The sequence below is a fragment of the Equus asinus genome, chromosome 2 (genome assembly GCF_041296235.1).
Source record: "Equus asinus isolate D_3611 breed Donkey chromosome 2, EquAss-T2T_v2, whole genome shotgun sequence".
NCBI classification, from domain to species: Eukaryota; Metazoa; Chordata; class Mammalia; order Perissodactyla; family Equidae; genus Equus; species Equus asinus.
The window spans coordinates 127,964,311-128,108,456 of record NC_091791.1 but is presented as its reverse complement, the minus strand read 5'-3'; the positions used below and the strand labels follow the sequence as shown (position 1 = coordinate 128,108,456).

Sequence of the window (144,146 nt, the reverse complement as noted above, 5' to 3'; positions counted from 1 at the left end):
CTCTATCTCCATCGTTTACCTCTTGAGTTTCAGTTGACTTTTAGACAACTCTACTTGTATGCCTCACAGGCAAACTCATCTTCTTCACAGTCAGTGTTCCTTCATGTTCCTAGCTTAGTAAGTAGCACCTGTGACTTATTCAGCCTGAATCCTGAGAGAGAAGCATCTTAGACTTCTCCCAGCCTCATTTAAACTGAACTAGTTTTACCTCATAAACATCTTAAAGTTTACCTCTTAATACATTTTAAATCACTCCCTGTTTTAAATTCCTAATCCTCATCACCAGAACCATTGTACTAGCTTCCTAACTAGACCACCTATCCCAGTATATTGTCCCCTGATCAATTCTCCACTTAGCTGCCCAAAGGAATCTTTCTAAAATCCAAATCTGATCATGTCACTCCTCTGTTAAAATCCTTCAATGGCTCCCTACTGCCCCCAGGATAAAACTTATACTTTCTCTTTGGATCTGGCTTCTACGTGACTTTCACCGCTCGCTCCCCTGCATCCTATACTCCATCCAGGCTAAATGACATGTTCTTCCAGACCATGCAGGACATGTCTTTATACTCCATAAGTACTTGGTGGAGCTGAGAGTCACAATGCCACCTCTGCCCCGCCCCCTTGTACCCCCTAGAGATAAATAAATGACCCATCAGGCCAGGCAGGGGACTCCATCACCCTGACCAAAGTGATTAATTCAGGTATGGGTTTGTGACCTAAATAGAGCCGATCATAATCTTCCCCTCAAAGGTCTCTCGCTTTTGAGGCCATGATGCTGAGAGCATATGAGATGGAAGCTGCTGCTACCCAGCCCTCCCTGCCACATGGAGAAAATCTATTTATGGCAGGAAAGAGAATGGAACCAAGGCACAAAGAGAAGCAGAGCCCTGAGAGATGGAGTGAGAGAGCCCTGATGACGTTTGTTTGAGCTCTTGAATTCAGTCCCGCCTGAAGTCAGTAATACCACAACGCTTCTCAGTTCCCTTCTTGCTTCAAGTGGTCTGTGTTGGTTCCTATCACTTGTAATTAAACCAGTCCGAATAAAGAAATGGACTGGAGTGTGCAAACAACAGTCTCTAGAATGTGGAATTGGCAGAAGTGAAATGAAATGGAGGCAGTGGGAATCTGATGATCCTTGGCTGGGAAGTTGGAAATCCCTGTGGTGTGGTATCAAATCAGCTGGTTACCTTCTATTTTATCTTGAGATTTGTCTCATGCATCAATTATAGATGGAGATTTCAGGGACACACTGGAAAAGTGTCTGGATGTTGGAGTATTCTGGCCTCTGCTCAAGATTTTCCATAAGGTCCTGTGGTTTAGCTTTCTTCCATGCTGGCAGAACTGGAACCGTATATAGCTTTGTTTAGAGTTGCCTGTGACCAGCAAGCTAGACTGCCGAGGCTCAGATAATCATGTGTCTTACATATTATAAAAGCCAGATCCTCCTCCCCAAGCTACAGTGAGCGAGAACAAAGGCATAGAGGTAGAAAATCCAATAGGAGATACTGGAGTTTAGGGCCTGGAAAATTCCAGAGAAAAAGCCTGATCCTCCAAACCACACCTGAATGCTTTTTTCACCCAAATTAAATAATGTTTATTTCGCTTAGAGTTCAGACAGTGCTGGGGGGTTCTTGTGCCTGGAGACCTTGGCTGTGAATCTTGTGGGAGAGAGTAGGATGTATTGGTCACAAACCTCATGCACCTTCTTGGACTCCCTAGAGTCACCTCCTTTCTCTCTCTTGGTTTGCACCTCACCTATGCCAAGTAGCCCCTCCAATTCCACATGATGGTAGAAATGCCACATGGCAAGCCACTGGATCTGATTTCCCAAGCAGCTACTCAGGAGGCAAATGATACAACTCAGAAGTGCAGTGGAGTTAGCTCTCTGTGGGGTGCACCTTGGCCAAAGGAAAACATGAGATGAGAAGGGGACAGATATATAAATTCCCTCTCAATTCTCCTCTTGGTGAACTGCTCCAAGGTGCGGTTTCTTCCGGCAAACACCATATGCTTAGCAAACCACCTTGTCAGGTGAGCTGCTGTCTCCTCATGGCTCATGTGAAGCAGGGGCCAACACAGTAATCCATTGTCTTACATTCCTTCACATCTTTCCTTGCCTCACGTCTCCTCTCCCCTCTCACCATCCTGAGTTCTATCTCCCACAACAGTGTGAGCACTTTAATCCTTGCCTTACAGTCTGCTTTCTAGAGTACTTGGGTTAAGATATGGAGCCACAATCAAAGCCCCCATCTGAACACTGAGTGCCAACAGTGGGGCAGCAAGAAAGTCCTGAGGACACAACGGATTTTTCCTGCTGAAATACAGCGAATCTAGCCCAGAATGCTGGCTTCCTGTAGGGGGTGCAGTGCCAAGGTCACTATGTCAGGCTGTTTCTGTCCAATTGTCAAAGAGAAGCTGAGGCTCATTCACAGGCTCTCTTCGTGGGTCCGTGCATTTTCTCCTGGGCACCTAAGATTGCCCTTGGGAAAAGGCAGCCCCAGGCTTGCCGCCTACTCTGCCTTCTGGGTCTCTGTACTCTTAGGCAACTGGAGGGCAGGAGGCCAGAGCCTAGAAGTTCAAAGTCCCCTCTACAGATGGCCAATCAAAGGCTCTTGATAGAGGGTAGAGAACACTTTGATAGCAATGTCTGAAATCAGGGCTGGGGAAAAAAAGAGTGGCTTTCTGCCCTCTCTGAGTCTGCGCTTGGCACAGACTTGGTCGCCTCTTTGTGGACCCCATGTTGCTCAGGCTGGAAGGGCAGCTGCTTGGCCTGCATTGGTTCTGAGCTCCCTGAGCCCAGGAGGTTTCTTCCTTCATTGGCTCTCCCAAAGAAGACAGGGCTGTGTAACACAATCGTGCAGATATACTGGCCATCAGGGGAGGCCTAGAGGCCAAAAATAGCCTCTGAGGCCCTGCTGGGTTTGGCTGTGTCACGATGTAGGGAAGTGCAGTCAGGACAGTGGATGCCCAAAGATTACAACCAAAGCTGGAAAAAGTTCAAGAGAGGTTCTGTGATCTCCATGTCCTTAGCACCCTCTTTTGGAGGGTATTGCATGCCTGTTCTGTTCCACTGAGGCAGAAGCGAGACTCCAGATCTGGTCAGAGCACATAGTGGATCCAGAGCTGCTTCCAGGGTTAGAGGTCATTAGTCTTATATCAGATCAAAGGTCTCTTCTCCCTGCATCCAAAACACCCAGGTTGCATCCAGAGAAAGAAAGAGATTCTGGGGGCCCTGCTGAAGGCTGAAGACTCTGCCCACAGTCCCCAAGTTATACAAATTCTCAGAGGGCCCACAAATTCAGTGTCCACTGACAGACTCCCCTCAGGAGTACTTTGGTGATGTGGTCTCAGTGTAATCATGGACCATGGCCAGAGGGTGAGGAGTAGAGCAAGCTGCAGGCTGGCCAGAATGAGTGGCTGGGTGATTGCCTCCCTCCTCTCCTAAGCATCTCCTTGGGGCTGAAGCCTAGGAGTCAGTCCTACTCAGGGATTTTGACTATCTGGTCAGGGCCACTGGAGCATGCGCCAGCCGAGTGTTGAAGAAGTAATCTCTCTCTGCGGGCATGGGACAGATTAAGCTTGACTTATCACCACAGACGGGCCATTATGGAAGCCATGAAGCTGATGGGGAGGGGAATGGACAAAGTGTGACCTGTAGCTAAGAGACGAAAACCACAAGGACCAGGTCCAGACTCAAGGACAAGGACTCAGCAAGATTCTTGATGATGGTTACTAGCTCACAGAGATCCCGGGAATCAAACCAATCAGTTTGAAAGGAATCATATCGAGAGAAAATCTTCACACCTGGCAAACAGGGATCTGGGAATGCGTAATCTCTAAGGCAAACTTTAGGCCCAAAACCATGTCCAAAGGGAAGAGGGGTGCTTCAATTCCAGAAGGGGCATCCTCTCAGGGATGTCCATAAAGGACAATGGATAAAGGAGATATTTTCCAGTGGAAAGGACCAAGGGCAACCAGTTTTGTTGACAAGGAAACTTACTCCACTGTGTGGAAGGATGTGCTTTATGCCATAGATTAGTGACCACTGTTTTCTCTTCTCCTCTATTCCAAATGGAAGGCGTTTTTTTCCTTTTAAAAAATGGTTATTCTATTACTCTCCACTATTTCATATTGGTTATGTAAGGGCAGCTAAATTTACCTTTTTAGCTGTAGATTGCAAAATCTTAAGAAGTTATATCCAGACCTGATCAAGAATTGCACATCACAAAGAGACCCTGGACTGAGGGCTCGATAAAGCAACTGGACACGATTCTGGTTTGTCTTCCATTGGGAAGTGGGTGTTTTTTTGTTGGCCCTAAGATCATTGCATTGTTAGGCAGGCACATTTTTGAAATTGTGTTTGTCAAGAAAAGTATAGGTGGATGCTGAGCAATAAAGGGGTGGAATGTAGTGGATGCCTATTGCTTATCTGCCCACCATCCTTTCCTTTGGGGACCCATTTCTCCCCTCTGCACAGTCCTGGTTATGTTGTCAACTATGGTGGCCTACTCTTCCACCCTAGAGGTGGCACATGTCCATTCTGGCCAAGGTCCTCCCTAGGACTTTAGAGATAGAACTAGTGAGGCCAATATACAGCGGGAAGCAGAGCCAAGAGATGGAGATATTATCATTTGGACCCTTAGATCCAGCCGTGCCTGAAGGCAGATACATCTTTTGATTTATCAATTATGTAAGCCAATTAATTTCTTATTGACTTAAACATGTTTGAGTTGGGTTTTTGACACCTGCAACTGAAAGGGTTCAGACTAATACATGCACACACAACAGAGACACAAACACCATGTTGTTCAAACTCATTGACATTATACAAGTCTTCCAGGATCTTATAGGGGTCGGTAAACTTTTTGTTTAAAGGACCAGATAAATATTTTAGGCTTCGTGGGACACATATGGTCTCTGTCTCATATTCTTTTTTGTTTTGTTTTATTTTTACAACCCTTTAAAAATGTAAAAACCATTCTTAATTTGTAGGCCATACAAAAAAAAGGCTGCAGGTAAGATTTGCCCACAGGCCGTAGTTTGCCAACCCCTAATCTAGACCCTGCCAACTCCTTACACATTGGCACACAGTCTGCCAGTGCCTAATCATGAAACAAACTACTTTAAATGCCATTTTGGTTCAAGGGTCTTGACGTGACTTGACAATGAGTTAAAGTTTCAGGTAGAGTTAGGGATCGGAAAAGGGTCTTGTCTTGTGCCCACTGTCTACCACATAACAGGCACTGAATAATTGGTATCATTATTATTTCTTGGTAATAAAGATAATTTATCAAAATGATGCAGCTATCCAAACGGCTTTGTCCAAAGGTCCCAGTTCATCCTCGATGACCCTTCCCCTCCTTAATTTCCTTCAGGAAATCTTTCTCTGACCTCCCCTACCAATCAAGTCTGAATTAGGTAGTCTTCTTGCTATCACAGACCCTGTGTGGCCCTCCATTATAACTGCATTCCCCCCTAACTGTCTTCCCCCCTAACTCTGACTACTTAGAACATGCCTGAGCCCCAGCTCCTAGCAAGGGCTTAGCAACTAGTACCTAGCACCTCCATGTGAATATATGTTTGAATGTGCAGGTGCTACATATCTTCATCTGTGTCCAGGGTAATCAGTCTATGTGTCAGCATTGTGCTCGTGTACAGATGCCCTTAGTGCTGGTTCCTCTCTCAGTTGGAAATTATTTGTTGGTATATACCACACCTTGCCTGGTAATGTCATTATTGTATCTATTTTTCATTCCCATTCCCTCCAAAAATGAGTCAAAGACAGAGGAATAAGTGGGAACAAGTTTTCTTAGAAACTGTTATGAAGGAGGAACCCTCCACCCCCACCCCCACATCCTTTACCGTCTGATGTGATACCAGATGAGAGGCTTCCAGCCTCAGCAATATCTGGGGATCAGAGTGCCCATCACACAGCTGGGGCCCCAGACTAGTCTGATCCATGTCTATGGCGTGGAGGGGAAATTATCCTCCTGGGAAAAACATGTGCAAGCCCTGCAGGCCCAGGAAAGGCTGACCAAGGCAAAGAGAGTCGTGGTGTTCTAAGCTGAATCTTTTGCCCATCTCACAGAAGCAGGCAGGAAGCACCACCATTGATCAGCTTTATATGGCACCCACTGTATACAACAGACAGACAAAGACAGACAGACAGAGCACACACCACTTCTAAGCTGAACACTGCTCACCATCTAGAAGCACCTTGGATAAGCACATGTGAGACACTCTTGCATAGGAAAGATGTACTTTTTAAAGGAATGAAGAAGTATTTTGGCAAAACATCTACTTCCCTCCCAGGTCCTGGGTAAAGAGGGACCTCTAAATTCTGAAGCTTCTACATATTGAACATTACCCCCTTCTCAATGGCAGTATATACAGTAGCAAACCTTCCTAGTCTGTTGTCACAGCCCTCTACATATATCCTGAATCTACTTTACAGGTGGGCAAACTTAGACTTAGAGACAGAAGGTGGCCTGGAGCAAGGGGACACAGGGTCTGGCTCAAGGAGAGGGGAAACAGGAGGTGTCTCGGCTCAGCCAAGGGCAGGGCCTCTGTCTATCTGGATGGGGAAGGGAAAGGCTGGGGTGGCCAAATCTCCCTTTCTTCCTGCCTGGGGAAGCAGTGGTTCCACAGGAAAGGCTGTCAAGAAGGAAAGGCAGGTTCCCACTCCTGCTGGCTAGGAGGACTCTCAGGGTGGTAGAGGCCAGAGCAGGCCAGAGCGCCTCCTGGGTCCTCTTCAGGGATGCTGTCTGAGTTTGAGGATTGTGGGTTCACTGCTTCATAACTCTCTTATTACCTGTATATGAGTCTAGACCTCAAGTCCTTAATTATTTTAAAAAGGTGAGGGTTGGGGGAAGTTTAAGAGGGAATGAAACACAGAACAATCTTTCCACAGCCTCGCTCTGCCCAGGCTGGGGCTTTCAAGGGTCTCCCTCACCCTGGCTCCTAGGGATATTTAAAGGCAGCTTTTATGAGACTCTATACTGTCTTTTTTGTTTCTCTTGTGGTTTTTTTTGTTTGTTTCTTTGTTTTAATTTATATAGATATATATATTCTTAAAAAAGCAATAGTCCTTTGGTCCCTAAACTCTAAGGAATGATATGATTTTCAAAGAAGCAAATCTGGGCCTCCCTTGTGGAGAAGCCCTTGGCACCCCCAAGGCCCTCTGCTGGTTCCCTAGACAGTCAATCCTCAGCCAGCCCCAGTTGTCTTGCCAGCCTGAGCTCTATGCCACAGGCACAAAACAACCCACTCAGATGAAAACAATCCTTCAAGTGGCCTGAGCCCCAGGTGCCGGCCTTGGATCTGATCCACCTCCGTCTGTGGCTGCTCCTTCATGAAGGGCTGCTCAAGCGTTTCTGTGCTTTTCCTTTCCTTTCTTCTCACTCCCCAGTTTCTGTTGTTGGGTATTAATTGGTAAAGAGAGAGGGGAGGAAAAAAGGCAAAATCATTCTGGAGGGCAAGACAAGAATTGCAGCTTGTCCCATCAGTGACATCTTAGGTGAGTGGCTGGACCTCTCCTCCTGAGGAGCAGAGCTCAGCAGGGTTGAGACCACTGATGCCACACCCTGGATCCTGGGCAGATGGCCCCAGCCTGGCACCCCCTCCAGAAGGCTCCCTAGGGTAGCTCAAGTGAGGCAGGGCCATGTGGATCTTCTGAGACAGTAAATCTCTAAAAGTCGTAGGCAGCTGGCCCTGCCAGAAACCTAAAAGAGCTTGTCATCTCCCTCCCCATGGCCCAGCAGGCCCTGCAGATTCTGTTTCTTCCATGTATTTGCTTCTCTCCCCATCCCTATGTTCACTGCCATTGTCCCAGCCCTCACATCTTGTCCTTTCTTTGTTTAAATTCCTCACTGGTTCTCTACCATCTGTAGGATAACGTCCAAACTCATGGCCTTTAAGACCCTTCACAAGCTGGTCCAAACCTACTTTTCTAGTCTCCTTGTCCAAGTCCCTGCCCTTCCCACACATGAGTTCTCTACTCCCATGGCCCCCTACAGCTACCTCTGGAGTAGAACTGGTTGGATCTTGCTGTAATTGTCTCCCCCAGACTGTGAGGGCAGGAGGGTCGTCTAATTTGTCTCAGTCCTTGGATTGAAGGAAAAACACAAGGTCTCCAGCTGAGGATCCCTCTAACTCCTGGCTCTTCCCTCCCAGACTTTTTCAGAGGTGGGTGCCCCCAACATCCCAAAAGGACCATCAAAGCTGAGAGGGCTCCATCACTCAGGCCCCATCTGCCTGGGGTCCACCAAGGACTCACCTTTCTGTGGCTGGTCAGTGAGAGTAGATCAGTAAGGCCGGTTGGCATCTTTGGGCCTCTTTAGCTGGACCTTGAGCCTCTTCATGCCAATTTGAAAGCCATTCATGGCCTGAATAGCTGTCTGGGCACTGGTTGGATTGTCAAAGCTAACAAACCCTAGGGGGTGTGGGCAGAGAGGTTAGCTGGGAACTCTGCCTGGCACAGCCTCCTTTCTGTCTGATCAGCCCCCTCTTCTCTCTGCCCCCTCGGGCCAGTTCCATCAAACATATACCCCTCCACCCTCCACTGTTTGCACACACACATGCACACACGGGCAAGTGGCCTGAGTTTCCTACAGGGATGATTCTTAGAAGGAAAGGAAGGGGGCTGGCCCAGTGGCATAGTGATTAAGTTCACGTGCTCTGCTTTGGCAGCCCAGGGTTCATGGGTTTGGACCCCAGGCGCAGATCATCAAGCACTACACATCAAGCCACACTGTGGCGGCATCCCATATAAAATAGGGGAAGACTGGCACAGATGTTAGCTCAGCAACAATCTTCCTCTCACACACACACAAATTAAAAAAAGAAGGAAAGGAGGCGATTCTGAGTGTGTGTGTGGTGGGGGGGGGGAGGGCAGGCAGTGTGTTGGCTGAAGTGTTTCCCTGTCCTTCCCAGGCATGGGTTGACTCTGGCTGCCTCTACTGCTCCCATTCTGGTCCTCTGAACTGCAGTTGGAGTTGGAGGGGATCCCTGGTCCCAGACCCAGACTCCTCCTGTCCAGGCTAGACTCTAAAGCTTGACCTGGTGGAACATCTTCTAGACACCTGACTTTCCCAGGTGAACCTGAAATAGACTTGTTCCTGGTCTAGGCGTCGCGCCGTCACTGGTCTGCCATGCTGCTTAATGCCATACGGTCAGTTTCTAGGAATCACTGACTTATGGAGGGATAATCTTAGGGTCTGTAGGGGATCTCAAAGTTAGGAGTGGGAGAGGCCCACAGATGGGGCTCAGCTCACCAAAACACTTGCTCTGGTTGGTGGCTCGATCCACAAAGACTTTGGCAGAGACAACAGCTCCAAAGGGTAGGAATGTCTGTATGAGTTCTGCATCACCGAACTCCTGAGGCAGGTGATAGATGAAGAGGTTACAGCCTTCGGGGCCTGCAGGAACAGCAGCAGGCTGGTTCAGGGGAGGGACTCTGAGTCCAGCCCCACCAGGCCCTGATCTCCAGGCCCCTGTCCCTCACCTTCTCTTTGCTGCTGGGGCAGGGCTGAAGGCTGCTGGGGGAAAGCTGTGCTCACGGGGGCATAGGCCGACGGATAGGCTGCTGGAGACAGAGGTGGGAGTGGGCAGCGATCCCCAGGAGCCATCTCCCATCTGCCTAACCACCTTTGACCAATTCAGACTAGTCCACGGTAACCCCCACCCCTAGAGAAGTCGTTCTGGGCCCAGGGGTCGGGGGATGGGAGAGTCGACTCCTCAGAACAGAGCCTAAACCCCCCACGAATCTCCCTATTCCTTTCTGGGGCCCTTCAACCTCCCCCCAGGCCGCGGAGCGCCAAGTGAAACCTGCGTAGTGGTGCATCCCAGCGTAGGCCTGCTGCAGGGGGTCAGCCACGCCGGGACTCTGGGCTGGGGAGAGAGGGGCGTGAGGCCCACGGTGAAGGTGGTCAGGTGGGCAGGGTCGGTGAGAGGCTCAGGGAGTGTGGGAGGTGGAGGGAGCCTGTGAGAAGCAGCAGGCAACGAGGAGTCCCTTCCCAGGGAGGCCGGTTCCCCCTCCCCCACGCTCCCCACTCCATTTCAGGGAGATTTCGGCGGAGCTGGGGGCCCACCTGGGTAAGGGGAGAGCCCATTACTGTAGAGAGTGTCGGAGCCCGGCTGTCCGTTGGTCTGGGGGGTCAGGGGGCCGAATCCATTGACCCCGATGGGCGCCGGAAGACCAGGAAGCGTGCCCGGGCCGCCGCCGGGCGGGGAGCTAGCTGCTGGCGGCGGAGGAGGTCGGAGAGTCAGGCCGCAGCCCCGCGCCGCCCCCTCCCACCGCGGCCCCCTCCCCTGCCCGCAGTACCTGCCGCGGGCAACAGCGGCGCGGCCACCAGGCTGAAGGCCGCCACGTGCTGCATCTGTGCCGCCACTGCGGCCACCGGGCCTAGGCCCGGGCCCTGCGCCGCCGCCAGCAGGGCCGCCTGGTGCTGCAGGATCTTTAAGAGGGAAGAAGGACGGATGTGGAGGGCCCAGCGGCGGGCAGCTGCCCTAGCTCCGACCCTGGCCCGGCACCCCGCCCGCCTACCCGCCCGCGCCCGCCGGGGCCCGGGCACCTACCGCCGTGGTGTAGGCTCCGCAGGCCCCGAGCGGCAGCGGCGCCGGGTGGAAGGCGCCCAGCTGGCCCGCCATCTGCTGCATCCGCCGCAGCGCGCGCTCCCGGTCTGTGTCCGCCAGCTTGACCACGAGGCTGGACGACGCACCCTGGATTGGGCAGGGGACGCCGCGGTGAGTGGTCCAGGCCCCAGCCCTGGCCCTGGGCAGAGCGCCTTGCCCATCAAGCCTTTTCCTGGAGCACCGATTGCATTTGGGGAGGAGGAGCCCGTCCCCACCCCCACTGGCTTCACCCTCGGCCCCCGGCGCCCGCCCTCACCGCCATGGTCCGGCTGCCGTGCAGACTCTGGATGGCCGCCTGAGCTTCCCCCTGACTCCCAAACTTCACAAAGGCACAGCCTGGGGCAGGATAGAGGGATTGGGTGGCTCAGGCCACAGGGGCCAAAGGGTCATGAGGCCCAGAATGAGACAGGGTCACCAGGAAACCCAGGGTCAGCTCATGTCACCTTTACTGGTGCCATCAGGGCTCCGCAAGACGGTGCACTCCTCGATATGGCCGAAGGGCTGGAACAGGCGTCTGACGTCCTCCTCACCCTGCTGCTTCCCCAGCATCCCCACAAACAGCTTTCGGTCCTCTGGGGATAAATCCAGGAGTGACCTGGGGACCCTAAGTCCTCTTGGTCTCCAGAGTACGAGGAGGAGCTCAGGAAGGTAACTCGCCATCATCTAGCTCTGGGAAGAGTGTAGGGAGTGAGAGGGTCCTGGGGCTACAAAGCTGGGTTTCTCTGAGGGGCAGGATGAGTATAGAAAGATCCAGAGGAAAGGAACTCAACCCAGATTTCCATCAGGAAAACCTGGGTCCTGGAAAAACCCAGAGAGACTCATTGCTGCTCTTGTGAAAAGTGATTGAGTCCATATCTCTGGTTGTCTAGAGCCCTATATGCATCTTTTATATGTTTGACCTTTCTGTTCTAAGAATCTGGGAAAGGCTATTTTGGACTGTTTCAGCCCTATTAAGGGGGGGAGGGGGCAGTTTCCTTAGAGAAGGCCTTTGTATTCAGACTGGGTTTGGAGAAGAGAAGTACACCATTGCCAGTCAGCCTGATGGCAGTGGCTAGAATCAATGCCCCTTCTTGCTCAAATCAGGGATGGTTCTGGATCAAAAAACAGTGAAGAAAACAGTTGTCTCATCGTACTGCCTCATCCCCAGACAGCAAGCACTAGAATGATGAATCCCCACACCTAGCACAAACTGAACCTGGGTGTCTCTCCCAAAGGCCTAAAGAGGGCAGAAAGCTTGGGTTCCTGAGCCTTCAACATTAGCGTTTTCCCCACTACACTTGCTGAACCCCTGACCCCTTTTCTTAACTCCTACCTCCACTACCTCATTCACTCACTGAGCTTCCAGGACCCTCCCTGAGCCTTGCTGCCTCCTTTCTGACTTTCCCTGTTCTCCTGCCTTGATCCCTCTCCACCTGTTCATGCTGTGGGAGAACAAGTTCTGCCTGTAGACCAGAACAAGTCTGGCCCCTACTTGTGTCCACTCTTCCTCAGGCAGCAGCAAAGATGCCAGGAAAGGGGCTGAGAGCTAGGCCTGTGTCCCTTGGAGAAAGCTGGAGAGCTGTGGTGGAAACCAGGGCTTAGCTGCACATCTGGCAAGTCAGACCTCAGGAGCACTATTCAGAGCCTGGGAAATAAAGAAGGGCCCAACCTACAGGGCCTGCTGTCAGAGCCCTGCTCCTTTCTGCACCAAGATAAGTCTCTGAATTCAGGATGGGGCTTCATCTTGGTGATACAAGTTGGGAAAGAAGGAGTGGGTGAAAATCTGGCTTTAGGCTTCATCTTCAAGATCCCCGAGCCCAAGAATACCCATCTCAAACTCCTTTACTCCTTGACAAGCTTGGCTAGGCCATTGGGTGTCCTTGGATCCTGAGTGCAAGGGAGACAAGGCTGGTGAGAGTCATAGACTGAAGCCTGGGTGACAGTGAAAAGGAAGAACAGACTGACCAAAGTTAGCAGTGGAGGAAATCTCCAGCAAGGCTAGGCGCATGTCCGTATTTCACCTGCATAGTGTGGGGTTCAGACTAGGCTGCCCTGGGTACCCTGACGTATCTATCTGTCAAGGCTGTGTCTGTGTGGAGGCTGGAGGCTGTGGTTTATATGGGACAGGCAGAGTGTGTTTCAGCAGAATCATGCCCTCTGTCCATAGGATTCCTGCCCAACAATCCTGAGGGGGAAAGGATGGATAATGTACTTGTGGCTGGAATTCTAGAGGAGGTACTGATCGTCTGTGGTGAGAGTGCAATCTGGTGAATGTGCTTCATTTCTAGGAGTGTTAGCAACAGAACAGTGCCCTTGGAACGGGTCATTGGTTTCCTAACCTTTTTTAAAAGCTTTGGAATTCATTGTTCTAATAAAAATATTAGGATGAAGCTAAAAATATAACAGAAAAGCAGGGCTGCTCTGACTGAAGGCAGGAAAGTGGGGAGGCAGGGTGCTGGAGTTCCTCCTGCTTCATCTTCTTCTAGTACCCCCTAGAGGGGCTCCAAGGAAAGTCCTTTGAAAACCACTGACCTAAAAGACAGAGAATAGAGTTCCTGATGGTATATGAAGAAGGATCTGAGATCATCCTGTTCAGGACCCCGAGATCATGAATCTCTTGACCAGCTTGATGTTAGTAGCTTTGCCTTGACATTGGAGGACAGGCCCCATTTGGTCAAGGAATGAAACCCCAGAAGACTGTGTCATTGTTCTGAGCTATGACACTAAAATATGTTCATGTGGCTGCAGAAGGCCCAAGAAGGGCTGGACAAGATCCCGGGGCCTCCAGAGTCCTGAAGGTTAAAGGAGGCTTCATGATTCCCTAATTTATAGTGCAGCTGTGTCATTGAGTAGGGTCTGAAAGATGGTGATGGCACCTAGGTAAGATGTCATGCCCCAAGGACCAGAATCCAGGTAGCCCTACGTAGGAAGAGAGACATCAAGGCTGAGATGGAGCCCCAGGCCAGGAGAGACGTTTGTACGGACAGTGGTGTGATCCTTTGTCTGCTCTTTCTCTCGTTGCTCTTTTCTGCTGATGGTTGTCAGTTCAAGCTCATGTCACAGACCACGAAATTCTATGATTCTTCTTTTCCAGTGAGAGTCTCCTGAGTTAAGAATTTCCATTTCCATAACAGGGCACTAACCCTGTGGTTCTGGACCGTATGAAATTTGAAATTGAAATGAGGCAGAGCTATAGGCTGGGCTCTATGCCACCCATTTCACAGGTATCACCCTGAATCCTGGTATCCTCTTTGCCTTATGGTGTTTGACAGGAGGATGGTCTGGGTTACAGTGACCATAAGCCTCAGGTGATCTCAAAATGGTGGGATAAGTTTCTTGAGAGACCTAGTCAAAGACAAGTACAGGCTAGACCCCTGAAAGTAGCCCCTAAATCCATGGCCCTGAAGATTCTGAGGGCTGATCAATGCCCCCAGAGAGAGATGATGATGGTAATTCGATTTCCTCTAGATCAAACTCTGCCATTTGGTAGAAAGAGGACTCTGTAAGAGGTAGCTCAGAAATACCTGAATAAAAGCATCCCATGGGTTGTTGGTGGGTCCCTAGAAAGATGGAATATCAATTAGAGAGGCTTAACCTTCCCAAAGTGGAAGGAATTGGAAGGTAGTATCAGTGTGGAGTTGAGACGTAGTTGGAAAGATACACAGTTGAATGGTATAACTGCATTTTCCTGATGGCAACGAATGTGTACTCCTTGTTCTTCTACCAAATGCTTTTTGAACCCAAACCAAGTTGTTTGGGCCCAAGAGGCCCATGTCCATGAAGCTGCAGTGCACAGCTGGTCATATAGGTCAGAGATTCCTTTTTTGAAGAAGAAGAAGATTAGCCCTGAGCTAACTTCTGTGTTCAATCCTCCTCTTTTTGCTGAGGAAGACTGGCCCTGAGCTAACATCTGTGCCCATCTTCCTCTACTTTCTATGTGGGACGCCTGCCACAGCATGGCTTGCCAAGTGGTGGCATGTCCGCACCAGGGATCCGAACTGGCAAAACCCAGGCTGCTGAAGCAGAATGTGCGCACTTAACCGCTGTGCCACCGGGCCAGGCCCCGGTCAGGGATTCTAATGCAGCAAATGATGGGGTTGAGAGACCAGAGCCAGAGTCAGTCCACTCCATCTTCTTCAGGAATAGCACCAAGAAGCTATTCAAGAAGGGAGGTTCTGCTACAAGTTGGCCCAAAGGAATTCCTGAGGTGTCCAAGTTTCTGGCGTCTAGGCCCCTCACACCTACTCACCTCCATTTTGGTGGGATGTCATGATTGTAGGGACAGTGTAGGGGCTTTGGGGTTTCAGGATTGGGGTGCCAACAACCAAACACATCTAAAAATGCCAATCCACCTTTCAGTCCAAATACCAACCCAGAAGGTCCTGCTGGTGGCAGCATTTTGAGCAAAGCATCTCTCCCCTGATGTTCTTGGTGGTGACTGCAGCATAAGGAGCCAAGGAAGATTAGGAACGAAAGTGAAGGAAATATCCTGGCAGAGTCTCCTGGCCAGATCTGATGAGCATCAAGAAGGGCTTTAATTCCACAAAAAACTGTTAGAACTAATAAACAAATTCAGCAAAGTTGCAGAATACAAAATCAATAACAAAAAATCAGTTGTGTTTCTATCCACTAGCAATGAACAATCTGAAAAGGAAATTGAGAAAATAATTCCACTTATAATAGCATCAAAAAGAATAAAATACTTAGGAATGAACTTAACGAAGGAGGCAAAAGATTTGTACCCTGAAAACTGCAAAACATTGCTGAAATCAAAGAAATTAAATTGTGTCTACAAATAAGTGGAAGACATCTGTGTTCATGCATTGAAAGACTTAATATTGTTAGATGTTAATACTATTCAAAGTGACCTACAGATTTAATGCAAGTCCTATAAAGGTCCTAATGACATTTTTTCCAGAAAAAGAAAAGTCCATTCTAAAATGGAATCTCAAGAGACCCTGAATAGCCAAAACAATCTCGAAAAAGAAGAAAGTTGGGAGTCTCACACTTCCTGATTTCAAAACTTATTACAAAACTACAGTAATCAAACAGTGTGGTACTGGCATCAGACATACAGACCAGTAGAGTAGAATAGAGAGCCCAGAAATAAGTCCTCATATATATGGCCAAATGATTTTCAACAAGAGTACCAATCTTTTCAACAACTGGTGCTGAGAAAACTGGATATCTATATGCAAAAGGATGAAGTTGGACCCTTACCTTACACCATATACAAAAATTAACTGAAAATGGATCAAAGACCTAACCATAAGTGCTAAAACTATAAAACTCTTAGAAGAAAACACAGGGAAACCTTCATGACTTTGCATTTGGCAATAATTTCTTGGCTATGACACCAAAAGTACAGGCAACAAAAGAAAAATAGATAAATTGGACTACATCAAAATTAAAAACTTCTGTGCATCAAAGGACACAATCAGAGTGAAAAGGGAATCTACAGAATGGGAGAAAATATTTGCAAATCCTATATCTGAAAAGGGATTAATATCCAGAATATATAAAGAGCTCCTACAACTCAACAACAACAAAAACCAAATAATCCAATTAAAAAATAAGCAAAGGACCTGAATAGACATTTCTCCAAAGAAAATATACAAATGGCCAATAAGCATACGAAAAGATGCTCAACAGCACTAATCATTAAGAAAGTGCAAATCAAAACAACAATGAGATATCACCTCACACTCATTAGGATGACTGCTATATATATTTTTAAAAAATAAAATAAAAACTGTTGGCAAGGATGTGGAGATATTGGAACCCTTGTGCACTCTTGGTGGGAATGTAAAATGGTACAGCTACTATGGAAAAAAGTTTGGAGGTTCCTCAAAAAATTAAAAATAGAACTACCATATTACCCAGCAATACCAGTTCTGGGTATATATCCAAAAGAATTGAAAGCAGAGTCTTGAAGAGATATTTGTACACTCATGTTCACAATAGCATTATCCACGATAGTCAAAAGGTAGAAGTCGATCAACCAATGAATGGGGAAACATACAATGGAATATTATTTAGCCTTTAAAAGGAAGGACATTTTGACACATGCTACAACATGGATGAACTTTGAGGACATTATGCTAAGTGAAATAAGCCAGTCACAAAAAGACAAATACTGTACGATTTTACTTATATGAGGTATCTAGAATAGTGAAACTCATAGAAACAGAAAGTAGAACGGTGGTTACCAGGGGCTAGAGGGGGAGGGAAATGAGAGTTGTTATTTACTGAGCGCAGGGTTTGGGCTTTGTTAGATGAAAAAGTTCTGGAGGTTGGTTGCACAACAATTTGAATATACTTACTACTGAACTGTGCACTTAAAAATGGTAAAGATGGTAAAGTTTATATTATGTCTATTTTACCACAATTAAAAAAAGAAAGTAAAGAAGGGCTTTAAGGAGGGCTAAAAAGTAGGGATTTAGACCAAGGAAATAACAGAGACTCTACCGTCCTTTCATCCTGATCCAGGAGATCCAGGAGGCGAGTAAGAAAGGAAGGCCACGCCTGGGCTTCCAGGTCCCCTTGAGAAGAACTCAGCCTTCAGAGATGCATCTTCCTTCTGTGCAGTCTGTACACCTGTATCTGAAGGGCTTGTCAGAAGTTCAGCCATGGCCATGGCCTAAAAGTGTTACAACAATCAGATTTGGGTGATCCGTTCTGAGTCAAGCTGAAGGAAAGCCTCTCTCTTCACCTTCGGAGGTAGAATGCATTTAAGGAAGTAAAACATTAACTTGAGTAAAGTCTTAAGCAGTACTGTGAAACTTATCTAGTCAGGTCTTAGTTGGAAAAATACTTTTTAGAATTAAATAAGTATAAGGATCAAAGACAGACATGAGTGTCAATTGACTGGTAGAACAGTTGTTGCTAAAATCTATATCTGATTTAGGTCAGAGAATACATCTCAGTACTATCCAATTCTAAAAATTATAGCTCAAAATTTAACTTTAAGTCAAAGATTAGTTGTTAAACACTGAATAAAATAGAATCAAATAAAAAAATTGGAGAAGATGGCTCACCTAGTTAGATAGTAATATCTGTTTATTACTCAAAATTCAGGCTGATGTTTAACCAAACCCTTGCAAATTCAGGTGGAAATCACTTAAATAATTATAAGATGGTGACAGAAGGGTTGATGTGATAACAGATAATTGGCTTTTGAGTTAAACCAAATCTCAAGATTAAAAAAGAGATGCTTCACTCAGAGAATGTTTAAAATTTTAAAGTTAAAAAAAACTAAAGTGAAAAGAGTGTATGGATTGATAGTTAACCTATTTCTGTACCTTAGCCATCTTGGGTACATAAATATTTGCTAAGCAAAAAAATACAGCCAAGTTGGGGAATGGAACAAGCAGAGTAATCACCATTGTCATTTATGAATGTATTGATTTTATGTTATGAAATTTGAAAGAGAGGAAAGAATATACAGGAGTTCAACGATTTTGAAGATTTTTGCCTTAGGAGTAAAAAACACTTTTCCTATAAAGTTGGTACTTACAGTTTAACTTATATTTAATGCTTCCATAATAGAGACAATGTAAGTTAAGAAAAATCAACCACAGTCTCCATGCTGAGCAGCAAATAAAATAGACTGATTTAATTACCATTGTCTGAGGGATTTGGAGATCTCTAGCTCTGGCTTCATATAATTTGAGGTTAACATTTTGAAATACATGAACCTTAAATTTTTATCCAGGCAAAGATTTTAATGTTTACGTTCAAATAAATCCAAATGCTGAGGGAAAGGTTTTTGGCACTAGGTATGTTTAATGTAGAAATGGGTGCCGTTAGTATATTAGGAGATAATTTCATTTTGGAAAATTAGATTCATTTTCCTTTAAGAGTATACTGCTCAATGCCACAGGATATAAAATATAGGCATGGAGCATGGAGTATATGAATAGTGTGGAACTTACCTGCAGAATTTATGGGAACTGGCTGGGATATATCAAAAGGCTGCTATAATATAGTCAATGAAGACCTGAAGACTTGAATGCCTGTCTGGCACTCTGTGAAAAGTGCCACCAAGGCTGCAGGGGATGGCTGTGGAAGAAGAGGAGCCCAGCAGCTTCTATCAGGCAGATCCTGTTGTGCTGCTACTATTATTGCATTGTAGGCATTAAATGTGCAAATGTTATCAGTAACTCCTAAAGGTAATACAACATATAGTATGTTTAACATATTGGTTATTCCAACCAAAAACCTCATGTCTGTTGATTAAAAATAAGAATACTACTACTCTGTTTCATTGGCATCAAAATTCAAAGGACAGAATGTAAAGTAACTGCTTTTGTCAAAAAGTTCCTGTGTGCACAACAGAATACTCCTTTATGGCAGATGGTCTTTGGGCAAAAGAAGCACACCTGATAGGCGTGGTTAGGCTCTCAGAGTGTTGGTCCACTTAAAAAAATGGAATTCGTTGCCAACGTTTAATACAATTAAAATGTAAATGTTCCTTTAAATCATGACAGTCTCACCCATTTAGGGTTGCTGACCTGGCTCCTGTAGCATTGAAGTGGTGATCCCTGTTTTATGGGAATAAAAATCTAACAATTCCTTTTAGAAGAAAATGGCAGAATTTTGGACAGTTATATTTGCCTGGATACCCCTCAGATTATGTCTGCATTGATACCAGTACCCTTATCAGATGTAGAAATCATTATTAATCAATTGTAAACTAAGGGATTTAATTTCAAGAATAATAAAAAAAAATATGCAGGCTCATAGGCTTAAATATATCAGGACAGGTGTGACCATTAACTCTGAAAGTTCATAGAATGTTTGGGGTCACACAGATAAGACTTGAGTGGGATAAGCTATCCCACCTTGGTGTTAAATGCTACATTTCAAAAGCAAAATCCAATACCATTTTTAAAAGTTAAGTTTCTAGAGCATTAGCTTGTGTTAAAATTCAGGAGAGAGCTGAACTCACTTTAGAAGAGATATATGACAACATTGAAGGAAAGGGACACATTTTGATTAGTAACAACATTATCTAACAGAGATCAGTTGGTAGTAAAATACTTATAAATTGTAGACCCAACTGTTCTGCAGGATTCAGTACATAGGCCTCCGCTCTCCGGAATATGTGGCAGGGAACATTTGGTGACTCTGAGTGGGAGAAGGGAAGAATTGAGAGATCTGGTCAACCAAACCTGTGACAAGGATTATCCATGGATGCATTTGGAGACTATGCTTACTAAGAGCCATCGCTTATCAAGAAAATCTATGTAACACCTAACTACTAAAATTATGATTTCTACTGCCACGTAGACCTCTTTTCAGCTAGAATTGCTTTTCCTGCTCTCTTGAGCCTTCCCTGAATCTGAACAGGTGTAAAGGTGGGATGCCACATGCACAGAATTTGTCAATGACATGACACCTGAAAAACTTGTACAAAATGCGGAAGTGAAATGCAAAAACTCAGGCTGATGCTACTGCTTAGGGCCCAGAGAGGCAGGACACAGGGACCAGGCCAAGCAGAAGCATTATCGGCATGGAGGCCTCTTTTGTGCAGCTGCCCTCAGCCTGACAAGATGTGTTGGACTCCAAGCAGCAGAAGTAGTGCCCTCAGCAATGTGGACTTAGTCCCTGAACCAGACTCCAAGTTGCGTCATGTTCTTCTGAGCTCTGTACATGCTGTTCCCACTGCTTGAAACACTTGCTCCTTCACTCCTCCTTTATTTGACAACTGCTTGTTTATCCTTGAGATCTCAGCTTAAATATCACTACCTCTGGGAGCCCACCTTAATCTCTCTTAGGTGCCCCTTATTTTGTCCCCACACTCCCCCCCCCCCCCCCCAGGACTTGGAAAGCACTGATTACACTGAATTATAACCTTGTTTACTTGTCTATATTCCCTCATGGCTCCAGAGCTGGATGAGGCCAGGTGCCAGGTCTGCCTTGCTCACATCTGTATTCCTAATGTGGAGTAATTTAATCAGAAGATGTTGGTTGGATGGTCGAATAAACTACAGCCCAACCTGTTTGCTTCTTAGCTCACTCAAGTATTCTCAGCTGGCCTCTCAGCTGTGGGACTATTTAGTGTTTGTGGGCAGGGCTTACAAGATGGCCAACAATGGCCTTGATGCCTAACAGAGTTTTCCAAGAAGCAGAAATTCTTGGGAGAAGTGAACCAGAGGTTTGGTATGCAGCCTGGAACTTCTCAAAAACCTGCCTGGAAAGAATGAGATGGGAAAGGAGGATGTGCGTGTGGAGGGGAGGGAGGAAGCTTAGAAATATCTCTTCAAGACAAAGTAGGGATGATCACATCTTGACCAGAAATCAAGAATTAGAGACCAGAGGTTGGAGAATTTGAAAGGATGAAGGAAGGATTTCTTGTAGGAAAGAACTCCACAGTGGATCATGAAGCTACCAGAGCCCCTTGTAGGTATGAACACTGAGTATAAAGTCTGAGAGGGTGTGCAGAATTAGTAGGAGTTAATAAATGTCTGTCAATTGGCTTCCATTCTCTCCTTGATCTTGGGCAGCCTCTTTTGCCTAACAAAGCCACGGCTGATCTTGGGTAAGGCAGGGAGAGAGTCTTATCCAAGGGAGAGAGTCAGCAGACACCAGGGAGGGCTATAGGCAGATATCCTGGAATTATATAAGAACCAAGGGTGAGAAAGACACCAAGAACTGACATCAAAAGCTAACATTGCTTTTCCAGCATGGAAGCTAGCCAGATTGCATATGGTTGTTAAAAAGCACAAGCTCTTTAGCCCTCCTGTTCTTAAGGAGCATTGATCTTTCTGCAATAGGAAACAGTGCAGCTAAAAACTTTGAAGATTTTCCATGGTCCTCAGCATAGAGTCAAATTCCTTAATATGGCCTACAAAGTCTGTCTTACCAGCCTCATCTTTTACCATGAGTAACCAGGCAATTGCAATGAAGGAATGAGTGGCCCCAATCCAGAGTGGACTGGGTTATCTGTAAGCAGAAGAATCTGGAAAAGGAGAATAAAACTCCAGCCTGGCTCTTCAAAGAAACCTGGAAGTTCCACCTGGAAAAACAAGAATGACCTCTCTCCAGGGACAAGGTGGCAAGAGCTCCCTTCCTCTATCTCCAGCATCTTCTTAGGCCCTGTCTGCCTCTTCTGAAACTAGGGAACCCAGGACCCCGTCCCTCCTCAGTCTGAGCTGGGAAGGCCCAGCGTTTCTGGTGCCAAGCACTTGTCCCCCTGACCCAGGGAGACTCTAGTAATAAACCACAGCTACGACTGACTCCAGGACTGAGTCCACCATGCCCTACGTGGATAGTACCCTGAGGTTTGTCAAAACAGGGAAGTTACCTCCTCGGCCCTCACTGGCAGCCGGCTTCACTTGGATCGGACGATTCATCTGAAAGACATTGGACCAACACACCTAGTCAGCATGTCTGCCTGGCCCTAGGGCCCTGGCTTCTCCACCTCTGGACTTCTCAGGATCTAAGCCCTGGCCCCTTTGAACTCTGTACTCCATCACTCTCACACTGGGACTATAGATTTTCTGCAAGCTTCTTTCCTTAAACCCAGGTATTTAGAGGGTGCTGAAACCTGAAGGGTTGGGTGATAGGAAGCTCAGTGGCAAGCAGAGAATGAAGTATGGTGGCTAAAGAGATTCTCCTGCTTTGGGCTCTGGGCATGGACCATGTGAGGTCTGTCCCTCTGGCTCCTGGACTTCCTTAAAGGCTTTGGGTGAGAGGAATTGGGTGGTAGGGTGGAATTGATACTGAAGATTTGTGTTTTGTGTCTAAAACTGAGAATATGATTCTATGTGTCATTTAGATTAAACAATCTGGGAATCAGATTTAGTGCTGTCTGCCTCCAACTCTGCCATTTAATGGTTGTATGACTTCAAGTAAGCCACCCTTTCTCAGATTCAACTCGTCAAATGGAGAAAACCTTCCCCAAGCTTCCATGATATCATAGTTTCTACACTCACCCCCTCAGTCCTCTCCCTGGGTCCCCCTTCTCCTGAGGATGCTGGAGTTCTCCAGGGCACCATCCTCGGCTCTGTTCATCTCACTCTTTCCATCCTTCCTGGATAGTCTTATCCACACCCACAGCCTCAGCTTCTGTCCCCACAGTGATGACTCAGAACTCTGTGTCACCAGCTGACACCTCCCTCCTGAGCTGCAGACCCGTGTGCCCAGCTGCTTGCTGGACATCTCAACTAGAAAGTCCCACTGGCACCTTCCACTCGATACACCCCAACCAGAGCTCATCTTTTTGCTCAAACTTTATCCTTCCAGTCATCCAAGCTATAAACCTGGAAAGTAGCTTGACTTCCCCCTCAATCCCCCCCCCCACCACCAACAAATTTCACCTTCTAATTCAGGGGTTCCCTGATCAGACATAGATAAGAATCACCGGGAACCATATCAGACTCTCAAGTTGGGGGATTGTATAATTTGTAAAAGCTCCTAGGTGATTTTGATATACACCCCACACATCCCCATCCCCCACCAACCTGAGAGGATTCATGATTGAATCCCCATCTCACCTTCCTCTCATGGGTGTTGTGGGGATCACATGAGATAATGGGGATGCAAAAGGTCTTTGTAAACTGCCAAAAGCTGGGTGCGTAGGATGTAAGGAATTATTGTTGGGGGGCAGACAGCTGAGCGCCGGGAGGAAAGAACAGCAGCCTTCCTCTTCGTGGAGGAAGGGGTACTGATGCTCATCTGGCCTGAGAAGGTGATGATCTGACCCCCTCCCCTCAGGAAATACACTGCTTCTGCACCAATCAGGGGCCACTCCATCCCCTACCAATATGCTCGTTGCCGAGACAACAGGCAGCTTCCTGTTACCATAGCCACAAGTGCTACCCGGTAACCATGGTAACGCCCTGGCAGTCACAGTTGAGCAATTTCCTTTGGATCAAATTTGGGGGTGGGGGAGTGGAGAAGGTTTATTTAAAATAAAAAAAAAAAAGGAAAGGAAAACAGGCCAAGCCTGAACCAGCGCAATCCCCCTCCCGCCCAGGACTCAGATTCTTCTATGCTCTGACACACCCACTCGCTGGTGGTGGAGCACCTGCAGTGTACCAGGCTGTGGGTGGGGGCCAAGACACCAACAGGACTCAGGCTGCAGTCTAGAGGGGATGACAGATCAATCCAAGCAGATTAGGGCAAGCTGGACAGGTCTGGACTGGCCTGGACCAGGGACCATGAGGCAGGACCCATCCCTGGGCATGGCCACCTGTGATTGTGGAGGAGAGACCAAGAGATAGAGCCATGGAGAGCAGAGACACAGGGAGAGATGAAGAAACACAGGAAGACAGAAATGATGAGAGAGTAAGAGAGAGACCTAGAAAGGAGCAAGGAAAGAGAAATACTGGTGGAGATGGGAAGGAAACGAGGGGATATGGGATTAGGAAGGGGATTCAAGAAAGGTAGGGAGGAGTGTGGCAGGGAAGAAAGAGAGAGGGGTAGAAGTCTGGGGTGGGGGGCAGTGAGGGTGAGCAAGACCATCATTATTTTATTAGTTTTTAAATAGATCCTGAGAATTTTTCTCTGGAGCCTAGACTCACGAGCACATGTGACAGCAGTGGTTTCCATGGCAGCTGCCTCCCTGGCTGGGTTCCTGGGGAGATAGAGCTCATCAGTGCTCTGAGGGATGCCCCTTTGCCCCCTCCCACACACTCTTCGATGGACAGTGGGCATTAGGTGGTAGGTATACATCCCGCATGGACCAGGCAGAGTCTAGGTCTCGGAAGCTAGGCTCCTAGGCTTTCTACCACTTGGGCATGTTGCTAGCATTTCATGAACTCTGTGAAGACCCTGGGCTGGGCCCTTCAGGGGAGACAGCGATGACCCTGGGGACCCTGTCCTCAAAGGCTCACAGAGGGAAGATAATGCCACCATTTCCTGAGAGCCCACTATTCACCAGACCCTTCCTGGGGCACTTTACATACATTGTCTCTAAATTCCTTCCAACATCTCTGCAAGGTAATTGTCCCCATAGTATGGATGAGAAAGCTGAGGCTGAAGGAAGTAAACCACTTGTCCAAGATCACATGGTGAGTAAGTGATTGAGCTGGAATATGCCCCCAGGTCTGTCTGAAGCTGAAGTCCATGATTTGTGCATTGTGCTGCTCAACTCTGTTCTTAAGACATGAACACAAATAATGAGGCACAGAGGGACCAGGGACTTAGGAGAAATGCAAGGTGAAATGCTTGGAGAGAGGCTGACTCAGGAAAAGTTTCATGGAGGAGGCAGAGTTTGACCTGGGCCTTGTGGAACTAGGGTCATCGGGCCACGTGGAGATCATGGGAGAGGTAGGGCTGGAGGCTGAATACTCCAAATGACTGGGGTATGGAGAGGGAGCTGCAAGTCTGAAGGAGCAAGGATTCTTCCACTGGACACCTGGAACAGAGGTAGCCAGGGCAGAGCAAATTGCTTCTGAGTCAGAGAGTCATGGATTTAAATTCTGGTTCCAGCAATGGCAACTTCTCTAAGATCTCTGAGCCTCAGTATCCACATTAGCAAAAGGGTGAATCATGATCCTAACTTGCAGAGTTGTAGTGAAAATGACAAAGGCTAGATGTTAGTAGGTGTACCAGATGTAATAATTTTTTTAATGGAAGGAAGTGAAACTGAAAGATGGGCAGGGACCAGATCAAGGCAGATTGTGAAAACCACGACAAAGAATTTTGACTTTGTTGTATTGCCAGGGCAACAAGGATCCAGGGAAGGATATTAATTAGGGGAATAATCCAGTTCTTTTTGTCTTATGAAGGATCCCATGAGCTGTCACCACGCAGAGAAACGACTGGAAAGGGAAAGATTAGAGGCAGGAAGATCAGTGATACAGGTAAGGGGTGAGGTGGACCTGGACCAGGACAGAAGGAAATGGACAGATTCAAGAGATGTTTAAGAAGAATTTACTAGACTAAAATTCTGTTGGATGTGGGGTCTGAGGGAGAGGAGGGAATGCAGGCTGACTCTCAGGGTTACGGCTTAGAGGTTGGGGAAGTTGGCAGTTTGGGAGTTTGGAGGTGCAGGGAAGTCCCAGGGGGAGGTGCCCAAGAGGATGAAGACAGAATTGGGGAGAATAGTGCTTCTCACGGCTCTTGGCCTTCAGTCCCTACTGGGAAGCGGTTAGGGAGGACATCCAGGATTTAGGCATGCTCTGTGTGGCTGGAGGAAAAAAGAGAGCTGCCCACAAGAACTGCCTGGGCAACACTCCCCTGCCTTGTTTCTGCCACAGCCAGGGGAGGGATGTGGGAGTGGGGTGAGCTAACTATAGTTCCCCTTTGAGGAAAATAAGGCATCACCTCCTTGCCAAGAACTTGTCATGGGACTTCAGGTGAGCTCTTGCCCTTGGCTGAGCACCTATTCCCTTGAGATTTTCCCTGGTGTAGTCGAGGCCCATGTCTGCTTCAGGGCCCAGCCCTTGAGGGGAAATCAAGGGAGAGAGTGTCAGAAAGAGGTGAGAATGACATACTCCAGGCAACGGAGTGGGGAAGGTTGGAGGCAGCACAGACACACATGAGGCCCTGGTCCTTCTGCCCCCATGAACAGAAGTGAAGGCAAGACCATAACCCTTCTCCCTCCTTGACTTGCCTAAAATTCCTGCCTTGGGCTCAGCATTATGCTCTTCAGACTCTTCGGTCCTGATTCCAATTAGTTCCTTCACTCAGCACTCATGCCCTCAGCCCCTTGCCCCGACCATGGGAAGAGTGTTTATCAGAACCTCCCCCAGAAAAGGACCACTGGTGGGTCTAAGAGAGGTGTCATGGACGAAAGCAAGCGTGGATCAGAGAAAAAGCAAACTTCACCATTTTCAGCACTTTGTTCTACCTTACCCTCCTCCTCTAATTCAATCCACTACCAAATCCCATTGATTCTAGAATGTGTATGGATATCCTAAATAGCTCTCAAGCCCATCCTCTCCTCCCCATCCCTGCCCTATCCCAGCTTCAAGGCAGCAGCATCATCACCTGTGCTCAAGCAACAGTGTCCTAAATAGTCATCTGCCCTCAATGTTACTTCCTCTCCAACCCAACCTTCACACTGTTGCCAGAGCGATCTTTTAAAACCAGTCCCTCACTCTTTCCTGCTGAAAAGCTACCCACAGCTGTCCATTGCAAGCCTCCCAATAAAGCCCAAGATCAGCCAAAACTTGTAAGTCCTGTCTACCCTGCTGCCCACAGGCATAATACTCTCCATTCACGTGGAAACTTAGCTGTTTTTGCTAGACACTTTCCCTGCCATTTCTCACACTGTGCCCACAATTCCAGAAGTGGCTTTTGTCTTCTAGATTTCTAGACCCTCAAACATGGTGAAATATGATTATGATTCAGCTCAGATAGCATCTCCTCTGCAAAGCATCTCCTCCCTCCTCACTTGTGATGCCTCTTTTCCATGCCCAGAGGTCAACCCCATGAGATGCAAGGAGTATTTTTCTGGGCTGGAAGCTCCTTGAGGGCAAAGGCTCCAACTCCTTCACTGGGCAGCTGCTAGCACATATAGTGCCTTCATGTGAGTTACAAAAACACACTCCCCCAACCTTGCAGATGAATTAGGGAAAAAATGTGTCCCTTCCCTGGGCTGACACAGCTCTGTGATAATGTTCACAGCTTGGTCAATCAAGCATGGCTGGATTTTAGCCCACATATGCCCCCTTTTTTCTTTTGGTGATGAAGATTGGCCCTGAGCTAACATCTGTTGCTAATATTCCTCTTTTTGCTTGAGGAAGATTGTCACTGAGCTAACATCTGTGCCAATATTCCTCTATTTTGTATGTGGGACGCTGCCACAGCATGGTTTGATGAGCAGTGTGTAGGTCAGCATCCAGGATCCAAACCTGTGAACCCCGGGCCGCCAAAGCAGAGCGTGCCAGACTCAGCCACTACACCACCAGCTGCCCTCCCCAACATTTTCCCTTTTTACTCAAGCTGTTTTGTGCAGGGCACAAGCTGCAAAAGCAAATGTACTCAATTATGTCTGTCTCCTTCACAGTGTTTGAAAGAATGGATTCCCAAGGGAAGGGGGGGTCATGAGCAGGAAGGGAGAGAGACAAGTAGGAGGGCACCTTCTGAATCCCAGAAGGTGGGGCTGAGGTTGAACCTCACCTTCTTCAGGTGGATTTTGGAATCTAAAGTGAGGCTGAAATAAGTAGCTCCAGCTTCATAGGGAAGAAGCTACAGATGAGATGGACCACTGAGGTTTTAAGGAAGTCCTGAGAAGGGAGCCAAGCTTTGCTAGGTGACAGAAATTAGCAGGGGGCAGGTGGAGGGGACCTAAGAGGGAGTCCAGTCCAGCAGATATCATGAAATTTCCCCTTTGGATCCAGGCTTTCTCTTTGAGGTTGACCCAACCTTTCCTGGTCCCACAGTGACAGTTCTGACTGTTTCGAATAGGAGCCCAGATTGAAGTCTTGTCCCTGCTTGTCTGGCAGATTGCAGCTGTGCCCAGGACCCAGTGCCCACAGAGAGCTGGGCATCCTCCTCCCTCCATGCTGGTGGGCGTAAGGCCAGGTGACTAAACCTGCTGCTGGCCGTGGCAGGCTCAGAGGAAAGACTGATGGCACGGACATTGCTGGGGATGGCCAACAGAGCCATCGATTTTCGTTTAGGAGAATAATTAAATATTAATTTTCACTTTGTTAATCTGGGGAGGGTGATAGAGCCAATCCTGGCAGTACCAGAGGAAGCCAGGCCACGTTGGAAGCCTGCAGATGAAATAGTTGGAGGCAGCAGATGTACCCAGTCACCATCCCCTCCAGAACCTTACATCTCTGTCTGCCACCACTTTGGCTCAGGTAACAGTGCAGTGGGTAAGTGAATGAGTTCTGGAGCCAGACTACTTAGGCTCAAAGCCCAGATCTTTCCTTTAGCAGCTACATGAACTTGGGCAAGTCACTTCTTTTCTATGACTCAGTTTCCTCATCTGTAAAATGGGAATGCCAATAACAACACCTTCTCCATAGGGGATTAAATGACTTCGAACATGTAAAGTGCTAGGAACACTGTCTGGGATCAACAAATGTTCATTATTATTATTTTTCTTTTTTCCCCCAGAAATTATCCCAGTATTCTAGGGCTTCACAGCTCTTATCTTATGTGCCCTCAGCCTCATGGAGTCCCCCATGTCCCCGTTATCTTGTGGAGCCCTGTGGCTGGTTGAGGAAGGATTTTGTTCTCCCGAAGTTCATCCTAATTTTTTCAGTGCCTTGCATTTGCTTTTAGAATAAAGTCCAAAGCCCCCAGCCTGGAATCCAAAGTTTCCTCTTCAACCACTGTCCTCTGTGGATCTTCTTTCCAGCCTGCCCATGCCCACATGGGCCTTCCGCTACACTCCCATCCCCATTTCACACCCATCCTGTTCCTTCTGTCTCTGCACCTTTACCATGCTGTTTCCCACATGGAATGTTACAGTTAATCTCATTGATTCTCAATTCTAGCAGCAGAAGTCATTTACTCCCATAGTTGGATGAATAATGACTTCTACTCCTCCTCCTACTAATCCTGCTGTTACTATTACTACTACTACTACTACCACCAGCTAACTCACCAGCTAAGTATTGAGTGCTTACTCTCTGCCAAGAACTGTGCTCAGCACTTTACACGACTTAGTTCATTTAATTATTACAACAACCCTGTGAGTTCCATTTTACAAATGAGGAGGTTTAGGCTTAGAGAGGTAAAGATTTGCCCAAGGTCACAGAGTGAGTGAGTAGTAGGGTCTAGATCCAAACCCAGGTCTGTCTGACTCCACAGCTTGCATACAGAAGGTTGGTAAGGGTGATAAGCTGGTGTTACTTGACACTGAGTCTTCAAGAGTAAGGCTTGAGTTGCTTCAATTACTGGGATTGGTTCTAGGATCTGACACCCCATTGCTGTACAGCTCCAATTCAGAGAAATGATTCCTTTATACTGATCTGAAATTAGTGTGTCTGTTCTTTATACCCACTGCTCCTGACTCTGCCCTCTGGGGCCGTCCATAAAAAGCCAAATCCCTCTTCAGACTCTGAAGGTAGTTACCTCCCTCCCACCCCCCGCCAACAGTAATATTTATTGCGATCTTACTCTGTGCCAAGCACTTGCTAAGCCTCAGTTTATCCTCACAATAGTCCAGTGAGCTAAGTGTTAGTATAACCCACTCCTAATAGATGAGGAAATTGAAACTCAAGGGTCTAAGAAATGTATCTGGAGACACAGAACTTCTAAATGGCAGAGCTGGGACTCAAATCCAGTCTATGAGACTTGAAAACTAGTATTCTTAATTATTATATTATGATGCCTCTCTATTAAAGCCCCCACCAAACCCTATCTTCTCAAGCTAAATATCTTCCAATTTCTTCAAACTGTCATCCCATGATATATTTTATGTCCCCATCCCATCTCGGTCTCTTTCTGGTAGGCTAATGACCCTCTTAAATCTGAGACCTAGAACTGGATATAATCCCAGGTTTGGCCTGCGCAGGCATTTGAATAGTGCTCTTGTTCTGGACACATCTCTCCTCCGACAAGAGAAAATGAGGCTTTATAGTATGACTTGCTCTTGGTGAAGCCATGCTAGTTCCTAACAATCACTACTTTCCTCCTGCCATATAATCAGTAAATCCCACTTTGCCTTTTTTCCAGTGAGTTGCCATTAGCCAAGGCCATATCAGGTGTTATTGATACATAATGGCCTAGCTGCTCATAGAATCAGGTCTCTCTTAACTTTAGCTAAGTATTTGGGGTATGGAGGGAAGGCAATCTTGGTGAGCCAAGGTCCCTCCAAAAACCATTACAGGAAGAGGACCAGAGGAAAGTGCCATCAAGGACCCTAGGGCTGGTGAAAATGGGATACCAGCCCAGCAGAGCCTCTACACCATGTATCTACATACATGCTCACACCAGTGACAAACACCTGAAGCCATGATTTTAGCTGAGGTGGACAAATCCCAGCATAGCCCACAACACTGATACATGTCCTAAAAGATAGGGTGGAACACTTGGCCCCAAGGTCTTGACTCCATTTTATTGAACCAGAAGACTATTCAAAGAACTTGTAACAGTTCAGGGAATAGGTAAGCCCACTCCTAGAAAGATGACTCTGCTTCTAGTTTCTGGTCCCAACCCAGCCCCTACATGCTGCTTTGGCATGCACATAGGGCATGTCCCCAGCCTGAGGTGCTTCCCACCCCCCAGCCCTGTTGGACTTACCCCTGGCAGGGTCTTCTGCTCGTGCAGTGCACTCTGAGCCTTGAGAGCAGAGTCCCGGGCGCAGTAGGTGAGGAAGGCACAGCCTGGGGAGGAAGAGGCTGGCTCAGGGGGTTTCCTGAAACCCCCAAATACTTTTTCTTGGGAGACCCCATTAAGTTGACAAACTCAAGGCCACTCTCCTCTAAACAAGGACACTGCTTCTGAGATGCCTTCTCTGCCTCCCACCTTCTCTGAAGAGAGGGGTTTCATATGCCTGTTTCCCAGGCTCTGGCTCCCTCTCATTTGCTCCTGGCCTCTTGCCTAGGGAACATGTGTACTCATACCCAGTCACATGCTCATACAATCCCGCAGATCCCTGCCCCACTCCAGCCATAAGTCCTGTTGGGGTTAAACCTCCCTAAGCGGCTTTGCCTTCGGCTTTAACCTCCCTTCATTTTTGGATGCATACTCACTGTCTCTCAGAATCAGCCTAAATTCCTTCTCAACTCAGTTTCAGATGGGAGGAGGCAGAAAATGAGGAAGAGGGATGGGAGCCAAGCCCAGGACCCCACAACTCCTTCCTAACACCTCCTTCCTCCAAATTTGAAGCTGAGGAATGGACTAATCTGAGGCTTGGAAGGTGGGACTGGTTTATGGGCTTCCTGTAAGTGGGAGTTTCCAGCGACCTCCAATCCTATCCAAGGAGCTTGATCTGTCAGCTCTCCCAGGGCTTCAAGATAGGGCCTTTTAAAGGGTTATTGTGCTCCAAATCTGACTTCTCTAAAAGAGCAAGTAGATACAGGGCCAAGAAGGAGTCTGGGTTGAGCCAAAGGGTCAGTCCTATCCCTCTTTGTTTAGCCTCAGAACCTGTAGCCTGCTAGGAAGCACTGGGGCAGGGATGTCTTCCTTTCCAACAGTCATTAGCAATAACTCATTCAGAAAATATTTATTGAATACTTACTTATCATTGTGAGCATGAGGACAAAGTGGCAAGGAGACAGACACATCCCTGCCCTCATGGGGATTATGTAAAAGATTATGAGGGGCACAGAATTGAGTCCCAAGTGTTGAGGAATGTCTCAAAGAAGTCCTCAATAACAAATAGGGGTTAATCAGGTGACAAGAAGGGCGGTTATTATTTCAGGCAGAGGGAATAGCACATATGAAGACCGAGTCAAGAATTTGGCATGTTGGGGAAATGATTGGAAAGCTAGTATGGTTGGAGATTGGTGAATTGGCACAGAGTGGCCAGTGAGATGTGCAGGGATCAGGTCATCTATAACCTTGTATGCCTCAGTCTGGATTTTGAACTTTTTCCTAAGAGCAGTGGAGAGCCTCTAAAGGGTTTTAAGCATGGTTGTGACATAAGATCTGTGTTTTCAAAAAGAGCCTTCTGAGTGTAGGAAGGAGAAAGACCGAAAGACGAGAAAGTGGATGTGGGAAGTTATTAGGAGCTTGGTGCAGTTTTCCACTTAGACCTCAGCAGACTAGAAAGGCAAATGGGAAGATTTTCTCTCATATCTCCTATGTGGCTGCCCTGTTAAAGTGGGTGGATATCTGTCACTCATTGAGTTAAAGAGAACTTAGAGAACTCCTGGGACAAACTCTTTTCATACCAATAGGGAAACTGAAGCCCAGAGAGTGTGTCAGTGGCAGGATAGGGTTTTGAATCTCCTAACTCCTAAGTTGAGCTTGTTTTCAAAGTACTGTGGCTGCCTCCCTTGGTAGCCAGCCATCAAAAGGAAAATGAATCAGTCTGGCTTTTGGACATCACTGTTGCTGGGGAGAAGGTGGGGAAGATGTTGACTTGGAGACCCTCCCCAATCATCTTGCAAGGCAACCCTGCCTTAGAGAGTTGTGGGTTGTTTTGGGGATAAATCACCAAACACCTGATTCCACTTACATCTCTGCTTTATCTTCTGCCACCAAGCCTTATCATCTGACGTCAGAACTGGGCAGGGCTGGGGACTTGTCTGAAAGGCTCAAGGGTGCTGTTGCTGCCTAAAGGAGCCCTATGTGGACTTCCTGGGCTAGGGGGTGGAAGAATGGAGGATGGAAGGCAGAGAAGCATGGCTTGAGAGAAAGATGAATGAAAAAACAGAAATAATTGGAGCTAAATGGAAAGAGAGAAAGAAAGGATGAGAGAACATTTCAGAGCTTCTGATAGTGTTCAAGTGGGAAGAGTGAGAATTAAAGGTAGTCTATACACTTCCCTTATTGTACGGATGTCCCAGAAAGATTAGCTTGTGCTTACATACTGAAATAAATGTCTAGAAAATAGGAGAATAAGTTGATATGGGGTGGATGAACAGGTGGGCAGCTGGACTGCATTAGAAAGAATCTGAACGGTATAGTCTTGTCCCTCCGTGCCCCCTTTAAAATAACCCCACCCCAAAGGGTGGAAAATTCAATGCTACCTAGCTGGTCCTGGACCTTCTATGCGTATTCTCCTGAAGTCCCTATATTAGTGTACCTGGGAACACTCCAAGGCCTCTCACTTTAAAAGAAGTGGCAGCCTGATTCTAGCTCTCAGCCCTTGGGAAAGTACCGTTAGCTGTTACTCAGGGCCCACCACTTCTCTCCTAGAAAGATCATGGAGGATAGTTGGTGGGCTCCCCCTACCCCAAATCCTGAGACTGCAGCATGGTGAAGCTGGAGAGAGATAAAAGTGTTTGTCCTCAACTCATTTCCTTTCCATACCCATGTGTGACATGTGACTCTGGCTCTCTCACTCCAGCCCAGCCTGGACAGACTTTTCTGCATGTAAACAAGCCTCCTCCCTCTCTCTACAGGAAGAAAGGGGTGTGGCTGGACAGGACTGTGGTGCCTCTATCTCTGTAGCAAGGACAGAGAGAAGACCCCTTTCTGCCTCTTCAACCTGACCCACCCTGAGGCTCTGGTCCCAGGACCAGCCTGTGAGGGAGGGAAAGCAGGAGGAGATAAAGAGGATTGGGGAGAGGCAAAGATGAGGCACAGGAGTGGGAAGATTAGAGAATGAAAGTGTGAGTCCAGCTGAAAGGAAACCTGAGATGATGGGCACAAGGTGGTAGGAGTTCCCAGCTGAGGTCAGGGTTCTGGACTCAAATCAGAAGATGCAGAGTGTTGGGATTCTGGGGGCGGGGGGAGAGGGGTAGGAGAGACTGGGGTTACTGTTAAACATGACAGTGGAATTTGGAGCTGAGAGCTTCCTGGGAGGGGAACTGGATTTTGTGAGTCAGCCAGGCCTAGGTTCTGAACAAGGGCAGAGTTTGGGTTTGTGGGGTTTTAGGTTGGCAGTGTAAGAGTCAAAAGAAGGCCCTGGGGGTTGGCTGGGCTTGGAGGCCAGAAGAGGGGTGCAAGACAAAGATATGTGTGTGAGTGGTTAGGCCTGAGTAGGGTGGCATCAGATGTGGGGATTTGGAAATGACTGGCTCCAGGGTTTGGGAGATTGAGGGTATTAGAGATCTAGAAGGTGGATAAGTTTCAAAAAATTCCAGGATTTGGGATGTCTGATGGGAGGGATGGAGGGTCCAACTGAAAGGCGGGGACTGTTGAGATGTGAAAGGTGAAGGGTAGGGAGTTGGAGGTTGGAGTGGAGAACACATTAGGGGACCAGAGTGATGATCAGAGGAAGATGTCAGACAGAAAATTCTGGGTTGAGGGCTCTGCGATCTGGGGAGGAGTCTGGGCTGAAGTGGGGTTGGTATTAGACTGGTGTTAGACTAGCTCTAGGTAGGGCTAAGGTTGGGGCTGCGGTTGAGGCTAGGATTTGGGCCGGGCCGCCCTCTAATCGGATTGGGGCTAGGCTGGGCTGGGCTGGGCTGGGCTGGGCTGACCCCGCGCACCTTTGTGGAGGCCGGTGAGCCGGTCCTTCAGCACCGTCAGCTCGTAGATGCGGCCGAACTCCTCGAACAGCGGCTTGAGGTCCTGCTCGTCCAAGCCCCGCGGGATCTGCCCCACGAAGAGCTTGATGGCGTCGTGGTCCTTCATGGGCACGGCAGGACCTGGGTTTAGCCCGCTCATGCCGACGCCGCTGTCCGCGGTGCTGAAACCCAGGCGCGGGCCGGGGCCGGCGGGCGGCGCAGACCCTCCGGGCGCCGCGGCCATACCCCCGCCCGGTCCGCCCTCCCGCCGGTCCCACCGGTCCCGCCTGTCCCACCGTCCCCTCCCTGGACCGGTGGCGAGGGCCAGGGGGGAGGGGGCGGGGCCCAGGCGGCGAGGGCGGGGGGGGCTGCTCAGGGGGCGGGGTCCGGGTGGAGGGGCGTAGAGGGGGTGGGGCGGGCGGGAAAGGGGCGGGGCCGGGGGCGGGGCAGGCCCGGGCCGAGGCGGCGGGACGCTGGGGTCTAGCTTGAGGTCCCCGCGCGGCGCTCTCTGGGCTCCCGCCCGAGCTCTCCCGGAGCCGAGCCCCGAGCCCCAACCCCCGTGCTTGATGACGTCAGGGAGCTGGCCGCCGAGTCTACGCAAATGATTTGCATAATAAGGAAGCAGCGACCAATCAGAGCTGGAGTTGACCGGGTTCGGCCGGGGGCGGGAGGGGCTGCTGGGCTCACGCGCTCCTGCTCGCCATGGCAACCGGACCCTCGGTTGCCCTGTGTGTCGAGTGTGTGCGGGCGTGGTCGTGGATCGCGCGTGTGCGCCTTGGACCGCGTGAGTGGAAGTAGCTTCGTCATGAGTGGTGATGTCTGCGGGAGTCGGAGCTATCCCCCTCCTCACACACAGGCACACGGAGGCGCACACCTCCAATCACTGGAGCGTTTCCTGCGGGGGCGGATGGGGATTCCTCTTCTCCATTCCCATTACCAAAGCCAGTTCCTCTGAGCCGATCCCACCCCGCCCCATCATCAGGCGTCTCTCTCTTCGGTGGCTTCAACCACTTCCTTACCCACGAGCCTCAAACATGTTCGTCTCCCCTGCATCCTCCCCCCCAAAATAAAAACATTTTAAATGAATAAAACAAAACAAAAACTCCAAAACACTCCTTGAGCACAGATTCCTCCTCAGGAGAGTGAGGGAATTTATATTAGCCATATTTGTTCAGGTGCCTGGTTCATCCCAATTCCATGAGCTTAGGAGTGTTATCCTCCTTTTCCGGAAAAGGAAGCTGAGGGTCTGAGGGTCAAGGAGGTTAGGAGCAGGCCCGCCCCTATCGTCTGCTGGGCCCAAGGCAACAAATGAAAATAGACATATCGTGTGTCTAAATATTTTAAAGATATAAATCAAGTTACAATTTGTTAAATGAAATATGTTCGCCTCATTTTCACAAATGCACACATAAAAAAATGACAAATATCTGTAAAGCTGTTTTTTATATAACCGAAAGTTGGTAAAATAGAGCCGCTGGAATTTTATTACTCTTCCTCGTGTCTGAGTATTCTCTTGATGGGCCGGTGACGTTTGGACAGACGAGTAATATAATAAAGATAAATAATTGAAAAATTACATATTTATTTAATAAAAATTTTTTCTTGCCTTCTTTCAGTAAAATTGCTAATCTGTGTCCATTGACTACTCCAAGAAACTGCTGAAGAGCAGCAGTGGCAATTGGAATCAACAAAATATTCTTACAGCAATATACAAATTCAGAAATAAACCGATTTTTAAATTACTTTTTAACTTTTAATAAAAGTTACTCTTTGTAAGTACCTGATAATGAAATGGGTTACCAAAACATTTCACTTTCATTCAGTTCAACGTATTTTTTAATTTCCTTGAAACTTACTCTATGATCCATTGATTATTTATAAGTGTATTGTTTAGTTTTCCAAGTGTTTGGAGATTTTCCTGTTATTTTTCTATTATTGATTTCTAGTTTGAGTCCATTGTGGTTAGAGAACATACTCTGTACAATTTCAATTCTTTTGCATTTGTTGAGGTTTTGTAACCCTCAGAATATGACCTATTTTGGGAAATGTTTTGTTCGTGGTTGAAAAGAACATATATTCTGTTATTCTTGGGTGGGGTGCTCTATAAATCCTGTTGGTTGATGGTGGTGTTGAGTTCTTCTACATTCTTGTTGACTGTATGTCTGTTTTATTAATTTTTGAGAGGGAGTGTTGAAGTCTCCAACTGTAATTGTGAATTTATCTATTTCTCTCTTCTGTTCTATTAGTTTTTGCTTCACATATTTTGCAGCTCTGTTGATTGGTTCATACACACTTAGGATTGCTATGTCTTCTTGGTGGATTGACACTTTCATCATTATGTAATGTCATTCTTTGTTCTTAACAAATTTTTTGCTTTGAGATTTACTTGGTCTGATATTAATATAGCCACTCTTGGTTTCTTTTGGTTAATGTTTGCATAGTATTTCTTTTTCCATCTTTTTACTTTCAACCTACCTATACTGTTATATTTGAAGTGAGTTTCCTATAGACAGAATATAGTTGGGTTATGTTTTAATTCAGGCCACCAATCTTTGTCTTTTCATTGCTATATTTAGACCATTTACATTTAATGTAATTATCAATATGTTAGGGCTTAAAGCTGCTGCTTAATTTTTTTGTCTTCTTTTTGTTCCTTCTGTTCGTCATTTCTCTGTTTTCTTTTTTCTGCCTTCCTATGGGTTACTTGTTCCTTATTCTAGGCATATTATACATACATATCACAGTTTGCTGGTGTTAACATTTTACCAGTTGGAGTGAATTGTAGAAAATGTATCTTCCTTTAAGTCCCTTTATCTTCCCTCCTTTACAATATAATTGTCTTAATTATGTCCTGTACATACTTTGAGAACCATATCAGAAATTCTTATTCAAAAACAGTCTGGAAAACTCAAGAGGAGCCATAAAGCCTATTGTATTTATCCATATTTTTCTTCTTTCCATTGTTCTTTCCTCTTTCCAGATAATCCAAGATTCCTTCTTTTATAATTTCCTTTACATTTTAAGAACTTCTTTAGCTATTCTTTTAAGGTAGTTCTGCTGGTGACACATTCTCTAAGTTTTCCTTCATCTGAAAATGTCTTGATTTCTCCTTCATTCCTGAAGGATATTTTTGTAGGATACAGAATTCTGGTTTGACAGTTCTTTTCTTTCAGCACCTAAAAAAATGTTGTGCCACTCCTTTATGACCTCCAAAGTTTCTGATGAGAAATCTGTTGTAATTCGAATTGTTTTTCCCTTATAGGTTAGGTGTCATTCCTTTCTACCTGCTTTTGTGATTCTGTCTTTGTCATTAGTTTTTGAAAGTTTGACTATGATGTGTCTTGATGTGGGTTTCTTTGGCTTTATCCTGTTTGGGGTTTGCTCTGCTTCTTTAATCTATAGATGTCTTTTGCTAAATTTGGATAGTTTTAAGCCATTATTTCTTCAAGTACTTTTTCAGCCCCTTCATCTTTCTCTTTTTTCTTCTAGGACTATGATGACAGGAATGTTAGATCTCTTGTTGTAATCCCATAGGTCCCTGAGGCTCTGTTAAATTTTTTTAGAAGTCTATTTTCTCTCTGTTGTTCAGATTTGGTAAGCTCTAGTCTATCTTCAAGTTCACTGATTCTCTCCTCTGTTATTTACATTCTGATGTTGAGCCCATCCAGTGTATTTTTCATTTTGATTGTTGTATTTTTCAGTTCTAAAATTTCCATTTGATTCTTATTTATGTCTTCTATTTCTTTGCTGAGACTTTCTATTTTTTCATTTGTTTTGAGTGTGTTTGTAATTGCTTGTTGAAGCATTTATAATGGCTGCTTTAAAATCTTTGACAGATAATTCCAACATCTGTATCATATCAAGGGTGGTGCCTCTGAATATTTAAATTTTCTATTTTGGCAAGTATCCTTTGACCCTACACAAGTAGAGACACTGCCTTGTTACTGACAGGTAAGGATTGAAGTTTAGGTTTCCTACTAGGTCTCTGCTAAAATCACCTGGAATGGGAGGGAAGGCGGTCTCATTACTACTGGATGGAGGTGGAAGCTTTCAACTAGGTCTGTTTGACACCATTCCAGCAAGGAGGGAGGAGAGTCCCATATGCTCTCCATTGTACCCACAGTAGAGGAGCTTATTAATGCTGCATGGGGATGAAAGTCCCAGCTCCTGATTTGACCTTCTTTGACACCATCTTGGTGGTGAGGAGGAGAAAGAATACCTTGTTACAACCACAGCCTAGACTAATTGAATCAGAATTGCTGAGGTGTGACCTAGGCATAAGTATGCTTTAAAGCTGCCCTGTTGATTCCAATGTGCTTACAAACAAGGTTGAGAGCTCCTGCTTTAGATGTTCCTTTAGTGAGGAGTTAATTGGTGGTAAACTCTGCTATGCTTATCTGGAAATTTTTTATTTTGGTGCACTTCTTGAATGATAGCTTAGTGAGTCTACAGTTATTTTCTCTCAACATTTTGAAGATATTATTTCACCATGCTTTGGTCTCCATTTGGCTTCTCAGAAGTCAACTGGCTGCCAACTTCTCAACTCTCTGCAGGTAATCAGTTTTTCTCTATGGCTACTCTTAAGATCTTTTCATTTCTTTTGGTAATCTTTGCTTTCAAAATGATGTGTGTAAGTGTCTAATTCTTTTTATTTAAGTTGCTTGAAATTGCTTGTGCTTCCTAAATCTGCATATTTTAATTTTTCTTCAATTCTGGAGAGTCCTCATTCATTGTTTTGTCAACTAGTGTCTTTCTGCCATGTGGTGTAATGTGCTGCCGAGGCCTCCTTCCCTCCCCTTTGGTGAAGGATCTGTTTTTATAGTTGCTGGAAGTGCTGTGGGCAGACAGTCTTCAGCTGACAGCCCCTTTAGAGATCGCCTGTGGGTCGTGCCCCTTCCCAGGGTGGCCCACATCAAATGATTGATCAATATAGGATTATATATACCTACGAATCTCAGCTCAAATCAGAACAATTCTGAAGGCCAGCAGAGCTCCTATGGAGTCAGCTGTAGTTTTGTCGGCCCTGAATCACAGCTCATCTTCTCCCTCGATCTCTTCTTGCTTCCCCTCACTCCCTTTTGTGGAAATTGATTCCAATGGCACTCTTCAATAATCATCCTAAATGCTAAACTTGGTCTAAGAAGCAGCTTCCTAGGGAACCAAACCCGCAATATCCCATTCTTTCTGGTCATTCCTTCAGAAACTCTGATTAAATATATCAAGTTGTCTCACTCTATCTCCCTCTTTACCTCTTTCACAATTTCCATCACCTTGACTTTAGTTTGTGTGTGTGTATCAGGAAGATTGTCACTTTGCTAACATCTGTGCCAATCTTCTATTTTATGTGGAATGCCACCACAGCATGGCTTTATGGGTGGTATTAGGTCCATGCCCAGGATCTGAACATGTGACCCCCAGGGCCGCTGAAGCAGAGTGTGTGAACTTAACCGCCAATCACTGGGCTGGCCACACACTTTGACTTTCTTTGATGCATTCTGGGCAATTTCCTAAGAGCTCTTACTTTAGATTAACTCACTAATTTTCTTTTCAGCTATTTTTGCTATGAATTTTTTAAAAGATATTGCTTTACAAAATTTTCTAGCACTACATTGTCTTGGAAAAATTTAATAAAACATGTTCTAGAAAAAAAGTATAAAACTTTTATTTTAAAAGATTTATGAAATCTTCCTTGGAAGTCTGATGCATCTCTTTCACACAAACATCTGGTACCGCACAAATATCCTCATCCTTCTTCATGAGCCAGTTTTGGTAATTAGTATGTTCCTTTAAAAACTAGTTGTGTTACAGTGTTAAATGTATTTGCACAATGTCTTACCTAATATTATTTTTCTCAATTTTTCGTCTCCTCTATTCCTGCAACTATATCTTGTTTTTCATTCTTAAAGATTTTTTCTTCTCTCTTTTTTTCTTCATCATGGTTGACTAAAGCTTGAATTTTCCAAACAATGATCTTTATGTATTATTGATTAACTCTGTTGCATTTTTTTGTTTCATTAATTTCTACATTCATCTTTATTGCATCTTTAACTACTTACTCCTTGGCACAGGTAGAAAGAGCTTCCCTGAAGCAACTAGTTGCAGCTACTCTGATTTCACTGGTGTATCTGATATTATGCATATTTTACCCTATATATCTACTCCTTCAGATACCCTAAAGCCTTTCTTACTTATTGCAATAATCTTTTTTGGATTGAGGCTTGATCTTTAATCCTAACCCATTTCATTTCTGTTTTAGAAAAATTACCCATAATTTTTTGTCCAATTCTCTTATCTACTGCAATTTTGGAATATATATAATAATATTTCTATGATTTGGGACAGGAGAAGGAAGCTGGAGCTTGTGATTGGTTTGCCAGCTAGCTGAAACATTGATTTTCTGTTTCTGGGATGTAAAGCTCTGCAGACATGTATTAATTCAGTTGTAATTTGCACATCCTTTGTGGCCTACACTCTTTACATGAAGTATCATTGTGAGAGAGGTGGATTATATTTTCCCAACAACTCTCCTAACTACTGTATGTCTTTCCTTTTGCCATATTTGCATACATATATTTTTTTCTACTACTTTTTGTATTATATTGTTTGAGGCTAAGTTATGCTGAGTTTTAAGATTTAGAGAGGTTATATCTTCATTGAGAGTTTATACTTACAAGTTAAAATTATCTTCACAGTCAGGTCTCAAGTTACTTGCATTTAATTATGATTTGTATTGTTTCACCATCCATACTCTCTTTTCCTTTGAACTTGGCAGACATATCTTTGCCCACATTTTTATCACTTTTACAGATATAGAAAGGAGTGAAACACCAAGATTGACTAGAAAAGTAATAAGAGCACACTGTTCATAGATCAATGTGACTGTCCCCATGGGAACTTTGAACAGTGACAGTGAGAATCAACCCCTGACACAAGGAGAAGGATGTGACCAGGCACAAGGGCCCAAATTGAGCCAGGAGTTTTGTGCCTAATTTCCCCATCTATTTCTGTCATTGTAGTCATAACTGTACGCCACAATATACAGTAATATTCAATCTTGCCATTGGGTAATGTTTCGTGATGGTGAGGACAGCTTGTCTCCAAGGAGGTAGCCTGAGAATCAGGTGGAAACTCTGTAACCCAATTGGTGATGTCTCCAATCAAACGCTGGGAAATCTCGTGAGGTATCCGTAGGATCCAGCAAGCATAATAATCAGGGGTACTGGCCTGTATTGAGTTTGAAAGATTTCAGGGTTGATCAATGTAAAACATATGACCACAGGGTGGCAATAGCACACAATGAGTTTTATTTGGGTGGTGCTTTGACAGGTTTACATGGGGGTGAGGGGAGGTATCCCTCAAAGCAGGAGACCTTCTAGGGGCAACCGCACAGGGGCCACCACCCAGAAGGGGACTAAGGCAAGAGAACTCATGGGGAGAGGGAGATGAAAGAGGGGGCTTATGTGTCTAGATGATGTTGCTCAGCAGCATGGTGGAAAGTCTTTGGCTCAGAAAGCTCTGAAAAGCAGCAGTGGCTTTGGATCTTTATAGCCTGTGGTTTATCTTATCCATGGCTAGCAGATGTTGGGTTCAGTTTCACAGGGTATGCAAAGCAGGCAGGATGTAAGGAGCTAAAAATTTGCTTATTGGGGGTGGTTTCTGCAGTATCAGGTCTTAGAGGGGCCGAGCGGTCTGTTCCAGTGGTTCACAAAGTATGTTCCCCAAGCTAGTGGTCACCTGGGAACTTCTTAGAAATACAACACACCAGCTGAATCAGAAATGGGGGACGTGATCCAGCCATCTTTTATCAAGACCTACAGTTTAAGCATAGAGAGGAGTGACATCAGCATCATGGTGGAGTGAGTTTTTCCAGTAATCCTTCCCCTCCAACATACAATGAATAAACATCCATACTCCAACAGAGGACATCCAAACACAACACAAAAGATGTCAGAGAGACCCACACAGCCATACGATGGAGGGTGGAGAGGCTGGAGCCCCCCTTGGAAGAGGTGGAATGGGGTAAGAGAAAACTTCACTTTCCCACCAAAGACTGTGATCCTGGACCTCAGCAGGCCTTCGAGAGGGAAGGAACAGGGGAGGGGACATTCATTCATGGGAATGTCAAGGACTCCCAAGAGCCCTTTCAGTTTAGAGGGAAGCCCTCTACCAGGATGAAAGCTCTCATGGGGGGTGATCTTATCAAGCCCATACCCCAGGAGAGCAGACAGCAAGAGCAGAGGGAGAAAGTCCTGAGATCATGCAGAAGCACCTCTCCCCCAACCCACTCAGTGCAGCTCCAGCCCCTGGGATTTCGGCTGAAGGGCTTAGAATACCTGGCTCTTGACCCCCACCCAGTGGCAATAGGTTGTAAATGCGACCAAATAAGGCCAGGATGTGAAAAGACAGAGCCACTCCCTCTAGCAATATTAAACATTATATTAGATCTCTAGACCAGAGAGACAATGACAAGTATGCAGAAATCAGTCCTGAGGACGCAGAAATATGTAATCTAAATGAAAAAGAACTCAAGACAGCTATCATCAAAAAACTCAATGAGGTAAAAGAGAATGTAGAGGAAAAATTCAATGAGTTTAGGAGCTATTTCACAAAAGAGATTGAAACTATAAAGAAGAATCAATCAGAAATATTAGAGATGAAAGACATAATGGAAGAAATAAAACAAAATATGAATTCCCTGAATGCTCAAGCAGACACCATAGAGGAGTGTATCAGCATAATTGAAGATAGACATGTTGAAATGCTCCAGACGGAGGAGGAGAGAGAACTAAAACTAAAAAGAAATGAAGAAAGTCTCCAAGAAATATCCGACTCAATTGGGAACTGCAACATAAGAATTATCGGTATTCAAGAAGGAGAAGAGAAGGAGAATGGAATAGAAAGCTTGTTCAAAGAAATAATAGCAAAGAACTTGCCAAACCTAGGGAAGGAAATCCATGTGGAAGAGGCTGCCAGATCTCCTAAATATGTCAGTGTAAAAAGACCTATGGCAAGGCATATAGTAGTGAAACTGGCCAAACGGAATGACAAAGAAACAATACTAAGGGCAGCAAGGCAGAAGAAAATAACCTACAAAGGAACGCCCATCAGGCTTTTAGCGAATTTCCCTGCAGAAACCTTACAGGCTAGGAGAGACTGGAATGACATATTCAAATCTTTGAAGGACAAAAACTTTCAGCCAAGAATACTCTATGCAGCAAAAATATCCTTCAGATATGTCAGAGAAATAAAAACTTTCCCAGACAAACATAAGCTAAGGGAGTTCATAGCCACAAGACCCCCCCCCACACACACACACAAGAAATCCCTTATATCTGAGAAAAAAAAGGGAGAAAGGGGTTACAAAGCATGGAATAAGGAGATAAATATAGAGACAGAATAAGAGCAGGATAGCAAATACTCAAGTATAGCATTAAGGACAAAAGGAAGGAAAACACCAAAAACAAAGATAATCTTGTCATTTTAACAACAAACTCATAACAGAAGATTGAATAAGATGTGAGAAAAACAACTTAGGAGGGGAAGGGGAAAGGGGCTGAATAGATTTGGTCTAAGGAAATTAGAAGCCATCAGAAAAGGGACTATGTTATCCTCGAGATTTTGAATAAAACCTCAGGGTAAATGCTAAACAAAAAAGCAGAACAGAGACATAAATAATAAATAAGGAGAAAACAAAGAAACACAGCATAAAAAACTACATAACTCGATTGGTAGACCAAATTACAGAGGATGAGAAACAAAGGAAATGCAGGTGAACTGGAAAACAAGTGACAAAATGGGAGCATTAAGCCCTCATATATCGATAATCACCCTAAACGTAAATGGATCGAATTCTCCAGTAAAAAGACACAGAGTGGCGAGAGTGATTAAAGAACAAAACCCAGCAATATGCTGCCTCCAGGAAACACATCTCAGCTCCAATGACAAACATAGGCTCAGGGTGAAGGGATGGAAGATGATACTCCAAGCTAATGGCAAGAAAAGAAAGCAGATGTTGCAATACTTATATCATACAAAGTAGATTTCAAGATAAGACAGGTAAAGAGAGACAAAGAGGGGCAATATATAATGATAAAGGGACACTCCATCAAGAAGAAATAATGCTTATAAATATCTATGCACCCAACACAGGAGCACCAAAGTTCATAAAGCAACCATTAACAAACCTAAAGGAAGACATTAATAATTACGCAATAACAGTAGGGCACCTTAACACTCCACTCACATCAATGGATAGATCATCCAGACAGAAAATCAGTAAGGAAACAGTGGAATTAAATGAAAAGCTAAAACAGTTGGACTTAATAGACATATATAGAACACTCCATCCAAAAACAGCAGAATACACGTTCTTCTCAAGTGCGCATGGAAAATTCTCAAGAATACACCATATGTTTGGAAACAAAGCAAGCCTCAAGAAATTTAAGAAAATTGAAATAATAACAAGCATCTTTTCCAATCACAATGCTATAAAGCTAGAAATTAATTACAAGAAAAAAGCTGAGAAAAGGACAAAGATGTGGAGACTAAACAACATGCTATTGAACAAGCAATGGATCATTGAAGAAATTAAAGGAAAAATCAAAAAGTATCTGGAGACAAATGAAAATGAGAACATACCATACCAACTCATATGGGATGCAGCAAAAGCCATATTAAGAGGGAAGTTCATCACAATACAGGCTCACCTTAACACACAAGAAAAGCCCAAATAAGCAATCTCAAACTAAACTTAATTGAATTAGAAAAAGAAAAACAAACAAAGCCCAAAGTCAGCAGAAGGAGAAAAATAATAAAAATCAGAGCAGAAACAAAAAAGGCAGTAGAAAGGATCAATGAAACAAAGAGCTGGTTCTTTGAGAAGATAAATAAAATTGACAAACCCCCAGCCAGACTTACAAAGTGAAAAAGAGAGAAAGCTCAGATAAATAAAATTAGAAATGAAAGAGGAGTAATAACAATGGATACCACAGAAATACAATGGATTATAAGAGAATACTATGAAAAACTATGTGCCAACAAAATGGACAATCTAGAGGAAATGGAAAGATTCTTAGACTCTTACAACCTCCCAAAGCTGAATCAAGAAGAAATAGAGAATCTGAATAGACACATCACAAGTAATGAGATTGAAACAGTAATCAAAAGCATCCCAAAGAATAAAAGCCCAGGACCAGACGGCTTCCCTGGGGAATTCTACCAAACATTCAGAGAGGATTTAATACCTACCCTTCTCAAGCTATTCCAAAAGATTAGGGAAGATGGACCTCTTCCTAACACATTCTATGAGGGCAACATCACTCTGATATCAAAGCCTGACAAGGACAACACAAAAAAGGAAAACTACAGGCCAATATCACTGATGAACATAGACGTAAAAATCCTCACCAAAATATTGGCAACCCAAATACAGCAATACATGAAAAGGATCATACATCATGATCAAGTGGGATTTATACCAGGGGCACAGGGATGGCTCAACATCCACAAATCAATCAATGTGATACACCACATCAAGAAAATAAGGAATGAAAACCACATGATCATCTCAATAGATGCAGAGAAAGCATTTGACAAGATCCAACGGCCCTTTATGACAAAAACTCTTAATAAAATGAGCAGAGAAGGAAATCACCTCAACATAATAAAGGCCATATATGACAAACTCACAGCCAACATCATACTCAATGGGGAAAAACTGAACGTCATCCCTCTGAGAACAGGAACAAGACAACGGTACCCTCTCACCACTCTTATTCAACATAGTACTGGAGGTTTTGGCCAGAGCAATTAGGAAAGAGAAAGGCATAAAAGGAATCCAAATAGAGTGTGAAGAAGTGAAACTCTCATTGTTTGCAGACGACATGATCTTATATATAGAAAATCCTAAAGAATCCATCGTAAGGCTATTAGAAATAATTAACAACTACAGTAAAATTGCAGGGTACAAAATCAACTTACAAAAATCAGTTGCATTTCTGCACTCTAATGACAAACTTACAGAAAGAGAACTCAAAAATACAATTCCATTTACAATCACAACAAAAAGAATAAAGTACCTAGGAATAAATTTAACTAAGGAGGTGAAGGACTTATACAATGAAAACTATAAGACATTATTGAAAGAAATAGAAGACGACATACAGAGATGGAAAGAGATTCCACGCACACGGATTGGAAGAATAAACATAGTTAAAATGTCCATACTATCCAGAGCAATCTACAGATTCAGTGCAATCTCTATCAGAATCCCAATGACATTCTTCACAGAAATAGAGCCAAGAATACTAAATTCATATGGGGCAACCAAAGATCCCAAATTGCTAAAGCAATACTGAGAAAAAAGAACAGAGCTGGAGGCATTATAATCCCTGACTTCAAAATGTACTACAAAGCCATAGTGATCAAAAGGGCACGGTACTGGTTCAAAAACAGGCACACAGATCAATGGGACAGAACTGAAAGCCCAGAAATAAAACCACATATAGACGGACAGCTAATCTTCGACAAAGGTGCCAAGAACATACAATGGAGAAAAGACAGTCTCTTCAATACATGGTGTTGGGAAAACTGGACAGCTACGTGCAAAAGAATGAAAGTAGACCATTATCTCACACCATACACAAAAATAAACTCAAAATGGATCAAAGACTTGAAGATAAGTCCTGAAACCATAAAACTCCTGGAAGATAAGATAGGTATTACATTCTTTGACATCAATCTTAAAAGGATCTTTTTGAATACCATGTCTTCTCAGACAAGGGAAACAAAAGAAAAAATATACAAGTGGGAGTTTATCAGACTAAAGAGCTTCTGCAAGGCAAAAGAAACTAGGACCAAACCAAAAGACAACCCACCAACTGGGAGAAAATTTCCGCAAATCATATATCTGATAAGGGGTTAATCTCCATAATATGTAAGGAACTCACACAACTGCACAACAAAAAAATGAACAGCGCAATCAAAAACTGGGCAGAGGATATGAACAGACATTTTTCCAAAGAAGATAGACAGATGGCCAATAAACACATGAAAAGATGTTCAACATCACTAATCATCAGGGAAATACAAATCAAAACTACACTAAGATACCACCTTATGCCTGTTAAAATGGCTGTAATCACTAAGACTAAAAACAACAAATGTTGGAGAGGGTGTGGAGAGGAGGGAACCCTCGTACACTGCTGGTGGGAATGCAAACTGGTACAACCACTGTGGAAAACAGTATGGAGATGCCTCAAAAAACTAATAATAGAACTACCATACGACCCAGCTATCCCACTACTGTGTCTACTCAAACAACTTGAACTCAACAATCCAAAGTAACACATGCACACCTATGTTCATTGCAGCATTATTCACAACAGCCAAGACATGGAAACAATCCAAGTGCCCGTCCACCGATGACTGGATAAAGATGTGGTATATATACAAAGCAATACTACTCAGCCAGAAAAAAAGACAAAATCATCCCATTTGCAACAACATGGATGGACCTGGAGGGAACTATGCTTGGTGAAATAAGCCAGACTGAGAAAGACAAACACCAGATGATTTCACTCAGATGTGGAATATAAACAAACACATGGACAAAGAGAGCAGTTCAGTGGTTACCAGGGGAGGGGAGGTGGGGGATGGGCACGGCGGTGAAGGGGAGCACTTATGTGGTGACAGACAGGAAATAATGTACACCTGAAACTTCATAGTGATGTAAACTATTATGAACTCAAATAAAAAAATTTTTTTAATTTGCTTATTTGGGCTATATTTAAAACAATTCAATGTGAAAAATGTTGCTAGTGGGCTTTTGAGCTAATGGGTTCCAGTCTGTCTGAAGAAGTAAACAACACAGGGCTAATATACAAAGAGCTTCTTTGGCTAATTTATAGAACAAAGCCCCAGCACTGGCACTGCAGATGTGTGTCACCATCTCTTCAGGTGTGGATCAATCTGGGTTCGTTCTCCCAGGTGCTTGTGTATCTCTTCAACCTGTAGTTTGAAGCCTTTTGATTTCAGAAAAAAAATTTTTTTTAAGATTGGTGCCTGAGCTAACAACTGCTGCCAAACATCTTCTTCTTCTTTATATTATTCTTCTCCCCAAAGCCCCCCAGTACATAGTTGTATATTCTAGTTGCAAGTCCTTCTAGTTGTGCTATGTGGGACACTGCCTCAGCATGGCCTGATGAGCGGTGCCACGTCTGCATCTAGGATCCGAACCAGCGAAACCCTGGCCCTTTGAAGCAGAGCGCGCAGACTTAACTACTTGGCCATGGGGCCAGCCCCCTCAAAAAATATTATTATATTTTTAGTACATGTTCTGTTCCATTGCTTTGGTTTTCCTCTTCAGTAAATTCTATCATACACACGTTAGATCTTCTTTGCCTACCTCCTTTTTCTATCACTTTCTCTCAAAGCCATTTTTATCTCTTTCTTCTATCCTTCAAAAATTGTCCTTCATGACACTCGGCCGGCTCCTACGAATCCCTGCGGACTGCTTCGCAGCTCCTCTCAACTTCAACCTCAACCTCATCATGGCCTCTGCTGGCCTGCAAATCCTGGGGATCATCCTGACGCTGCTTGGCTGGGTGAATGCCCTGGTGTCCTGTGCCCTGCCCCTGTGGAAGGTGACCGCATTCATCGGCAACAGCATCGTGGTGGCCCAGGTGGTGTGGGAGGGGCTGTGGATGTCCTGCGTGGTGCAGAGCACGGGCCAGATGCAGTGCAAGGTGTACGACTCGCTGCTGGCACTGCCCCAGGACCTGCAGGCAGCCCGCGCCCTCTGTGTCATCGCCCTCCTCGTGGCCCTCCTTGGCCTGCTGGTCTACCTCGCTGGGGCCAAGTGCACCACCTGCGTGGAGGACAAGGATTCCAAGGCACGTCTGGTGCTCGCCTCTGGGATCATCTTTGCCATCTCAGCGGTCCTGACCCTGATCCCCATCTGCTGGACTGCCCATGCCATCATCCAGGACTTCTACAACCCCCTGGTGGCCGAAGCCCAAAAGCGGGAGCTGGGGGCCTCCCTCTACCTGGGCTGGGCGGCCTCTGGCCTTCTGCTGCTGGGTGGGGGGCTGCTGTGCTGCACCTGCCCCTCTGGGGGGTCCCGGAGCTCCAGCCATTACATGGCCCGATACTCAGCATCTGCCCCACATGCCACCTCTGGGGGTCCCTCCGAGTACCCTACTAAGAATTACGTCTAATTGGGGAGGGGAGTGGGGGCTCCCTTGACAGTGGAGCCTAACCCTGAGCTGGAGTCATCGAGAGGGTGATCCATGACAGCTTTGGGGTTGTTTTATCTTTTGGTTTTGCTTTTTATTTTGGGGGGTGGTATTTTTTAAGTCTGTTTGATAACCCAACCAAGAAGAAACTCAGTTTTGCCTCTGGGCTCTGCTGCTGGCATTTCTCACCTCTGGGTGATGGAACCAAATCTCTGGATCGTTCTCCACCCTGGACATACCCATCTGGGAGGCCAGCCTGGAGCTGTGGGTCCAGTGTGAAGGCTGCTTGCTGTCCAGGGGCTGTCAGCCTGTCCCCGAGAGTTCCTACTGCTGCCGGGGCAGGGCTTCCCTTGCTGGTCAGGCCTCTAGAACGCCGGGGCTCTTGAGCCTCCAGTAGCCTCTAGGAGAGCAGGTAATAAGTTACAAGGAATGCCCACCTCCAAGTCTCTTGGCCTCTGGCTCCTCCATCCTGAGTCTGGTCCCAGCTGTGCAGTAGACCCCTGACCCTCTCCCCCGTAGCCCCTGTACACTCTGCCATGCCCTGCCCACACTCACCAGTTTTTGCTAAATAAAGCACGTTTTGTTTTAAAAAAAAAAAAAAAAAAAAATTGTCCTTCATTTAATCTTGTTTGTCTGAAGATACTATCCATTGCCATTTTCTCTTGTATTCGTTCTAGTGTAGTTTTCATTTTAGAAACAACTTTTAGTTTATTCTCTTTCCTGAGTTCTGTAAGCTTACTTTTTAAAAATCTCAGTTTTTCTAATTATCACATTTCTGAATTTTTCTAATTCTTACTTATACTTGTTTTTTTTAACAGCTGCTTTCATTTTCTTGATGGTTTTCTTCTGTCTTTTTGCCCCCTGGGTAAATCGTTCTGTCATGCCTTCACTGTCAGCAGGGACATGACTGTATGCTTTGTTTTCTTCTTTTCTACAATGACTATGTATGGGATTCAATTGGACCAGTTTCAATTACTCATGCTTAAGTGCAATGAGTTTTTCTGTTTACAAGAAGCAATAGGAAGAATAGCATTTTCAGCTTTAAAGCTTTAGAGTTTTCTGCATTTTTCTTTAAAGAAGTGATAAAAATATCACCTCTGACTTCTGAGATCTGCAACCTCTACTGTACCACACACTTTTTTTTTAATTGAGTTAATGATAGGTTACAATCTTGTGAAATTTCAGTTGTTCATTAATGTTTGTCAGTCATGTTGTAGGTGCACCACTTCACCCTTTGTGCCCACCCCCCACCCCACCTTTCCCCTGGTATCCACTAAACTGTTCTTAGTCCATAATTTTAAATTCCTCATATGAGTGGAGTCATACACAGATTATCCTTCTCTCGCTGGCTTATTTCACTTAACATAATTCCCTCAAGGTCCATCCATGTTATTGCAAATGGAATGATTTTGTTCTGTTTTACAGCTGAGTAGTATTCCATCGTATATATGTACCACATCTTCTTTATCCAATTGTCTGTTGCTGGGCACTTAGGTTGCTTCCATGTCTTGGCTATTGTAAATAAAGCTGCAATAAACATTGGGGTGCATAGGACTTTTGGAATTGCTGACTTCAAGCTCTTTGGATAAATACCTAGTAGTGGGATAGCTGGATCGTATGGTAATTCTATTTTTAATTTTTTGAGGAATCTCCATACTGTTTTCCATAGTGGCTGCACCAGTTTGCATTCCCACCAGCAGTGTATGAGGGTTCCTTTTTCTCCGCAACCTCTCCAACATTTGTTACTATTAGTTTTAGATATTTTTGTCATTCTAACGGGTTGTACCACCCACTTTTATTGATGCTTTGTCTTTCTTTTGCCCTTAATGTCCCTGCCCAGCTATTTGGATTCTACTGCCATGAGTTTCTCCTCAGTTTGGGCTTTGTCCTGGAAGGAGGTTTTGATTTGTTAGTATTCAAGAAATTATAGGGCTCAAACCACTTCAACATCTCCAGAAATTACTGCAGTTCCTTTGCATTCAGTTGTAAATCGAGTCTGCATTACTTCCTCCCAGTTTTGGTGCTATTCTCAGATTGTACTTACCATGTACTTCCTGTCGGTGACTTGGGGCCTCTTCTATTCTTGGGAATATTAGACCCCTCATTGCTTTCCCTTTGCTTTCTCCTGCACAGATGCTAAACAAATATTGGTTTTATAGGCATTGATGATTCATTCCCAAATGCGAGTATTTTGGGGTTTGTAAGGTGATGTCTTGTTTTAAAATAGCTTTATTGAGGTGTAGGGGAGGAAGACGATTCCTCTACCCATTCTAGGTCCTTCTGGCTGCTCTATGAATTAAGTTGACATGAGACAGAACAACAGGAGAAAATCAAACAAAGCTTTATAGCATGTACACATGAGAGAAACCCAGGAAAGCTGAGTAACTCTCCAGAAAGATCGAGATGCCAGCTTAAAGACAAAGGAGGGTGTTGGGAGTAGTGGCTTGGAGCTTCAAAGGGGAGGAAGGCAATTTCCCATGGAAATGGAAAAGCAAATGTTTGGCAGATAAGAATGGGCTTAGCAAGGGCCCTCATAGTCTATAGATACCCAGAGTTATCTATGGTGATGGCCTGTCCTGGAGACAAGCCCTTTATCTTAAAATTCAGGTAGTTGGGAGAGGGGGAGGTCAAAGTTTCTTTCAGAGTCTTTTGTTCTTGAAAATAATCAAGGCAAGGCAAAGAGACATATTTTGGGGTGGCCAATTCTGATCCCCCACAGAGGTATGATTGAATACAATAAATGCACATATTTAAAGTATATAATTTGATAAATTTTGACATATGAGCCCACAAGATCATCATCAAAATCAAGATAGTGAAAAGATTCATCACATTCAAAAGTTTAGTTGTGCTCCTATATAATCTCTCCCTTCTGCTCCTCCCTGCCTTTCCCATCCCCAACCAACCACTAATACATTTTTGCCACTATAGATTAGTCTGTACTTCCTATAGTTTTATATAGATGGAACCATACAACATGTACTCTTGTTTTCTGGCTTCTTTCGTGGAGAGAATTATTTTTAGATTCACCGATGTTGTTGTGTACACCAATAGCTCATTTCCTTTTATGGCTGAGTAGTATTCCATTATATGTATGTACCACCATTTGTTTATCCATTCACCTTTTGATGGACATTAGAGTTTCCAGTTTCTTGCTATTACAAACAAAGCTGCTATGAACGCTCCCATATAAGAGTTTTTATGGACATATGTCTTCTTTTCTCTTGGGTCAATGCCAACGAGTGGAATGGCTGAATCATGTCATAGGTGTATGTTTAACCTTTCGAGAAACTGTCAAATTGTTTTCCAAAGTTGTTAAATTTTATGTTCTCACTAGTGGTGTATGAGAGTTCAAGTTCTTCCACATTCTTATCAACATTTGTTCTAGTCATTCTTTTTAATGTTAGCTATTCTAACAGGTGTGTAGTGGTATCTCAGTGTGTTTTTAATTTCCATTTCCCTAATGATTAATGATGTTGAGAATTTTTTCATGTGCTTATTTGCTATATGCTGAAATCTTTTCCCCATTAAAAAAAAAATGGGTGATTGTTTTCTTATTGTCATGTTTGGGAGTTCTTTAGATATTCTAGTTCCAAGTTCTTTGTCAAATTTATGCTTTGCAAAGATTTTTCTCCCAGGCTGTGGCTTATATTTTCAGTGACTTTTAAATAGCAGTTTTTAATTTTAATTTTTATCATGACCAATTTATCAATTTTGTTGTTTAATGGTTTATGCTTTTGGTAGCATATCTAAAAAATCTTTGCCTAAACCAAGGACACAAAGATTTCTCCATATGTTTTCTTCTGGAAGTTTCATAATATTAGGCTTTGCATTTAGTTCTGTGAATCATTTTTAGTTAATTTTTGTGTATAGTATGAGGTATGGATCAAGCTAATTAAAAATTTTTTTTTGCATGTGAATATCCACTTGCTCCAGCACCATTTGTTGAGAAAGGCTATCACTGAATTACCTTTGTCAAAAATCAATTGTATGTATATGCGTGTGTTTATTTATGGACCCTCTATTTAGTTCCATTGATCTATTTTTTTATTCTTTATGGCAATACCACACTGCCTTGATTACTGCAACTTTACTATAATTCTTGAAATCAGTTAGTTTTGGACCTCCAAGTTTGTTCTTTTTCAGAGTTGTTTTGGCTATCCTGTGACCTTTGCATTTCCATATAAATTTTAGAACCAGTTTGTAAATTTCTACAAAAAAGTTGGTGAGATTTTGCCTGGGATTGCATTGAATCTATGATCAGTTTAGGGGAAAACTGAGGTCTTAACTAAACAGAGACTTCTGCCCCTTGAATGAAGTATGTCTTTCTATTTGTTTAGACTTTTAATTTCTCTCAAAAAGATTTTGTAGTTTTCAGTGTATAGGTCTTTCGTATCTTTTGTCAAATTTCAAGTTTTGATGCTATTGTAAATGATATCTCTTTAAAAAATTGCAATTTGTAGTATTTTGTTGCTTGTATAAAAAATATAATTGGTTTCTGTATATTGATCTTGTATACTGCCTTCTTACTAAACTCGGTTCTTAGTTCTGTGGCTATTTTAATAGATTCAATTGGGTTTTTTCCATAGACAACCATGTCATCTACAAATAAAGGCAGTTTTACTGCTTCCTATTTAATCTGTAGGTCTTTTATTTCTTTTTCTTGCCTGATTGCAGTGACTAGAACTTCTAGTACAATCTTTTTTTAAAAAGTGTTTTAGTATTTATTTCTCTTTTTAGTTATATTTAGAAATAAATAATCAGGGAAACAATCACAGAATTACAATGCCCAACAAAATTTAGCTATATCTAGTCCAATTTCCTCTTTTTATATATATAAAAAATAAGACATTGTTGGAATTTATATCTCTGGCCAGAGTTCTTTCCCCAAGTAGCAGCAACATTCATAACAGTCATGTATAATATTACCGTAGGCACTTTTATTTGTTTTCAGTATATGCTGTGTTATTATTTATTACAAAAACGTCTATAGCACGCATCTTCATTAAGGGGTACCACAGTTAAATTCATAAAACTCAGAAAACTGGAACATATAATTTTATTAGAGTACAATCTTGAATACAAGAGGTAAGAATGGAAGGCATTGCTTTGTTCCCAACATTAGGGGGAAAAATTTACTCTTTCACTGTTAAATATCATGTCAACTGTAGATTATTTTGTAGATAAGCTTTATCTGGTTATGAATATTCCTTTCTATTCCTACATTGTTGAGAGCTTTTATCATGAATGGGTTTTCTATTTTGTCAAATACTTTTTCTGTGACTATTAAGAGGAGAATGTGGATTTTGTCCTTTATTCTATTAATATGTTGTTATATTAAGTGATTTTGGATGTTCTTATTTTATTTTATTTGTTTGCATGTAGGTGTCCAGTTATTCCAGCACCATTTGTTGAATAGAATATTCTTTCTCGATAAAGTTGCCTTTGTTCCTTTGTTAAACATCACTTGGCTAAATTGTGTTGGTCTATTTCTAGGTTCTCTATTCTGTTCCATTGATCTATTTGTCTATTCTTTCACCAAATACCAAACTTTCTTGATTACAGTAAGTCTTGAAGTTGGATGTTGTCAGTTCTTCAACTTTGTTCTTCTCTTTCAAAATTGTGCTGACTATTCTGGGTCTTTTGCTTTCCATGTAAACCTTAGAACCAGTTTGTTGATATACATAAAATAACTTGCTTGGATTTTGGCTAGGATTGCATAGAATCTATGGATCATGTTGAGAAGAACAGATAACAATATTGAACCTTCCTATCCATGAACATGGAATATCTCTTAATTTATTTAGATCTTTTTTGATTTGTTCACCAGAGTTTTGTAGTTTTCTTCAAATAAATTTTGCACAATTTATTCCTAAATATTTAATTGTTTGGTGCTAATGGAAATAGTGTTGTTTTTAATGTCAAATTCAGTTGTTCATTGATATATAGGATAGCAGTTGACATTTGTATATTAGTCTTGTATCCTGCAAACTTACTATAATTGCTTATTAGTTCCATTTTTTTCCTGTCAATTCTTTGTAGTTTTCTTTATAGACAATCATGTCATCTGTGAAAAAAAGACAGTTTTATTCCTTCCTTCTCAATCTGTACACCTCTTATTTTTTTTCTTGTCTTATTGCATTAGCAAGGACTTCTAGTATGATGTTAAATAAAGTGGTGACAAGGGACATCCTTGCCTTGTTCCTGATCTTAGGGTTAAAGCATCTCACCATTAAGCATGATGGTAGCTGTAGGTTTTTTCTATAAGTTCTTTATCAAGTTGAGGAAGTTCCCCTCTATTCCTAGTTTACTAAGAGTTTTTATCACAAATGGGTGTTGGATTTTGTCAAATGCTTTTTCTGTATCTGTTGATATGATCATATGTCTTTCTTCTTTAGCATGTTGATGTAATGAATTGCATTAATTGATTTTCAAATGTTGAACTAGCTTTGTATCCTGGAGTAAATCTCATTTGGTTATGGATATAATTCTTTGTATACATTGTTGGATTTGATTTGCTAGAATTTTGTTGAGTATTTTTGCATCTGTGAGAGATATTGGTCTGTAGTTTTCCTTTCTTGTAATGTCTGTGTCTGGTTTTGGTATTAGGATAATGCTGGCCTCTATTTTCAGGAAGAGATTGTAGAGAATTTCAATTTTGGAACAATATTAATTATTGATTCAATTTCTTTAGTAGATATAGGCCTTTTCAGATTACCTACTTGTGCTTGTGTGAGTTTTGGTAGATTGTGTCTTTAAGGAACTGGTTCATTTCATCTAGATTATCAAATTTGTGGGCATATAGTTGTTCATAATATTATTTTCTTATCCATTTAATGTCTACAGAATCAGTAGTGATGGTTCCTTTTTCATTTCTGATAAAAATAATTCGTATTTTCTCTTTTTTTCTCTTGGTTAGCTTGGTTAGAGATTTATTGATTTTATTGATCTTTTGAAAGAACCAGCTTTTAGTTTTGTTGATTTTCTTTACTTTTATTTCTTCTATTTCATTGATTTTTTCTTTTTCTTTTTTTTCTTTCCTTCATTTTTTTTTTTCCTGAGGAAGATTGGCCCTGAGCTAACACTGTGCCAATCTTCCTCTATTTTGTATGTGGGACCATGCCAAAGCATGGCTTGATGAGCAGTGTGTAGGTCTGTGCCTGGGATCCAAACCCACAAACCCTGGGCCACTGAAGCAAAGCACGCAAACCCAACCACTACACAGCTGGGCCAGCCCCTCTATTTCATTGATTTTAGCTGTAATTTCTTTTTTCTTTTTTTAAGATTAGCACCTGAGTTAACATCTGCTATCAATCTTTTTCTTTTTCTTTTTTTCTTTACTTTCTTTCTTCTTCTTCTCCCCAAAGCCCCCCAGTACATAGCTGTACATTCTAGTTGTGGGTCCTTCTAGTTGTGTCGTGTGGGACACTACCTCAGCATGGCCTGACAAGTGGTGCCATGTCTGCACCCAGGATCTGAACCAGCAAAACCCTGGTCACAGAAGCAGAGCACATGAACTTAGCCATTCAGCCACAGGGCTGGCCCCCTCTAATTTTTATTATTTCTTTTCTCTGCTTACTTTGGATTTTTTCTTTTTCTAGTTTTCTAAGGTGAAAGCTTAGATTATTGATTTTAGATCTTTCTTCTTTTCTAATATATACATTCAATGCTATAAATTTCTAAGCACTGCTTTTGCTGTATCTCACAAAATTTGATAAAGCATATGCATTAAAGAATCTATTTTCTTAGAGAATTAACTCCTTTATCATTATATAATACCCCCTTTTTTCCCTGATAATTTTCCTTTCTCTGAAGTTGGCTCTGTCTGAAATTAATATAGCTGTTCCAGCTTTCTTTTGATTAGTGTTAGTATGAAACATCTTTCTCCCTCCCTTTACTTGTAATCCATCTATGTCTTTATAAAGTGAGTTTCTTGTAGACAACATGTAGTTGAGTCTTGTTTTTTAATCCATTCTGAAAATCTGTGTCTTTCAATTGGTGTATTTCGACCATTCATGTTTAAAGTGATTATTGACAAAGTTAAATTACTATCAAACATATTTGTTACTGTTTTCTATTTGTTGCTCCTGTCCATTGTTTCTATTTTTATCTTCTATTCTTTTTCTGCCTTTTATGGTTTTAATTGAGCATTTTATATTATTCTGTTTTTCTCTCCTTTCTCAGCATATCAGTTATACTTCCTTTTTTACCTTTTTAGTGGTTGCTCTAAGGTTTGTAAAACACATTTACAACTAATCCAAGTCCATTTTCAAATAACACTATACTGCTTCATGAGTAGTAGAAGAGCCTTCTAACAGAGTATTCCCAATTCTTTACTCCCATCCTTTATAACATTGCTGTCATTTATTTCACTTATCCATAAGGTCTAATAACCAAATACATTGTTAGTATTATTATTTTGGAAAAACTGTTATTTGTTAGGTCAATTAAGAATAAAAAATAAAATTTGGATTTTAATTGGACTCACATTGACTCTACAGATCATTTTTAAATCCTTACAATGTTGTCTTCTCAGTCATGAACATGTTACATATCTACATCTGAGTCTTCTCGTGTCTTTCAAAAATTTAATAATTTTCTCTGTTAAGTTCTTATTATGTCTTTATTAGATTCACTCAAAGGATCATATAATTGTTGGCCTCTGTTACATGAAACAGTGTTATCTTTTTTGCTTAAGCCAATTTGAGTTGTTTCCTTGCAGCTAAAGGAGTCCTAATACAGGTAGAGTGTCGGGAAATGATAGAGAGCTCAAGAGACACATCATCTTGAATGGAAGACTAATGCTAATACCCTGCTAAGTGAATTGGACAATGGGGCAACTTTGAAAAATTAGAAACGGGAAATTGAGGGGCTGGCTCCATGGCATAGTGGTTAAGTTTGGTGCGCTCCACATCGTGGCCTGGGTTTGTGGGTTGGATCCCAGGAATGGACCTACACTGCTCGTCAGCCATGCTGTGGCAGCAACCCAAATATAAAGTGGAGGAAGATTGACACACATGTTAGCTCAGGACTAATCTTCCTCAAGCAAAAAAGGAGGGGGATTGGCAACAGATGTTAGCTCAGGGCTAATCTTCCTCAGCAAAATCAAAAAGCAAAACAAAATAAAAAACAGGAAATTGACATAATCTGACTTGCAGTTTAAAAAGATGACTCTAGAAGACTTGAGGCATGTGTGTCAGGATCCCATTCTAAGTTGAAGGGAGATGTGACAGGTCTGTACAAAGATAGTGGCAGTGCAGATGGTGAGGAGTAAATGGATCTAAGAGTTATTGATATAGAGTGGGCATGACTTGGTGACAGATTAAAAGGCAATTATGACAGGAAGGAATTAAAGATGATTCCCAAATGACTAGCAGAATAGTGGTATAGGAGTAGAATGGGGAGCTATGAAGAAAGAAGATGAATTCTGCCTGGCATATGAACTTCAGGTATGTGACGGACATTCAGGTGATATGAAGTAGACGAGTTTGGAGCTCAGAGGATGTCGATTAGATAGATGACGACAGATAGATAGCTGAAGATTTGTTTGCATGTAAATGAGATCACTGAGAAGAAAGTATAAAAGAAGAAAGAGGACAAACCCTTAAAAATATGATTGGTTGTGGAATGGGAGTTTGCTGGAAAAATCAGTGATGCAGGGAAGAATGGTGTCACAGAAGTCTGGGAAGAAAGAATTTCAGAGGAGGAGTGATCCAAATCTCAAAATACAAGGAAATGTCAAATCATGATTTACTTATTGTTGACAAGTGTCCCTTGATTTGGCAATATGTAGGTTACTGTTGGCCTCAGTGAAAGCAGCCTTCATGAGGACTACAGCCAAATTGCAGAATCCTGCAAACTGAATGGGAAGTAAAGAAATGAGACAAAACTCGCAGTTGTTTCAGCAACTTGACTGAGAAAAAGCAGCACTGAGCTTTGAATTTGTGTGAAGACAGGGGAGACGTGCCTATTTGTGTGCTGAGAGAAAGGAGGCATCCATAAGGAAGAGCAAGGTGGGAGGAAATGGACTTGAGCCCAGATACAGCTGAGTACCCAGCTTTGTCTGTGTGTCCGTGTGTGGTGTCCAAGAGCAGAAAGACGTCTGGTGCAGTGCGGGGCGGGGCAGTGGCCGACGGCCAGGTGCAGTACAGGGTAGAACTGACTAGGTGAGCTTGGATCCAAATTCCCTGAGGACAAAGCCCGGCTCAGCCTAGCAGTGCAGCCATGAGCAAGTCATTTAACCTTTCTACGCCTGTTTCCTGACCTCTCAGAAGAGGATAATATTGATACCTACCTCACTGGTTGGGATGAGGATTAAATAAATTAACATGCAACAAAGGGCTTATACCAGCGCCTGACACAGCAGGCACATACAAATGACGAAGTGCTTTTGTTCCCCTAGATGGATCCCCACAGATGTCTTCATTCAAATTTCTGATTTATCTGACTCTAGATAAACCTCCACATAGTTTTCTCTGAATTTCTACGTTCAAATATATTCTCTTTTATAATACATAGATTATCCAGATACCCCCAACATGCGCTCTCTCACATTCAGCTGCACAGCAGCACAGCACAGACACGCCCCCTTCCCAGCCATGTCTGCCTGCCAGCTGGTCTGTCCCCTCTCACACATACTCCCTTTTTTTTGATTGGTTTCCAAAACGTCGCTTTCTAATTTGCTATAAAGTGAGCCATGAAGAATTTACTAACAATGAAGAGAAATCACAGCTTAGTATCAGCTATTTCAGAGGAAATGAGATTTAAAATAAATTCTAGAAAGTGGTTATTTTGGAAAGGAAGGGACTGGGACTGGAAGGGGGACAGATATAATCTTTCATCTCTTAAAAAGCAAATCGGAAACAAATACAACTACTGAGATGTGATAAAGCTGGGTGGTGGTTATACTGTGTTTATTATTTTATTCTTTACAATTTACTGTTTGAAAGACTTGAAATCATTAAAAAATAAAATAAGCAAGTTTCCTGGATATTTTCATTTTAAAAATCTCATTGGAAAATGCAGGAAAATACACACACACACACACACACACACACACACACAAAGAACTGCTTCAAAAAGTATTTTTAAAAACAACGGTGAGGACTATAAGATTTATGTATATAGTTAGAGTGAATAGTAATGAAAAAATTCAGCAAGTAAATATTTCACTGAAATTACTTATTATGTATTTATATGTTATACATATATTTATTAACAGTTGGTATAAAAGGATACGAATTTTCAAACTTTCAGAATTTATTTATTTATAAAGGAAAAAATACAGAATGAGTTTAACAGACAAAGCACCCAATTCCTATTTATTTTCTTAGTGGAAAAAAAAGTACATGATACCATACATTGTCATGGCCTGTATTGATTAATCTTACAAGTGATACTGACAAAAACTATAAAATCCAAACTTTAGAGGGCTGTAATGTTGCCACCAGGCATGTATATCTACACTAATATAAATTCAGTCTGTATCCAAACAATCCTTTTTCACCCTTTCCCAGTATCACTTGGCTTTCCTCACCCCTTTGCTGTCATCAGTAGCGCTGTGGAGCACCTGTGCTCCCAAGTCCTCTGCTGTCCTATCCTTATGTTAATCCACTGACGTGCACCTGAAAACACCAGATTCTAAGAAGGGAGGGGTACCTGGCACATGGCCCCAACTCCTACCAACAGGGGGCGCTGACTGTCTTCCCAGCCTCCATTCACTCCTTTACTTTTACTCCCATTAGGCCTGCTTTGCATCCTTAGCAGATTCATAGGAGAGCACAGGCGGACCCTTTGTGCCCTAAGACGACTGGAGCTAGCACATCGGTCCAGGCACTGCCCCGCCCCCTGGTGGTGCACAGAGAACACAACCAGGCCCTGTGCAAGGTGGGGCACTAAACCTACAGCCCGGGTAAAGGGAGACGAGGTGGGGAGGCAGTGATTCTGTGCATCGCAACAGACTGAGTGGTCGCTGCGGGGACCGCCTCTGACCCATCAGCAGGTCAAGGTCTGCTGATGATCTTCAGGTAAATGCCCTCATGATCAGAGGAACGGTGCTGGAGGTTGGGGAACAGCACATCCCATCACTGACAGTCTAGATCGGGCCACATTGATTTTTTTTTTATTGTAAAAATAATAACATTAAAGAAAATGTTTATAACAGGAATAAGAAATCATAGAAACTTATTGCTCTAACACAAGTGTTTTCATGGTCTCTTCCTTCATTGACTTGAGACTTCCAATTTAGGTCTACTCTTTTTATTTAACATTATCCCAAACAATAGCAATGTTACAGTTATGATCACGAAGGAAGCAGGGGCATTTGAAGTGTAGCAGCATTTCTGCAGGGCCCTTGCCTGGGAATGCCCCACGGGCTTCTCTGGGTCACAGAAGGAGGCTCCTTTGGTGGGTGCAGATGGTAGACCTTAGCTTGTGTTTCTCTAGGCCTGAGCCTTGGGCTTGGCTAATCTGGGCTGTGTGAAAACCTGTCCCCAAGAGGACTCTGCAGGTAGAAGGTGCCCACCCTGTTCCTACAGAAATAGCACAAGAAGGCAGGGCTGGCGTAATTCCAACCAAGTCCCCAAAGGAGTATGATCGAGGGACTGGTGGATGCTCTTTAAAGACCAAATTTTACTGGGATCCCTCTCCGGCCTGCTTTCCCCAAGATTCTGTACCCACCAGGCTGGAAATTTTCTGAAAGAAACATCTGGGACCTCCCCATCGTCCCTGCAGCCCAGGACCAGGTAAAAGAACTCCATAATGATCAAAGGACTCCTCATCTAAAACAATTGCTGTCCACTACTGCCCCGGCCTTGGGGCTGCGCTGTCACTTCTGAACATGAAACCATCAGGAGGCAGCCTGAGCCCACAATGAGCCATTTCCTCCTAGAGAAAACGGGTCACTTGTGCAAAGACCCCCTTCCAGAGCCACATGCCCACCTCCTGGCCCCGCAGACTTTCCTCTCACGGTCTCAACTATGCCATCGATTCTCTGAAGACATGCTATAGGGCTGAAAATGGGTGGGAGGAGGGGGGTGGAAGTTTCAGGCATTTGGGGGAGTCGACTGGGGCCTAGGTACCAAGTCCTTCAAATTTAACACCTACCATGGTGCCAAGACCACAATATGTGTTCAATAATATTTAAGTAATGGTTGCATGAAATTGAAGTAACAGGAAACCCAAAGCTGAAGAAAAGCCCTAGGGAAGGAAAGTGTGTGAGTATGCACGGGGGAGGGCCATTCTGTGACCAGGTTGGGTCTGGAGCCCCTGCCGCTGCCCAGAACTGGGGCCCCTATAATGTCTTATTCTGCATACAGAAGTCTTGGAAGTCTAAGTGACCTCCCCACTTGGAGGGAAGTGATGAGGCTGAGGATGGGGATATGTGTCTGGACTATGAGGGCGGTAGGAGAGACATCACATAATTCACAGGCTGAGCAGGACAGCACAAAGGCTACAGGTTCCATTCCCAGCCCTCGGCTTATAAAATCCCTCCAGAGGCAGATACTGAGCCCAACCTGGCGGGACCCTGCTGAGCCCTATTACTCTCAGTGAAGGCCAGTCCTGGGAGCTCCCCGACCCCAGGGCCACTCATGTTTTTTTACACAGGTAATCCATGTTCATTATAGAAAAATGCTACATCACTCTTTATTGGACACCAGCACCAGCAACAGACCCCTTCTCTCCAGGTACAGGGGCATGTGGGCAAGGGGCTCCGTCCCCCGGCCAGGATGCAGTGGAACCCCACTACCACTCTCCTAGGGCCAGCACCCTCCTCGGTGCCTGGGGCTGCTTGCTCAGGTCTCTTCAAACTCCTGTTCACAGTAGCCTACATTGAGGGGCTGGGCCTGGATGCCTCGCCTGCAGGAAGACGTGAAGAAACCGGCCAAAATAAGCCACTCAGAGGGGGCAAGGCTTAGGCAACACCTTCCCCACCGCAAACAACAGTCTCCCCTTCCCCCATTTCAGTGGATCTCACACTGCTGCTCTACACCAAAATTACTTGGGATCTCACTTCCAGAGATGCTGGCTTGGGGTGGGGCCACATCTTGGCAAGAATCTGCATTCTGAACAAATGGCCTGGGTGATTTTGATACAGGGACAACCAGGAACTTTGGGGAGCACCTCCCTTTTTCTAATCTGCCTGTCTCTGTACCCCAGCTCCAAGTAACTCAGTCCCTTTAGAAAAGAGGTGGATGCCTGAGGGGTGCCCAGTGTTCTTGGCCCACTGAGCCACCCTTTAATGGCTCTAAAATGCTGTAAAATGCAGTGGCAGTGGGGGACTGAGGCACTGTCCAGTCCATGCCCAGGGTGTGGGCATGAATTCTGTCCTTCGGTCTCAGCCTAGGTTCCGAGACCAGACCAGTCTCCTTAGGGCACCTCTAGGCACACCGCCTTTATTATCCAAACAAACAGCGTGCTTAGAGATGGTGAGGAACCAGCTCAAAATCACCCAGTGAATTATAGACAGTTGAGGCCTAGACTCCACCAAGCTAGGCTCCCAGCCTAGGACTCTGCCCTGCACGAGGCTGTGTCCGCCAGGTCCTCAAGACCTAGTCAATGAGTGAATGAGGGAAATGACCATCTTATGCAGGCCCAGCCCCAAGAGGGGCGCAGGTGTCATGAAAGCCCATAAAAGCATGGCCTTGGCTAAGAGCACTGACTTTCAAGTCAGCCTGGTTCAAATCCTTGTTCTGAGCGACTTTGGACAAGTTACTTAACTTCTCTGTGCCTCAGTTGCCTATCTCTAAAATGGGGATAAAACTGTATCTACCTTACAAGGTTGTGGTGAAGATTCAATGAAATGATGCCTGTAAAGGGCTGGGCGCAGTGCCTGCCACACAGTAAGACTTTGTAACTTTTAGCTATTATTAGTATTCTTTTCCTGTCAGTAAGGGGTCTCAAGCCCCCGACCTGCCCACCCACCTTGGGAAGGCCCCACGGCCTCTTACCTCAGCAGCTCACAGCGGAAGTCTGCCAAACGTTTAGAGGCAAAGTCCAGATTTGTCACCAACTTGCTGCTCCACAGCCTCTCGGCAACAGCCCCTGCTCTGGGCCTGGAAGAAAGGGGGCACACACCAGGTCAGGCCCTGTGTTCCCTGCAGGGGTGCCGGACACCCACAGGCTACTGTCTCTTGTTTAGGCGCCCGGGACTAGCTCAGGGCTAAGGGATGGGATCAACACCTTACTCAGAGTGGCAGCCTGATTGGAGGCTCCCAGGGACTTCTAGGGCTCAGTTCCATCTTCATTAAAATGTGGAGTGATTCCACTTTCCTCCTCTCTCAAAGACATGGGGACCAGAGTAAGTCTTACAGGTGACCTGAACTGTTACTGGCAGCAGCAGGTGTTCTCAGAATGTCAACTCCACACCCCCACCGGGCTGCTAAGGAAACTGCACAGGGAAGTCTTATTACAGGAGTCAGGGACTTTCATCATCCACGCTCTCCAGGCCTCGTTATCTTTATCTGTGGGGATAACAGTCTCTATCCTCCATACTTAATGGGTTATTGGAGGAGCATATGGAAGTCGGGTGGGAAGTGAACACTCCACACAAACAGATGGATCACAGCAACGCCCCTTCCCTCTCAGGCCTGACAGGAGAATACTAGTCTGAGGGTGGCTGAACCGAATTGAGTCTGTAAGGGAGAACCCATGCCCTCCATTCCGCAGAAAACCCTTACCAGAGCCTGGGGACCAGGTTTGTGCTGTCCACATACTCCCCCCACATACAGGCCTCTCCACCAATCACCAGAGCCTTCTGCTCAGGGGTACCTGAGGGAAAACAAGCAAAAAGAGTGTGCAGGTGGTGGTGGGGTACCTCTAGGGGGTAATCCTCAAACACCTTCCCAATGTGGCCCTCTCCTCAGATAGGTCGTTTCATCTCCTAACCTGAAATGTCTAGCCCAGACCCTCCTGCCTCCTGCCCTGTGTCCCAGCCCAACCCTTCTGGTCAGCAAGGAGAGCCCCCTGCTGTTACCGTCAAATGCCAGAGGCTCCACCATGTAGACCTTCTCCCAGTCAGGGCCATAAGTGATGTGGTTCAGGTACCAGGGGGCAGAGAGCAGGGCCCGGAAGCTGGCATTGGTGACCAGTTCCAGCTCCTTCATATAGCTTACTGGTGCCTCTTCTCGCCATACCTGGATGATTGTGTCTGGACGAACCTGTTACAAAAGGTCAAATGGCAGTAATGGCATGTAGCTGAGGAGATTCCTGGGCCACATTCTTATGCAGGCAACCCAGGCCAAGGGGTGTGTGCCCCCTCTGCTCCCCAGCCACAAAGTATTTCTCTGTGACTCATAACCATTGAGCTCCTAGCCCAGTGCAGAGGCCAAGGATTGCATGGGCCCTAGGAGAGCTCCCTGCTGCTTCCTCTCCCAGTCCTTCCACAGCCTCTCTGTCCACACTGAGATACTAATACTAGCTGTGACATAAGACAGGCAAGCAGTGGGACCCAGGAGACTCATCAGGAGCTACCATGTCCAAGAATCTCCAGATGTTTCTGAGGATGGGACAAGGTTCCTGAAGAGCCCCTGCATGTGGCAGGAGCCTGAGATCTTACTGATCAACAATGGAGAAGGTAGCCCTGCTCCCACAGACCTGGAAGATTCTAGTCTAAGACTCAAGAAGGAAAACCCAACCCATCATGCCAGTCTCAGGAATCCCAAGTAACCTAACAACAGAAAGAATTCTTGATTAGTTTGTAGTGAGGGAAGATAGACAGAGGCTCTAACACCCACATCCAGGGCTGGGACCTCTGCAACCTTTCTAGAAGGGAAAGGAGAGATGGGCCCTCAGTGCTCTGAACATTAAAGGCTAATTGAAACCAGGAGTATCAGTCTGTGTAGAGGTGGGGAAGGGCTGGGAGACCAGAGGGAGGCACCACGGGTGGCACCTTCTCTCTCTGCCCCTGGCTCACCTTTACTTTATTATCAAACACCTCCTGCCACACCACATAGCCCTTGCCATAGGCAGAGACAATGTCCAGCAGCCTGGTGAGGAAAGAAAATGTCTGTTCAGTTCAGATAGGCTCTGGGCTGTCAGTGCCAGTGATTTAGGGTTGAACCTGGCTGGAAGCCCATTCCTGATCGAGCAGTGTCTTCCCCAGGTTGGAACGGACCACTCCCAACTTGAGAGGACCAAGGACCCTTTCAGGTGCCCAGAGAGTGGTCACGCAGGGCCTGGCCCTGGTATGCAAAGTGAGGACCCCACAGGAGGTGACCTCGAGGGACCCTGCCCACCCTCCTTCCTTCCTCACGTCTGGATGTAGAAGGATTCCAGCTTCTTGAAGTCATTACCAAAGCCCTTCTTCTTCATAAAGTCCTGGATGTCTGGGTTCGACTTCCTGAATCCCAAGAGAAAAAGAAGATTAATTCTTTCAACATCCTCAAAGCCCAAAACTTGAGGATTAGCCACTTGGCCTCCCACAATTTCCTTTTTCACCTGAAAAACCAATCAACCAAGGATCTCAGAAGCCCAAAATATGGAAGGTGTGGCTGAACAAAGCTATATGAAGGGGACCGCTGACATAGGGTGAGAATAGATGGGTCTGCAATGAAGAGCTTTAAGTTCAAACTGTCAAGGAGAATACATATTAGTCTCTCTAGACTAGACATGCAGTTCTGAGGTCTTGGCCTGGGGCTCTGGCACACTGGATTCTGGCTTCCCTCTCTAGCCCTCCACCCTAGGCGCATATTCTGCTTTTCCCTTAGTATTTATTCTTTATTCCACCTAGATACAAGCACTCCTGTACGTCACCCGCTGCAGCTCCCCGGCCCACAACGTCTACATCTTGCTCACATTTCCTCTTGGAATGTTTTTCCCTTCCTCTATGTCTCGAAATAGCCAAAGCATTTCCCTAGATCCAGCTCTAGTGCCCACTTCTCTAAAAAGCCCCTTGACCTCTTTTGAGCTAACGAGATCTGAGGGTTTGGACTTTACAACTTAATATTAACTAGACACTGTCATATATTAGTCTCAAACTCATCTGTCTCTTGACTCTTCAATGAGACTATTTTAAGCCTTCAAAAGCAGGGATCATTTTTCCTTATCCTGGATTTTTCCAAGACAATTCTGTGCCCAGAGCTGGTTTTTCCATAAATTTCTCAAGGATATGACAGGGGGGAGATAGAGTTTCACATTTACAGTCTGGCCAAAATCAGGGCGGGCCTCTCTGTAGGTGGGCAGAAGGAAGGCCCAAGTGCCTGAGGAGCCCCTGACACAGGTAGCCTCCAGGGGCCACCCTCTACTCTGAGTAAGAAATTCGTCAGGCTGGGTTGGGAAGATCAAGGGGCTCATACCAGCAGGAGAAATCAACCTCATCTCCTCCAAGATGAAGATAAAAATCTGGGAAGACAGAGCTGACCTCCAAGAAGAACGTGCTCATGAACTCATAGGTACTGTTGAGAATGGGATTCACTGGTCCAAAGGTGCCAGAGGGCTGAGACCCAGAGTAGCAAGGAGTCAACAATCCGGGGGCACCTAAGCCAACAGACAATCCCACACAAGTGTCACAAATACACAGAGCCCCACGCACAGTCACATACTTAAGGACATTAAGTCACCAAAAGTAAGACAATTGTGTTCATAAACATTACACGCACACATGTAGGAACACACAGGCACTCACAGACACTGGCAATCGTGAGCGTTTAGTCACAATCAAAGAGATACAAATATATCCACAATCACAAACAGTCCAAGGCTGGATTACAAGCCAGACAACTGTCAGCACACACACACTCTTGCCTTGACACACTGCTTCCAGCAGGGGTTACCCTTGCTCCCAAAGGCTGCTTTTTTCATGCCACCTTTTGGCAGAAAAGCAGAGAGCCCGATCCAGCCAAATTGGCCAAATCTTTCTTCCACTACAAGGGCATCATTAAGACAAGGACGTCTGTGAAGAATTTGCTCATATTTTAATAGTTAAGAAGTGGCCTTCTTTGCCCAAAGTAGGTTCTGCCTACTAAATTCCCAGGTGGAAGAAGTTGATGGAAAACATTCTTCTAGGGACCAAGGCCGGGACATGCCATATCCATGAGCCAACGCCCTGAAGCCCCACTGAGGGGGATCAGTAGACTCCCTCTATCCCCAGATGTTATTCTTACCTGGTCCCCAGGACTGAGTGTGGCCAGGAGTGTCAAACTCTACCAACACACGGATACCCCGAAGCCGTGCATATTCAATCACCTCCTTCACATCCTGTGCTGTGTAGATGTGGGTGGCAGGGTTGTAGGACCCCTGAAAGGCAAAGACACACTTCAGGGTCTCATTTCCTGCAGGCTAGCAGAGTAGAGGGTACTCAAACTGCCTCTAGAACTCCCCAGATGTCAGAAAACCTACCCACAGCTGTTTGGTGTCAGAAACTATCTTCAAGGAACTTTATCACAATTTCCTACAAGCTATCACATCTATTATTTTAGCTGAGTGTCATAATGCCACTGAGATGAACAAGGTAGGTATTATGCCCATCTAACAGAACAGAAATAAATAAAAAGGGAATGAGACCAGGAGAGAGTATCTCCTGAAGGTCACAAGGCAAATTAATGGCAAAGTTTGGACTTGGACTCAGGTCTCCTAAATCCAAATCCAGAGCCTTCCCCTATGTTAGTGTGTCCTAAAACTGGCTGGTTAGGATGAGAGCCAGTGTCCTTGCCAGCAGGGCCATGGCCAGGCTCAGACACTGACCTATAAACTTGGTCTGGGAAAAATTGAGACATACCTTTCTGGTGAGCTCTGGAAAAGTGAAGCTTTCATATGGGAAGGAAGGGTCATCGACCATATGCCAGTGGAAAACGTTGAATTTACTGTATGCCATGACATCCTGTAGGTCAGAGCACACACTGTGAACCCATCTCAGCCTCTCCAGTTTCAGTGTCAAACTTGGGAAGCTGGGCACACTGGCAGGTTGCTCCACACACCCCCATAGGCTCAACCTGCCCCAGCTTACTGTTAAGTGTTTATAGGGTCTCTCTATCACACTCTCCTGTCAGCGAGTGCCTGGCATGGAGAAAAGAAAGACCCAGAACATTTTTTCTTTTCCTGGGGCACATCCAAAGATGGCTGACAGAAGCGGTGTCTCCCTTTTGAGATGAGTTCTAGCCACACTGAGAAGAGGGATGGTATGTGTACCCTGGAGTCTTCCAAAAGCCCCCAAATGCTCTGAAGACTAATTCTTCCTCCTGCCATTTGTTTTGGGTTGCCTGACTAGTGTTTACCAAAGTATGAGTTCTTTTGGGAATTTAGTAGTCCCATAACTCATAAATCTCAGAAGCCAAGACTGATGGATGTGTCCACTCCTTTGGTTCCAGCAGAGAGGCAAAGGAAAAGGTAGACACGTGAGAAGGATCAGCAACAGTCAGATAAGACCGCCCATCCAACCTGAGATAGTTAGGAAGGTCCCCAGCTGAGGCTTTGAACATCTCTTTCCTAAGACCTTGTCCTAACTAAATGAAAGTTACCCCGGTTTGGTCAAAGAAGCCAATTCCCCAAACCACCTTCTGCTAGCCTGGACATTGGTCCATAGTAGCCAGTGGAGTAGATTTAAATAACTCTTGTGATTTTTTTGAGTCCTAGAGCAGGTCATCTTCCACATTTTCCCCAGGAACTCATAAAGTTACATAAATTCTCTGTAACTCTTTAGGAATATGGTACCTGGTTTATCCCTTGCCCCATCACCCCAGAACCCTAAAGGTAAAGAAGGCCTTAAGGCCTGGGTACCAGAGTGTTCAGGATGCTAGACAGTGGCAGGTAGTGGCGAGATGTATCCAACAACAAGCCCCGGTGAGGGAAGCGGGGAAAGTCCTCAATCTCCGTCTTGTTGATAAAGAACTGTGCCGAATAAACATTGAATGTGTCAGAATTCAAAGGGAACTCACTGTGGGGGTGGAAGAGAATGAGGAAAATCTCCCAGGATGCCCAAAAAGCTAATCTGTCACCGTTCTGCAGGGTAAGTATCTCCCCAAACGCCCCACACCTCTACCTCAATGACCACAAGCGGGCAGTCTAGACAGCAACTGCCTCACGCTAGCCAAACACAGCTGTCCCACACACCACTCAGCCTACAAATTCTGGATTTTCACTGACTGTTAATATGTTTGCTTTTTTCAAAGAAGGTGGTCTAAGGTCATTAATAAATAATGACTCAGGGGAACGAACTTAGTAATTCCAAACAGGCCAAATCTCCCAAACCAGTTTCCACCCATATCTCCTTGTATACTCTTGTTGGGGCCATCTCAAGCCACCGGGACTCTGTCTAAGGCAAAAAAAAAGATTTTTCCAGGACTCTCAACATTGGGAGCAAACCCCAGGGATTGAAAAGGAGCCCTTTTTGAGAGCCCACACTCACCGTGCCCTCAGGAGATCTCCATACGAGCTGGCTGAAAGTCTCCAGGCCTACAGGGAAGCAGGCAGAGCAAAAACTCAGGGAGGTGGGAAAAGAGATGCACCTGTTTGGAAGGTTCTCAGTGTGGCAGAGGATAATGCTTGGGCACACAGGAAAGTGGATGTGGTGTAGCCTGAAGATTCTCAACACTTATGAAAAGAGGAACTAGGAAGCCAGTATCTATTTTCACTCTGTATTGTATTTTGGGAGGTGGCAATGTAAGGGGTTTTAGTGCTCCCCCTAGCAACACACTAACCCTCAAAACCCACATAACTCTTATCCATATTTCCTAAGCCTTGAATTCCCACGAATATTACGAAGGAAGGCCAAGATGTGTGCTTGTGAGGAGAGATGCAGGGACATGCCAGCTCGCAAGGGGTTAAGGCTTTCCATGGACAATACCATTCAGGAGCTAAGGGAGCTGAAGAAAAGGGTCCCCAATCTGCTGCCCCTTCACTTCTCCCAGACTGAATGGTGAGAAAGTGATCATAAGCTTGAGTTTCTAAGAAGCCTGGGTCCACGGCTGGACCTAGAAGACAAAGAATCAACCACTTTTCCTCTTCAGAGCTTGAGAGGAGAACCAGCTAGATGGAGCTGAGGTATGACAGGCAGCAGTTGCCCCAGAGGACTGCTCAGTTTGCTGGATGCAGACTCCTAGATTCCAGCAAGGCCCGAGGGCAGGCATGTTGAGTCCAGAGCATTATATATTCCCAACTGCTGGGGCCCCACTACTGAAAACCCAGCAGAAGCCCTGTGAAGGACTCCCAGAGTCCCAAATTTTCAGAATGAAAGGATCTGTGAGACCTTCGTGGTCACTCAGCACCTAATTTGAGGCAGGCTGCTAGAATACTGTTTTGGCTTCTCTCTCTCATCATTCACCAGCACAGGTTTTACCAAAAGTAGTGGAGATATTGGGCTAACTCTGTATATGGGGACCAAATACCTTTCCAGTAAACCAAGAAGAAGGTCGTGGGCCTATCACTTATTAAGTAATAAAGTCCTAATTTTCTCCTGAAATATAGTTCTACGTATTTTTCTACTATTTACCTCTTTTTTGACATTTACCTATTTCTTTTGATATAATTTTCCTTTTTAAAGATCTTTTCCAATTACGTGGCTTTAGTGAGAGCTGAATAGGCAGTGTTTGTGGCAAAGCCAGCCCTCTTCGCCACTGGCACCCTCAGCGTCAGCCTGCAGCGGGAGCTACTGCCACTGCACAGGCTGACGCCTGTCAACTTCTAGGACAGCTGTAAGGAGAACACTCCTGTCAGGGAGATGGGGGAATACTCCAATGGTCTCCATAAAGGAAGCTTCCTAAAGTGGGGGCATTCACTGGGCCCCCAGTCCCGGACCCCCACCCCTCCAGTGCCAACCTTCCCACATCACCCTTTTCTCTACCTCCCCACATCAGCCCCACCTTGTTACCTCGGAGAGCTCCCCAGACAGTCTCAGAGAAGAGGAAATTCTGCTCATCGTTTATGGTTAGAGTGTCTGAAATGACAGAAATGACCCCATTTGGTTAAGGATTTCTACTCTCAGATTACAGATCACATGTTCTGTGTAAATCCTTGGATTAAAAACCAACAGCAAGATCACTGTTTTTTTAAATCTTTCAAAGAAGAGACGTCCCCAGAGCAGGGGCAGCTGCAGGGCAAGCAGGACTAGAGCCAGAGTGGGAGGGTGGTCACCCAGGGGCTCTGTAGAGATGACATGTGACAAGGGTCAGGCTGGAGCAGAGTCCTCGGCAAAGCACCACCTGCTTTGTGGGTCAGTTTCCCCCACCAGAAATGTGACTTCCTGCCAGCTCTTAGCTGAAAGGAAGAAGGGGACAGGGACATGTGGAGGGGTTAGTCCAGGTTACGATGCTCTCAAAGCCTTCATAATCACCCTCCTTTCCCTTTGTCTCCAGGCTGTGGCTGCTTCATCCAGGAGTGCGAGGGAGAAGCTGAGACTTGAATGTTCGCTTTGGAGACTGAGAAGTCCCCAAATGCTGCTGTTCATGGAAGACAGGAGGCAGTCACAGGACAAGGACTTGACTTCATCTCAGTACAAATGACTAAAAACGACTTCTCCTCCCAGTGTAGAGTCTCTTAGAGAAAAATCAGCAAAGTGTACAAATTCCTAAAATGGCAATGGAATTACACTCAGTCCAGAAGACGAGCATCCTGGGGGTTCAGTGAGCAGCCAGTGTGATGTTCCACAGTCAGCCTTCAGACACTGGTTAGAATGCACAAGAAAGACTCACCTTCTAGGGCTCGCAGCACGTGGTGACCATTGGTCCCCACAGTCTAGGAGGCTCCAGGCCTAGCATCAGCAACTTAGGCCAGGCCATCCAGAGTCAGAGCTCCAGACAAGTGCTTGCTTTTCTAGAATAGGGAACAGGGTGGTACTTACAATTCTCTGCTGACTCCAAAGAAGGAAGTTGGTCACACCCAGGAGTGGCCACATGGATAACCAACGAATTAATCTCCAATGTATGCTGTTTTTCTGTAAGGACAGGGTAAACTTAGTGTGGCTGACCTGCCAGCAGAAGCAAGAGGCAAAAACAAAGTCCTACAGGAGGGTCCCTAGCTCTAGCCCCTTTGGCTCACATGCTTGTGGTAAGAGGGAAGGGAGGACATTACCAAGGCATTACCCTTGGCACAGGCACTGCCTAGTCATCCGCCCAACTTTTTCATTTTGGCTGTGCTCCCCTCTCTCCCCAGTAACCAGCCTTGACCCATGTATACAGGGTCCAGCAGCAGCTCTTTGTAACCAGGGCTCTATATTTCTGGCTTGGTACCATCCAAGCACACGATTTTAGGACCTCAACAACTGCTTCTCAACTCGAGGCAGCTCCTCAAAGTGTGGTCTGCACATTAGCTGCTGATTTACAGACCGTGTTACTGGTTGGTCACTAGATAGGAAGCTTCTATGACGCCAGAATGTAAATCAATTATGTCAAAGTAAACACTCTGTTTAGTTCTAATATTTTTTCCTAACAAGGTTTTCTTGATGAAGGGAACAGTTTTACACTGTGGTGTGTATGCTTCTCATCTCACTGCAGACTGGCGCATGAAGAAGCACTGCTCTTGAGGGCTCTGGATGAAGAGTTTCTAATTTTGTTAATTAGATGTGAGCAGATAATAGGAGGTTGTCTTATGCAAGGGGGCCTGAGATGATCCAGCTGGTGCTCCAGTCACCGGTCCATCCTGCTTCCTTCCCTCCTCTTCCTAAACAGGTTGTCTGTCTGAGGTAGACTTCTGCCCAACAGTGGAAAGCCACCCAGTATGAGCCAACCCCCTATCTAATATAGTCCTACAGATCCCAGTCTATGCAAAAAAAAAAAAGCCAAAATACAAATGCACTGTCTCTTCCCACCCTCCTACCGGTTCTTCTCCATGACCTTCAGGGGGGTTATAATTGTACCACCCCAAGCCTGAACCTCAATGAACTCATTCTATTTTTCTATGGAGCCACATGCAACCCCACTGGCACCACAACATCTATGACTTCCTACGGAACTACAAAGTCAGGAATAGGATGGCCTGGCAGAAAGCACAGAGAGAGGATTCAAAACCAAACTGGAATCCCAAATGTTATCCGTATCTAGGCAGAAGGAACCCAAGAGCCTTGAACCATCCCAAACAAGCCTGCTCAAACCTCCTGAGCACCACCACATGGCTGCATCTCAGCTCTCAGCTCCGCCACGAAGCAAGCCAATCAGAGGCCCTTTCCTACCATCACATGCTCTCCCCTCCCAGTAAAGACCCTGTAGCCCCACTCTAATATTTGCCTAAACTCTGCAGGGAGAAGGGAACTTGAGGCTACTCTGGGCCAGGCCAACTCATAACTCTATTCCAAACCCTAAAAAATCACCCTCACAACAGAGAAAGACAACCAGGCTTTCAGGGCAGAGACCACTCTCAAAGCAGACTCTGTAGGGTCATTCCAAGCTCCCCAGGCAGACAGGCTGCGTGTGCAAACCCAAGACCAAGGAGGGCTTAGCTGAGGGGCAGGGGTGAAGAACTACAGAAGAACATTCCTCCCGAGACTGTGTCTTCATCCCCTGCCTCCTTGTCCCCCTTCCACCCTACATATCACAGAGCTCCAGTGTCATCGTGCAGAGTCCTCCTGCGTATCTACCCGAGCGGCCACTCAAAAGAGGGCAAAAGTCCTGAGCTTTAGTGTTTATCCTCTGGACTTCAGTCCACAAATTGAGGAGAAATCACAACTAATCCATATGCAACTGCCACGGTAACTGCCCTGATGACAAGAGAGGTGCACAAATACCAGGTTTATCTGAACTATTACTTGCAAGAAAAAAAAATATCTAATTGTTTTTATTGTTACTATTATATTTTTATTTTCTAAAACACACCTGCACTCCCTTCTATAAATCCATAGTCTTTTAGAGGGGAGGGCCACAGACTCCTTTGAAGATCTGATGAAAAGAAAGGATTTTTTTTACCTAAAACAATGTCCCTAATTTAAGGGCTCACCCTTCCACCTCCTGCTACCAATCTTACAGTGAAGGGTCCCTGTCCTGAGTGCTCTCAGTGACTCATCTGGGTTTGAGCTGATAAGAAGAGACAGAGCCATGGTTGCTGTTTGAACAAGCAATGAGGGGGAGGGTTTGGGGGAGGCAGCGATGTGAGAGCTGGCAAAACAGGAGGGACACTGGGTCATTTAAAAGGATGTAAATAGAGTGTCATCATTGGAGTTTTCCGCCTCCAAGTTGCTACTCTGAAGAGAGCAGGAAACAGGCAGGGGACAGGCCAGCCGCCTCTGCACACACCCACACCCTGCACTGAGAAGGACAGAGGTGTGGGAAGCACGGCATGGCAAACAGCCCGATCAGCCAGCAGTCTCATGGGCACGCTCACAATGAGCCCAGGTGGGACGGCAGGAAATTCTGAAGCCTCAAGTGCTCAGGAAGCAGCATGGAAAACAGCAGCGAGCTGGAGAATCAGGAAAGGTTGGTTCTGGTTCTGGTTCTGCACTGCCAAGCTGCATGAGTCTCGGGCTCCTACTTCCTTGCCTGTAAACAAGGGCAGGGTGGGTCCAGACTCCAGCCCCTCCTCTTCAGAGCCAATACTTCTGGTTCCACAGACAGATCATATACTCTAGGGTCCCATTCCTCAACCACTGCCTCCTATCTCCGCAGCTCCCTCATCCCCCTGCTTTCACACAAACCTGCTCTTTTCTTTGGGTTCACTGAAAAGCTTGTATTTTTTTAAATTTAAGAACTGAAAAAATTCAAACAGTACAGAAGTGTTCACAACAAAAAAATAAAAGCTATCTTTTGCTCCCCTCCTCAGTGCCCTCTCTGAAGAGATAAGCGCTGTTAGTTTTCTACCCTTGTATCCCTTTTTTTAGCAGAATTTAACCTTGTTCATGACAGACAGGTGCGCTCTGGATGTGGAACTCTGAGAACAAGGGAACTCTGAGGCCCTTTTACTACCCAAGTCCCACTGTTGAACTTTCTCCAGAAGCCAGTACAATGACCCTTCCATCACCTTTCTGTGCTCAGTCCTCTCCCATCTTCACTTCCTTCCCTGCTGGCATAGATGTGGTGATCCACCATCTCAAACACAGTCTACCAATACTCTCAACAACCTGTTTTTTTTTTCTCTTGCACCCAGTGGACAGAACCCTCAACCCTGGATCAATCTAACATCTGCCTTCTGTGCACCTAATCCTGGCTACTGTGCCCCATGGGAGGGAAGGGAGAAAAATCACGTAACAGTGTGGTTGGGCCACTGTAAAGTCAGGATCTCTCATCTTCACTGGGACCTCAATGCTGCCCTGAAAATCCATCTCTACCACTGCTTTTTTCTATTTTCTGCAACAGCTGTTTCAAACTTGTACCACTTTCTTCAAGTCTATGACTTGATCACTGCCTCCCTTACTTTCAGCAGACAATCAGGAGAGAATGCCCGTCTTCCCCTGCTCTCCCCTCTTCTGACAAAAATATCTGCAGCACACACTAGGGCTTTACCTTCGCCTCCTGCTACCTGGACGGAAGGGGTTCCCTTTCACCTGTGCTCTGGATCTCTCCTCAGGCTCCTTTGGTATAAATTGTTTCTCTTTTCTCCAACATCTTCAAATTATTTTTTCTGCTGATTCTTTCCCATCAGCATTAAAATATTTGCAAGTATTCCTGGTCTCAACTCCACATCATCTCAGTCACTCCTTCTCTCACCTTGCAGTCACAAACAAACTCTAGAGGAAATGTAGCCTGAGCAGTTAGGTTCTGAACTTCAAAGTCAGACAGATCTGGGTTTGAATTTTGATTCTAACACTTTCTAGCTGTGGGACCCTGGGCAAGTTTTGTTCCCTCTCTGGGCTGCAGTTTCCTCATCTGTAAAATGGGGATCATAACAGCACCTGTCTTATTGAGCTGTTGGGAAGATTAAATGAGTTAATGCATGTGAAGTGCTTGGCTCAGTGCTCAGCACATGACAGTGCTCATGGAGTTGGTCATCCTTAGTCCTCTTTTTGTACCCACTTCCTGACATCCTATCTACTCCTCAGTCCACTATAATCTGGCTTCCTTCTCCACCACTCCTCTGAAAATGCCTTTCCCAAGGTCCTGTATTTCTGTAACTAAGTTCAAGGGATCCTTTTCAATTCATTCATTCATTCGACAGCTATTTACTGAGCACTTACTATGTGCCAGGCTGTTCTAAATGCTGGGTATACAACAGTGATCAAAACAACAAAAATCCCTGCTCTCATAGAGGTAATATTATAGCGACCACTCACTTCTTCAAGGACCTCTTGGCAGCATCAGACACCCCTGACCTTCTTGAAACTAAACTCCTTGAGCTTGGAGGGCACTGCTCTCTCTTGGTTTTCCTTCTAACTCTTTGAATATGTTTGCTCATTCTCCTTTTCCTTCAAAAACCCTCACATGCTGGTTTTCCCCAGGGTCTCCAGGGTCCAGACTTCTTTTTTTCTCCTTGCTTACACTCTCCCTGGACAATGCCATCCATTCCCACAGAAGCCTGATGATTCTCAAATCTGCCTTTCCATGCTACTCTTCTTCTGGAGCTCTAGACTCATGCACCTCCACTCAAATGTCTCAAAAGCACATCAAATCTGAAATACAAAATTGAACTAATTCTTCATTCCTCTTCCTGGCTGATCTTCTCTCTCAGTTTGATAACGGCACCATCAATTGATTTACCCAGACCAGAAACCTCCTCCTTCTCCCATCTTTATGAGTAGATCGCAAGTTCATTCACTCATAACATTAACTGTCTACTATGTGTCAAACACTGCTAAGCACTGAGATTACAACAGTAAAAAAGAAAGACCCAATTAAGTCTTATAACTACAAAATCCTTATTATCTCTTAACACCATCACCACTTTTCCACTCCCATTGGGTCAAAAGCCTTAATCCAGCCTCTCACAAATTCCCACCTGGATAACTGTAAAAATCTCCCAGTTCTCTCCCTGCTTCCATATATGCCCCATTTCAATCTACTATCCTCTGTGATCTTTTAATATGAAAATCAGATTATGATAATCTCTGCTCAAAATCCTACAAAGGTTCCCCATAGCTTTCAGGATAAAGTCCAGAATCCACTGGATGATTATAAGAACTCCAGCCTTGTATTTCTCTGTTCGTGAGCAGGAACTCTCACAGTTAACACAATGAACTCTTTATAGAACCATGAAAATGCCACATTTTCTCCATACTTTTCTTTACATATATTGCTTCCGTCAGTTGAAACAACTTTACATTGCCTCCACATCTCACCTGATTAAGAACCAGTTCTAGTTTTCCTTTTATAAAAATTTTCTATCATTCTCCCACCCTTTCCTAAGAGACTTTCCTATGTGATCATGAAGCAACGTATACACACATTTTCACAACACTTATCTTAATATATGTTGCTTATTGGTCTATCTCCTCACCAAGCCTGTAAGTTCCTCAACAGTGGGGACCAATCCCAGTGCCTCTGTATTCCCAGTGCCTGACATATGGTAGTCATTCAATAAATGTTTGCTGAAGAAATGAATGAGGCTAGAATTTAAAAAATGCATATTTAATGCTATGTATGCAAAATGATTATCCACATGATAATTACGCATAAATGGCAAACAGTTAAGATAGAGATTACTTTTATACACCCGAACTTAGCATTTCGGAAGTCCTGGGATTGAAGTGGGGAATGGTAAGAAGACACCCTGGCACCCAGAAAGTGCCTTTCAAGACACTGCTCTGAAGACCCTTGGGTCCATAAATCCAAAGACAGCTCTTTGTACTTCTCTGGGAGGGAGAACTCATTCCTGTATTAGGGGATCTGGAAACTGTGCCCAATAGCCTCTCCCTCTACCTGCCCTGCTCCTCCCTGAATCCAAACGTTTAATTCACAGAATCTCAGCAGCATGGAGAAAACACATTCGTTTGGGTTATAAAGTGGCATTTGATTTGGCTTCTGGAGTGAGAACTGGGAAAGTCAACTCAGCTTTTGTCAACCTTCCCACTCTTTCAGGTCTACCCTGCCCCCATATGTCCTGGCTCTCTCCTAGGCTGATGCCAATGTTGGTCTCCACATCCATTTTGTCCCCCCTCCTCTTTATATACATCACATCTAGGCTTCCCCTCCCGATACTCAGCCTAATGAAAGCCCTTGAAATCATTCATTTCCCACTCATTTCTTCATTCCAACCAAGATATATTGAGCACTTACTGCGCATCAGGAACTGTGCTAGGTGCTGGGGCAGTTAAAAAGAAAAACAAGCCCTGGGCCCTGCCCTTGAGGAGCTCACAGTCTAGTGGGAGAGACAAATACAAACAACAATTACAAAACAGTGTGATAAGGGCTTCGGTAGATATTATAGCTACCTCCAGAAAGGGAGGAAGGCTGAACCTTGGAGGGCACCTCTGAGCAGGACCTTGAACCCTGAGTTGGCATTTGCCAGGCTACCAAGAAGGTGGTAGGTATCCCAAGCCTGGGAAACAGTCGAAGCAAAAAAACATTGGTGTGGCTAGGGGAAGAGGCAAGGCCAGCCCTGTCAAATTTCTCATCCCAGCAAAGCGGGCATCTGAGAACCCAACTGCCCTGAGCCTGGAGCCTCTGCATAGTGCTGAACTCAGCCTGGACCATGGTGCCTCCTCCCAGGGGTCTCAAGATTTTCCACCCTCCAGAGACTACTAATGCCTACTCAGAAGTGCAACCTCCCCAGCCCAGAGACGAATCCTGAATGTTCTCCCTTCCATCTTCTTTTGTAAAAGTTGTAGTTAAAAGTTTTCATTTTCCTCCTACTTTTGAAACTTAATCCATTCTCCTCCTCTCCCCCGACCCTCCCACTAGAAAGAGAACATCTCCCTATAATTCTAGATCCCAAGAGATAACTTTGGTTGACATTTTGCACAGTCTTTCCATTTTTTTGTAGATACACAGATTTACTATTTATTTTTAAAACAAAAATGAGATCCAAATGCATAGTAGTTTGTAACTTTTTTCCACTTACCAAAATGATCTGCAGATCTTTTAATGTCAATATACATAGATTTATGTCATTATTTTAGGTGCTGAGTAGAACTCCATTTTTGGTATATACTTCAACTTAAAAAAGTTGGGGGCTGACCCCGTGGCTGAGCGGTTAAGTTCGTGCACTCCTGCTTCAACGGCCCAGGGTTTCGCTGGTTTGGATCCTGGGCACGGACATGGCACCTCTCATCAGGCCATGCTGAGGCAGCATCCCACACGCCACAACTAGAAGGACCCACAACTAAAATATATACAACTACGAACCAGGGGGCTTTGGGGAGAAAAAGGAAAAATAAAATAAAATCTTTAAAAAAGTTGAAAGTCCTAACTTCTCTCCTCTTTGTAGGCATTCGGGAATGCTTCTAAGTTTCTGATATTATAAACAATGCTCTAGTAAATATTGTCATATATATTCTTTTTTTAAACAGTTGTGAGAGTGCTGTAGGAAAATTCCTAGAGGTGGAAATGCTAGGCCAAAGATATGAAAATTTTTTATTTTGACACTGCCAAATTACTCCTCCAAATTACTGTAATGATCTATATCTAAACCAACATACAGGGGCCCATCTCTCCAAATCTTTCCAAAACTAGATCGTCTCAATTCTTTTTCACTTGTGCCAGTCTGATAGATAAAGAAAGACCATTGTTTTAATTTGTATTTCTTTAATGTATTAATTAATGTATTTAATGTATTTAATGACTGAACTTGAGCATCACTCTGCATTTACTTTATTTGCTCGTTTAGAAAGGCCTCTTCTACTCCCTGGGACTATATGAACAGTTTCCTTTATCCTTCTACAGTTTTATGGCATATCTTTTATCTTTAGATCTTTAATCCACCTGGAATTTACTATTGTGCTTGACATGAGGTGAAGATTTGAATTTTTTCCAAATGGATAACCAGTCATCCCTACATATTTATTGGCTAATACAGCTTTTCACTGGAAATGTTTCTTTTATCATATATTAAATTCTCACGTGTATATGAACTCTTGCTTGTCTCTCAAACTTGTTTTCTTGGCAATCTTACAGTCAGGGAAATCTACCGTGTCATATTGCTATTATCTTTTGTCATTCTGCCCAATATATAATTGTCCCTGCTCATTTTTGGACCCACACTCTCATTCCCATAACTGTTGTTTCCTCTCCTCTGCCAAACCACCTGTATGTCACCCACCCCCGGCAAACCCTCTCGAATCTCGTTCCATGGTTTTTTAACTAGTCTCTTCCACTTCCTCCTTAACCAAAGCCTGGTTCTGCCCAGCAATACTACTTCACCTAAGACTTGCTCTGAGAGGCATCTCCTTCTCACTTCCTAGGGTTGAGATATGGGGCTGCTTCCAGGCCACCCATCCTCTACCATCAAGTGAAAAAAACACCTCTCATCTGTGGCCCATGACATTTGGCTGTAAAATCTTGAGCCTCTCCTTGTCACAACACTGCAACTGCCTGGTCACTTCTTTATTTACCCAAGACTTTGGATGCTGATCCTCAGTCTTCCTCTCCTTCAAGGCTGGCTATCACCCTAGGTGATTTCAACACTCAGGAGAAAGAAGTAACCCACGTTCTGGCTTAGCAGTTATCCAGCAACATCCTCCTCGTCCTCCTCAACACCCTCCCATGGTCACATTTTGGACTTTCTTGTCCCCTAGAAGTGTTCCAATTCATTCTCTCAAGCTTCAGCACCATATAGCTAACTGCTAGATACTAGATACCTTACGCTCAACAGGTCCAAAATCCAACTTACTTTTTATAATTCTTACCCTACCTTTAACCTCTTAGTCAATCTCTCCCTCTGTCTCTCTTCCTCTTTTTACTCCTTTCTTCCAACCCTTCTCTTCCTCTCCTACCATTCTCCCTATCTTTGTGAGAAGCAGCAGAATGCATTCAAATTGCTAAGCCATAAATCTGGAGTCAAATTATAGTTGCTTAATAAACACTAGTTGTACTAAGAATGGATGGATGGAAGGAAGGAAGTCAGTCAGAAATGCTACTGGAATCTGATAATGATGGGTCGGGGATCAAAATATTCATAATTTGAGTGCTAAAGATTAAGTAATTAGATGTTAGAAGTTACTACTTGAACTAATTAACCCTAAAGTACGATCAGGGTTTAGTGTATCGGAGGCCAGCAGTTTTCCAAATTGCTAACAGGTATAGTGTTCAGTGAAGGTATTTATGAATAGATTGCCTCAAGATTGCACAGTGAAAAAAGCAAAATCTCTGTGGACAAACAGGCCCGACTGGAATTTCTGCTCCATCACTACTAGCTGTGTGACCCTGGACATGTTACTTAGCCTCAATGAGTCTCAGTTCTGAAACACGGGGAAACACCAATCTCACAGAGCTGTTGTGAGGATCAAAGGGCAAAACATACAACAAGTGCCAGACACTCAATAAATGCTCGTTTCCTTCCATTTTCTACTTCCCTTTTCCTAAAAAGTCCTTTTTGCCACTTGGCTGGAGGAGCCCAGGGACAGGGTGCCTTATGGGACAACCATACCATAGGAGCAGCTTCCCTGAGGGCTTTTCATGAGTCTCCTAGAGGAGCCTGAAGGATCCACTACTGTGTGGTGCCACCCTGTATGGCAAACAGGCTGACACTCCCACATACAAAAGGGACATGAGCTTAGAACTCTGAATCCGCTGCAAACTAGGACTGCGGCCCCAGTCAAAAGACTAAAGCCACCACCGGGGGATCCTAGTACTAGCTACCACCAGGACAAGGTCGACTAAGACAGTAGCTAACCTTTTCATCTAGGACACAGTGTACCTAGTAAGGCTTCTCCCTCGCTCCCATTCCAAAGCTGTACAAAAGAAGGGGAGGCTGCTTACTGACACCCGAGCTGACAAATGCCGAGACTTCCTGCATCTGAGCGTACAGTTCCAGAGGAAAGAGCTCTACATCAGACCCAACCAACCTCAAGATGTGGACACAACAACAGCACACCACTGCTGGCTAGGGATCAGGGTTGAGTGCACGGCCAGGAAGCTTAAGCAATAACGGAAGCTTAAAACAGAAGCAAAGGAAATGAAAGCGAGAAGTTCCTGACCTAATAAGGGGTCTTACTCACTATAGCCAGGAATAGAGGAGAACAGCAAATCCATTTCTCTATTATAATGAATTAAAGCGCCATAAACCTTGAGCTAGATCACAGAAAATCCTCCCCATATACACCTGTCTCACCTCAACAGATCCCATCTCCTCTCTTCAGCTGACCTTGATGTCAGCGGGCCCACAAAGGCAGGAGAAAGCTCCTATTCCAATTGGTTAAACCTCTTGATGATGCAGACTGACTCTATTCTCATCATTTATTTCCAAGGCCAGCAGAGGAAATTTAGGAAAATGCAGAAAAATAACAGTAACCTCTTTCATTTCTAAAAAAAGTATTGGTTGGGCAGTAAAACTCCTTACCTTCTGTATAATCCACAGGAAAAGGATTGAGGTTTATGCCATTAACAGGCTAAGAAATCGACAACGTGCCCCAGCAAGAGGTTGTGCAGCTCTAAGGAAAAAAAGCCCACACCTGCTATTAGATACAAAACAAACCAAAAGAGAAGGTATCAACTGGCAAAAACCCTGCAATGCCCTACTTCATTCTCCTGTTTGGAGATGAGGAAGTGGGGTGGAAGGAGAAGGGAGGAAGGCAGCTCTGGAGCTCATATTGTTTATTTTTAATTTGTTTTACTTTTAAAATCACCAAGTTCTTCCTTGTATTGTACCCTCCTTCAAAGATTGTAAGGATATTCATCACTATCTCCTTATCTTCAGAAATGCTTGGAACGCAGGCAGTGGAGGAAAAAAAAGCAACAGCAGCTGCGTGGAAATTAGACGATTTGCCTGAAGGCAGACAGTTAAGCAAGAGGTTAATAAACATTTTCTGGCTGACTCCTGAATAAAATATGTTTGAGACCCTGAGTCCTCCACTGTATGTGGTCTTCAAGCAGAATATCCAAGGCAGGCGGAGCGATATCTACCACGTTCCAGCCATAGTTATAGAAGGAATGGCTTAAGAAGGTATTTTAGGAGATTCAGATTCTAATGCACCATGCCTGTTATTAACTTAGTCACTCATTTAATATCTGAGGATGAGCAAATCAAATATTGATAATGGCTGCAGAAGGATCTAGATACTCATATAATAATCTTCCTTCCATTCTAGAATAAAAGGACTGAGGAAGCGGCTGAGGATTACTCTGTTCAGTGACAAGACATTCTAAGTAACTCACAGGGATGTGCATGTGAACCTCAGAACAGGATGGGAACTTTATAATAGCCATTAAGTACTATGGCTTAATCAACTGGTTTCAGGAAAAGCAAAGAAGAATGCAGTCAAATGAAAGAATCAGATTTAGCCACTTGACCTGAAAAATTCAGGCTTTATCAACTCCATCAAGCACCCAAAAAAGTATTTGGAGCAACATTAGATGGGTGCCCTCCCAAATGATCACACCTTTGATTTGCAAACAGGATGTGGCTTAATAATCAAAACAGAGAACTAGGTTCATCCAAGTATCTAGAGCCTAAAATAATTCCATTTAACAGGTTTGACAACATGCAACACACACCCTCCAGTAGGCAGAAATGACATTTGTCACTTGTCAATGACAAAGACAATTAGCAAACACTAAACACCTCCACAGGTGTTTAGCAATTGGTGGGACCACAGCCAACCCTTGAAGGCAAATTCAGAACAGAACCAAACCTCAGTACCAGACTTGTTTTTCAGAAAAGAGAAATACGAATTTCACTGAGTTCCAAGTTCATATTAAAATCAGAAGTTGTGCTGCATTACAAAAAACACTGACCCACAGCCTACAAGGAAGTTATTTGCAGGAAGGGGGTGGAAAGTTGTTAGCTAAGATTTAACTTGCATATGTTGTTTTCTTTACTAAAATCAGCACCACAGAGAAATATACTCTGGTTCGGGTTCTGCGGATGTTGTTTTTCTCTCCATCAATTCATCCTTGTTTTTGCAGAAATAGGATTATAGCTCAAGTTACCTGAAAGGCTCCCCGGAAAACTATGTTCCAAAGGGAAGGTGCTCCATGGGAAGAACCATAGAGAAGGAAGTTACCTGAATGTCTTTGGTCAGCTTCATCCAAACCAGTTTTCATTATCTCTCAGTGGACAAGGACCCTCAACTAATAGAGCAAATTCATTCATAGGAAGGTAATAAATGGAAATAAACATCTTATTGAGTTTCTTATCTGTCTCAAAGTCTTTTTCATTAGGGAATTTACGGCACCCATTGTCACATAACCTCCTCATTTCTACTGTAGTGCTGGAGCAATGGAGATAAAGGTTTAATTTAGAAGTACAGAAATTATCCTAATTTATATAATAGCAGTAAACATTCTAATTATCTCTTGAGCATTTTATAATACATTGCGTACTTTTGCTTCATATTTCCCCAAGTGGACTGCAAAACTTGGGCCTACATCTTATAATTTCCTTGTAACCTCCAGAGTGCCCCGCACTAGGATAGCCACATACCAATTCGATGACAGATCTATTTTTTTTGCACAAGCCAGATCCTAACTGTTCTATCCAAAATAAACATATTCTGAGTGCCAATCTTGTATAAGGCATTCTATTAATTGGTCATGAAGGATTCAGAGAAAAACGTGATCTACCACACCTACAGGGGCAGGCCTTTCATCCTCCCCACCCTAATGCATCTTTCCAGTTAAGGACTACCTTGATGCAGAGACTCTGTTTCTTTCCCTAAATCATCTGTCACTCTCTAAGCGCCATCTGTTTAATTAAATGCTCTTAATTCTGTACATCAAATGAGAACATTTGTCAAAGTAATTTAAGCACACTTGAAACATCATACAAAATGATGGCCCATACATAAGTATGGCTCCCCGCCATAAACACCTATACATCATAACCAGAGAACTAGATTCCAGGAGAGTTTCAAGAAAACTCCAAATTTTAAGCCCATTAAGTAATTTTATTCCTTTAAGTTGCTGACTCTACTTATGACGCTACTCATCAATTTTCTGTGAAATAATAACCCTTAAACACAATTTTCAGCAGCTGCCTTAGAGAAAATTGTCAGCCCTTGCTATTTTAGATGAATCCAATATTCAAAGCACTCCTGACTTCATTGCAATCCCACGCTTTCCCAGACCTCATCCCTCCCCACTACCCAGCCCCCACTCTCATCACACACATTAGCCCAGCACTTTGAGCTCAATCATAATCCTTTGTGCTTCTGCTCAAGCCTTTCTTCCTTCCTGGAACACCCTCCTTTCAGTCCTGGCCAATTATATCCACCACCTCACTTAAGTGGCTGCTCAAAACTCATTGCCCTGTGGAAGTGTTTAAAGATTTACTGCACAGCTATGTAATTTTGCACAGGTCAATACATTTCTCATGGTTTGTCTCATCAATTTTGGTTGTCAGCTCTGGTCTCCTCTACCCAGCCCTGGTCACAGCCTCACTAGGACCCTGTGACACTTGAACAGGGTCAGAGGGATCACCTTAGATCTCTACTGGCACTGTATTTTCAGTAATTTGATATCCTGATTGAACAGGAGTTCGACAGCAGGCATTTTTGGCGAAACACAGCCTAGCGGCAGGACTTTGGACAAATCCTGGCCCCGGAAGTCAGCTCAGTGAAGAAGTGAGTGGAGGTGGGGAACTAAACGTTGGGGAGGCTGAGAGTACAGCTGGAGAAAAGGGGCACAAAGAAGCGGAGACTAGAGGGTGTGACTAGACTAGAAGGTTGGGCAAGAGAAGGGCGTCTCAGGCGCTTTTGGGGAGTTGTCCCGAGGCGGGCTCTCCCAGAGCGCGGGAACGAGGCGGGGCAGAGCCGACTCACCTGCGGGGTCAGGACGGTGCCAAAAATCCGACCCGAAGAGCAGGTCACGGTAGCGCTGGAAGGCCTCGTCCAGGACGGAGCAGCCCGGCTGCGCGGCCGAACTGACGTGGTACTGGAATTGGAAGTTGTGCGGGAAGATGGGGTAGCGCAGGTCGGACGTTTGGATGTACTGGGGCCAAGGCCATAGGGCTGTCGCCCGCCCAGCGAGCGCTGTCGCCAGCAGCAGAAAAAACCAGAGCGCGGAGCCTGCCATGGCTCGCCGGTCTCCTTCCTCCCAGCTGGCCGGGCCACGTGAGACCCTGGTCAGGTGAGCGGCGGCCGCGTGACAAGCGGCGTGTCACGTGACCGGAGGCGACTCCGCGCCAGCGACCCCGGACCTCGGCTCCGGGCGTGACCAGGAGTTCCTGCTGCGTGCCTCTGACTCTGCTGGGCATCGGCACGGCTCTGGTGTAGGCGGCTAACGGGCCTGGGGGAGCAGTGGCTAAGGTGCCACCAAAGATGCCAGGCCTGCGGACCATGGAACTATAAACCCACCAGACTGTAGAAGCGCCAGGTGGAGAGGGGAGTGGGTGAGCGGGAAAGGAAAGTTTCCCAGACAAGAGACTTCTAAGACGAATCTTGAACCAGGAGTGAGAATTCACCAGGCCTGCTGGGAGTTAAAGGGCGTCCCAGACCACGGGCACTTCGGAAGCAGAAGAGTGGAGAATTAAAACCACAGGTCATTGTGATGTGAAATGCTGTAAGGTGGAAAGACCAGTCTGGGTGGCTCTGCCAGAGAGGGAGTCACAAGACCGCAAAAATGTGATCTACTTATGACTGGGGAAAAAACATCTACTTTCAGAGCAAGCTTGCCGGCATTCCATTTCCTGCCTCTGGTGTGGGCTCTTCCCTTGATGGTTGATAATAAATCTCCTAGTAACTGCCCCCAAATCCCCTCCCTCACACAAAGCCCCACAAACCAGAATCTGAACTTATTGCAAGCAGTAAATTATTGCTTGGACTTTGGGTGCAAGATGGAGAATGCCCAGAAATAAGACAGGGGCCTGGTCCCACAGGGGCTTACATGGAAAGTCCAAGAGTCAGGACTTTATTCTGTGGGCCATGGAAAATCACCCCAAATATTTGCGTTTTAGAAATCTTATGGTGAATAGTTGCATGGATAAGAAACCAGTTAAAAGGCCCTCTTTTGTTGGAGGTGGAAGATGATGAGAGCTGGAACTACAGCAGTGGGGAAGGAAGAAAGCTGTCAATCCAGGAAATAGTGGGTAACGGCAAGCAGAGGATTAATACAAGAGAGGCCAGAGGGCTGATCAGTGAGAGCTTCACAGACACTTATTGAGTCAGGGACCCTGTCTTCCTGGTTCACCACTGTATCATCAGAGCATCCCTGACTACAAAAGGAGGAGAAAATAATGCTATTGTGGCATTATTTGGCTCGTAGGTAATTTTTTTATCTTAAAATTACACTTTAGTATTAGTATTGTAATTCCCTGTCCGTTTGTCTGTCTTCTTCACTAACGTAAAAGCTCCTGCAGGGCAGATTCTGTGTTCACTGTTGTATTCCTAGTTCCTGGCACAGTGTCTAGCACACAGGAGATGTTCAGTAAAGACTTGTTAAATGAACGACTGAAGGGTCCTAATATCTCTTGTCCTATGTAGCATCTACTTATCCTTCAGGTCTTAGCCGAGACCAGACCAACAGGTGTGCTGTGGATGGAGTACAGGTGTGCTGAGACAGTGATCTCCTCAATCCTTAGGGTGGCCAGGCAGAGCCTGGGGCAGCTGGACATCCTGGCCAGTCACCTCTAGCCAAGACCAATCTCCTGTACGTGCTGTGACGTGAGAAACTTTGAGAAGCACTTGGACATCACCTCCTTTGGGGTGCTTCTTTATAGCACCCTCATTTTAGCATCTTGTCCGTGTCCCCCACAGACCACATGCTGAATGAGAGGGAGGTATACAGTAAGTGTTCAACAAGTATTGCTGGGGCTGGCCCGGTGACACTGCAGTTAAGTGCACACGTTTTGCTTTGGTGGCCCAGGGTTCGCGGGTCCGGATCCCGGGTGTGGACCTATGTACCGCTTGGCACGCCATGCCGTGGCAGGCGTCCCACATATAAAGTGGAAGAAGACGGGCATGAATGTTAGCTCAGGGCCAATCTTCCTCAAAAAAGCCCCCAAAAGACAAAAAAAACCCAAGTATTTGTTGAAAGAATGCATGAATGAGGAAACATTTGTATTAAAAATTGCAAGACAGTCAGAATTTCCATGTGTAGATGAAAAGAGCAGTCCAGGAAGAAGGACTACAAGTCAGAAGGAAAACTCCGTCTAACTTGTTCACTTTAGGATCCGCAGGTCCTGGAGCAGGGTCTGGCACACAGACGTTTAACGAATATTTTTGAATGAATAGAATGAAATGGCAAATGAACCTAGGCAGAGATCTTTGAAGAACCTGGAGTGATACCACGGAAGTGACCATTCTGTTTGTCAAGAACCAAGAGTGCATGAAGAGAAATACTGATAGAAACAATGTTAGTTCCCCTCTCCCGTAGGAGCTGTTTGATTAAAGCTCTTGCCCACTTTAAGCTTATATCTAAGTCAGATAAACTCATGGAAAAACATCAGAAATCCTATCCAGGGTTAGATCAACAGTCCAGGGCCTCTGATGTTGGGATTTTTAGACCAAAAAGGGGCAAATTTATATAGTTAGGGCAGTTATGTGGTGTTTAAGGCCCTTTCAATAGGGACTCCTTTCGCTTAAACTACATCCTGCTCCCGCATCCTGATGGCTGCTCTGGACTAGGATTATCTTGTCTCTAGTCTGGTCTCTTAGGCCTTCGTGCCTAGAGCCTCAGTGGTTATAAATGCTCATGCTGGTGTGGGGACCTGAAATTGGCCACCCCAAGATATGTCTCTTTGGCATCAGGATTATTTGAGGCTGATTGCTTTCGATAAACTGGGACAGGGAAGGAGGCTCTGAGGAATGGAGCTTGCCCTTTCTTGGGACACATTTACATTTGTAAGGTAAATCTCTGTCTGTAAAAGGTGCCTCCCTCTCTGTACCAGGAAGAAGAAAGAAGATGACCTTCTCTCTAGAAACTCTTAATCAATACCAAAGGCAAGGACTTAAAATCTGCATTTTATTGTGCTAGTCTGGTAACCTCCTGTAACTGACTTCCCTCCCCCCTCCCAATGTTGGCGTTTCTTTAAGGATTAAGCATCTTTCCTTAGGCTAGGAACTGATTACTGTGCTCACCTGTGACCGCCCAGCTCCCGACAATCGACTTGCTTCCTGCTACGCCCACCACCGAGCTAGCAGACCACTACCTGCTGTGTCCATCAAGTCCTGTGCTGACGGGGCAATCTTGTGAGTATTGTGGGAGGGACATTTCAATCACATGTGAAACACCCTGTTTGGGGGTATATAACCACTATGTGCACCCCACTTCTTCAGTGCCCTTTCTTCCTTCGGGAAGAAAGGCCCCGGGCCATGGTTCCTCATAAAGCTTTGTTTAATTTTCTCCTGCTGTTCTGTCTCATGTGAATTTAATTCGTTCTCTGGCCAGACGAACCCACATTTGGGAAGAGGAAATGTCTTCCTCCCCTACACTGGCCAAATCCACAGAAATAATCTGAAACTTCCTTGAGGGAGGTGGGATAGTGATGAAACCTTAAACTGGGTATATAAGTCCTTTACAGAAAATCATTCAGACCCTACATTATTGCCCACTGGAATTCCCCAGGTGGCCCTAAAGATTTATCATTCCCTCCATGGTTTCCTCCCATTCTCCCCCTGCATGGGTCCGCCATATCTTATTTTCCTCCCTTGACTAATAGGAAGGCTACAGCCTCGAAAAACCCTAGAACACAGATCCTTTCAACTTTTCTGTCCTTTGGCTATCTGCTAACATTTGGCTTCAGAAAACATCAGTGGGAGGCCAGCCCAGTGACACAGCAGTTAAGTTCGCACATTCCACTGGTTCTCGCCTGGGGTTCACTGGTTCAGATCCCAGGTGTAGACCTACGCACCACTTGTCAAGCCATGCTGTGGCTGGCATCCCGCATATAAAGTAGAGGAAGATGGGCATGGAGGTTAGCTCAGGGCCAGTCTTCCTCAGCAAAAAGAGGAGGATTGGCGGCAGATGTTAGTTCAGGGCTAATCTTCCTCAAAAAAAAAAAAAAAGAAAAAGAAAAAGAAAATATCAGTGGCACATTACTGTGATATAGGTTTTCAAAATGTCTAATTTCACTGATGCTACAGGCAGACCTCTTGGTGTTAAGAGCACAGTTAAAATGTCTTCTGTTGAGAGTGCCTTTTGGATCTTTCTCTTGGATTCTTTTTTTCATGTTGGGGTTGATTATCTCTCTTAGAATTTGTCTCCCATGTGGGTGGCACAGAAAATGCCCTGGGGCTTCCTCCCACTTAGGAGAGAACTGGAGAGAGGAGGCAGGAGGTGTCCAGAAGAAGGTGGCCTGGAGCAGGATGTAGTCTAGGCAGAAGAACTCCCTGTAATACCACGATGGGGATGCCTAGCTTGCCCATTTAGAGTATTCATTAGAGATGTGGGTCAAGGCCCCAGCTAGAGTGCTTCTTGCCCTGGAGTGTCCTCAGTATGTCTCTTCCAATGGGACCTGGCAGGGTTATAGCCATATTAGGTAGTTGGTCAGAATTCAGTGATTTGAAGATTCTGCTCTCAGCCTCATACTATCTTGAATAAAGATCAAGCATCCATAAAATTCCATAGAGAAAGAATCAAGCTCTAACAAAGATTTAGGGAGAAGCATTATGCTATTGAACTCAAGTCAATATATGATGTTTGTAATGCAGGTTTGAAAACTTTGTTTAATGCCCTATTTTAAACTTCTGTTTGAACTGAAACAACAACAAAACATTCCCCTCCCCCCCCCCCAAAAGGAGTACATGATAGAGATCTAGGGGAAGTCGTTGAGGACCATAAAAGTTTAGACCTAGAGGTGATCCTAGAAATGATCTAGTTTCCTTCTCTCAGTTAAGAGAACTGAACCCCAGAGGTGAAGTGCTGTTCCTCAAGAGCAAGAATAGGGTATTATTCAAAGTGATACTTCCAGCACCTAGCACGGTGCCAAGTACATAGTGGGTGCTGAATAAATGTTTGTCAGATGACTAAATTCATTCCCCGCTATGCATAGTACAGCACTTTGCATGCAGTAGGCACGCCAACAAATTTTTACATTGAAATTGTTCAACCAAGTGCAAATATAGCCAGAGAGTGGTAAGGCTGGAAATAGACCACTGATGTGTGGCTTTTGCCACCAAGACTCTCTCTATTGCACAGGATTGTGCTTCTGGAAGTGCCTGCAGTCATCTAGTCTCCTTGAGATTGAATGCAGTTTGGTCCTGGAGCCCACTGTGCATACATCCTATTCTTAGCCCACTGCCTTATTCTAGAAAGGAATAATCATTAGATTTGAATGTGCATGCCAACTTTCAATTAAGTTTAGAACTAGGAAGAAGCAATCATGCAGATAACTTAAAAGTCACTGTGTGTGGCCAATGCTTTTCTCCCTTGGCAGTAACTGATTTATCTTCCTAAAGAAAGTTTGCTTAAGAAAATATTAAAATCCATTAACCTTCCTTGAGTTTCCAGGAGATCAGTGGAAGGATAAAGAATTGTTCAGAGCCAACAGGTGAACACAGGGCTAATTAGTTGTTATGAGTTAATTAGAGCTCTAACTATGGAGACAAAGGTAAAAAAAACAGTGATCCTTCCCATTACTATGAGTGATGATATGTAATACAAGAATGCTTCAGTAATTAAAAAGATTCATATTCTAGGTGCAAAAGATTAAAGACTTGATATTCTTGTTAGAGATCTTTAAGTTGCAAGGAAGAGAACCCTAACCAGCTCAACAGTGAGGAGATTATCATCTTCACAAGCATCTAGACATAAGAAGCTAATTATAGCCAGGGTCAGGTGGGATAGAATATGTATTAGGAATCAGGAACTACCCTTGGTCTCTCAGGACCCATCTTGTCTCTCATCCCCACCCCTGCAGCTGCTTCATTCTCCTGCTATTCCTAATTTATTCCCTTAGTTTTCCAGTTTCAAATTCTCCAGAGAGAGAATGTGATTGGCCCAGCTAGGAAGAGATATCATCCTTGATCCAAACAGCTGTGACTATAGGTAAGGCATGGCAGGGTCATATAATCTCTAGATGGTCAAAGCTCCATCCTTGAACAAGTGCTAGTGTGGGAATAGATTCACTTAGAAAGGAATATGTGGGGAAGCAATGACTGTCATTTCTTTATTATAAAAGCAATACATATTTATTTTTGAAAATTCAAACAACACAATATTGTGCATAGAAGGTATGGCTCTCAGTTCACAAACTTGGCTATATAGGGATTAAAAGTTTGTTTTCCAGAATAATTTATTTTTTCACTTCATGACCCAAACCCCTGATCTGCTGCATTTACAAGGAAGTGTCATGTAGGGGAGGAAGAAATCCCTCTGCCTTCTAGGTCCTGCTGGCTGGCCTAAGAATTAAATTGACATGAGACAGAATAACAGGAGAAAATCAAACAAAGCTTTATAACGTGTATACGTGGAGAAACCCAGGAAAGCTGAGTAACTTGCCAGAATGGCCAACATCACCACCATAAATACCATCTTCAGCTAAAGACAAAGGAGGATATTGGGGTAGTGGTTTGGGGCTTCAAAGGTGAGGAAGGCAATTCACATGGAGATGGGAAAGCAAATGTTTGGTAGACAGAACTTTGGTAAGAATGGGCTTAGCAAGGACTCTCACAGTCTACTGATACCCAGAGTTATCTATGGGGATGGCCTGTCCTAGGAACAGGCCTTCTATCTTAAATTCTTTTAGGCAGTTAGGGGGAAGGCCAAAGTTTCTTTCTGAGTCTTTTGTTCTTAAAATAATCAAGCCAAAGATATGCATTTTGAGGTGGCCAATTCTGATCCCCCACAGCTACCTCAGTTCTTCCTGATGTTTACACCCTTCTCTGGGATTATTTCACACTTTTGAGCCATTTACAGTGCCAAGGGACCACATAAAAGCCAGAAAGATAAAGACTACTGGCACTTTAGCACGTATTTCTGTGTATGTATATGTATGACATAGTATGTATGGTCATTTCTGTGTATGACCATTTTCTATATACACACATCTATAATTTTTAACAACAAAAATTAGAGCATGATATAGCCACTATTCTACAAATTTTTCAGTTAACAATATATTGTATTATGTAAAAGAGCTAATATTCTGGGGCTTTTTCCCAGTTTTATAGAGACACAATTGATATATCGCACTGCATAAGTTTAGGTTGTAGAGCATAATGATTTGACTTACATATATTATGCAATGATTACCACAATAAGTTTAGTTAACATCCATCAGCTCATATAGATACAAAAATATAAACATATATATTTTTCCCCTTGTGTAGCTCTTACAATCTACTCTTTTAAGAACTTTCACATATATTGTTTGTTACTGTTAGTGCCATTGAGTCGATTCTGACTCCTAGCAACCTGTATATAGGAGAGGTCATTGCTACTGTTGACGCCTTGAAATTAATTTTTAAAAAGATGTCTCTAATAATATTGATAAGCTCTAGCAATAAAGGAACAGTATACATGACTTCCACATCATTATAGAAAAAGAAAAGGACCAAAGAAAATTATGGATCATTCTGGAAAAATAAAAGAGAGAGGGGAGGAATCAACAAAAATGTGTAATTAACAGAAAATATAAAGAATAAGCGGATAGGAATAAATCCAGTCTATCTAAACTATCACACTACAATCATGCATGGCATAAAAACATTTCAGTCGATAACAGACTGCATATATGATGGTGGTCCCATAGGATTAGTAGCATATAGCCTAGGTGTGTAGCAGGTTGTACCATCTAGGTTTGTGTAAGTACCAGAGGGGAGGAAGAAGTTTTCCTCTACCCTTCTAGGTTCTTCTGACTGGTCTAAGAATTAAATTGACATTAGACAGATTAATAGAAGAAAAAGAAACAAAAGTTGAATAACATGTACACATGGGAGAAACTCAGGAACAACAAGTAACTCACCAAAGTGGCCAAAGCCCTTACCTTAAATACCATCCTCAGCAAAACACAAAAGACGGTGTTGAGGGCGGGGAGAGTCAGGGACTCCAAAGGGAAGGAATGCAATTCACAGGGAGGTGAAAAGGAGCAAACATTTGGAAACAAGCATTGTTTGGCCACACAGAAACAGAAGATCACAGAAGGAGCCCAACAAACAGGCTTTTCTAGGTTCCTCCCTGTCTGCCACCAAGTTCATATTATGCTAACAAGACAGCTCACTTCCTGAGACAGGTTTTTTAAGTCAGAATTCTTTTAGGCAGTTAAGGGGGAGGTAATAAGAAAAACTTTCTGAGTCTTTGGTTTCTTAAAAATAATCAGCCTAAAGTAATAAAGCCTCATATTAAAAAGACACATTTTGGGGTGGCAAATTTTGTTCCCCTTCAGTACATTCTGTGATAGTCACACAACCATGATTAATGACACATTTCTCATAATATATCTCCATTGTTAAGTGACACATAACTGTACATGTAAATAGATTAAGCTCCCCCATTAGAAGACAGACTCTCAGTTGGAGCAAAGAATAGTCTAAATATTCTTGATGAGAGACATTTAAAATGATACCAAAGTGATGACAGTAAAAGAATGGTATATCAAAGATACACCAGGAGAATGTTGTAGGGGAGGAAGACATTTCCTCTACCCTCTCTGGTTCCTTCTGGCCAGACAACGAATTAAATTCACATGAGACAGAATAACAGGAGAAAATTAAACAAAGCTTTATAACATGTATACATGGGAGAGGCTCAGGAAAACTGAGCAACTCAGCCAACTGGCCGAGGCTGCCTGTTTAAGTATCTTCAGCTACAGACAAAGAGGACATTTAGGGTAGTGGTTTAGGGCTTCAAAGGGGAAGAAGGCAACCCACATGGAAATGGAAAAGCAAATGTTTGGTGAATAGAACTTTGATAAGAGTGGGCATAGCAAGGACCCTCCCAGTCTACCGGAACCTGGTATCTATGGGGATGATCTGCCCTGGGGACAGGCCTTTATTTTAAATTTGTTTTAGGCAGTTAGAGGGGAAAGGTCAAATGTTCCTCCTGAGTCTGAGCCTTTATTGTCTCCAGATGGAAATAATCTGCATACCAGAGTGGTGCATCTTGGGGTGGCCTGCCCTGAACCCTATCAATGTAAACAAAAAAGACAGCAAAGGGAGGCATTTATTAACATCTGACAGAACCCAAGGCAAAAAATTCATGGAACAAAGGTGAATATTGTTAATGATAAAAGGTATAATTCACAAAGAAGATAGATATCATGAACCATTACACACCTAACAATGAAGAAACAAACATATATAAAGCAAAAACCAGAAGAAATATAAGGGAAAAGAAAAAATTATAATCATGGTGAGAAATATTAGCATTTCTCAGAGAATATTTTATCAAGTGCAGAAAAAATAATACAAACATCTCTAATAAAGATCATTAGTGATTTAAATGTTATAGATTTAGAATCTTACATCCTACACAAATATGTTTAAAACTTTGTGTCTTATACATTGTTTTTAAATGCCTATAGGACATTTGGAAAAACTGGCAAAAACACAAATAGTACTAAATTCCGAAAAGTAGAATTCTCTTTTTTTAAAATTATTTTTGTTTTTATTTTTTTAGGAAGATTAGCCCTGAGCTAACATCTGCTGCCAATCCTCCTCTTTTTGCTGAGGAAGGCTGGCCCTGAGCTAACATCCGTGCCCATCTTCCTCTACTTTATATGTGGGACGCCTATCACAGCATGGCTTTTGCCAAGTGGTGCCATGTCTGCACTCGGGATCTGAACCGGCAAACCCCAGGCTGCTGAAGCGGAACCTGCGAACTTAACCACTGCACCACTGGGCCAGTCCCTAAAAAGTAGAATTCTTATAGGACATGATTTTTGACCATGATATATTAAAACTGGAAAAATCTAAATATGTGTATTTTTTTAAATTTTAAATAATTCTTGGGTCAACTATGAAAATAAATATTCCCAACAGTATACCAGAATAATAATGTATCCTGTCTAAACATATTTTATTACAGGAATGCAAAATTAGATAATATTAGGAAACACATTCAGAGAATGTTTATATTAAATAGATTAAAGGAGAAAGACCATATTCTAGAGGTTAAGAAGGAATTTGATACAGCCATTCTAAATTTAAAATCTTGATAAAATACAAATAGAATGAAACTTCTTTAACCTGAAAATGAGCATACATATGAAACAAAAAGCAATAGAGTCAGTTCCATTAAAGTCAAGAGTAAGATAAGGACACCTACTGCCCTCAACAAGAACTATTTTGCGGGGGCTGGCCCCGTAGCTGAGTGGCTAAGTTCCTGCACTTTGCTGCAGTGGCCCAGTGTTTTGTTGGTTCGAATCGGGGGCGTGGACATGGCACCGCTCATCAAGCCATGCTGAGGCGGCATCCCACATGCCACAACTAGAAGGACCCATAACTAAGCATACACAACTATGTACCAAGGGGCTTTGGGGAGAAAAGGGAAAAATAAAAAAATCTTAAAAAAACTATTTTGGAAGGTCCAATCAATGCAGTAGGACAAATTTTGTAAAAGAAGAGACAGATTACCATTATTTGTACATGATATGCTGTTTACTTAGAAAATCCAAGAGAATTATCCAAAGGAACTATTAGAATAAAAATAATTCAGTCAAGTGGCCTGATAAAAAAAATGTAGAAAAAATAACTTCTTTATATTTTGCAATAACAAATTAGAAAATGAAATGGAAAACTTTGAGTCACAAAAGCAAAAGGGCTAATGTATATGAAGTACCTGGCACAATTCCTAGTAGATAGGCTATATAAATAAACTGTAATAATAATAATATTTATTTTATAAACTCCTGGAGGTGAAATTACCAAGACAAAAGAGACATTTTTAAGATTCTTGATTTATATGCCCAAATTATTCTTTTAACTTTTTTGCTGTTGTTGTTGAAGAAGATTGGCCCTGAACTAACATCTGTTGCCAATCTTCCTGTTTTTTCTTGAGGAAGATTGCTGCTGAGCTAACATCTGTGCCAGTCTTCCTCTATTTTGTATGTGGGGTGCCGCCACAGCATGGCTTGAAGGTCTGCCCCGGGAACCTGAACCTGCAAACCCCGGGCTGCTGAAGTAGAGCATGTGAACCTAACCACTATGCCAACAGGCTGGCCCTCTTTTAACTTTTTATTACAGAATAAAATACATATAAATCTCTGATAATCAGTGCCCAGGTCAAGAAATAGGGCATTTCCTCACCCCCAAACCCCCTTGCATGTCCCCTCCTAGTCCGTAGTCATCTTCCTCCAGAGGGTTTCCCTGACCTCTGACAACACAGACTAGTTTTGCCTGTTTTGTACTGCATATGAATGGAATCACACGTATGTACTCTTTTGTGTCTGGCTTCTTTTGCTCAGCTTTATGTTTACGAGACGCGTTCATATTGCTTGCATGCTGTAGATTACTCATCTAGCTGTATGGTCTTTCACTGTGAGAACGTGCCATGATTTCCTATTCTGTTGATGGGCAGTTGGGTAGCTTCCAATTTGGGGCTATAATGAAGAGTGCTGCTGTGAGCATTGTAATGCATGTCTTCTGGTGGACAGATGGACACTCCTCTGTGGCACACCTACCTAGAGTAAAAAGGGCATGTGTTTGTTCAGCTCCAGCAGATACTGCCAAGCAGTTTTTCAAAGTGATTATACCACTTTACACTCCCAACAGAAGTGTCTGAGGTTTCAGTGGCTCCACATACTTGGCAATACTTTTCATTGGAGCCATTCTGGTGATGTGTAGTGATTTTGCATTTTGGTTCTAATTTGTATTTCCCTGATGACTAATGAAGCTGAGCACATTTTTATATGTTTATTGGCCTTTTTGATGTCTTGCAAAGTGTCAGTTAAGGACTTTGCTCATTTTTATATTAGGTTGTCTCTCTTTCCTATTGGTTTGTGAGAGTTCTTTATATATTCTTGCTACAGGTCCTTTGTTAGATATATGTATTGCAAAGATCTTACCCTACTCCATGGATTGTCTTTTTACTCTCTCAGTGGTATCTTCTGGTGAACAGAAGTCCTGTTAAAAAAATACTCTTGGCCTACTTCAATGTCACAAAGATGTTTATGTTTTCTTCTAATCAAATTGCTTTTTCCTTCAGTGCCATGAAACTTCTTCTTCCTTTTTATTTTTTTTTTGGGTGATGAAGATTGGCCCTGAGCCAGCATCCATTTCCAATCTTCCTCTTTTTGCTTGAGGAAGATTGTCACTGACCTAACATCTGTGCCAATCTTCCTCTATTTTCTATATGGGTCACCGCCACAGCATGGCTTGATGAGCAGTGAGTAGGTCTGTGCCCAGGATCTGAACCTGTGAACCCCAGGCTACCAAAACAGAGAGTGCAAAATTAACCATTATGCCACCAAGCTGGCCCCACCATGAAACTATTCTAATATCTTTTTTTCTATGACTGAACATACAAAGATAATGGAAGCAATGTATTCTTCTCCTGTAAAGATGGGTGGAATATATTAAAATCCACTTATTGAATTTTCTCTAAATAGTCTTCCAGAAGAACCAGAAGAAAAATAGGAAATGCTTTCACAAGAACACTTTGTATGGAAGGACCTAGCCTGCTGTCAGTGCAAGTGGGCCTGGCTAGAAATGACATATATTGCATCCCTCACATTTTTACCTCGGTTCTTCATAGAAAATCCTCTTGTGAAACCCCATGTGTTGTATTGGTCAAAGATATAAATATTCAAGGGAGGGCACACCCTTCTTCTGCTACCACTATAGGACGTTGCTCTCAAGCATGTGACAATGCCTTGTGCTTTTCCAGTGTGGCTTGTGACATGATCTTCATGAAGGTCATTATACCCAATATTTCTGGTGTCAAATAAAGAAGAGAGTTCTGTGTGTTTTCAGCATGATTTTCCAGTCCCTGGATATTGCAATATGCTTTGTCATCCAATTTTTTTCTCCTTCATCAATGACTCTCATAAGCCATCTTTTAGTCAAATTATGTTTCTTGACAGCAGCTTTCCATCCACTTTTTTTCTCAGTCCTCTATGTGGGAGACCTGGTTTTCCATCCTTCCTGGGTCTCTGTGAAGTCAATCTGGGGCCCAGAAACGGGGCCTGCCTCTGCTGGTGCACAAACTTTCCATAGTTCAGTGGCCACAGGCTGATGTGTGTATTGTTACAGTACATATTGTCCACATTTTTTTCCAAATCTGCATTCTCATCAGTCCAATTGTTTTGTCAGAGACCGAGTCCTTAACCAGCCTGAGCCAGTCCACACTGAAGGGCCTCAACGCAGAAGCACAGCTCCGGGATTCTGCAGGGAGCAGCAGGAGCAGAAATAGCCTTCATAATCTCGTTTCCACAGCAGCCCGTGTGGTGTTGGGTCAGTGCCCAAGGCGCTTGCTCCGCTGGCCTCAACCACTCTCTGCCTGGACCCTGCCGGCTCCAGGAATCGCTGTGCTTTCCCACTAGCTCCAGGGCAGCTGGCTGCAGCACACGGTGGGGACCCCAAATTGCTTTTTAAAGTAAGTGAAAGGCAATATACACAGCCACCAGATATGAATAAATGCTTGTTTTGTCATATGCATCCAGGCCCCAGCAAGTTCCCAGCTGGCCAGAACCTCCTACCTTTTGGTAGGCCTGAGGTGGGCCTTGAAGTAGGCCTGGGAATTGAATGATCTTGACCTATTCCTTCAATAGCTAGAGAGTTGCATCATTTACTAAATCAAACACTGCTCACAAGACGACCTGTTACCCCACATTACATCAATATCATCTCTTTGGTAATGTGCTTATTTAGTGCTACTAGTGACAAGGTGAAGAGTGACACATCCTTTCCATTAACATGAGTATTTCATCTGTCTCAGGGTGGCCTGTGCCAAGATCATGCTCAAGCAAACTTGGAAAGACATTTAAAAAAATAATAATAGATAGTATTTACCGAGCACTTATTAATTACTTAATAAAGATAATATATATATCAATAATATCAATTTTCATCAATAATAAATAGTATTTATTGAGCACATATTAACATGCTAAGAGCTGTATGTGTATTATCTCATTTCATCTTCACAATAATTCTATGAGGTGGGAAGGATTATTATCCCAGTTTTAGAGATGAGGAAACCGAGGTTCAGTGAGGTTAAGGAAATTTCCCAAAGGAAGCTTGCCAGTAGGTGTTGGAACTAAGTGCTACAACCAGGATAGAAAGGCAGGCCTGCCTATTCAAAGCATATAGCTAGCTCTCTAGCCATACATGTCTATCTAACAACCATGCTGTAAGAGTCAGTTTGCTGCTGATGGGAAAGTCTTTCCTATAATCATGCCAGTAGGGTTAGAGTATTCCAGCAATTGAAGCTTTTCAATATAATTGCACAGCATGGCATAAAAGACTAAGACGCTTTGTGATCCAGCACTTGCCTAGATCTGCAACCCTCAACTCTTACCCTTGATTTTGTGCCTAGTAGAACCATACTTCTTCTGGTACCCTGAGAACTTCATGCTGTTCATGGCTTCTGACCTTGAGACACACTATTCTCTTTGCTTCATACGCCCTTACACCTCGATTAATTGGCAAAGTCCTTTAAAATCCAGCTAAAACATCCTGTCTTCCAGTAAACCTTCCTTAATTTTCCTCTGATAGTGTTAACTATTCTGTCCTCTTTCTCCCCCTCTGTACTTTGTATAAAAATGTATTGCTCACTCATTCTCTCAACATTAAATACTGTTTTTTCCAGGTACTAAGCTAAGTACTGAGAGGCAGAGAGTCAAATAACACATTTTCAGAAGGAGGACTGCTTGCTAAGGCATGGACATAAACCCGCTACTGCTGATAGCTCCTGCCAGCTGGCAGAAAGCATAGGCCTCAACAGGCTGGGGTGGGTGAGGAGAGGGCATGCTAGAGAAAAGGGTGATAGGACATTCTGATTCAGCCCAAACTTAAGAATCAAAGTTTATCTTGTTTGTGGAAAACAAGAGCTGGCAATCCCGCTGGGCATTTATTTGAAGCATGTTCATGCTGTGGAATAGGATGGCATCTGTTCAACATCTTGGATTGATTTTGAGTGCTTGTGGGGAAAGGAGTTAGGACCAATGCTGACAGAGTGGTTTGAAAAGGAGACTTTGAGATACTCTGGGCACAAGTTGTGCTGGCTGTAGAACTAGGAAAAGGCCATTCTCCTCACTTCCGCGTAGAACCCAACACTGCTGCAGTAGCTTGAGTTGTAGCTTTCCATACATTGGCTGGTAGACCCCGGGCTAGGGATTCTGGCATTTTCACAGTGGGTCCTTTCAGCAGTGGCAGTGGCCAGGGTGTAGCACCCTTAAACGCCTTCATGAGTAGACAGCATTGAAGAGTGAGAACCAAAGCAAGAAAAGAAGAAAAAAGTGGATGCTGTAAGGACTATGGTTGACAGACTGGTTCATGAGCCTAGTGAGACACATCTGGGCCTTCCAGTTAGAGCTGGGGCAAGAACATAAATTCTGGCCTACTGATGTATATATACATATCAGTAGATTAAGATCATATATATAATCTTAAATTATAACCACAAGCTATTGAGTTCTGGAGACATCTGAGTTAAATGTTTTTATTTGCTTTTAGGGAACTGTGTCTTATTCATCTTTATGTCCCAGGACTTAGTACAAACCCTGACACACAGCAACTGCTGTCAAATTATTTGTGGATTTATTTAACAAAGGAGTTGGGAGGAGTCCGAGAAGGGAGGGTGAACATCACACCTTAAAATGTAATGATTTCTTCCTGATCTAACTAGACCTGGAATATGAAACAGAAATGGGATCTGTGTCATGGGTTCTGGCCCCTTTTGGTTCTGCCAGCATGTGAGAGGAGGTGCTGAGACAAATTCCGTGGCAGTTAGGAAGTGAACTGCCTGCCAAGATGGAGAGGAGGAAAGAATTAGTCTTGACCTTCCACAGTCCTAAGGTTCCCAAAATTAAGGGGAACCGGAAATACCAAAGGGTAAGGAGGTACCTAATTATAGGTCAGATGGGAGGAAGAGGATTTCCTTAAAGGCAGGCCTAGACAGAGTGTCCTAAAGATAGAGAAAAGACCCCCCTGACGGTCTTGGTTTTTACAGAAGGGGTAGGAAAAGATATTCACAAATCACACCCACATGGGGATACTTGAAGTAGAGAAGACTAGGAGACCCGGGGGATCAAAGGTTATCTGTGTGGGTAGGCAATATTTCCCTCATCCTTGTAGCCTACCCTCCCCACCAACAAACATCCGAGTGCCTCGATGCCACCCCAGAGGCGGCAGCAGCATGTGGATCAAACACACACCTACATCCGAATGTTCTGTGGCAGCCTCTGTGGTTTTAGCCTCCTGATGCTGATCTGCGTGTCCCCACTGAATTGGGTGCAGTTCCTGGTGATCAAGAATGGCCTTGAGCTCTACGCAGGACTCTGGATCACATGCAACCATGAGCTGTGCTGGAGCCACACACCCAAGCCACCCTGTGAGTGCCACTAAATTAAATGCCACAGGCCCCACAGTTCAAGAGCTTTCTGCCACATTGGCCCTTCGTCTTTCTTCCTCCAAGATCTTTTGGCCCTCACCTCTCCAAGTCCAGGATGGATCTCAGCCAGGTGGTGAATATAGCCATCCTTTTCTTTGGTGTCTTCATAGTATACCCTTTCTTCTTCATACCCCAGATTGTTTCCTCTCCCAAATTATGAGTTGATAGCCTCTTCACTCTCTGGAAAGAACTCTTTTGTTATTTACGAGCTGTTACTGTGAAGCAAGGTGATTGTTATTCTAATATGGTTTGCAGAAAGAGAAGGGAAGTGATTGATCATAGCTGGGAGATAAAGCAAAGTGTCTCTGCCTCCATGAGATTGAATTTTCAAGGTCAGATTGTTCTTCTGCTAGCAGTAGAAAAGAAGTTAAATGCGTGTCAGAGGTGTAATATAACAAATGCCAGCTATTTAGAGTAAATTACTAATGTCTAATTTTATGTTAATTTAAGTAAATCTGAAAATCCAACACAAAATATTTAGAAATAAGCTTCTAGGTCTAGAAGATACCATATGCATGAGATTTTCAACCAGAACCAAGACTTAAAGGAAAGACATAATTGGGGCCGGCCCCGTGGCGCAGCGGTTAAGTTCGCACCTTCCTCTTCAGCAGCCCGGTGTTCGCTGGTCCGGATCCCGGGTGTGCACATGTGGTAGGCATCCCACGTATAAAGTAGAGGAAGATGGGAGTGGATGTTAGCTCAGGGCTAGTCTTCCTCAGCAAAAAGAGGAGGATTGGCAACAGTTAGCTCAGGGCTAATCTTCCTCAAAAAAAAAAAAAGAGAAAAGGAAAAAGATAATTACGCTCAACAGTTTCCCCATCATTCACGAGAGATACATTTACACAAAGAAGCGGTTACTGTGAAAGAAAACATACATGAGTAAAGTGTTCATTTCTCGTTCTCAAATAAGCAGGAGTCCCAGATCCTGAGGTGAGGGGGCACCTGGTCCTAATCCTGAGGTAGAGAGTCAGTTACTTGGCCATGGGCTGCGGCTTTTGGAACCAAGGGGCAGGATCCTAAAGCAAGATCTTGGGAAGAAATTAAAATCAAAGGCAGGCAGACAATTGAACTGCATCTTCAGCTCAAAAGAAAAACTACAGAAAATACTTGCAACAAATATGAAAGATAAAAGGTTAATGGCCTTAATACATAAAAAAGTACAAATTATTCTTAAGAAAAAAATACCCAAATACTTAAATTCTTTGTGAACAGACAATTCACAAAACAGAAACTACAAATGTCTAATAAACATAGGAAAACTATTTTAACCTCAATCAATCATTAAAGAAAGGCAAATGAAATGAACAATAGGATAGAAATTTTCAACCATGCCATTAACAGAGATTTTTAAATGGCAATACACAATGCTGCAGACTCCTGTACGCACTGGGGACCACATAAATGGGTATAACCAAAGCTACATGATTTATGTGTATCCAGAGATTTACATTCACTCATTCCATTTCTAGAGGAGTGGACTATAAGATGTAGGCATAAAAATTAAGTTGCAATTATGCTTATGCAACTGGCTGCCCAGGCTAAAACTCAGGCTTTGAGATTATTATTTAAATCTTTAATGAGTCAAAATCTTGAAGTTTTTCACTTAAAGCAGTAAATAGTTTATTTCTTTGGGTCTTGAATTCATCTATGAGGTCAGCTGTTAATTGTTTACAGAAAGTCAACAGAGTCCTTTAAGTATACAATTATAACTCAAGTCTCCACCCTATTTCCACTGTTAACTAGCCCTAACTCTAGGGCCAGTAACTAGTCTGCAGTACAGATTTCACAAGGAATTCCCAAAATGTAATCAGTATGTCCAGGCCTCATCAGCCTATGACATACATTATTATATAATATATATAATATGTTATTATTCCCCAAATACATTATTATCCAAATTCAAGAACTTTGAACTTTTAGCTATTGAATTGCAAGAATTTAGCCCCCTCTCCCATGATATTCCGAGTCATTTCTGAGAGTTCCACAGAGGCTGTCCCAGGTGGACTCAAAAATGTGTGTGCTCGTGTTCCTCTGTCCTGGACTCACTTCAGGCTGTTTTACCCCTGCCTCTGACTTCACCTGGTTCTAGATGACTGATAGCCTCTGTGCCATAGCTATTGCTAATGCCATGAAGAAGAGGTGGGGAGTAAAAGACATCATTCTTCCCTTTTACTACTACTAGATCTCAAATGTGGAACACATCCTTCTGCTAATTCCCTCACAGCATAGGTGAGATCAGACTGTAACGTTCAGGAATGCGTTGCCACAGAGAGTAAATTGAACTGTTTTGCAGAGGGTAGGGAAGAAAGGGTAGGTCTTTTGCTCAAGGCACTGGGCACTCCAGAGCCAGGACCCTGGGAACCATCATACAGTAAACGTCGTCAAGTTGTCTGGGGATCCTTTATTCTGGCACTCCAACCGAGTTACAAGGGAATCTAAATACTAAGCAGGTTTCACAGCTTCGTCTCCAGGGTGCTAGGTCTCCATCCAGGATCTTTTCCATTTCAAAGCTACCCACTTTGGGCACTTCACTGAGTCTGGGGAAGCTCTGTCTTGGCCTTATGCGCCTGGAATGAAGGCACAATAGCAGCAGCGTAGAGATTTAGATTTGGATAAATAAGTAGGCTGATTGCCCAGCTTGTCTCCAGCAGCACCTTCTTCATCCTCAAAATCACTATCTACACTTTACCTCCACCCACTCAGTCTGGCTCCTTCACAGTTAAAAGGGGCTGGATCCTTTTGGGCCACTGCCCCCCTCTCCTGGCTTTGATTTTTGCTGAAGGACATGGGGTGCGGTGAGGGGAGTCCCATGGCCAAATCTCTTCGGAACAGCTGAATACCGGGTGCTTAGCTTTACTATAGCTGGCTTCTCTCCTCTGCTTCTTCCTTCTTGTGTCATCTTGTCTTCTCATGGCTTCCTTCCAGTGTGTTAATATCCCTAAAGTGGAAGAGCATCTAGGGTTAACTAAGCCTATTTGTTTACAAGAGTTGGGTGGCATATAGCCCTGCCTCTCTCACTTTTCAAACCCCACCCCCATCCCCAGCACTGGGCAAAGTTTTATTTTCATCACAGTAGAAGGAGATCCTGCCCATCAGTTACAAACTGCCAAATGGTTTCTCAATTCACTGAGAAACACTACTGCTTTCTGGTTTGGTGGTGCCCCTTCCAGTCTTGGTAGCTTTTACTTCCTATCTGATGGTGCTCTGAAGTCTGGAATCACTGTTTGGGGTGATCCTGAGAGCACCAGCAAGGATCCTCCCAAGGTTTTCAAATGATTTGGCCTTCATCATCTCTTTCCAAATTGAAAGTGGTATGCCCGCTCTTCCCAGGGCATTAGCTTCACTGCCTTCAGCAAACTGGGACGCTTGCCTGGCTATTCCTACAACCCAAGTCCACATCAAAGTATTTCACTTAAGGAAAGCTTCAGAGATGTTTAGATACTGATGATCCACATGGGTGTTCCTTGTATCTAGGGCACTCTTCTCTCCCTGGACCAAGGCTTCTTACTGACACATACAAGTAGGGTCTTTTGTAACTTAGGTCCTAAGATTTCTGAAACTTTAATGGGTAAGCTGCTGTAAAAACTGTTGTTTAAAGCTGAAATAGGTTTTGATCTTATGGGAGATAGAGGTTCAAATTCAGCTTTCAGACCTTTGTTTTGCTTTGTTACACGAATAAAAAATCTATGAAGTTAACCAAAGGCAGCTGTTTTAGACTCTGAAGCTAAGTGTTTGGTTTGCTTAAATAATTTGTTTATGTGATTGTGACTGACAGACTGGGTTCCTTTGCCCTATAAGGACTGTGAGACTGTTCTACACCTCAGATCTTTAGCTGTTCCTATGGAGTGGTGAGTGGTCTTGTCCATGTAGTTTTCAGGAGATGAGGAGCTAAAGACAGAGAAGATTGTAAGCAGAACATAAAAGTACAGTCTTCTCCTCGTGGTAGAAGAAAGACTGGATGGTAACACACCTTAGACAGGAGTTGGACTGGATATCTTAGACAGTACTCTTGTGTTTTAAATATCAGAACCCATCTGAACTAGCATAAACTAAAGGGTGAACTTATTTAAAAAGATTCAGAAGAATCTCACAGACTCCCAAGGGCAGGAAGTTTTTTGGACCTTAGGGGATTCTGGAGGAGGCTGTGATGTCAGATGAAGAAAATCAAGCCAGCTAGTCACCCAGTCTCTCTAGAGTTGCTTTGTCACTCATCTTTGTTTATACTTTGTTTTATCTCTACAGCTCAATTTTTCCTGTTTATTAGTGTGTAAGTGCCTGAAAATTAATAGTCTAGTCTAACTTTACATCTTCTTGGTTCAAGCAAGCAAAAGAGGAAATAGGCGTCAGTTAGTCTCAAATCCAAATTTCCGAGCATAAGAATCAAATTTGTCCAACATAGGTCACATACCCTTCCTTACGTCCTGTTAGCCATAGTCAGGGGCCTGTAGGCAAGGGTCCAGGGCTATAAACAGAGACTGCTGGGGCCCGTGGGGATTGTGGGCTAAATACTGAAAAAGATGCCTATCCTACTGGGCTTCATGCGGCTCAATCTGGGCAGATGGTTCTGACTGGCTACATATACTGCTAATTCTGAATGACTCAGTTTTCAGAAAATGTGCTGCTCTTGGGTTATCGTGTTTTAACATAGCTAACTTTTTGGGGCCGCAGAGTAACTCACTTCTGTGGGTAGGAGTGTGGTTTTTTTCTTAATGGAAATTACTGTTTTTATCATGTTAGTAAGTAGTATGTTCTAGAGAACAAAATAAGACTTAAGAGGCAGATCTTAGACTGGAACAAGCTTGATACATAATTTCTTCTTTCTGGGTTACTTGGAAGCTGGACTTGGATTAGGCATAGAAGTGCTTAGAGAACTTTCAGTGGTAGGGATGAGCTGGCCCCTGCTACATCGAGACAGAAAAGAAGCTAGACAAGGAGGCACCCTAGAAAGGATATTGAAGATATTGCAGGATCTGTGGTATCTCAGAAAAGCTATATCTACTTGCAATTGTAAGTTACTTTATTTATTAAACCTTCAGTAGAACATTGCTGGGGAAGTCAAGCGAAGGGTCTGTTCTGTGTTAGGAATGTGGTAGCAAAAAGTAAGGGTTAGTATGCCCCCTCTTCTCTCTTACCAACAAAGAGAGCAGAGATCTGGAGCCAACAGATGAGAAAAGAAGGAGTGTTCCGGGACTTAGCAAAGGCTACTGGAGCACGAGAACTTTAGCAGAACTCTCCTTGAACAAACACGAGATAGGAACTTGGGATCTCTCAGAAAAAAAATGAGAGATATTTTTGGGGTGTTAAATTCCTGCAATCCAGTAAATTGGGACTTGAGATCATTACAACATAGGAGTTAAAGTAAATGTGACTTCATTTTGCAGTCACAGGCTGACAAGGCCTATACATACCAGATACATTTAAAAGAGAAAAAGACAAATAAAAACAAACTCCAAGTTCAACGATAGCTAAATCATTAAGCAAAGCATGTTAATTTGATGGACTATTTTGTAGCCACTAAAAATGATGTTTATGACAAGTGAGCTGGGAAAGATCTTGTTATATAATCTTAAGAAAAACGAATCACATGATATTCATTATTATATCCATTATGTACAGAGGATAGAAAAATACTAGAAATAAATAAAATAAAATGCTAACAATGGTTGCCTCTGGGTGGTGAGATTGTGGCTGATTTTCTTCCTGTTTCCTGGTACTTTTGTAGTCTTTCCAATGCTTATATTGAACATGTGTTACTTTTAGCATTAGAATTAGGAACGAGAAAAAGTTTTAATGTGTGTTGTTATGTTAGTATCACATCTCTTATAAGCTAGTTTATATGTAAGTTAATGTGTTAATGCACCCTGAACTATTTGTATAATATTATCTTTAGTTTTACAATGAAGGCTTGCCTTCATAGTAAAGAAATTCCAAGCACCAATGAAGACCTGGGAAAGAAGATCCTTATTTGTGCCCTGGATGCCACACAGCAAGCTCAGCTTCATCCTCTTTAGCCCTCACTCCCTTCTCTCAGACCCTATCTGATTTTCTTAAGGTGGTGGGGGCCCACACTAGACTAACCAAGCCTTTCCTTTCTCCTCCTCGGCAGATTACCTCCAGTATTCCAGGGCCTTATTCCTCATCTCTGTCCTAATCATACTCATTGACCTTGGCTGGCTCTTCAGCTCTTGCCTACCTAGAAGAGGAAGCATGACCACCAACTTGGATCTGAAGGTATCCATGCTCAGCTTCATCTCAGGTACAGACCTAGACGAGCAGGTTTATGTCATGGTAAAATTGTCAAGGGAACGAAGTTTCTCCGTGGGGCTTTCATCCTCTTTTTCTTGTCCCTTTTCTTTTCTTCAGTATCACATCAAGTTGCCAGCTATCTGCCCTGTCTTATTGTATAAAACACGCTTTAGCTGACTTATGCTTGGGGAGAGGTAGAGGCCCTTTTCTCCCTGCCATCTTGGTCAATCCCCAAATTTTTATCCTTTTGGTCCTTTCCATACGTATAGTGCCTGAAAGCAGAAGAAGAGTTGGGGGTGGTGGGTCAAGGCAGACTGAAGACACTGATAGGTTGTAACATCTTTTCTTCTGGTCCTAGCCACCTGCTTGCTCTTCTGCCTCATCCTATTTCTGGCACAGGTTCATTGGTATACTAGAGATGCCATGGAGTCAAATCTCCTATGGGCCTATCATCTTAATTGGTGGAGTGACTTCTTATACATGTTTGCTGGTGAGTTAGTACCTTGCCTTATGCTAGAAGGATGGAAGGGGAAACTATTTCTTGAAAGGGAAGTAGAATCTAGGAGAAATAGAAGCACAAACTGTTCTTTTTTTTTTTTTTTTTTAAGATTTTATTTTTCCTTTTTCTTCCCAAGAGCCCTGGTACATAGTTGTGTATTTTTAGTTGTGGGTCCTTCTAGTTGTGGCATGTGGGATGCCTCCTCAGCATGGCTTGATGAGCGGTGCCATGTCCACGCCCAGGATCCGAACTGGTGAAACCCTGGGCCGCCGCAGCAGAGTGCACGAACTTAACCACTCCGCCATGGGACTGAGCCCCAGCACAAACTGTTCTTATTCAGAGCAACTATACATTGAGAGGTAGTGTGGTATAGTGAAGAAAGCATGGATTTTGGAGTCTGAAAATCTAGAATTAGTAACCTGTTCTACCACTAGCTGAAGCATTGACAGCTGAGTAACTTGCTGAAGACCACACAGAAAGTAGTGGAAATATGATTTGCATCCAAGAGTTTCAAGCTTTGTCCTAATCATGTGAGAAATACTATAATGAAATGGGAGCACAGGAGGGTAAAGTAAGTCTTCTGGGGGAGAGGAGGGTTGGCTTCACTGAAAAGAGGGCTTTGGAACTGAGTGTTTAAAGAATGAATAAGAATTTTAAAAGCAGAAAGACCATCTGTCTATTGAAACTCAGCTCTAATTCTTCTCTTCCCCTAGGAATCATCTCCTTCCTCAACTACATAACTTCCAGATCTCCTCCCCTTGATCAAAATGTCTCTGCAAGTCCCATAGAGACATCAAGGTTGGGGGTTGGTCCAGTGACTACGATATCACCTGCTGAAGATGAAGTGGCAAGGTCTGAGATGGAATCTCCAAGTGAGGAGAAGAATAAGTTACCAAACGCAGAACTGTGATGGTGATAGGAAAACCCAACTACTGCTTGTTGTAAAAATGGAGGAGAAGCTAAATGAGTTGGAAATGATTGTACAGATTCTGGGAAACTCTCCTAATATCATGTCCATATAACTGAAAGAGACAGCATTAAAGCCAATGAAATGTCTTTTGTGTGCACTGGATCCAAAATATGTATTATAGTCATAAAGAAAGTAATGAAAACTCACTTATGAAAAATTTCCTAAAAGAAAACATCAGTGTTTAGGGTCATGAATGAAAGAAACTGGCAGTAGATGCAGTGTGTGGATCAGAGATCTCTTTGGGCATCAGGGATCTCAGGGACCAGAATGGTCCATGGAGAAAATGTCAACTAATTCTGTTTGCAATTTTTTTTATTATATGGCTTCAGGCACATTCAAGATGGAAGGCATTTGGACAATATTATTGAGTTCGAATTGGAGATAATTACTAGAAATGGAATGAACACCAGTGGAGATAATACCTACTACCCAGAGGAGCTGAGAGGTTCTAGGTGGATTCCAGGGAATCCACGAGGTCCCACAGGCCTGTGACTCTTTTGATTATTTTAGACATCAATTATGTTTTACTGAGGCAAATGAGGCTAAAAGGCTTTCTTCAGTCTAAGTATACATGTGGACCAAGTTGTAAGATTTTCCATGTTTTCTATACCCTATAAGACTAAGGAAAGAGGGGGGAGATTTCAGGCAATCACATAGTTCTCTTTATGGCTAAAGATCCCTTTCAAGCCCAGACCAGATTCCATGCAGAAGGTCCCTGACACTCATTTTGTCCTTTTTCCTTTAGTAGCTGCCACTACTACTCCACTGGTGGAAGACGATTCTTCTCCACTCCAAGCCTGGCTGTGGAATGGACTATAGTGTCCAGCTCCACCCCTTGCTGCTCTTAAAGATAAGCCCTTGGGTCCTTTTGGTTTAATTTAGAGATTCACTGGTATCCTTTGCAGAAAACAAACATAATACCCATGGAACAATTATGTAGTTCTTATAATCCTGGTTCCTGATCAGTAATTCCCAAACATTTCCAGATGGTAACTGGAAGCCCCTTAGGTTAATACTTTTGCTTTTATTCCTGTGGGTAGGAGGTTAGCAGCACACGCATGTGTGTACTCATACATAGAGATGCACATACAAACACACATATACACACACACCTTGTTTTGACCCTGCCTTAGAAAATCCTTTTCTCCATGTTGGCGCCTCTTCTTAGCAGGTGGTCTTAGTTACGGCAGAATTACTGGTGCCACCTTACTTCAAGTGCCCTCATTTCAGAGTCTCTTCAGGTTGTTCCTGGGCCTCTGTGTGGTTGTAAGAATAGACATGTAGTCAAGTCCAATTCCCCCTCCTCCTGTCACCACTCACAAACTAAGTGTAGCCCACACATTGACTAATTAAGGACTCATTGGGCTCACAAGCTTTACTTACAATTCAGTTTGAATACTTTAATTATATGACTAGTTGACAGGGAGCTGGTACTGGCGACTTTTCAGGGAATGGAAGTTTTTGTTTTTGTTTTGTTTTGTTTTTTGAGGAAATCACCCCTGAGCTAACATCTGCCGCCAATCCTCCTCTTTTTGCTGAGGAAGATTGGCCTTGAGCTAACATCCGTGCCCATCTTCCTCTATTTTACATATGGCATGCCTGCCACAACACGGCTTGATGAGCGGTGTGTAGGTCCATGCCAAGATCTGAACTGGCGAACCCGCGCCGCCAAAGTGCAGCTCACAAACTTAACCACTATACCACCAAGCCGGCTGCTTGGAATGGAAGTTTTAAGTGGGGTGAAGAAAAGGAAGGTCTGAGTGAGAGTGGAAGATGCTAAATAATAAGAAAGTAATGATAAAGGCCCTAGCTATTAGGGGAGAATAGGTAGGAATTATAAAAACAGTTTTCTACTTTCCCGGTAGGTTAAAGCAGAGACAATCTTTCATGGCTCCTTTAGAAATTGAATACTCTATTTTCTCTTTCTCTCTTTCTTTGCTTGTAGAGAATTCCTTAAAAAGCTTAAGTGATTTTCCAATAAGATAGTTCACTAAATCACCCTTTGATAACATCTCTGCTGCTCCAAATACATTGTATGATAGATGAAGTGGACAGAGAGAGAATAGAGCCAAAACAAGACCAGAGAAATAACAAAAACACAAAGTTATGATTTAAGTTAAGCTATAGATTTAATAGGCTCTAAGTCCAAAAGTAAGCAGAGGCGAACAGGAAGCCAGAGCCTGCGGCGTGAAAAGAACTAACAGTGCTTCTCAAGACATGGGCTAGAGCCAAGTCCACAGCAGGGCTCATGAGTACCCCACAGGGACTCATGAAAAGAAGCTAAACAGAAACTGCTGCCAATCACTGACTGGGGCTGGAGCTTATTTGGAACTACAGACCCGGAGAGGTCAAAGGACGCATACACAAGCTTGCCTAACCAAGCAGCCCATTGATTCATTAACTGGGTCTATGATATTTCCTGATAGCATAACAGAACAGGAGATCTTAAACACCATATTACGAGAACTGACTTTGGACTGGGACCTTTGGCCAAGATAAGGAAACCCCACCCCCCCCCACCCAAAAAAAGGATGGAATGAGTATATAGGGAGAGAAAGAAACAAAAAAGCCAACAAAATTGTTTTGTGCCTGCATATAGGAATTCCTACGTAACTGCAGGTAAGCATTCCAAATATGTAAAGAAATGTTCAGAAAAAAACTCAAAGTCAACAATCAAAATATGAATTCATTTCAGATTAATTTGGGTAGTATTCTTAGGCTGCACAAAAAGATACATGACAGACCAAAAACTATGAAACAAAAATAGATATAAATAAAACAAGGACAAATTTAAATGAAAAAGAACCAATTGGAAATCATGGAAATGAAAAATATAGTCACTGAAATAAAAAATTCAATAGATAGGATAAAAATCTAGATAGTACACAGCAAAAAGGGAAAATATTTTATTTTCAGATATATTTAGAATATTTGCAAATTTGAACAAATACTATGTCTGAAAAAAGCTTCAATAAATTTCAAAGGCTGTCAATCAGTCCACGTTTCCTGAATATGAGGTGATTAGGCACATGTGTGTGGTGATGGATGGTAATTAGTCTTTGGGTGGTGAACATGATGTAATCTATACATGAATCAAAATATAATGATGTACACCCGAAATTTATATAATGTTATAAACCAAAATTACTGCAAGAAAAATAATTAAATTAGAATTCAATAAAAAGAGAATGATAAAAATTTTTTTTATATATTTTTGAGAACTAAAATATACTCCCTGAAAAAATCATGAGTAAAAAGGAAGTCACAATGGAAATGGGAAAATATTTAGAACTGAACAACAATGAAAGAATTACTACAATCAAAAGCTGTAGATGCATCTATTTAAAAAAAAACAAGCAACAAAAAATAGTTTAAAATAAGTTATTATGAATTCAGCTTATGAACTTGAAAAAGAATAGCTCGAAAACCAAAAGGAGAAGAAAGAAAAACTTTAAAGTAAACGAGTAAAATATGAAAAAGTCTTTAGGTTCCAACAAAAACCTAAAATCTAGTTCTTTGGGAAAAAATGGAATAAAAGGCAAACTACAAGCAAATGTAATTAAGAGAAAAAAGAAAAGCATAAATAAATAATATTAGGAATAAAAAAGGACTTCATAACATTAATATATTATATATATGTTACTCAAGCACATTTTGTTGTTTAAAATTTCTGTCTCTCTATTCCTCTTCATTTGTGTTATGTCCCTCTGTGTTAAAACCTCCCATGATGGCTTTAGATTTTCTCATTTTTTTCCTTGTAATCCTATCAGTGTCTGCTTAATATTTTGAACCAATAAGCTATAACATACCCAAATTAATCTGCAGATTTGATGCAATTCCAAACAAAATCTGACAGAGTTTTTTTGTGAAGAATAACAAGCAGGTCCTAAAATTTAGGACAGTGCCTTCTTTTCTCCTTGCAAAGGGACAAGAAAAGCCAAGAAAATTTTGAAAAATAAGAAAATAGAGGGGCTGCCCCCGTGGCCGAGTGGTTGGGTTCGCGCGCTCCGCTGCAGGCGGCCCAGTGTTTCGTTGGTTCGAATCCTGGGTGCGGACATGGCACTGCTCATCAGGCCACGCTGAGGCAGCGTCCCACATGCCACAACTAGAAGGACCCACAACGAGGAGTATACAACTATGTACCGAGGGGCTTTGGGGAGAAAAAGGAAAAAAATAAAATCTTAAAAAAAAATAAGAAGAAAATAGAGACATTTACCCTAAGTGATATGGAGATGACTTATCAAGCTATTAGAATCAAGACAGTGTGGTATTGGCAGAGGTTTAAACAAAGAAGTGGACAAGAATAGAAAACCTAGACACACACACATGTGGAAATTTGACACCTGATAGTGGTAGTATTAAAAAAAATGAGTGAGTAAACTATAGACTGTCCAACTAGTGGGGCTGGTACAACTGGTTAAATAGGGGGAAAAAACATAAAACTAGATCCTTGCTTCATCATCATGTTTTTAAAAAGAAGACGTCTAGATAGATTGAAGACCTAAATGTAAAAAGTAAATTTTAGAGACCTCCACTGGCCAATCTGGAGGAAATTTGAGCATCAAAAAGAATAATGAGAGTAATAGATTATAACACTTGGAATGAAAAAATGAATCCACGAGTTCGTAGTGACACTCAACAAGGCAGAAACAGTCAAAGGGCAAGAAAAGAGGAGGCAGATTTTCTTTATAGAAGAAGTCAGCTAATAAATATGGAAGGAATGGTAGAAATTGAGAATCATTATTTTATAAATCCCAATATAATTGAGCTGAAGGAGACTAAAGACGTAAAACAGTTAGTTGAAATGCACTGATTCTGGATTTAAAAAAAAAAAACATTTTTAACAATTGGGAAAATTTGAGTACAGAGAGTCTGTTGAGGGTTGTATTGAATTCACGCAGTTTTTCTCTGGTATAGTAATGATGCTGTGGCTATGTAGGAGAATACGTTTGGTTTTTTTAGGAGATATGCTGAAATATTTAGAGGTGAAGTGGCATGATTTCTATACTCTACTCCCAGAAGATTTGACCAAAAGGAAAAAATCCATATGAAGACAGAGAGAGAAATATAAAACGAATGTGTCAAGATGTTAATAGTTGATAAATATAGGTGAGGGGTATAAATGTATTCATTTTACTGTTCCTCAGCTTTTCTATGTGTTTTAGATTTAGCAAAATAAAAAAGATTAATATTTTTCAAAGCAAAAATTTTAAAGAAAAATGCGAAAACAATTTTTATGACTTTGGGAGTTTTTAAGATGGAAAAAATTTGTAAGCCATGAAGAAAAATCTTGTTAAATTTGACTATTTTAAAATTACCACTTCTGTACTACAAGCTAGAACGGAAAGCAAAGAGCTAAGCTCACCTGTAGGAAAATATTTACTATATATATTACTGACAAAGGATTAGTAACCAGAATACATAAAGAATTTCTATGTAAAAAAAAAAAAGGAGAAATGAGGTCAAATAATCCAATAGAGAAATTGACAAAGGAGCTACATAAGCAGTTTACAAAAGGAAACCCAAGTGGCGATAACGTAAAAAACATATTCAACTTCACCAGTAATTATGGAAATATAAAATAAAGCAGCAAGGATAAAATGTTATTATAATAGTTACAACACACATTATGATAGTATTAATATAATATTAGAGTAAAACATATAGCTAAATATCATAATAAAACTATTGTTATATTTAAAAGTCTGACATTGTCCAGTGCAAATTGGAGTTTTATATACTGCAGGTGGGAGTGTAAATTGGTTTAAAAATGCTTTGGAAAGGACTTTTTCATACTTAGTAAACTGGAGATTTGTACATCCAGTAATTATATCTCTAGATGTTAACCCCAAAGAAAGATTTTATCATATGAATAAGAGATACATATAAGGATAGTCAGAATAGCACTTTTGTTGCAGTGAAAAATTAGAAAAACTTAAATATCCATCAACAGAACCATGGGTTTCATTTCGTACTGCTTTCCCTCTTGCTCATTCAACTCCAGCCACACTGGCTTCCTCGCAGTTCCTTGATCCCTTCAAGCAAGCTCCCACTCCGCGGGCCTTTCGTTCCCTGCTCTCTCCTCCCACCATGTTCTTACCCCAGAAATCCACTGATCTTGAATCTTCACTTTCTTCAGGACTCTGCTCAAGTATCACCTTTTCAGAAAACCCTCCCCTGACCATCTGTCTAGAAGATTACTCCTTCCCCTCCTTCTCTGTGCCCTTAACTTCCTTTATATATTTGATATATGTTTACTTTCTGTCTGCCACTCTTCCTCATGGTAGATTGGATCATTGTTTTCAATTAGAACATAAACTTCAGCACAGTGGGGATTTTATGTTTTGTTTACTGCTATATTCTCAGTGACTGGAACAGTGCCTAGCATGCATAGATGCTTAATAAATATTTGTTGAATGAATTAATTAATGCATTTGTTCCAAAGCCATAAAACTATTGGTGATCCCAAATGACAAGTGTTCAAGTGTGCAAAGAAATAATTATAAGGGGCTCTGTTATAAATGTAGTCAGTCAGAAACTGACACAAAGGCATAGTGAGTGCTACCCCCAATCAAATAAACAAGCAGCCTCTTACATTGGCAATAGGTCCATACGAAACTGAGGGATAGTTGATGAAAGAATCGGAAGTAGAAGGTTCTGACAGGACTTCAATATAAGAAATATCTACTCAAATATTAGCAACACCTCTGAACTAGAGGCTGTTTTCAGGACCAGAAGGGGCACCAGCTCAGTGTCCCACAGAAAGTGAAATGGGCTGTCGTCATTTATGAACTGACTGGGAGCAAAAAGAGAAGTCAAAGAGGCCTTATGAAAGAGCCCTGTGTATATAGATAGATAAAGGAACAAATATTAAAGAGAATGGGGCAAAATGTTAATAAGTGAATTTAGGTAAAGGGTATTCTTTTACTATTCTTGCAACTTTTCTCTTTTTGAAATTATTTCCAAATTTTTTAAAAAGAAGGAAACTACTTATTCCACTATATCCAGTAAGAAACAGAATGTGACTAATCCTGAATATGACAACTTTTGTGGTCTTGAATGACTTAGGTAGCAATTGTCTAGTTTTTTATATGGAGCAATGGAACATATGTTGTCAAACTGGCCAGATGCGTGTTGCCTCTTACTGGAATGACCTTCTGCGTCTGCTTTTCATATGTTCCTTAGACTGCCTTTTGCTGTGCCTGGAGGTTTCTTGAGGATACCTCTTACTATTTCACTTTGTCATCTCCCTCAGGTGTGTTCAGATTGAGAACCATTACAGTTAGGTTTTTGTGTGTGTGTATGAGGAAGATGGGCCCTGAGCTAACATCATTTGCAAATCTTCCTCTTTTTGCTTGAGGAAAATTGTCACTGAACTAACATCTGTGGCAATCTTCCTCTATTTTGTATATGGGATGCTGCCACAGTGTGGCTTGACAAGTGATGCCAGGTCCACGCCTGGGATCTGAACCTGCAAACCCTGGAGTGCTGTGCAGAGTGTGCGAACTTAACCACTATGCCACCGGGCTGGCCCCATAGAACCGTTACAGTTTTGAGCAAGTAGTAGATTCTGCCTCTTGAGCTGGGTGCCCAGTAGCCACCTGTCTTAGTTTGAGTTCCTCCAGAAGTGAATCTCAGTCAAAGATTCAAATATAAGTAGGTTATTTGGAAGGTGCAAATGGAATGTGGAGAGGAGCTGATGCTCCAACTGGTGTCAGTGCTTTTTCCCTTTCATACTTTGGTCTCCATCTTGGGATGTTAGGCTACAAACACTACTCTTTCCCATCTTATGTTCAGTCATGTAAGGTGGGAAAGAGAGGAGAAGAGGGGAAGTAAGAAAAGGGAAAGAAGGCAGCCAGTAAAAGATGTGTTTTCAAGCTAACTATCACTATCGTCAACTGAAGTTGAATCCTGCGGAGAAAACGGGAAACAGTATGAAACTCATACTTCAGAGTTATATCTCCCACACAGAAGCGAAGGGAGCTGCTTGAGGGCTACTCACAACTGGTTGTTAATTCCCCAGAACATCTGGGCCTGTTTAGGAGAGAAGGTTTTAGGCAAAGAGATGCAGATGGAAGTCTGCTAGAAAACACTTAAGTGTTAAAGCCCAAGGGAAAAAGGCAGGGCACTAACAGCATCTGTCACTGGACCTAAGGACGTCTATAGAACACCCACTAGTGAGCCAAGGAACTGACTAGCACTAGGGCCCAGAAGGGCAGCCCAAATTAAAGATGCTGTGTAGTTTTCCTCTTGACAGGCAAACACCATCTACCTTAGTTGAAACTAGAATACTCCTACTTAGGGCATTGACATTCCATCTGCAATCACTCTATACGTAAAGATTCACTCTGTTTTCTACCACATTATACAATATCTTACCCCAAACACTTCTTTCCCATCTTATGTTCAGTCCTAACATCCTAAGATGAAAAGAATGTAAAATGTAAGTTATGATGCCATTTGGGGCATTAAGTTCAGCTGCTATCAATGATAATGGGAAGAGGATGAGCCAGAAAAATAAGAACCTGCTTCCTACCTCAAGAACCATTGAGAAAATTCTCCCAGGCAAAGCCAAGGAAGCTTCGCTATTTCATACAGTGAGGAGGGAGCCTGCCTCATCCTTGACCACTGAGACAGATCTATTCCTCTGTACACTATGTCCACATCTGGTTTACCACTCAGATGTTGGGCCTGGCTTGTTCTTCTTTGAATTCTTTTCCCTTTCGTTCATTCAATCAACAAATATTTATTGAGTGCATACAATTAGTCTGGCAGATAAACAAGATAGGTACATACCTTATTCTCTGAAGCTTATAAGTTAGTGGAGGAGGCATATTATACAACAAATAATTACTTAATTACAATTGTGTTATATGCTAAGGAAGAAAAATATAGAATAGTGTGAGTATGGAACTGAGGAATTACTCAATCCAGGCTGAAGTGGAGTGTCGGGGAAGCCTTCACTGAGGAAGTAACATTTCATCTAAGACTTGAAGAGCAGAATTTGGCCAGAAGAAAGATCATCTGAAGAAATGCATTTACAAGAAGAAGTTTAGGACATTCCTGAGACTGAAAGAAAGCCAACATAGCTGGAAAGCAGTAGTCACAGAGAAACACAGCATAGGATGAGGCCAGAGAGGTAGGAAGAGCTGGTTTATGAAGACAAGGAGATTTTGGAAGGTTGGGGTGGAGGAAGATCAAGATAAATTTTTCCTGTTCTAAAAATTTATGTAAGGGGAAATATACATTCTATTGTGTTCAGTCTCTTTCACTCAATATAACATCTATGAGAGTCATTCATACTGTGTGGACAACAGTTTACTCCTTTTTATTGCTGAGTAGTTATTCAATTATATGAATATGCCACAGGTTCTTTATCCATTTTCCTATTGATGAACAATTGGGTTGTTTCCAGTTTTGGCTATTGTGAATGAAGCTACTATGAATATTCTTGTAAAGCCCTTTTGCGTACCTAAGTTTACAGTTCTCTTGGGTAAATACCTAACAGAGGAATTACAGGTCATGGGGTATAGATTTATGTTTAACTCTAAAAGAAATTGCCAAATTGTTCTCCAGAGTTGTACCATTTTACACCCCCACCAGCAATGTATGAGAGTCTCAGTCCCTCCACATGTTTGCCCACGTTTGTTGTCAATCCTTTTAAATTTTGTCATTCTAGTGAGAATAAAATAGTATCTCATTGTTTTAATTTACATTTCCCTGATGTCTAATGATTTCAAGGCACCTTTTCCACAGCCATTTGTATATCTTCCTTTGTAAAGTGTCATTATTCTTCTGCTCATTTTTAAAACTAGGTTATCTTTTTATCATTAATTGTAGGAGTTCTTTATATATTTTGGATACAACTTCTTTGTCAGCCAAGTTTTGCAGATATTTTCTCCCAATGTGTCATTTGCCTATTCATTTTCTTAGTAGTGTCTTTTAATGATCAGAAGGTTTAAATTATATTAACTACACCAATTTCCAATCATATTCATTCATCCCTATAGATCTGAGTTACCACTTCATGGTATGTCTCTTCAGACTGAAGAACTTTTTTTAACATTTCTTGTACTAGTGGTCTGCTGGTAATGAATTCTCTCAATTTTTATCTGTCTGAGAATATCTTTATTTCATCTCAATTGTTGAAGGATAATTTTTCTGGATATAGAATTTTGCATTGACAGCTTTATCTTTCAACACTTTAAAGATGTCATTCTACCCCATGTTCATTGTAGTACTATTTACAATAGCCAAGACGTGGAAACAACCTAAGTGTCCATTGACAGATGAATGGATAAAGAAAATGTGGTGTATATGTGTGTGTGTATATATATATATATATATATGAATATTATTCAGTCATGAAAAAGAAGGAAATCCTGACTTCTGCGACATGGATGGAGCTTAAGGGGATTATGCTATGAAATAAGTCAGACAGAGAAAGACAAATACTGTATGATCTCGCTTATATGTGGAATTTTTTTAAAAACCCAACTTGCAGATACAGGAACAGATCAGTAGTTGCCAGCAGTGGGGGTTGGGAGGGTGGGCAAAATAGGTGAAGGTGATCAAAAGGTACAAACTTCCAGTTGTGAAATAAATAAGTCCTGGAAATGTAACATACAGCATGGTGACTATAGTTAACAATACTACATTGTATATTTGAAAGTTGCTACAAGAGTAAAAGTTCTCGCCAGAAGAAAAAAATTCTAACTATGTGTTGTGATGGATGTTAACTAAACTTATTGTGGTAATCATTTCACAACATTTACATGTATCAAATCATTATGTTGTATGCCTAAAACTAATACAATGCTAAATATCAATTATATATATATTTTAAAAGTCATTCCATTATTTTCTAGGTGCCCTTATTTCTGATAAGAAGGCAGATAAAAATCATTCCTCTGTCACAAGTGGCTTTACTCTGGCTGCTTTCAAGGTTTGGTCTTTGGATTCAGCAATTTATGATGTGTTTAGGTATGATTTTCTTCGTATTTATCCCTTTTGGTTTCTTTGAGCTTTTTGGATCTGTACATTAATACCTTTCATAAACTTTGGTAAGTCTCCAGCCATTATTTCTTCTGCTTTTTTTCTGCCCCTTTCACACTTATTCTAGATCTCCAGACACATTTCGTTTTTTGATTTTCATCCAACTGGACTCTGACACTGTTTATTTTTCTTTGACCTTTTTTCCTCCTCTATTCTTCAGATTGGTGAATTCCTTTAAATTATTTTCACGTTCACTGACTCTTTTTTTCCCCACTGCCTCCAACCTGCTATTACGTCCATACGGTGAATCTTTCATTTTAGTTATTGTTTTTTTTCAGTTCCAGAATTTCCATTTAGTTTGTTTTTATATTTTGTATATCTTTGGTTAGATCCCGTATCTGTCCATTTGTTATGCATTTATCTTCTTTTAAGTCCTTATAGAAATTTATAATGACTGTTTTAAAGTCCTTTTCTGATAATGCAACATCTGGATCATCTTGAGGTTGGTTTCTTTGACTGCCTTTTTTTTTAAAGATTTTATTTTTCCAGTACATAGTTGTATATATATTTTTTTAGTTGTGGCATGTGGGATGCCGCCTCAGCATGGCTTGATGAGAGGTGCCATGTCCGCGCCCAGGATCCAAACCAGCGAAACCCTGGGCTGACGAAGCGGAGCACATGAACTTAACCACTCGGCCACGGGGCCGACCCCTTGACTGCCTTTTTCTTGAGTATGAATTACGTTTTCCTGTTTGCTCATAGGTTTAGTGATTTTTTTGTTGACTACTGGACATTATGTTTGATACATTGTCATGTTCCTCTGAAGAGTGATTTTCAAGTCTTTTGCCCACTTTTAAATCAGGTTGTTTTCTTATTTTTTAGTTTTAAGAGTGCTTTGTCTATTGTGGATAACAATCCTTTATCAGATGTGTTTTTTTGCAAGTATTTTCTCCCAGTCTGTTGCTTGTCTTATCACTTTTTTGACCATGTCTTTGCAGAGCAGAAGTTTTTAGTTTTAATGAAGTCTAGTTTATCTATCTAGTTTATCTATTTTAATAAGTTTATCCATCCATCTATCTATCTATCCATCTAATCTAGTTTATCTAGCCTGGTTTATTATTTCTTTCATGGATTGTGCATTTGGTGTTGTATTAAAAAGTCATTGCCGTATCCCATTATCACCTATTTTCTCCTATGTTATCTTCCAGGAGTTTTATAGTTTTGTCTTTTGCACTTAGGTCTGTGATCCATTTTGAATTAATTTTTATGAAGAGTGTAAGGTCTGTGTCTAGATTCATTTTTTTGTGTGTATATATCCAGTTGTTCCAGCACCATTTCTTGATAAGACTATCTTTGCTCCATGGTATTGCCTTTTCCTTTGTCAAAGATCTTTGACTATATCTGTGTGGGTCTATTTCTGGGCTCTCACTTCTGTTCCATTGACCTATTTGTCTATTCTTTCTCTAATGCCAACTGTCAATTGCTGTAGCTTTATAGTAAGTCTTGAAGTGTCAGTCCTTCGACTTTGTTCTTCATCGGTATCACATTGGCTATTCTGAGCCTTTTGCCTCTTCATAAAAACATTAGAATCAGCTTGTTGTTATCCACACATAACTCAGTGGGGCTTTGATTGAGATTGTGTTGAATCTATAAATCAAATTGGTAAGAACTGACATCTTGACAATATTGAGTCTTCTTATCCATGAACATGAAATATCTCTCCATTTATTTAATTCTTCTTTGTTTTCTTTCATCAGAGTTTTGTGTTTTTCCTTATATAGATTTTGTATGTATTTTGTTAGCTTTATACCTAAGTATTTCATTTTGGGGAGTGATAATATAAATGATATTGTGTTTTTAACTTCATATTCCACTTGTTCATTGCTGGTGTATAGGAAAGTGACTGACTTTTGCATATTAATTTTATATCTTGCAACCTTGCTATAATCACTTATGTAACACTCCTCTTTATTCCTCATAACTTTCCTTTCTCTGAAGTTTCCTCTGTTTGAAATTAATATAGCTACTCTTGTTTTCCTTTGATTAGTGTTAGCATGTATATCTTTCTCCATCCCTTTATCTTTTATTAACATGTGTCTTTATATTTAAAGTGGGCTTCTTTTAGACATTATATAGCTGGGTCTTATTTTTTAATCCCCTGTGAAAACCTCTGTCTTCTAATTGGTATATTTAGACCATGGATGTTTAAATTAATTATTGATATAATTGGATTAATATCTACCATATTTGTTACTATTTTCTATTTGTTGCCCTTGTTCATTGTTCCTATTTTTGTCTTCCACTCTATTTTTGCCTTTTATGGTTTTAACTGAGCATTTTATATGGTTCCATTTTCTCTCTTAGCATATCAGTTATACTTCTTTATTACTTTTTTTAGTGATTAACCTTGAATTTGCAAAAATACATTTACAACGAATCCAACTCCTACACTGCTCACAGGTAGTGCAGGTACCTTATAATAAAAAAAAATGGTGACTTCTCCCTCCTGTTACTTGTATCATTGCTGTCATTCATTTCATTCATACACGTGTATGTATATACATAAATGTATAGTAATGAATTCATAGTTACTATTATTATTTTGAACAAATTGTTACCTGTTAGATCAATTAAGAAGAAGAAGAGTAAAAGTGCTTATTTTGCCTTCACTTATTCCTTCTCCATTACTCTTTCTTTACATAGATCCAAGTTTCTAACCTATATAACTTTCCTTCTCTCTGAACTTTTTAAAATATTTCTTGCAAGGTAGGTCTACTAGCAACAAATTCCCTCAATTTTTCTTTGCTTAGGAAAGCCTTTATTTCTCCTTCACTTTTAAAGTAATTTCACAGGGTACAGAATTCTGGACTGGTGCTTTTTTTCTCCCAACATGTAAACTCCACTCTCTTCTTGCTTGTGTGATTTCTTTTCTTTCTATTTTTTTTTTTTTTTTTGAGGAAGATTAGCCCTGAGCTAACTACTGCCAGTCCTCCTCTTTTTTTGCTGAGGAAGCCTGGCCCTGAGCTAACATCCGTGCCCATCTTCCTCTACTTTATATGTGGGACGCCTACCACAGCATGGCGTGCCAAGCAGTGCCATGTCTGCACCCGGGATCCGAACCAGCGAACCCTAGGCCACCGAGAAGCAGAACCTGCGAACCTAACCGCTGCTCCACTGGGCTGGCCCGCTTGTGTGGTTTCTGAGGAGACGTCAGATGTAATGCTTTTCTTTGCTCCTTTATAAGTAACGTGTTTTGTCTCCTCTGGCTTCTTTCAATTTTTTTTTTTGAGGAAGATTAACCCTGAGCTAACATCTGCTGCCAATCCTCTTCTTTTTGCTGAGGAAGACTGTCCTTGAGGTAACATCTGTGCACATCTTCCTCTACTTTTTATATGTGGGACCCCTGCCACAGCATGGCTTGCCAAGAAGTGCCATGTCCACACCCAGGATCCAAAGAGGCAAACCTCAAGTGCCCAAGCAGAACATGTGAACTTAACTGCTGCACCCCTGGGCCAGACCCCCAATTTTTTTTATTTATCTTTGATTTTCTGCAGTTTGAATATGATATGTCTAGATGTAATTTTTCTTTTTTGGCATTTATCCTGCTTGGTGTTCTGTGAGCTTCATGGATCTGTGGTTTGGTGTCTGACATTAATTTGGGAAAATTCTCAGTCATTATTGCTTCAAATATTTCTTCTATTCCTTTCTCTTTATGTGTATAGTACATATTTTGTAGATATCCCACAGTTATTGGATATTCCATTCCATTATTTTCACTCTTTTTTCTCTTTGAATTTCCATTTTGGAGGTATCTATTAACATATTCTCAAGCTCAGAGATTTTTTTCCTCAGTGGTGTCTAGTCTACTAATAAGCCCATCAAAGGCATTCTTCATTTCTGTTAGAGTTTTTCTTTTTATCTCTAGCATTTCCTTTTGATTTTTTTCTTAGGATTTCCGTCTCTCTGCTTACATTGTCCATCTGTTCTTGCATGCATCTACTTTATCCATTAGGGCCCTTAGCATATTAATCATAGTTGTTTTAAATTCCAGGTCTGAGAATTCCAATGTCCCTGCTATATCTGAGTCTGGTTCTGATGCTTGCTCTGTCTCTTCAAACTGTGTTTTTTGCCTTTTAGTATGCCTTGTAATTTTTTCTTGATAGCTGGACATGATGTACTGGGTAAAAGGAACTGTAGTAAATAGGCCTTTAGAAATGTGATGGTAGGGCTGGCCCCATGGTGTAGTGGTTAAGTTTGGCATGTTCCACTTCAGTGGCTTGGGTTTGTGGGTTTGGATCCCAGGCACAGACCTACTCCACTCATCAGCCATGCTCCTGGAGGCAAAATTCACTAAAGTGTGGGGACCTCCCTACAACTGGGTCTCCCCAGAGTTTTTTTTTTAAAGATTGGCACCTGAGCTAACTACTGTTGCCAATCTTCTTTTTTATTTTTTAATTGCTTTTTCCCCCCAAATCCCCCCAGTACATAGTTGTATATTTTAGTTGTGGGTCCTTCTTATTGTGGCATGTGGGATGCCGCCCCAGCATGGCTTGATGAGCAGTGCCATGTCCGCACCCAGGATCCAAACTGGCAAAACCCTGGGCCGCTGAAGCAGAGCACACGAGCTTAACCACTCGGCCACAGGGCTGGCCCCTCCCCAAAGTTTTTAATCTCTGAGACTTGTCCATGCTGAGCCTCCAGCAATTCATCAATTACAGTTCAGATTTTTCTTCTCTGGTATTGGTTCCTGCAGAGGTTTCCACTCTAGTAAGTTGTGATTCTCTGTATTCACCTTCCTCTCTCTCCAATTTTGGGGGCTACAGTTCGCCTCGTGATCTCACTTCTCTGACAAATCTAAGAATAGTTGTTACTGATTTTTCGGTTTCTTTAGCTTTTTGCTTGTTGTTATAATGGAGTGACAACTTCCAAGTTCCTTGCATGTCAGGCTGGAAACCAGAAGTCCACCCTTTCTCTTTTTACCTTTTTTATTTTTATTCCATCAAAAAACATCCCCTGAATCATTATAATGTTCCAAGCACTGTGCCAGATGTTGAGTATACACAGCTGAATAGGATATGTTCTTGCTGGTGAAGGAGTTCACAAACCAGAAGGAAATACAGACAAATTGTAATACTATGCATAAAGGTTATGAAAGAGGTAAGCATAAAGTGTTGTAGGAGCACAAAGTCTGCGATTGAGGGTTGGATTCAGAAAAGGCTTCCTAGAAAAGGTTAGACTAAAATGAATCTTGACTAATGCTAACTCAGACAAAAATGAGGTGGGAAGTGTGAGAGATACCCTGTGCAAGATAGATACCATTTGTACCATGTGCAAAGGGAGGACCAACATGGATTTAAGAAACCATAAAAAGAGTAAAATTGTTTGGAGCACAAGGAGAGAAGGAGGGAGAGAATGAGCCTAGATGTCTCTAGGCTTTCTGCTGCATGACAATTAGGACCATGTTTGGCAGGAAACAGATGGTTTGCTCAAACTTGTTAATCTGCGAGAGTTAAGGGACTATTTACAAGGTCCCCTTTGAACTGAAAATTATTTTGGAAAATCATAAGTGGGAAAAGTCATTACCATTCCTAGGCCTGATCACTTAAGTGAAAGGAGCAGTTAGTAGGAACAGAAAAGAGTGGCTCTATGGAGAGGGCTGCCTGTCAGGAGCTCTATCTTACGTAAAGGGACATGGACAACCCTCAATAATCTGGTGAGGAGAGAATCAGTGAATAAACACACTGATCTCTGGACCTCTGACCTTCGGCCTGTGCCTGCCATTGGTCAAATCTAATCAGAAGCTGGATGGCAAGGGAACACGTTGATGTAGTCCATATCAATCAACCTCCTTGAACAAGGATGGAGAGTGGCTCCAGAGGGACACATGGAAGGTACCCAACACATCACTGCACCCTCAGTACCTAAGACAGCACTGGGCACAGAGGAAGTAGTGAATGATTGAATGAGGTTGGATAGCAAGCAGAAACTTCATCTTGCTGAGTTTTACCAATTCATGTTAACGAGTTATGATTTTACCTCATAGCAGTGGGAAGCAATCAGAGTATTTTAAGCAGAAGAGAGATATAATAAGATTTGTATTTCAGAGGCACAAATCTTGGTAACTTTGTGGAGAACAAAATGAAGGAGAGCAAGTCTAGTAGCAGAGAGACCAGGGAAAAAGCTGTTGCAGAAATCCAGGACCGAGATGACTAAGAGATGTTCTAAGGGAGTGGAAACAGAAATATAAGATGGGCGTGAGAACATTAAAGAGGGAGAATTGGCAGGACACGTTGTGATCGACAGGTGGGAGATAGAAAAGGGCACAGGACAAGGGCACAGGGTGGAGAGAAAGAGAATGTCTCCATTTCTTAAAGACCTCTTGGGTGTGGTGTGTCTGTTAGAAACCTGGCTTTGGCAAGCAGTTTGCTGTAGGTGTCTGAAGCCCAGCAGAGACCTGGGTGGGAGAAAGGAATTGGAGCAGATCTAGCAAAGGAGTCAGAGACATTTTACTCCTGTTATGTGTTCTGCCTCCTGTGGGTTCTGTCCCTTGGGGTGGGGGATGGGAAGGAAAGGGTGTTAGGGCAGAGCAGGTTGGGTTCTATGGCAGTTGAGAAGAGCAGTGAGCCAGAAGCTAGGATGAAAAGAAGGGATGGACATGCCATGACCTTCGAAGGTGTTTACAATGCCAGCATACTGGACTACCCAACACACAGGGTGCGGAAGCCTTTTGTAGGCTGGGTAGTGGTGGAGTCTTTTTGGAAAAGCAGCTTGTGTATGGCAAGGGGGGAATATCAAGGTGGGAGAAGCAAAAGTCACTCCATTTGTTTTTTTAAACTGGGGACAGGTGAAAAAGGAATAATTTTTTAAAGTTAATATTAAAAAATAAAAACCTGTGGGAGGCTCTGGAGCCAGGGGAGAAAAAGACCCTGAAGTGTGGAGGGAGGAGGAACTCCCCCCAGTGTGGGGCCCAGGGCTTGTCTTTACTGTGAGTGGGGATGTAGATACCTGAGATGAGCTTCCTTTCCTGATACTCTCTTTCCTTCCCCACAGCCAGTTCTCCCCTACCGCGTGCACCGCTTCTATTCTATGGCATCCCACCAGCGACAGCTCCTGACCCAAAGCTACGTTCGCCTGTTCTGTGCTGGCCTCGTGGGCTTCACCTTTGTCTTGCTGCTCTGCTTGACTCCTTTCCACTGGGTGCAGTTCACGGTGCTGAAAGACAAGAAGAAGCTCTTGGCGGGGCTCTGGACCTTGTGCCACAGTGATCTCTGCTGGAGCCACAGACCAGAGGCACCCTGTGAGTGCTTTCCAAATCCTAGAGCCCCCTCCTTTGGTACATCTGCTCAGATTCCCCACAGCTTGCCACTCCCCCGGTCTGCTTCCCACAACCCTGCCCCGTCTTTTCTCCCCTCATTCACAAGCATGTCTGGACAGCTCCTCCAAACATGGTAAATTTGCCCAAGTTTGTCTTGACTAGATTCCCCGAATGACTTAAAAACCATAGCCTCTTAATTATCGGAAGCTAATGCCTAGTGACCTTGTGTTTTTCTTACCTTTACACTCACAACTTCCCTCAGAAAAAGAAATATTAGTTATTTACAACTTAAAATGAAAGTTACTTCATAACATACCTGCCAAGGTTATAGTTATAATTTCAACTTTTCTCTCGTTGTGGAATAAACTATTTCTTTCCTTGTTAAAGAAATTCCACATGTTAATGAGGAGATGGGAAGAGGGTCCTTACTGGTGCCTGTGAAGCCACCCACTTGGTAGCTTCTTACTCTGACTCCATTACACGTAAGACAAACCCTAATTCCATCCTTCTCTGCCCTTCACTCCCTTCGCTAGACCCCATCTAGCCTTCTTTACGGGTAGGTCACCTCTACTCCAGCCAAGCTTCTCCTTTTCCCCTTTCCCTGGCAGACTATCTCCAATACTCCAGGACCTTCTTCCTCATCTCTGCCCTCTCCATCCTCATTATTATTACATGGCTCAGCATCTCTCTCACCAAAAGGCCAGGAGACAAAACCTACGTAGATCTGGGCATATCCATCTTCTGTTTCATCTCAGGTACAACATGATGAGGTTGGAAAAGTTTGTCCCTAAAGTCTTGTATTTATTCGCCTTCCTGTGCCATTTCCCCTTCTTTTACCAAGTCGTTCCCAGTCTCACATGAATATTGCTATCATAGGACCCTTGTCTCTTCCCAAAGGGAAGAAAGCTTTTGATAAACTTTTACTCCTTACAGGGCTAGTGCCCCTTAAAGAGGGGACCCTGAAGAGATTATGCTTAACGCAATGGAAACATCCCTAAGAGTTGTTATATGATGGACTAGTGGGGAGATATTATAGGCTGGAGACCCTTCTGGCACCCAGAATATTACTATGTAGCTAGCTAGCTACCTGTCTTGTCCATCTTATTTACAGGCTCCACCTTGACAACCTTATTCTAGTCAAAGCAAAACCCCATTCACTCTCCCATCTTAGTAATTGCCAATTGGGTCTTCTCATGACCATTGCCATGTCATAGGCCTCCATGGCATAGCTGAGATGGCTGAGGGTGACAAGGAAGTGCAAAGAGAGGGAGGAGGATGGAATAGGAAGGATGACAGAAGGAGGGTTATGATGGGTAGTGATAGTTTTCCTTCTGATCCCAGGCACCTGCCTACTTCTCTGCCTCATTTTGTTCCTGATGCAAGTGAAATTGTACAGTGCGAACGTCTTGGAGCCCCGTTTCCTATTAGTCTACCGTCTTAATTGGTGGGGCTGCATCATCTACCTGTTAGTTGGTGAGTTAATGCTCCTGTTAAACAGAGAAGGCACAGAAAAGGCAGTTCTTCATGGTTGACCCTTCTCCCTCTCTCTTTTTTCTTTCTTTTTGTCGTTTGCTTGGTATGTTAGAATCCCACAGTTTGGAGGAGCTCTGTAGAACGCATTTCCATGTCAGTGTACAATCCTTAAAAGCAAGTGCTTCCAATTTATCTAAAACATTTTTTCCATAATAACCCTCTGCAGACAGGAGCAAAATTCTTCTGTCCTTCTAAAAGAAAGTTCCTAAATTCCCCTCTCTTTTTATCATATCAAATAACCTCTCTACTTTTACGGATCTTCAAAATAAAGCATTAGCGTGTGTTCTTCTGAATATTACCAATATAAATCAGAGTAATAACATAGGAGTTTTGCCTATATAACACTTCTCCTTTAATCCTTCTAAGCCACATACTTATTTTTATTAATTAACTACAACCGTAGTCCCCAGACCATTGCATCACAGAACCTATTAGTAAAATACTTTTTAGCAAGCATGCAAAAAAGATAATGTTTATTTATAAAATATGTACATGTATTACATCACTAATATGTTTATTACATTGTAAAATATTCTCAAAAATAGAATTTAAAGCACAATTTTCTAAAAATGCAAAGAAAACTACTATTTTCTTCCTGCACCCCAATGAATTGGCTTGCATATCCCTGGGAAACACCATACTACAGAAAAGCTGGGGTCAGTGTTTTGAATGCCAGGTCCCTAAAGATAATGAACAGATATTCAGAAATATTGTTAAACAAAGTCCACTATAATCAAGCCAATGCCACCCTTTGGGGTGTTTGATGACTTGAGATTTTATTTATTATTAATCCACAATGCTGACCCTAACCTTTTCTTTTTCTCCAGGGCTCCTCTCTGGACTCAATCACATAAGTTCTCGGGTTTCTTCTCCAGATCAAAATCTCCTTGTGATCCCCATAACAAGGACAAGGATAAGAAATATAGCCACAGTGGAATTGGGTCTATCTGAGACAAATGTAGGTATTTCTCCATGGATGAATCAGGCACAAGAAAGGCAGTCAAATTCAGTGCCACGATCAAGGACCCAAACAGAGGCAGGGACCCAGACAGAGCTAGAGACTCAGACAGGCCCAGAGACCCAAAAAGTGCTAGGAGCTCGGTCTGAACCTGAGGCCCAGGCTGAGTCAAGGACTCGGAAAGAGCCAGAGATAGGATATGAATCAGTAACAAGGGAAGGGTTAATAACTCAGGCAAGGTTAGCTACTGAGATAGAGCCAGCTGACACAGTAAAGCTACGGCCTGAGACAGAGAAGACAATAGGGAATGAAACTAGCGACATGTCGAGCAGTAGACGTGAGGGTAATGAAAAGAAAATGACCAAAGACAGGGATGATGAGGACAGAAATTTAACTGAGAAAAATGATGATGACAAGACAAAAAATTAATCTTAGATATAAGGACAGAGATCTCAAAACAAACAAACAAACAAACAAACTAGCACAGAGGTTTCCCTTCAGGGTTGAAGGTGTTTTTTGGGTCTGTATGAAAATTAGTAGGAGTATCAGAGATAGTTCTGAGATGACAGTATAATGACCCTGTTGAACCCTCCTTAGATTATGCCTCGTTCGCTGAACAAGTTACATTATGATTGAAAGAAAGTCATTTGTATAGTTTACATCAAAGTCACCAACAACTTAAGAATCACAATGAAAGTGATGAAAAGCTTATTAAAAGAAGTTTCCACGTTACTGTTGTGTGCTGTGACTGGGAAAGGTGGGTAATAGATGGAGTGCCCACACCACCAAGCTTTTCCAGATTTCCACGACCACCCATTAGAACATCTCAGCAGAATGGAAAGAACATTCAGTTTAGAAATTCAAGTGCTCACTTTTGGTCCTCACTCTCCTGATCAGTCAGACTGGCTTTTGAGATACATTCAACTTTGTTGGGCCTAAGATCCTTCACTGACCAGATAGACTCTGAGATTTCCTTTTGTGCTAACTGTTTATGGCCATAAATGATAAACAGTAGAGAAGTTGTTCCTGTTGGCCCATACGACCCCAGGTTATTTTTGTAGGTAAGCTAGTCTAGTCAGAGTAATTAAATTCAGTTCTTTACATCCAAGCCTATTTGTGGCAAGTCATTTCTCATTTTTTATTTAGATATCTAATTTAAAAATGTAGGTTATTCCCACTGTTTTCAACTATTTGCAGGAACTGGATAGGAAGGAAAAAGATAAAGGCAAAAGGACTCAGACTTTCTGAGAGGGAGTGTACTATCTAGACTCTGGGAATTTCGGGGAGGCCTTAAATGGCTTCACAAAAGGGATTGTGCCCTTTGAAACCAGAAGCTAATTTTCTGGTTGGCAATATTAATAGTTCACTGTGAAAGCCCACTCTTAACTCCTTAAACAGTCACTATTTTACTATTGCTGCCTGACTGTACATCTTACTAGTTAGTCATGTTCTCTGGCCCTTAATTTTATCATCTTTAAAAGTGGCCTCAACAAATGATATGATCCTCATTCCACGTATTTTACTTTCTGGAACATTAGATTAAAAAAACAGGAGAGAGTAGAGGATGGACAGGGCAGGAAGCATTAAAAGACGTTCCTCCCGCTAAATATGAATTAACAGATGTCTGTTTTAAAGCACAAATTCTCAAAGGGGATAGTCAAAATTTTAGCCACACCTTAATTTAGGTCACTTAAATCTATCAGATAACTACATAGCCAAATGCTACAAAGCAGATGCTTTGATAGTTGAAAGAGGAGAAAGAAGAAGAAACTTTGCAAAGGGAAGGTCTGGATGGGGGCAGAATTTTGAGAGCTTTCAGGCAGGACAGAGGGGCTGATTACCTGGAGGACAGGGACACTGAAAGAGTAGAAAGAAGTAGGGGGAGATTGACAAGGACAAACTTTACCTCCCTTACAATTTTGCCTAAAACCGTGGAGGCATCAGATGTTTGACCGGTTTGGGAACTTGTAACCTCCATTTTCTTTTATTCATACGCATCTTCCCATGCATTATGCACCCATCCATCAAAAATTTAACAAAGATTTATTGAACATTAACAAGCAGTTCACTATGTAGGAGGAGATAAAGGCAATAAGAGTAAAGGGTAAAATGTGGGTTTGAAGAGTTCTAATAGCACACAAGAGGCCTAGCACACCCAACTCACTCTAGGGACTTAAGAGAAAGGTGCTCAGAGTTGGTAAAACATGAATGAGCTCATTCTTGACAAAGAAAAAATGACTATGTAGACTTCATCTAGGAGAAAAATCACTCAACAAGTCTTTGGTGTGAAGCTGACTTTCCCAAAGATTTTTGGAATCAGAGAGAACAATACTATAGCAACACAGCTTAAAATTGTATTTAAATAAACTTCTTCTTAAAAAGTAAAAAGCAAATGAAAAAATTTCCTCAGCCATTTTTGTTCCTTGGACTCTAGCCTCTTCTCATAAATGCTTGGCTTTCCTATCTCCCTCCTTTCCTGTGTCTCCTTTTACTATTTGCTGCCCCATTCTCTTTTGGAGCAATATCCATTGTCCTCACATTTTCTTACACACAGAAACATCACCTTTCTCCAATCTTTACACCCAATATCATCCCTGGGTCTCCCTATGGAAATCCAAGGGCTCAGCTAATTATTTTAAAACACTGTGTTTAAAACTCTAGTTTTTAGCAAAGGTCCATCCCCCTAGTATTTGAGGAGTGGTTTACTTAGTTTTCTCAGTTACATTTTCTCTTTGCTGTATTTTGCAAAGCTGTTCTGCAAATTCCCTCTCCAATAGGAGACAAATACAAGACAAAGCACAATATTTAATTCTCATTCTTCTGGGAAACTACTATAGCTTTTCTACCTTTAGAAGGGCTATTTGCTCCACTGTTCTCCTCTTCAAGGTGCGCCTTTGAATTGTCCTCAGGCCTTCCTGGGTGACCAAGCTAGTTCAAAAGGCCTGCATCTGGAGTCAGGTCTAAGGAGGAGAAAGTACTAATGCCTCATTGCAGAGTGTCAGCTGTTCCATCCTCCTGCTCCGCCTCACTGTCCCAACTTACCATCAGAGCCAATAAAACACTTTCATACTTATATGGAGCAACATAGTCAACACTCAGAAATCAACTTCTAGTTTTAAAGTGAGTGATATAACTAATCAGGAAATGTAACAATAAAATACATTCATAATACTAAAGAACAATAAAATATCCAAGAATAAACAAAAATAAGACCTGAAAAAGAAAAAGTGGGAAGAATCACTCTCCCTAATATTAAGGCTTGCTATAGAGCTATGTAGTACAGCATGGTATTGGTGGCAGGATAGACACGTAGATCACTGGGTCAGAACGGAGAACACAGAAATAGATGCGCACAAATATACTCCACTGAAATGCAAAGAAAGTTTAATGGAGGAAGGTTGCCTTTTCATCGAGTGGTGCTGAAGTAATTGGACATCCTCTTGCCAAAAAAATGAACCTCGACCTAAACCACACACCTTACACAAAAATTAACTCAAAATGGATCACAGACTTAAATGCAAACTGTAAAACAATAAAGCTTTTAGGAAAGAAATTAGGAGAAAATCCTTGGGACCTACAGCTAGATGAAGAGTTCTTAGATTTGGCACCAAAAGCAGCAATAAAGAAAAACACTGTTAAATTGGATCTCATCAAAGTTCAAAACTTTTTCTCTGTGAGAGACCCCATTAAAAAGAGGAAGAAAAATACAAGCTACAAACAACTGTGGGAAAATATTTGCAAACCACATATTTGACAAAGGAGTAGTATCTAGAATATAGAACTCTCAAGATTCAACAATTAAAAAAACACATAAATGGAATAATGCAATTAGAAAATGTGCAAAACGTATGAACAGGCATTTCACCAAAGAAGATATACAGATGACAAATAAGCACATGAAAAAACATTCGACATCAATAGACATGAGGAAAATGCAAGTTTAAAATCACAGTGAGATATCACTACATACCCATCAGAATGGCTAAAATGAAAAATAATGATACTCCCAAATGCTGTTGGGGATGCAGAGAAACCAGATCACACATACGTAGCTGGTGAAAAGGTACAATGGTACAACTACTCTGGAAAACCATTTGGCATTTCCTATAAAACTAAACATGCAATTACCATATCACCCAGTAACTGCACTCTAGAGCATTTATCCCAGAGAAAAGAAAACTTATATTCACACAGAAAACATGTACGTGAATGGTTGTAGCAGCTTTATTCATAATAGCCCCAAACCAGAAACAATTTAAATGTCCTTCAGTGGGTGAATGATTAAACTGTGATATGTAAACACCAAGGAATATTACTTAGCAATAAAAAAGAACAAACTATTGATACACTCAATTTGGATGGATCTCAAGGGAATTATGAGAAAAACTAACCCCAAAGTTAATATACTGAATAATTCACTTTATACAACATTCTTGAAATGCCAAAATTTTAGAGATGGAGAAAAAATTAGTGGTTGCCAAGAGTTAAAGATGGGGGGAAGGAGCAGGATGAAAGAGGGTTGTGGTTATTAAGGACAACAGAGGGGATCCTTGTATTGATAGAACTGTTCTATATCTTGACTGCAGTAGTAGACAGATGAAACTGAACGTGTGATAAAATTGAATAGAACTAAATACAATAAAGCTTCTAGAAGAAAACATAAGAGAGTATCTGTGACATCAAGGTAGGCAAAGATTTCTTAAACAGGACACACAAACACAAAAAATAAGACTAACAAGAGCCAGCCCTGCTAGCCTAGTGGTTCAAGTTTGGCACACTCCACTTCGGCAGCATGGGCTGGTTTCCAGTTGTGGAACCACACCACTCCTCTGTCAGTAGCCATGCTGTGGTGGCAGCTCACATAGAAGAACTAGAAGGACTTACGACTAGGATATACAGCTATGTCCTGGGGCTTTCCAGAGGGTGAAAGAAAAAGAGAGGAAGATTGGCAACAGATGTTAGCTCAGGACGAATCTTTCCCAGCAAAAAATAACACTAATCATAAAAGAAAAATGGATACCTTGGATTTCATTAAACCTAAAATCTTCTGTTCATCAAAAGATACCATTAAGAAGGTGAAAAGGCAAGCCGCACTAGAAGATATCTGACAAAAGACTTGAACTATCATGAAGGACATTGGTTTGCAGGGTTTTTTTTTCAGTGTGTGCTATTCTCTGACCAAGAAATCCTACTCCTAGGTTTATTCCCAACAGAAATGCATGTGTGTGTTCATCAAAATTCACATACAAGAATGTTCATAGCAGTTTTGTTCATCATAGCCACAAACCAGAAACAACCCAAATGTTCACCAAAAGAAGAATAAATCAATATATTGTAGTATATTCATACTGATGATACACTACAATTAAAAAGGAAAAACCACTAATACATACAACAATATGAATGAGTCTCACAGACATTATGTTGAAGACAGACACAAAAGATTACCTAGGTATGATTGCATTATATGAAGTTAAAGAACAAGCAAAATGAATCAATGGTCATAGAAGTAAGAATAGTGGTTACCTTGGGGAGGTACAGTAATGATGGGGGTCTTGGAAATGTACTATATTGTTGTCTCGTTGGTGATCACACACATTTATTCAAATGTAAAATTCATCAAACTAATAAATGAGTTTAGCAAGGATGCAAGATCAATATACAAAAATTAATTGTATTTTTATACATTAGCAACGAACATGAAAATAAAAACAAGAAAATAATTACATTTACAACTGCATAAAAAAGAGTAAAATAGGTAGAAATTTAGCAAAAGAAGTGCAAGATTTGTATACTGAAAACTATAAAACACTGTCCATTTCAACATTGTTGAAAGAAATTAAAGATCTAAGTAAGTGGAAAGACATGGCATGATCATGGATTGAAAGACAATATTGTTTCAATGGCAATCTTTGCCAAATTGATTTATAGTTTCACCACAATCCCTATCAAAACCCCAGGTTGCTCTTTTTTTGCATAAATATACAAGTTGGTTATAAAATTCATATGGAAATATGTAGTACCACGAACAGCCAAAAACACCTTGAAAAAGAAGAACAAAATTGGAGGGCTCACAGTTCCTAATTTCCAATCTTACTACAAAGCTACAGTAATCAAGACAGTGTTGTACTGACAGAAGCGTAGACACATAGATCAATAGAATAGAACTGAGAGTCCAGAAATAAATCCATATATTTGTATCACACAAAAAGACTCAAAATAGATCATAAACCTAAATGTAAGAGGTAAAACTATAAAACTCTTAGAAGGAAACATGAGTAAATCTTTGTAACCTTGAGTTAGGCAATGGTTTCTTAGATACTAACACCAAAAGCACAAGTGACATAAAAATAAATAAACAAATTGGACTACATCAAAATTAACAACTTTTGTGCTGCAAACAGTACCATCAAGAAAGTGAAAAGATAATCCATATAATTACAGATGGCTCACAGAAATGAAATCCAAGTGGTTCCTGAATATATTTAAAATGCTCAACCTCATCAATACTGTACTACCATTTTTCATCTATCAAATAGACAAATGTTAAAAACTTTCACTCTTGGAGTGAAGAATGTAAATTGATACTACCTCTGTGGAGGGCAATTTGGCAGTAAGAATTGAAATGTTTAAAATGCACTTACTCTTTTCAACCTACCAATTCGATTTCTAGAAATTGATTTAATCCTACAGGTATACTCACACATATGGGAAGTGATTTACATATGCAGTCATTCACTGCAGGATTATTGGTAAAAGTAAATCTGTAAACAATTTAAATGTCTATCATAGAGACTGAAAAATAAACTATCATTTATTCAGTCAATGCTATTAAGCTGTTAAAGAGAATGAGGAAGATCCTTATGAATCAATAGGGAATACTGTCCAAGATAAAAAAAATGTTTAAGGTGAAAAAGAATTATATGTACTATTATATATGTTAGAATTATATATGTAACATTTATATATACACACATATATAAAGCAAATTCGATACAAATAAATATATAATTTTAAAGGTAAAAATGAATTATACAAATTACACAAATTCTATATATATACTTTTTTAAAGATGAAAAATAAATTGTATGTATAAAACAAATTATATATACATAAACATTTCCAATTAAAAAGAAGAGAGAAGTGATAAAAAATCAAGCCTATCTCCTTACCTCAGACTCTGTTCTCTCCAATTCATACTGCATACCTCTAAGTTAAATTCCTAAAACGCCAGCCTTCATCACTTTAATACAAATGCAAAGTAGTGATTCAGTAGATTCTGAGTGATCCGAAGTTCTGCAGTTCTAATAGCTCTTAGGTGATACTTCTTTTGCTGCTTCCATGGACCACAGTTTGAAAGGCAAGGAGCTAGAATATAGACTTTGAACTCACATGACATTTACTATATGCAACTTTGTTTCATAACGTGTGAACATCTTGCCTACTTAATTGCATTTTACATTCCAAGAGAGCTTTCAGAAGCACTTGAAGGGCTGATTATTCTTTCCGTCTCAAAACATTTTTTCCTCCTGCTTCCTTGACCTAAGAGTCCCCAAGTTTCATTTATACCTCAACGGCCTCACCTTTCAATCTTTGTATGGTAAGTGCTTAATAAATAAATAAATCTTTTATGCAGATCCATTACCTATTGTTAAGTAGACACTAACGTAAGCTATGCCCTGGCTCCTGAATGGGGTTAGAGAGCCTTTCTCAGACTGTGTCCTCCAATGAGAGTTTACAGATTATGCAGGTGAGCTAACAGCCATGTCAACGAAGACTTGATGAAAAAGCCAGGGACCCAGAGAGTCCAGGGCATACACTTGTTGATTAGATTATCAAATACAATTTTGTTATAGTTTGAGGGTTTAGAGCTGGTCACGTTATATTCGTTTTAAAACAAAGTATTTGATAGCTAAACCTCAGACTATTTTTTACGCATGGATAGTTAAGGATATTTTCAGCTGCATATAATGACGTCTAACTCACTCAGGCTCAAACAATATGGAATTTTTCTATCTCACAAAAGAGAAAGTCCAGTGGCTAGGGTGTCTCTAGGAAGGGTGCAACCAGGCTTTGGCCCCATTTTTATGGTATTCTCAGCTCTGACCTCCTCGGTCTGTTGGGTTCATTCTCAAGTGGCTTTCTTCTTGGTTGCTTGGTGGCTGGCAGCAGCAGTAATGGTAACAGGTATCCTTATCCACTTGTAGATGGAGAAAGAAAGGAAACCTCTCACTTACTGCGGAAGGTAAGTCTTTCTCTTCAGTTTGATTGGATCAGTTTAGTGTCACCCCCAGACCCATAAGAGTCACCATGAGAATACTGTGTGCTGACTGCCTTAGCTTGGTGCTGGAGCAATAACTAACACAGGCATGGGGGTGATATTACCATGTTTGTACTAATCAAAATAAAGCTCCTAGGGCTAGGGACTAGATCAGCTTCAAAGAATCATATAGAAGTCATGGGGGAGAATGAGACAGTTCAACAAAAGCAAGGCACTTAGGAAAGAGAAGGGGGGAATGAATTCTGAAATTAACTAAATTGCATTTCTATGTTAATCATAACAGTCCAATAACTTTTATAATAAATTTGTTGCTTCTTCTCTATACAACTAGCCTTAAAATGATGAAAACGTTGATATATTTGATAGTGAAACCCAAATTATAAGTGCCAAGAAGAATGAGTTCAACTTATCTTGGATACAGAGTTAATTTGTGGAGAAGTATCATTAAGTCCAGCTTACTGGGCTCTACCATTGAATTCAGAAGATCTTCTGCCTCTTTCCATGTTTCCATTAATACAGCCCCAAATTATGTGAATTGATATCAGTGTCCAATTGATTGTTCATATCTGGAGAATTCCTGTTTCTCTGCCTAAACTTGAGTAGGGTTTTCTGAAGTTTAAAACAGAAGATAAACCCCATCTTCATCCTCCTCTGCTTAGGTATCACGCTATCGAGGACTTCTTTATACAATAGACTTTATATTGGAGGTATTCAAGCAGAAGGTGTATGAATGTTATTGCTGGGATTGGTGCATCTGAACAAAAGCTAGACCAGAGAACACTTACTAGGCATAGCTGATCAAGAGAATTAACTGGGTAGTTTTTAATCATACAGATTCCATATCCTGACCATACTGAGTCAGAATCTCTGGAAGTGGAGCCCAAGATATATATCTCTAAGAAGCACTACTTAAAATTTTTTACAGCCAATCTGGCACCAGGTCCTGGTCAAGTATTTAGGAATTACTGGATCAAATATTTTTTTAAAAGACCAGTTTAAACATACAAATTAGTAGTCCAAGTCAGTGGAAAAACCATTGCACTAGAAGTTAGGGGGTTGTAATTCTGGTGCCAGCTCTGTTCTTGGTCACTTTGGTAACAGGCAAGTCAGTTTATTCTGCTGAGCCTCAGTTCCTCCATTTGTAATAAGAGGGACTTCTAAAGTCCCTTCCAGCTTTAAACCCAGTCTATTCTACTTGTTGCACATGTTGAGGAGCCAAGAGCATATTATAGGTTTTCTAATTTCCAATACTCTCTGCCATTTAAGAAAGATGTATGCATATGGTGCACAGTCATCTCAGAAGAAAGATTCTAGATAGGGTGCATAGAACTCTTGGGAGTGTTGTCACTCTTGTCGTAACTTTGAACAAATCTCTCTGGAAAAAGTGGTGACAAAATGCCATAAACACTTGGACAAAACCTTTTTTTTACCAGTGGTAAATGGGTATGCCTGTAGCTACCATCAGAAACTGTTTTGGCTCTGACTGTAGTTCCAGATTTCTGGCCTTAACTGTTTGGTAGGGTGTTACAAACCACATCATACTTAAGCTGGCTTTTTAAGAATATAAAGAATTAGTTGTTTATAACTAATGGTTATAGGAAACTTTTTCTTAGAGTGTTTCTTAGTTCTTTGTACTTACTGTACAATGTCCCGGCCTCATTCCATCCGTGCACGTCAGTCTCTCTTTTGCCGAGGTTTCCCGAAAGAAGCCCAATACATCTTCTTAATCCTTGCTATTTCTAGCCATGCCTGGGCTCAGGGAGCACGGTCTTTGAAACCTATTCCTGCTAAGACTCTAAGGCTCACAATTCCACCGTAGCCCAGATCTCAACAGAGGTTTTGGTCCATTATTTATTTAAAATTCTCCTATGATCCAGGTTCCTTCTGCTTACCTTGCTCTAGCTAACTCAGTCCTAGTTTGCTTCCTGACTCACACTTTCCCTCTCCACCTCATGCCCTTATCTGTCTTCCCCGCCTCCATGCAAATGTTCAACTTCTTTCACCCCTTGTTCCACAATTTTTTAGTCACACTCCTATCATGTTATCATTTAAAAACTTTATTTACACTGACTAATAAATACCTAATGTTTATTGAATCCTTACTAGGTGCCAGGCACTGTATTAAGCATTTTACAATAATATCTCAATCTTCATACACTCCTATGAAGTAAGTTCTATTAGTTCCTCCACTTCACAGATGAGACCCAGAAAGATAAGTGACTTGTCCAAGATTACATGGCTAGTGAGGTGGTGACCCAGGATTCGAAACCAAACACTTTGATTCCACGGCTTCTACTATATTGCCTCTCATAAGAGCAAGGATTACAGGATGAAGCAGTAAATTAAGAAGAAAGAGATGAGGGTTTTAATGTAAGTTTTTTTGACAATAACTAGCTAATCATATCACCACAGACAAATCATAATCTTTCTAATTCTCTCATTCATAAAATAAAGAGATCAAAATAGAGATAACTGATATCTCATTTCATAATATTTTATGCTCCTATTGTGTGAAAACTGTATCTCTGGATGTTATTTTTTCCTGACACGGAAAGGCTTTGGCATTTTATTTTATTTTTTGGTGATGAAGATTGGCCCTGAGCTAATAGCATCTGTTGCCAATCTTCCTCTTTTTGCTTGAGGAAGATTGTTGCTGAGCTAACATCTGTGCCATCTTCCTCTATTTTGTACTTGGGATGCTGCCACAGCATGGCTTGAGGAGCAGCGTGTAGGTCAATGCCTGGGATCTGAACCCTCGAACCCTGGGCCACCACAACAGAGTGCACGAACTTAACCACTACACCACCAGGCTAGCCTGCCTTTGGCATTTTACCCTCCTTTCCCATATTTTCATATTCATTCTAGCACTAGCTTACATTGCTGGTATATGTTCTATTTCTATTTCTGTAAAGCAAAATGTGTTTGAGTAGGAAAAAACTCTGAAAATTTTCAAATCTTATCCCTATTTATCTGGCATTTTAAAATCTGATCTCGCAATGATGGCATAAGATGTTTAAAGGTGGAAAATTACTGTGATTTTGCTCAGGTAATCAATGCTTGTTTAGTATCTATCACACAGTTTTCACAACAATAATGATTGGTTATTACAAGTTGATCTTTGAAAGAGCATATTCCATTATCAGTTTTCTTCTGATTCCA

General features: G+C 42.7%; 4 protein-coding genes and 1 pseudogene across 14 annotated transcripts; 2 read left to right on the top strand and 3 right to left on the bottom strand.

Moving 5' to 3' along the window:
- Positions 1–7,024: 7,024 nt before the first annotated feature.
- Positions 7,025–35,130, bottom strand: CELF6 (CUGBP Elav-like family member 6). Of its 6 annotated transcripts, none has more exons than XM_014849707.3 (13): positions 34,575–35,130; positions 30,772–30,854; positions 21,923–21,971; positions 11,079–11,207; positions 10,892–10,971; positions 10,579–10,722; positions 10,325–10,457; positions 10,092–10,241; positions 9,829–9,891; positions 9,506–9,583; positions 9,276–9,419; positions 8,279–8,434; positions 7,025–7,414 (listed from the first exon to the last, which is right to left on the bottom strand). In XM_014849707.3, exons 1-12 carry the CDS (start codon positions 34,834–34,836, stop codon positions 8,307–8,309), a joined length of 1,443 nt encoding a protein of 480 aa, XP_014705193.2. In that variant the 5' UTR covers positions 34,837–35,130; the 3' UTR covers positions 7,025–7,414; positions 8,279–8,306. The 6 variants fall into 6 exon arrangements, with proteins under 6 accessions (XP_014705193.2, XP_014705190.2, XP_014705192.2 ...); XM_014849704.3 differs by having other exon boundaries at positions 9,506–9,586; positions 34,575–35,127; XM_014849706.3 differs by having other exon boundaries at positions 9,506–9,586; positions 10,092–10,238; positions 34,575–35,127.
- A 13,948-nt stretch (positions 35,131–49,078) lies between these two features.
- LOC139039771 (claudin-6) lies at positions 49,079–50,183 on the top strand. Its single transcript, XM_070518089.1, has one exon. It carries the CDS (start codon positions 49,142–49,144, stop codon positions 49,805–49,807), a length of 666 nt encoding a protein of 221 aa, XP_070374190.1. The 5' UTR covers positions 49,079–49,141; the 3' UTR covers positions 49,808–50,183.
- A 10,883-nt stretch (positions 50,184–61,066) lies between these two features.
- HEXA (hexosaminidase subunit alpha) lies at positions 61,067–87,850 on the bottom strand. The gene is made up of 14 exons (XM_070498615.1): positions 87,525–87,850; positions 73,596–73,688; positions 72,627–72,692; positions 71,166–71,212; positions 70,538–70,648; positions 69,540–69,641; positions 68,926–69,058; positions 68,119–68,299; positions 67,077–67,163; positions 66,738–66,810; positions 65,799–65,982; positions 65,503–65,593; positions 64,774–64,878; positions 61,067–63,682 (listed from the first exon to the last, which is right to left on the bottom strand). Exons 1-14 carry the CDS (start codon positions 87,775–87,777, stop codon positions 63,619–63,621), a joined length of 1,590 nt encoding a protein of 529 aa, XP_070354716.1. The 5' UTR covers positions 87,778–87,850; the 3' UTR covers positions 61,067–63,618.
- A 133-nt stretch (positions 87,851–87,983) lies between these two features.
- On the top strand, positions 87,984–112,001 carry TMEM202 (transmembrane protein 202). 6 transcript variants are annotated; one of them, XR_011498433.1, is made up of 6 exons: positions 87,984–88,965; positions 90,755–90,890; positions 100,890–101,172; positions 110,297–110,421; positions 110,836–110,926; positions 111,649–111,692. XR_011498433.1 is itself a non-coding variant. In XM_014849712.3 (5 exons), the coding sequence occupies exons 1-5, from the start codon at positions 103,551–103,553 to the stop codon at positions 111,843–111,845; spliced, it is 816 nt and encodes a 271-aa protein (XP_014705198.1). In that variant the 3' UTR covers positions 111,846–112,001. The 6 variants fall into 6 exon arrangements, 1 of the variants encoding a protein (XP_014705198.1); XR_011498436.1 differs by lacking the exon at positions 110,836–110,926 and having other exon boundaries at positions 90,794–90,890; positions 110,297–110,446; positions 111,649–111,786; XR_011498430.1 differs by lacking the exon at positions 110,836–110,926 and having other exon boundaries at positions 110,297–110,446; positions 111,649–111,786.
- On the bottom strand, positions 100,072–100,752 carry LOC106836654 (NADH dehydrogenase (ubiquinone) complex I, assembly factor 6-like; annotated as a pseudogene).
- Positions 112,002–144,146: the final 32,145 nt, after the last annotated feature.

Coding starts and splice junctions, on each gene's coding strand:
- LOC139039771 (XM_070518089.1), top strand. CDS start 49,142: ATGGCCTCTGCTGGCCTGCAAATCCTGGGGATCATCCTGACGCTGCTT.
- TMEM202 (XM_014849712.3), top strand. CDS start 103,551: ATGGAGAGGAGGAAAGAATTAGTCTTGACCTTCCACAGTCCTAAGGTT. Junction 110,447..110,794: donor CATGCTCAGCTTCATCTCAG/GTACAGACCTAG, acceptor TTCTGGTCCTAG/CCACCTGCTTGCTCTTCTGC. Junction 110,927..111,648: donor CTTCTTATACATGTTTGCTG/GTGAGTTAGTAC, acceptor CTCTTCCCCTAG/GAATCATCTCCTTCCTCAAC.
- HEXA (XM_070498615.1), bottom strand. CDS start 87,777: ATGGCAGGCTCCGCGCTCTGGTTTTTTCTGCTGCTGGCGACAGCGCTC. Junction 70,649..71,165: donor GGAGATCTCCTGAGGGCACG/GTGAGTGTGGGC, acceptor TATTCGGCACAG/TTCTTTATCAACAAGACGGA. Junction 64,879..65,502: donor AACCTGGTCCCCAGGCTCTG/GTAAGGGTTTTC, acceptor CCTTTCTTCCAG/GCCCAGAGCAGGGGCTGTTG.
- CELF6 (XM_014849704.3), bottom strand. CDS start 34,836: ATGGCCGCGGCGCCCGGAGGGTCTGCGCCGCCCGCCGGCCCCGGCCCG. Junction 10,458..10,578: donor GCGGAGCCTACACCACGGCG/GTAGGTGCCCGG, acceptor TCCCTCTTAAAG/ATCCTGCAGCACCAGGCGGC. Junction 9,587..9,828: donor TGGGATGCACCACTACGCAG/GTTTCACTTGGC, acceptor CTCTGTCTCCAG/CAGCCTATCCGTCGGCCTAT.